Source organism: Asterias rubens, chromosome 6, assembly GCF_902459465.1.
Source record: "Asterias rubens chromosome 6, eAstRub1.3, whole genome shotgun sequence".
NCBI lineage: Eukaryota > Metazoa > Echinodermata > Asteroidea > Forcipulatida > Asteriidae > Asterias > Asterias rubens.
Window position 1 is genome coordinate 20,835,562 of NC_047067.1, and position 144,179 is coordinate 20,979,740.

A 144,179-nucleotide genomic window follows, 5' to 3' on the forward strand; every position below is an offset into this window, starting at 1 on the left:
GTAATTATATGTTTTGTCAAGAAATAATTTGTGAAATTTTGCCCCATCTCTGTAGATACACTAATGCAAGAAGTTGTGTGTTTTTATAGTTATTTTCTGATCACAATGACTTTGTTGGTTTTGATTTCTTAAGTTTTTATTTTGATATGCATGCAATATAAGTAAAATATATTAAACAATGGAATTTTTTCTTTCTAAATTTTTCAGATAGATCCTCATTTTTTCACTTCTGCCTGTTTGAGACAATCATCTTCAAAAGCTGCTGGTACATGTAAGTCTCTTTTATTTCAGGGAAAAAAACTTCCTTTCAAGACTCCAAGTATTCTTTCCTATCCATTCTCCATTGCTTGATTTTGCTTGATGAAAAGCAGCTGAGAAAACCTAAACGAGGCTTACATGTTACTAGCAAAGATTATGGCATGTCGCATTAACACGCGGATGGTATCCTGTTTATTTGTGCTTGGTAAAAACTTAGTAAGCAATATTTAGCCCTCTGGTATTTGGGCCCTGACTATACTGGGGCTGCAAGCTAAAACGCCTCTCATTTATGACTCTTAAACGAAAAGTTACAGAGATTGATGTGTAGAATAATAAGTACACATGTGTACTTTCTTCAGTCAAATTATTAACTGAAAGCAGTTGATTAAGATAAACGACAGCTGCTCACGAGTAGAGCGCCCTCCCTCAGCGTGGTTACCCATGCGTGTTAATGTGAACAGGATGTTACTAAATACTTAGAGTTCAATTACGTGACATTCGACAAGTCAAAATGTCAAACTTGCTTTCAGCTGTGTTCATCAGAATGTTATGTGTACTTTATTTACCAAGAAACACCCGATTCATACTACGATTGTTTGACCTATCATCGACTATCGTGTACTCCGCAAAAGACTGCGCAGTATTTGAACGAAACTTTACCAAAATTGTTGACTGCATTTATTTCCAGGCCTGATATCCGGGCTAAACACATTTTTTTTCAGTAGTTTTCATTTTCCATCCCTTTCCATCCCTGTCCCATCAAATCAGCAGAAACAGTGTTATCATTACAGTGCCATGTGACTCGGTGTCATACATACATGTACACCATTGCATCATTCTATCATCAGTGATGGTAGAATAATGCAAGAGTACATGACCTTTTGATAGGCATGCAAAGTACAATGTGTTTTTCCATCAAAAGGTCATAATCAATCAAATGGCTCCTTGGTCTGTTGGTGGCTAGAATTACTCAGAGAGACATTTCCCAGTTTAATTTATGGATGACAGAAAAACAATCAAACTTTCCCACTCTGTTTTCTTGAATTACAATTGTGTACATAAAAAAGTGTCAAAATTGATAATTTCACAAAATGATTTATGGTACTGAAATTGTAGAATCACTCCTTAAAACTTGGATGAAGGAAGCGCAAGTTTGTACTGACATTTTCTTAAGGAGACCAAGATAATAACATGAGGAAGGAGGCATTTGTGGCCAGGGATAATGTTGGAGGTCATGCCCATGAGCGTCAACAAGTGAAGAATTGAATGCTGAATATAATTATATTAGTTGCCTCCATGAACTATCAGATTCCTTGAATGTATTGAACGGAATTCTATTATTGAGATTGAGAATGAGTTGCTAGACAATGCCCAAGTAGAATCTTGCCAACTGAACCTGTAAACTTCAAATCCATTGGGGATGTTTCAGAGTAGAAATCCCTATCAAGGCTCCGTCGGTGAATGTTAGAGACTTCACGTTTGCAAACTGTAAATGTGAACCGCAATTGACACTGAGGATGTTTCACAAGTGAGACTACAGACTGCAAAACCACAAACTCAAATGAAGACTTTGAGGGAAAGTTATAGGCTGCATTTGGAGAGCAACCACAAGTCTGCTCCAGACTGCTCCAGACTGTGGGGTTTAGGAAACCACAAAGGCTCTGTAACCCCAACAAGCAGACTGCAAAAACAACAAGTCTAAATGGTGGCTTTGTGAGGTAAAATGACAGGATGCATTGGGAGAGCAACCACAAGTCTACTCCAGACTGAGGAGTTTGGGAAACCACTAAGGCTCTGTAACCCTAACGAGCAGACTGGGAAAACAACAAGTCTTAATGGTGGCTTTGTGAGGGAAAGTTACAGGCTGCATTTGGAGAGCAACCACAAGTCTAGATAGGGTATCTGGAGTTTGGGAAACCACAAAGATACTGACACTGTAGAGTCTCTGTCAGAGAATGCTGCAGACTGCAGAGTTAGGGAAACCACAAGCCTCTGTAACCCCAATGATCAGACTGGCAAACCACGCAAACCACACTCACCACACTCTCAATAGTGGCTTGATGAGGGAAAGTCACTGGCTGAGGTAGGAGAGGAGAAACCAATAGAGTCTCTCTGTTCCAGACTGTAGAGTTTGGGAAACCACAAAGAGCTACACTACAGATACAATACCAGAGGCTCCAGCAGGGAAGATTTAACTGCCATGAGTTTGCCAAACCACAGATACCATTGACTGTAGAGTTTTGGAAATCACAAACTTCCACAAACCTCTGTGATGAAGGCTGCTGAGTTCGGGAGACCACAAACCACCACAAGGGAATGTCTTAGACTGTAGTGTGCTGTAGGGTACTGTAGACGACACAACCAAACAGGGTCACTTTTAGTTCTAGTGAATGCTCAATACTGAAAATGTGTGTGGGTTTACAACGATATTTTGCTTTACAAATAATTTAGTAAAAAACAAAAAATCAGCAAAACATTTGCTAGGAAACAAATTAAGAAATCAATCAACAGTTTAGTATTGTGTACATGTACTTGTAGAGGATATTGTTGTTTTGCAGCACAGGACGAGGTTCATGTAGATGAAGTTCAGGCACTTTGGATTCTTTAGGATGTTTTGAAGTAAGTTTGAACGTCCTTGTTGACAATCTAAGATTGTTTTGCATAGAAAAACAAGTTCACTGCGGAATATCCACAAGGCACCTCTCCAGAGAAACTTTGCTTATCCGGACGCTGTTCTATTTTAAGTGTGCATTTCCTACTAACGCACAGTATACTGGTTTGTTTCTTGATAGTTTGCTCTAACAACAGCCTGTAATTCGATAATGCTGCATAGGTTTGTTTGCCTCACGTTGATCACCCACCTACCCCGTTCTTCTTAAAAAGAAATTTACTTTTTCTCTGTAACCTGTGACTATGAATGGTGTCAAGTAACAGAGGACTAAGTTACATTACTTATTATTAGAGTGGGCGGTTTACGCACAATATCAGCCCCTCTGTAGTCTCTCATGTGCAAAAAAAGAAGTTAGTTTCCTACTGGCCTAGGGGGCCTTGGACTTAAACGGCCTTGAAATGCCAACATGGCCCAGCTGTGCGTGTTATGACAAGAGAGTAAAGGTCATGTGTAGTGTGTGTGCGCAGACCATGGGCACACCAACCATCAGCCAGTCAACAATACAACCCCTTCAACTGAACCTTTGGAAAGGTGTATAGCGCCACTCAGTGCACGTTTCTCGCCAGTCCAGACCAGCTCTGGGATGGTTGGTTCAAAGCTTGTCACATGTACATAGACAGTGTGGCAGTGCAGTTTAGTCTAGGGTCGGTCCGAGAGACAGCATTGGGGTTTATTTTTTGTGCTTTTTTCCCCCTGTTGATGGTGTGGTTTGAGTTGTGAACACCCTCTTGTAACCAAGCAGTAACACCAGTAATTTGTTCACGTGGTGGGCACCATTTTGTTGCCACCCCAGCAAGCCGTTCTCTTCCCACCGTTGAAATCAGAGTTAGTTTAACCTCCATGACCTGCCACGAAACAATAGCCCATTGCACTGCTCGATGTTGATAAACTTAATCACAAGCACTAGGCACAGACCGTGCTGCTACATGCTACCCTGAACCTTCGCTGGAGTTGGATATATACGTGTGTACCTTGTCCGCGCGACTCTATCAACGGATTGTTCAGGAACTCTTCGTCTTTAAACTCAGGATTAAGGAAATGTTCTGATTCAAGAGGAGTGTTATACTAGTCAACTTTTGGATTTGTTTTGAGATTTTTCTTGGTTGACTTCCCCGTGTCGGTTCGGTCGGTCTGTGGACACACTGTCTGGTGATCAGCTTGTGAACGCTCACTCCTGTCTTCCCTAATTTGCCTTGTGGTGTTTTGTTGATTGTACTCGTAACAGATGCCTCTTAAGATGCCATCAGCCCGTAAGTTTTATCTCTTTCAAATCACAAATATTATTGTAGTTTTCAAGTTACTTGTGTGATCTACCTCTAGTATTAATTTTAAGGAGCACTGTCCAGGGAAATACATACAATAAAAATCCCTTCATTTTTTAAGTTTTTATTATACTATTCTAATCGATTTATCCAAACAGGTTTGAAACCTCTGAAGTCACTACTCAAGAAATAGTTTTAAAGTCTAACAATTCTTTCTACCTTTAGAGAATCAACATAAAAGTTAAATAATCAAACATGGGATGAGAGAAAAATGGTCCTTATGAACTTTATTTATCAAAACTAGCCTGAAAATTTCTGTTGGTACCAACTGCTTTCTAATTGAGACTCAAATATTGAAAGAGTCATTTTTGAAAATAGCTTCCATGTGGAAGGACTTATGATCGGATTTTCATGTAAAGTAAGTCATACCTAAGACACTAAATCATACCATTGTGGTCACAGACTCACAGCATCAAGTGCTTCCATGTGTTAGTACAAACTAGGCCTCTATATCCCAAGAGACAATGGGTAGTCATATTTGCTACAGTGTCACATGGCAAGGGAAGGCCACTTTCCAATAGGAGACTTTCCAACGCTAGGCGGCAGCAGACATACCGGGTAAATTTCCATTGTTTACGTAGTTCTGAACATGCGCATAATTCTGAGAACAATGGATTTACCCGGTAAGTCTGCTGCCCTCTATCGTCCCAGAAAGTCTCCCATTTATGTTATGTTTTTTTGGAAATCTGTATCTGTAGAGAATTGTATTCCAATGTCTACGAACTTAACAAGATATTGTGTAAAAAAAAGAATGACAACCAAAACATTTATTCTTAGGACCATTTTCATTTGACAAAAAATCTCAAAATATTTAGGTAGGTTTTGGACAACATAACAAATTGATTGGAGGAAATCAGTTGTTGAAGAAAAATCTATTTTGTAGTTTGAGGCTAAGTTATGATCCCTTCAGGGCAACAAACTCAACTTATTATTGTCGTTCAAAATGTGTTTTTTATTGTTTGCTCGTTTCTTTTTCCTGGCTGTTTGAAAATAGCCTTTTTAGGAAAGGTTACTCCTTTTTAGGTAAGGTTACAATGCTATTGTCCCTAATAGATGGGTTGGCAATAATAATCTGTTATGTTGGTCATGGTTAATACCTAATTATAATAAATAGAGAGAAGTTCGTTGGCATGTCATGAAGTATCGTAGGTGCCGATTGTGGATCGTTATTCACCGGGGTATTTTAAAGGCGGATAGTTCCAGTCCCAAATGTATCTCTGTAGAGTACTAACTCAGCTGTATTTCCTAGGCTCATTGTTAATCATTCATCAGAACACTCCTAGATTATGATCATATTGCCCTTTGGAACTTTTGTTCCCCCCCCCCCCTCCCGCTCTCTTCTAGCTCTGTATGTTTCCCGTTGCTGCAAAGCAAACCATGATGAAACTCCTCACTCCTCAGAGTGTTTGTTTTAGTGACAGCTAAACAAAATATATTTAAAAACCTGGCAATCAAAAAAAAGGAAAGGCTGGAGCGGTTTGACGTCATGAGCTCGGCCTTATGTTTAGTTTGCTAATAATAGTCTGACTCAGAGATTGCAATCAGTCACAGAAATATTTAAAGTTTTTCTGTAAACATTTGTCTTTAAGTTGTTTTACTGTCAGTGTCATACTTCATATCTTACATTTAGTTCTCTAATGATTTAAAATCCTAAAGGATAGCTTGCTAAAAAAAAAAAGGAGAAGGATGAGGGGCTTTATTATAAAAATAATTCAAGGTGAAAAGAGCGAGACTAACATTTTTGCCTGAATGAATATGATGTGAAAATACATTGAAGTTATGGCTTTAGTGGACAATCTTTAGTATATTTCCAGAAGGTTACTCACAACCGACTGCTTCAGAAATGGGTTAGGCCTATACTTATACCCAAATAACCATTTAGACGCAGACAAACTATTGATTCGGTACATTTTGGTGTTTATGAACTTGTTTGAACAGCTTGTGATGTGAACTGCTAACCTTTAACCAAAGCAAGCAGCCAAAAACATCTTTACTTTTAAAGTAACTTTCAAATACTCAACGGTAAATAGTTATATATGAAATACAATTGGTGCTGGTGTTACACTCTCCCTTTAAACAACAAAACCTTGCGGTTTAGTCAACTCCAATGAGTGGTAGTTCAATGCATCTACCATCAACCAACACTGTGAGATACATTAGTTCAGCTCTATTGCCTCACTCTAATAATGTCTAGGAAATGCACCATGTTCCACATCCACGTACCATCCCCAAACCCTTCACTCTCTCCCCACCCGCCCACACACAAAAAGAAGAAAAAAAGAGGAAACTCAAAGAGTCCCTCAATTGAAAGAAAAACACCCAATTTTAAACAGCTTCCGAAAGCCACAATTGAGGCGAGAAGCTCTTAGCGTCGTTTGCCATTCACAAACAGCGCACGTGAAAGAAAACTCTTTAAAAAAAAATTACAATTCACTCTGACTCAAAAGCTCATCTCGGTTCATTAACTCTGAAATGTTGGATGAATTTTTCATCCTACATATTCATGTGAGTTAGTCTCAGCATGACCTATTTTGTCGGACATGTCGCTTTTAAAGGGTATTGGTTATACACCTTTTGGTAACAATTTTGATGCATTCCGACGGGATAAAAAGATGCGCAAAGAAACAAGACTTGTTAAAAAATTTCCACTCATTTGATTGTATTGTGATGTGTACAAAAAATCAAGTAATGGAGCTGGCTTGTTTTGGTATTCCAAAATAGCCTCACCTGCTGGCACACATGTAACAGTTACTTTTTCTCAAACAAAAACGACAGGACAAGGTAGACAACAGAGACAAATTTACCCATTTTAGTCATAGAAAAATTTGAGTTTATCCACATACCCGACATATAAAAGGTCCCAATATTTAAGTTAAAACCATTAGTAAACCAGTAAAATATCTGCCATAATACATAAAGAAAAGAAAATGGAATATGACTTTTCTGCCCTTTAAAGTTTATAATTAATTGTATGATTGAGGTTTATTAGGTTTAATGGTTTGGTTTAAATGTATTTGTCTTTAACTTATTTGCTCTTGACTCTAAAAAAAAAAGAAGCGAACTTTGTCTTTGCTCTGCAACGCATTGCAATGTGTTGAATGATCCATGGATGGTGTCAGTCTAGAAGCTTCCATACAGTAGCAGAAATCGGCTCTTGTCAGAGCCACCACCTCACAAAAGAAATTTGACATGGTGTCTCTGGAAACCTTACTTATTACCTGTCATCATATTTTGTTCAAATGTAATAAAATGATGGCATAACACACCTTTAATATTTGGAAATGCTTTGATTAAGAAGAAGAAGAGAGGCCTTGGGTTAATGTATGAATCACTGTGTCTGGGTTAATGATGATGATGTACCATGTGGTTTTAACATCAAACACCCTTGTACGACTGACTCTCACTCTTTCACTCTTGAACTTCCTCACCCTGCGCCACTTCTTCAAATTAAGCTCTATCCTTCAGAATTTCTCTCGCAAAAAAAAAACATACTGAAATACGTCTGGTTTGACTTGTAAAAGAAGTGGAAAAGTCATGTTAATTAGTGAGGACTTATGGTGTACTTGTCCTTAGGAAAATTTATATGCTACGGTAATAATTGGCAAGTTCTGATGTGAACATTTTGTTTGATTTGTGCACGGAGATCGTGTCTTGGAGTAATTGATCAAAGATGGTGTGTTGCTTATTTTATGATTATTTCGTTAACTTTTTGAACTTATTAACTTTTGAACTTATTAACCAAAGGAGTTTGTGTAATTTGAATGTGGTTTTTTCTCCTTGCAAGTCAAAGTGACCGGAGATATTGTTTGTGTTTATGTGCATAGGATATAGGAGTGAAAGATACAAGATCCATTCACAGTTAAAATATGGTAGTTTTGAAAGACGGCTAAAATGTTTGAAGACTCTGTGTGCAAAGCCATCAGCATGAAGATTGATTTTGGTGTTTTTTGTTTGTTTGTTTGTTTGTTTGTTTTTGTTTGTTTGTTTGTTTGTTTGTTTTTTCCCATTGGAACAAAGAACTTCAACATAAGTGATCTGAAAATGTTGACTGAGTGAGGACTTCACAAAACCATTGAGGACATTGCAAATTCAATTGGAGAACAAAGAAAACTATTTGAAGTATTAGTTGGAAAAACATAACAAATCAACATACATGTGTTTTTTGCGATATTTCCCACCCATCATTGATTTTGTTACATTACTTTTGATGGCAGCTTAAAAGCTACCAAGTCTTTATCTCGTAAGTGACGTTTGAGGGTTAAATTAGCCATAGCTTAAGATAGAGTGGCCTTGCTTGTAACAAATGAAAGCTTTTGAAAGTGATCTTGTTCTTGAAAACCAACAGTTCAGGAAGGGGTCAGCTGACGTATTGTTATTAATTTATTTTCCCCAGTGAATCTGAGCCCCCCCCTTTCCTAATTCAGAAAGATTGTGGCACATTTTTCATGTCCTTACCCTAGGGCTCTTTGGCAAGTCTGCATCCTGACCCCAAGGGCCTGGCCTGATGCTATTTCTCCATCAGTATGTACTAGTCCTTCAGCTGGTCTCTCTACAACCCCCCCCCCCCCCAGATCTCTTAGCCTGGTTTCATCCCCTAGCATGCTCCACACCTGCCCCAGGCCTAATCACCATCATCGCCCAGGCTAGCATCTACAAAATGAGGCTAAACTTCCTGCTGACCTTCCTCAGGGTGTATTGAGGTCACATGACCTTCTTGAGCAAGGAATAATTGACGTCAAAAGCTTTTCTCTTCTATAATTAAAACGTGACCTTCTGGTGACATCAGTGTGGGTTGTAAGCGTTGGCATGGTGCTCCGATCGTGAAGCCGGTCGTAGTAATGAATGTGTCGTGCATGTATTATAGATGAGGGGATTAACATGAATTGTGGTGATGGAGTAGAGGAGTGGGTCCCACGATGGGATAATTATTTATCCTAATTCTTAGTTTACATTCAGAATGTCGTGGTGAACTTTGAAGGAACTATGCGCTGGTGTTTGCATAAGCATCTCATTGCCAATGCGGGTAGCTCTATAGAAACTATTTCTTCATAGCAGCCTTTCGGATTTTGTTTTTCTCAAATTGTAATGATGCATTGTTTTGTCAAGATACCAGTGAGAAAGCCTCAGATATTTTCACTTTTGTTTTCTTCAAAAATGCTTAAACATATTAATATTAAATTTTTCTCATTAAAAAAAAAGAGTGAAGTAAACAAATCAACAAATTAAACACAATAAGTTCACCTAATGACTCATTATTAGATTTTTCTTGACATTTCACCTTTTTCTGTTAAAGAACAGAAAGGAATTTTTCTAAATTGAATCGTTTGGTAGTTTGAAGACCGGACTAGTATGGAACCTCTCATGTCTGAATGATCAATATTACCCATTATTCTCATTGATGGTTCGGACTAGTAATTCTAGATTCAATATTTGCGATTCCTAAAGCGTTCAATTGTTACGTCCTTGAGCATCTGGTGTTTACTCGTTGAATTCAAAGCCACGATTTCATGAAACGGAAACTCTTGTTGGTGCTTTCTGTAAACAGGACTCTATGCCAAATCTATTAAATTTGTCAAAAAACAAATGGCAAGCTCGAGGAAAATCAAATATTGGGTTTCTGTAATTAATTGAACATAAAGAGTAAACATGCTGTGTTGTTTTTCTTTTGAGGTTTTTATGCATTTTTCAGTTGGTAAACCATTTTGCTATGACATTATTATGTAAATCATAATCATGTGCATGAGCATTGTGCATGTACAATTCATGTACAGTGCAAGGTGCAATTCACATCACATCGTGTACAGCACTAGTCTTCGCTTCTAGTCTTCACAGGCTGGTGGAATGTTGTAGATTATTATATTTAGTAAATGTAAAAAAAAAAAAATTATGAGACTGCTAAGGGTTTTTTAGTCAAATAAAACATTGATCAAATTGTTTGTTTATTTTTTTTTATTTTACTTTATTTGAGCTTAAAGTACAAGAGCTTACTAATATTACAATAAACAGTCTGAAAGCTTACTGATTCTAAAGTTCATATCGGTACCAATCCTCCAGAGATATCTTAAATAATGCCACAAGTGGCGAAAATAGCATTTGAAGAGAACTAAAATCATTGATATATTATTCTCTGTTCACATTTTGTCAAGTTTCATCCCTGACATCATAATAAAAAACTGATGTATTAACTCATGTCACGTTAAACTTGGAGCAAAAGGTTTAGGCAATTCAGTCATGCATGCAAAAAATGTGCGTTAACAAAGTAACAATTGGATATTGGATTGGTTAAACTGGGCAAGTTTCTTATGGCTCGCCAATCTCTCTTGCCAGACATAAATCCCCTGCTTTAAAGCAAACAACTCCAACTGCCAGAGCCCATTCATCATTTGATCAGGTTCCCTATTTGGGGTTATCAAGTTCGTTGTTATTATTGCACATTTTTTCTCTGGCGCTTTTTGCCAGCGCACATTGAGGCAATTTTGTAATATTTTTTTTCCTAGCATGTAGCACAGGTCATCCACCCAGAGACAATGTGTTTAGTTTGGCGGGGCCTGTCGTTCGATAAAAGAGACCAATCAGACGTGTCTGACTTCATGGGATATTTTCCGAAAGGCTTAGTAGTTTTTCGGTATATGGAATTTCTAGTTGGGTTGGGCTGACTTTGTGGGAGAAACTTGAGTCATGTGAGAAAAAAGCTGAACATGAAATAGTTCCGCTTTCCTTTGAACTGGGTAAAATCATTGAAGATGATTTGATTCTGATGTGAATTAAAGCAAGCTTCATTGAGTAGACTGCTTTGAATCTAAACGCTGTGATTTGAAATCCATTTGTGAAAAATCAGAGTCTGTCTATCCATGGTCTATCGAGGCCTCAGGTGTGAGTTTAACCAGAGCTTGGTATACTCAAATAAGCCAGGAATTTCATTCTTGAAAGGGCAGGATAAAATTTTCCCCTTGTTATTTTTTTGTTTTTATTATTTTTTGTATTATTTTTGTTATGCAAGTCGCCTGACACACAAGGCCTGAAGGCCACTTCAAGGTGTGGGCTACAATTATTTTGTTTCCAGAGGCCGTTGCCACCTACTCCTAGGGCTGAAACAGGGTTACCCCTTTCACAGTCCATACGAATGTAGGCTTGGGTATCGTCAATTCGAAGCCTGGCCGGTAGAGCAGAAAGCACTACCTCCCCAATTTTATGTAGCAAGTGTCACAACCGGGATCCGAACCCACACCCTGCCTTGTATGCCTTTAAGAATCGTTAGTCTAGTTATTTACAGCAACCACCATTAAATTGTCGAATAAGATGTCTGCCATGTAGCCTAATGTATGCACAAATGTTACACGGTACGTTTTACCATCAATAAAATAATTGTTCAGACTTCATTTCAATCGGAGCTTGTCCCACTCATTCACATTTTCAATACATCAAAAAACACCAGCGAATCATTATCGTGAGAACCAAAATAAAACTGCGTCAAAAAAGTGCGTGCTAATAGGGTCAGAGTCCTTACGCTTCACCATTAATTCAGCGAACTCAGTCACGTGAATGATAAATTGACATTTGGTGTTCAGGTGAGGCGTCTGATTGGCTTAATTCTCTAGTGAAATCCCCTAAGATCTGTTGCAGATAATTGTACCCTGTTCACCACATGTCTGTTTCCTCAAATACGGTCTGTTGAACTCAACGCGAGAGAGAAAACAAAATGCCACTCATGGCATGCAAAGCTTCTAGGGATCTTACTGTTTTTCTTGTTAAAGGGAACGGAAAGGAAATTCAATTCAAAATAGAGGATGTAAATTAAAAAGTCTGGTAAATACATTTAAGAAATAATTTTGTTGTAAGAGGAGTTTGACTTTTGGTAAAACAACAAGAGTGAGGAGAGATGTTTGTTTGATTGAATTTTAAATAGAGGACATTATTGGTTTATTTATTAGTGTCAAGTTTTTATAAGTGTTTTTTTTTTTAAGTTTTTTTTTTTTTTAGATTAGAGTTAATTTCAAAGTAAGGTTGGTTCATAATGCAGTGCAATACAAATGGAAACACTGTCAGGTGTCCAACAGTGCAATATTTGGCAATGTTTTAGCACATTCCAGCTTTCTTTGTGGCAAAATGTCTAATATGGCTGCTTCGTTGAAAATCAACATTTTATGCCTTGGCACATTAGGTATGTACAACATGTGCATTTATGCATTTGCACACGTGTATATGGACTGGATGCTACAATGCCAAACCAAACAGGCTAACATCTGGTTATTTATGGTGGTTCACAATGACTGGCCAGTTTTAAAACAAAATGAAAAGTTTGCAGCAGAGCCTTTCCGTTGAACTTTTCATGCAGTTATTTGAAATAGATCGAGGAAAAGGAAGAACGACGGGGGAAAAAGTGGCAAGACAGTTGACCTAGAAACTGATTTGACCCAGCCAATCGGATAAAGTTCATTTATAAATTGTGTACACATACTCGTTGTTCACTAGCCGTGCCAAATTAGCAGGGACATGTATTATACATATTGCCTTGCTTAGCGTTAATTGCATTCAAGATCAGAATGTGCCCCGAAATTCCAGTTAGAGTCCATGCTTAACTTGGAATGCTGCAGATTTACATTTTTAATTGGGACTACGTTTGGGGCGACATGTACTTGTTGTGATTTGCCTGTTTGCCAATACTTTGTGGAATACTGAGATTCGTTTTAAGAACAATTTTTGTTTTCTTCTTGATGATTGAATCTGACTTGTATTTATAGTGCATTGTACGCACACACAAATGAAAACTTTGATTCTCAACAACATTGGAAGATATTTATCGAGGAATATAGTCAACACTTGATCATCAGTAATTCAAAAATGAAGTTTTTACACAATGTACTATGATCAATTTTACATCATTTATAAACCCACCAGACTTGTCCAGTGAATAAGTTTACCTGCCAGATAATAACTGGACTTAGGCCTGTGGTCCAGTGTAAATATTGAGCCCTAATTGCCACTTTTCATAAAGCTATCTGTGTGTACATTGAGATGATCGCTGCTCACTTAGAACCCCAAACTTGGTTCAGTTTTTGTTTACCAATAATGTTTCAACCCTTAAAAGTAGACCAAAACACATTTGAAGATGTTTATAATATGAGCGCCATATAGTATGTCTTGCAGAAGGGTCTTGTAATCTAACACCTCCAAAACATTTTTTGACTCCCAACATCTAGTGTTTACAAATCTTCATTTGCGCAGTAGCTGACCAAGTTGATATTATTTGAAACAAGCTTACATTTTTTACGATGAAGCCAAAGACACATATTCACAGATTTGTCTGCAGGGCTTTAATTTGTGGATGAAATCCAATGGATAACAGATCTTATTTTGACTTGCTCTCGGACAAAACAAGTGGAAACAAACAACATTGTGAGAAGCAAGATTTTGATAGCCTTTATGGAGAAGTTTGCTTTTAGGAAACCTTTTAAAAAGAAATTTTCCTTCATTGGGAGGCAGGTGTAAACAATGCTTAATGTCATATTCAAACCAAATACTTGTTTGAATGTCTGATGATTCATAGAAAACAGTTGCAGTTCAAATGCAGAAGTAACTAGAGTACACAGTAACAAATATATAAGTAGGTATAATAGTGGCTTTTTATACAGCGCTCATCGGTCACTCAGAGGCGTTCAAGATAAATAATATGTTTTAACCTTTTTTTTCTTGAAAAAACGCTAGACAGACTTGTTCAGTTGCGAGTTTCTGGCCGGATACTTAAAATCATTGAAATAGAGCCAGCAGTGATGTGGGTATTTTAATCCTTGTTAAGTCTAGACTCACAGCCTCTATGTATGTCGGCACATTTTGTATAAATGTATCTCTCTCTCTCTCTTTACATCAAACATTTTAGGCGTGTTATAGACATTCATATCAATCAACACAAAACAGAATTTATTTTAAAAACATTTGCAGACCATCATTAAGTTGGATGAGTGCAATGGGACACTCCCACACTCCTTATATTTTTGCAAAAAAGAAATGTTGATTTGGGGGTTCAACAAAGACAAATTTACTTGAGCTATCTAGCCCTATGGTGGTAGTCTTCTTCTCCAGGTTAACGTGGCAGTGCTCTTTCAACTGAGCTATCTAGCCCTATGGTGGTAGTCTTCTGATTCTTGTTTTTGTCAATACCTTGTTTCGGGTGCCAGTCAGAAGCCATTCAGAATCATCATCTTTTCTTTTGTTTGGTATCTCAGCACAATCAAAAAAGAATGTGTAGTTATTATAAGTCCATCGTTCAGTTTTTTGTGACCTTTTTTATGAGCGGTTTTTCTAAACCATTGTCTGAAATCTCTTTAAAATGTTTGTTTTTGTTTTGGAAACTTCACATTAAGCTACTGAACACGTACAGATAGGTGGGAGTGTGTGGTGCACAGCTACAAATCAAAAACTGTGGATAACATTCGAGACAATGTAGGAGTTAAACAATTTTATATATTATCTTTAACCTTTTAACCTGGTACGTGTGTGCCCTCATACTATCATATGTGTCAACATTATAATATGCCAAATATCAGACCCAAGTGGAAGAGACAAAAATACTTCCAAGAAATTTCCCAAGATTTTTTGGTCTCAAAAGTCATAAATAGAACGATTGAATGTTGTAGACAAGAATGTGTTATGGATTGTTGGTTTATGAGTGCTACATCTGTAGGCTTGATGTGTTTTTCTAACAATGTTTTAGTTGTTAGTTTGAGTTAGATCAACTTGATACGAATACAAAAATTCCACTAAGAAAAATTAAGAAATGTTGTTTCTGTTCCCACAGCTTGAATGGTTAATGTTTCTGTACCCTAAGTGTGTCATTTTCATCATTCTGTTTTTGGACCTCTTAAAGGTGAGGATAGAATTAGCTGGAAAAAAACTGCTTACCAAATTAAAGGACCTATGGTATAAATGCCAAGGGTTAGACCCAAGCAGAGTCTTTCTCAAAGGCCTTTTCTTAAAGTTTAAAAAGATTTTCACATTTTTGGGGGCACTTAGGACAGAGTGCTGTCACCATGTAACAAAGGACATGTCTTCAAGATGTCACATTTGTAAGAAAGAAAACACTCAAACATAGTGACCTGCAGAGACTCAACTTGTTATAATCCATAAGAAGAAGCCTCCATATTTAATAAGGCCCCTCCCCCACCCCCTCAGCTACAAACTATGTTGCGGTGAGTGGAAGCCATGACTACATGAAGCTTGTTGGTGTTGGGTTTCCCACTAGGTCAAGGAGGGATGCAGGTTTAGCATTACAGAGTTACATTGACAATGTCACAACCAGCTACACACACCGATTCTCTTGTTTCACTGAGATTGGCTGAGACAAAAAGGAAGGCAGGATTCTTTTGGAAGCCATTTGGGAAGAGATGCTGGGAAGCCAAAGTCTTGGGTACATCTTTAAGGATGTATGAAGATGGAGGGAAAACTCTAAAGGAACTTGTGAGATGTTAGAATTGGAACTTGAAATCTTGTCATGTCTTGTTGTTTATTAATGCAGAAAATTGCAAATATTCTCTGTTTTTCTTTCAATTGCCTAACGAGCCTAAAATTCAGAATCTCTACACACACAAAAATTGTGCACCGTTTCAAAATCCTCACTTTTAAACAATAATAATGCCTAAATTATTTCACTATATTTAACCAGACACATTGTATTCATCTTGTAACTCTATACAATGTTGCAACCGATCTGGGACATCCGCAAGAACCCAATCCAAATATTTTTGATGGAAAGCCAACTGAAATGACAATAACAAGGTTGTGGTGGTCAGAGTCCAGCATTTACAATGTTTGCCCTGCATGTTTGAGTCTCATGAATGGCTAGAAAGAAACAAAGAAATCTTCCTTTGTGAGCCAAGTTTTTAGGGTCGACGAGGGGGTCATATTCAGTTATACCACACCAACCAGTCTCCTGTCTGAATGAGTCAATGTTTATTTTTCTTTCCGGTTTTCTTTTCTAAACCTACCATGAAGCCATCTGTTTACTGGTGAGGATGTATTTGGGCGAGCAAAGACTGGGAACGAAATACATGTAGGGCCTAAATATACAAGTTAGCTTAGTTTATGGCTTTCAAAGCACTCCGCACTAATGACGTCCCTTTTGGCTAAAACATTCCATCACTTACGCAATCATCGCTTCATCGGCGCGCCAAATAGTTTGTACATGCGAGTAAACATCATACCTGGAAATGTTTGCATGCATATGTTAGTGAAACTTGATACATTGTCTGAAATCCGGGTACAGTTGGATCTTTCCAATAAATTGTGCGTATGAAATAGTTGTGTGCATTCAAACATTTATACGTATGCTGTTTGAACAGGTGTGAGAATCGCAATCACAGCCTTTATGGAACACAATGTTAAATGTATCACACAGTCTACACAAGTCACAAGTTTGATTCACATTGATAAAGCTCCTTGTATCAAAGACTACATGTACATGTAGCTGTACAAAGGGCCACTACAAGCTGCTGATAAACAAAAACAAACAAACAAACAAACAAACAAACAAACAAACAAACAAACAAACAAACAAACAAACAAACAAGCAAACAAGCAAATCAGGCACTGAAAAGTTACATAATTGTCTTGCAAGAAGTTGTTCGGATGCTCCATACATTGATGTCATGTAGGCCCCTACACTCTACAGCAACTGTCTGTTCTTGCTCTACCATTTCGGGGTTAATCTAATATTGCATCTGTGAGATAAGGTGATATTCTCTGCACAGTAAAATTCACTGGGAATCTCCCAAAAGGGCGCTACACAGATTTATGGAGCGACTGGTCTGGTGAATTGGGTTAGAAAACCCTTTTACACCTGTTTATTGTAGTCAAACCTCAGAGCCGAGCCTGGATTCTGGAAGGAATTTACGGCACAACGCTGATAAACTCCCCCACCTCCATCTGAATAACCTCACCCCTCACTGGAGCAATGGAATGTGCCATTGTCTAATACCAAATCTTGCAGTTGATAGACAGTGTGACCTTATTATGGGGTCACTCTGGCTAAACCACAGAATGACCCTGTTTGCCCTAGCCAGCAGAGCCAACCTCAAGGACATGGGGGCTACATGTATGTTTAGCCACAATCATTGAATGGCGGAGAAGGTTTGTACATTTGTGCAGTGGAATCTAAGTCAGTGATACTCAACGAGTCTGGTTGTAGTTGTAGATGAGTTACACTAGGTGCTCATTACTTGTGGTTGGGTTTTTGTGTACATCAATCCATGTCCTGGTTTGATTGTAGTGTAAACTAAACCAGGAGTAATGAAACGGTGAGAATGTACTGAGTCATGTGATGAGACTTGGATCCTCTGCCAATTTCCTATGGACATCCTGCATTCATCAAGAAATAAATCACCTTTTAGATAAAGACAAAGGTCAGGCTTTATTATCAAGATTTCTAAGATCAAGATATGATGTTGGCACTGCACTTTTATACTAACGTTTAGAATCTCTTGAATTTTTTTTATCAAATGTTGTCCTGACATTCATGATGTGTAATACCTTAATAAAGGTCCTTTTATTGCAACATTTTAGCCGTTCTGCTGAAAAAAAATCTATAGGCATAGTGCAATAATTAGAGAACAAAGAAATCTAAACAAAAATCCTAGAAAATTGTGTTCACTTGACTATTTCCTCTTCTACTTTGTATCAAATTAGCATAACAAATTATTGTTTCCATCTTATTGTTGAAGGATTAGAAGATAAAAATTCCTGGAAATGGTGATAAATCATGAGAAAATACCTTGGCGTTAATCCTTGTACAAATAAAATACAAGGTCCCAGGTTCTATAAATTCACTGGTACATTAAGGACATTGGAGACCAACTGTCCAGTTTCAATTTAGAGCAAATATTGACTAAGATTAGGTAATGGTCGTCAAACAACAGCAACATCATTTATTGGTGAGGATTAACTAGGAACAATGAATCTATATTATTAAACATTTACATGTTAACAAAACTGGCAAAATACTCTTCTTCAAATTTATACAATTTAAACAAAACTTACAAATAACATCCTTTCTAAATCAATTGTCCAAGCCATGCTGGGTTCATCAATATTTTTATTTTGTTGTTCAAATTTGTGTTATGAATTTGTGTTTAAAAATCAAAATCAAAAAGTGGAATCCAGTAGACGGTATGCATTTAGTAAGACACTGGTTCTTTATAGAAGTGTTCCTTTAAACATGATTCATGTAGCCTTCAAGGATAGATTGGATCCACAGGGTGCCAGACATGGCAATTAGCTGCGGTTAAACAGAAGACAAAATCTTAAAGAATTTATGCCACAGCAAAAATAATTTATTTTATTTTTAACAAGAGAAAACTGTGGTTAGAATTAAAAGCGAGTAAAAGGTTATGACACTACACAAGACACACAGGCCAAACCACAAGACGCTATTAGAATATATCCGCCCAATGAGAGAAGCATTTTGCATTCTTGCGGTTGGGCAAGGGCAGACACAGGGTTTCCACGTCAACCGTGTTTGGCATGAATGGGAAGGGATCCCCCGGTTAGTTTCGCAAACGTGCAGCTGTTATCGTTTGTGAGATCACCGCCAGGCAAATGATTTGCAAAAGGAGTGTACCATACGAAATGAAAAATGTGTGTAGTAGGCCTACATTCATAAGTGTACATTGCATATATTGAAGGATTGCATCACTGAATTGGCCAGCTCTGCTGAGTCTGACGCGGTTCTGTTAAATATGGACCTTCATTATGGTACCGTCGTCTTGGTTTTACTCTCATTCCAATCGATGAGCAAATGGGTGATGTCTGGAAAATGGGATTGTGTGAGGAAATAATGGGTAGATTGGTGGACAAAATTGGTAGATGAGAAGATAAAATGGGTAGATGCGGGGATTAAATGGGTAGATGTGAAGACAAAATGGGTAGATGTAAGGATAAAATGGGTAGATGTGAGGATAAATGAGTAGATGTGAGGATAAAATGTGTTGATGTGATGACAAAAGGGGTAGCCGGGGGCGCAAAATTGGTAGTTAAACAACAATTACACAACCTTTAAAATAATAAAAGGATTCAATGTAGCACAATACACTCTTATTCAGAATTGAACATGAACGGGAATACATATTTTATTTGTTATGGTAAATGCATTGTGGCATTTATTGTGGACAGGTATATATCCGGTGTACATAGCAATGGTTTTATTTGTAGTGTTGCAGTTTGGCCCCATTTTTATGCCCTGTTGGTTTTTTATTGTGCCATATCCTCTTCCCTACTGTGAGGCTGTATGCCGTGTATTGTGTCCTGAGTGGTTGTATGTTGTGCCATGGTTAGTCTGGCCCTTTCATGGACCAACTACATGTATTGTACCTTATTAAAGTTGCAATTTGCCTTTATTGTGGTTATGTCTGAAACCTGGGCGCAAGCTGCTCGATGGACATGAAAAAGACTCTCTGTGATGACTCATTAATGTAATAAAAGAAGACTTTACTAATGTGACTGCCATGTTGGGCTCATTTTAAACCTTTTCTAGCTGATTTCTTTGTTAAGTTGTTTCTAACTAAATGGCCATGTAGGCCCTAACTGAAAGAAAAAGGGAAAACGAAAGTATGATTTGTGTTTTTAATTCATGAAGATTGTAAAAAGGACACAATTTGGTCAAATTACTTACCCTTCAAACTGCTGTGCTGCTGTAATACATAACAGATTGATCAATCAAAGTGTACATAGCTGTTAATGTCGTAAATAATGTAATGGAGTCTCTATAGGGATCGAACAGAAGGCTCTACATTTGGAACATGTTAGACCTCTGACACTCCCTTCCCCTAAAGTAATAATGGTGCCCAACCCTTTCAGAGTTGCCCCATAGCGATATTATAATAAAGAGACATTTTGTTTCTTCATTACATTACCCTAAGGTTCCCCCATATCTCCCAGAGAGCTCTACAATCTTCAAAGAGCGATCAAATTGATGGCATATTCCTCTAGAAATGATGGGCACTCTGAGTGGCCTTCATTTTGACCCTGCCAACCAGGGCCTTTGATTGATGATGGATGAAGGGAAAGCGAGAAGGCAAAATGAAAACAAGCTTCTTTGGTTTTTCTTTTGAGGGTAAAAAACCCTCTCTTTTTTATGAGAACCATATGTGTGGACTCTTTGGAGAGCCCAAGCCCAGGTCATGACACCCGGTTACCGTACCCATGTTGGTACCCATTGTCCCTGGGCCGGGACCAGTGACTGAGGCGGGCTGGGATGGCCAGTCATGGCCGCCGTCGGCCTATCTACACCTTGGCTCTCTGGGTTTCTTTACCACCATCTTGCAGATGTTAATGTACTCTTGGGAAAGCATCATAAATTCATCATCCCACAGTTTCAAGATGAGGATCATCAGAGTATTTTTTTTTAAGGCAAGGCTAAAGAGGAATTTCTAAGTGATCTCTGCCGATGAGAGGACTCCTGTGGACAGATTAAGGGATATGTTGAGTAGTTGCTCTAGAACTGGTGATCAGCTGGGGATAAGGTTTCGTTCAGTGAAAGACCGAGAGAAAACTAAATAAATTACAAACTTTAAAATTTATTTTTTGAAGAATATTCAGGCATAGTTTGTTTCCCTTTTCTGTTCACAAGAAAATATTGAGTATTGCAAGTGAAAATATAATATCAAATGCCCCCTAAAACAATAACGATAAAACTGTCAAGAGAAAGAAAGTTAGAGTTCTAGCCCTTCAACATCAACACAACAAAGAGTTGAAAAACAACAAGAAACACAGCCTACAAGATACATGATATGTGAAACTTCAACATTTGGGCCAATATCTGATTTAAAAGGAAAAGATTTGATATCTTAAAATAGATTACTCAATGCCTAAACCACTCTTTCAGAAAGCATTTGTCACACCCTATACAGTCTATAGTCGTGCTAAATTTCAGTACCAAATTGTCAGTCAGCAACATTTCATTCTGTGCCTGACTTTATGAATGAGATAGTAGCTTCACACACCCCGTAGAATCATGTGTCTCACTCATGTACATTCATCACATATACATATCATCTTGCACGCTCGCATCATTGAAGGCTGATCAGCGAAAAGGTCAATACTATAAGTGTGTATTTTTAGTTTCCTTTTCCTTTGACAAATTTTCATTGTATAACTACGAATGTACAATCAGTTTGCAGGTCCTCCCACAGTAATTTCCTTCCAGAACTTCTCGCATCATTGGAAATGTGGATATTTTTAGCAATCTGAATTCAATGACAGGAAACTAGTTAGTGAAGGGAGGCTATATTGAGGGCTTGTGGATGTGTTCTAAATTTGAACATTGAAAGTGTGGCCACAGATTTTGAGAATCTAATGTGTTGAACGTAACAATAGCACATGTATGGGCTAAGTTTATTTAAAAATTGATGAACACAGATGCACAAAATGCATTTGGATTCAGTAATGCAATTTTGCAGTTAAATGTCCGATTTCCTCAGTTCTGGTTGCTCAGCTGTGCCATTTAAAATTGAAAATATGGTACAAAGACTTACTTTTCCACGCCTGCATATCTCATGAACTTGAAGCAGATGACTTCAAGTAAAGTGTCCCTATAAAAAACCTATAATAAACCAAGCTATGTCATAAAAATTTGTCTTCCGTGTTATTAATTTTCTAACTTTGACAAACAGTTGTAGTTTCCTATGTTCAGTACATGCATGTGGAACCTGTGAGCAGTTTAAACTACAGTTCACAATGTGCAATAGGTTGTGGCAGTACTCCCACATAGGAATCGATACCTTCTCTGGCCTTGACACATTTATTTGAAAGGGTATGCAAATTCAATGGAATAGGAGCTCCATAGATAATAATTGAGAGGTTAGTTTATATTTAGAGTTACTCCAAAACATACTCAACTTGAATGCTTATTACAGACAAGCTGGAGCTTCGTTAAATTATAGATTTTAATAATGGTTTGTTGTTGTTACTGGTTGTGCTGTTTTTATTATTAGTGCTGTTATATCCCATGTGTTTCGTTATTGCAAAGGTTTTAGAGTGTAACCTTTAGTATTTCTGATTGCTGTAAACCAAATGCCACCTTGCTGTTGCTTATATGGCTTAATGTAGATTTATTTGGCCAAAAGTTACCCATTGTATAAATTATGACTAATGTAGCTCTTATCTTTGTTTTTCTTCAGCAAACCTACCACCCTCTCCAACTCCGGGTCATGTTCACAAAAGAGCTGTGAAGCTAGAACCCCACGATTCGGCACCGCCCAGCCCTAGTAGCTGGGTGCAGCTCAAGTTCAAAGTGGAGAAATTTGCCCAACAGAAGCTGGGTGGGTACCCTGCCCAGCAGGAACTGGTAGCCCCGTCCTTGGTCCACCACATACCCCATCATCAGCAGGATCAGATGAGGGGACTCCAGGAGCCAATGAGATCACACCAGCAGCAGCAGACCACCATGCCTACAACGACGGCCACAGCATCCTGCAGTATCGACATGAATATGAACATGAATATGAACCCAAGTTGTAAGTATACTAGTGTAGAGTAGGCTTGTATGCTAAGCTTTTGGGCACCAAGGCATTTCTCCTTGGTAAAGGGCACCCTATGAGGAAATTTTAAATTTCTACTGGAACATTTCAAGGACACCAAGGTAATGTCCAAGGGGCATTAGTCTGTGATATTTCTTCCTCCATGGTCTGTGTTGCCTCCATTGAAGTATCAGGCCTGGTTAGAATACCCTAATGGTCATACCCAGTCACTTCAGAAATCTTTTTTTTGTTACATATCTGACAGTACCTCAAGATTTCTCCTGAGTTGCTAGGGGTAACATGAAACGTGTAATTGAGAAAACGGAAAGGAGAACCTCTCAAGATTGTAACCTGACTTGGCACTTCACTTGTACTTGACTATTCCTTGCTTTACACACTCAAGTTCATCTTCTTAAATAAATTCCAAACTCATGTTAAAGTGGTTACCAACTGGCTCATATCACAGCCGCCAACAAAATTCAAATCCATTATGCACAGCCTTAAAATCTTACCCCCAATTTGAAAACAGTTTCAGTCTTTGCATTCTTTAAGACGGGCTCTGAGGTTAAATTCAGTTTTGTGATGGGCAACAGAAATAGCAGTCCTTAAAAAAGATCAGAGTTAACAACTCACTTAACTCTCAGGAATAAAGTGATAGTTGATTCTGACAAGGTGTTAGTTTTAAACTGATGACTTCCTCAATGCCAGGAAAAAATAACACTTTGTTAATCAAATAAATTCTTGATGATTGAAGTCTAAATGAAAATAAAATGATTTATAAATGCTCGTCAAATTAACAAATTAAGACAATTTGACACTTGTTTTGAGGGCATTAATCTTGGGTCAGATTTATCTGTCTGCTGTCGGCAGAATGGAGATAAAACTCACTAATGACAATCATGCCAACTTCATGTCAAACTTCACCTTCCTACTCTGATGAGACCTTTCCAATGTGACCTTCTCAATGTCTTACATCATGAGGTACATGTATATCTTAACATCAAGTCTGAAATTCTTAATATGTTAAAGAAGCAATAATGGGCTATTTTCTCTGTAAAAGATGAAATATTGTTTAAAATACATGTAAATCTGGTTGCCCAGGTTTCACTGCCAAAGCTGAGGTACCAGTTTGGTAGAGCTGCTTAGTGGAGAATTTTGCATAACAACTTTCTGCTAAGCAGGGAACCAGTCACTGACAGTACATGTAATATGTGATAGTAAGGCCACCAGCTATAAAAAGGGATCTTTAGTTAAGTTAACCACTTCTCTTAGTATTCTGTCAGGTAACCTTATTCTGTTAAGCAAAATTTATTTGTGCTTGGCTACTTTTTGTGCTTAAGTAGCTCCATGAAACGGGCCTTGACTATTTCTTGGAAACGCAATCAGTCAAATTAAAACGCCGGCAAACAAGCTTGCTCAGTCTCAATGAGAGTGGCATTCGCGTTCATCAAATTCTTATTTCAACACCCGAGAGATCCAAACCTTTTACCACTGTGTATACACACAATCACTTTTCTGACATGCATAATTTTGCGGCTTAGTAACGACCCTCACGTAGTATCTTGGGGATAATTGAGAAAGTATAATTGAGAAAGTTTAGGAAGGGGGAGGTCAGCGATTGGTGATTGCGTCAACAACATAATGATATTCACAAGCAGGGTTACCTGGCAACACAAGATGATTCTGTCCCTTTAATCTCACATTTTGCCCAAGTTCATCCCAAGTCTCACTACATTCCTACTGGCCTACGTGTCGTAAGGAGCATGGTTGAAGGTACGCTCAAGTCGCATTCCTAGGTTCTCCAAACTTCAAAGGAAAGAATGATTGAAATAAAAAAAGAGGGGAAAAAATCACCTGAACTGAACGGAATTGCTTTGGACCGTAAATTATATCATTATACTATTCAGTGGGATGCCATGGGAGGTCAGAAAGTGTGGGAATTGAAATCTGAGGCTAGAAATTATATATGTTTCCCCCATGGGAAAAACAACCCCAAGACATATTTTAGATTTGTTGCTTGTGAGTTGTAAAATGAGTTTGAACTCGAAGTGCATCATTTTGGAACCAAGCAGCATCTGCCTCTTATTTATGAGGCTTTTGTGATGTTAATATATGTATTTAAATCTTCCACAAGTTCTGAGGCATTTTGAAAGCATTTCCGACTGTATTTTGCAAATTGATTTGGTGTTCTGAGCTAATATACAGTCATGACAGAAAGACTTTGGTTTTTTTGCTGTTTTGTTTTGGTAATCATCTCTTTTAATTACAAAAGATATTATCATGCATTAACTTCATGGACAATTTTAACTTTCAACTCTATCTTCTCACAAAAATTGTTTTTGTGAACCATTTCTCTGCCTTTTTAATACCATTATTTATGTATCAACCACATTTTTTTTACATTTCTGATTTGGTAGTTGATAGCGTAATGTGAAGTTGGAAATGCTTTAAATCATGGAGAAAATAACTAGATTTTTTCTCCATGTATGAATGATCTTGTTTTAAGGAAAAACATCACTGAATTGACTAAAAGCTGCCATGTGTGGTGACTTTTGATTAAACAAATATGTTGCTGTAAGCTGTTTTTCTTGAAAATGTGAGCACCCCATGAAATGTTCATGTCACTTGATTTTCATGATGTTTTTTGACAACTGGATGATTTGATCGACAGGAAGTCCTAGGAAGCACTTACCAAAGGCAGAATCGTTTCTACTTGAAATAAGAACCCATGACTGAAAAGCAGTCTCGGACTTTGAGGCAATGGCCTTAAATTATATCAATTTCTCCCTGTGCCTGGAGTTGACATGCCTTTGCCATGCTTTCACCGGTGCCCTGGTGCTGTAAATTGGATGCAGAGCAGGGTTACCGGCCCCTCAAGGTGACTGGTATCATTTAGTACGTGTGCAACATGTGCATTGCTCATGGCACATGGTCGGCTTTGGGTTGTGGTCTTGAACTTGCATCAAACGTTGGCCAGGTTTTTTTATCGTGCGGTATTGCTTGGTTATGTAGGTTGGCTTATTTTTAGAATAGTTTATAGCACAGTTTGGTAATGACGAACCTGGGACATTTAGGTCAGTTGTGGTGATTGAGAATCCTAAATAAACAGCCTTGTACGCACAATGTGACAAACTGTGTCTTACCCTAACTGCCCTACATCCAGTCTGAGTTTCCATGACTTACAAGAGGCAAACAGAATTAGTTATGACACAAACACGAGTGGAATACGGAAATATATAGCGCTTCTGCGTCCCATAGCCAATGAGGCCAAAGGCACACATGTAAAAACTAATTTATCTTCAAACAAACTTGACGCACAGAAAGACACAATACTTGGAATACATATAGGAACAGCTGTCTTTTTGTGTTTACTGAGATGTTTTTACTGAGAATTGGGAACATATACATATTATATTTTTTATTACTCATGAAGAATACACCACGGGCAATATAGCTACCAGCTTTATTTCATCCAAATGGCATCTGGATGGTTTAAAGAGATTAATTACAGGTGTGGTAATATCAGGAAAACAAAATGTATTTTAAGACCAGGCCTGGAATTACGCGCAGACCTTGCCCTCGGCCTTGGTGCCCCTTAAAAAATGTCCCATTGTCTTTTCCAATGATATCGCCCTTTTCAAAATGAAAACGACCTTGCCCTTTCAAAGATACAGTCCTGTGATAAGTTAATTAATTCTTGAGTCAGGCGTTGATGTTGGGAAAGAATAGCCCTACTACTAACAAACTCATGTTGAATGAAGGTTGGGTCCATGCTGTTCAAATAATGGAGATGTAAAGCAAAGAGATATCGGAGGTTGATAAAAAAAAAAATTGAAGGGAAAGGTCATCTAGGGAGAGAAAAGAGTAGGGAGGTTCATATTATACATAGAGTGTAGTGTTTGTTACGAGGGAAGCATTTACATGCACAATATGTACACAAGATTTAAAGCCCATATTGCGCATATATATGAGAGTAGAGAGGAAAAATGTATAAACGTGCCTGTTGACACTCAGATGGACCGCCCCCCTCCTCATGCCGCTGTATTTCAAAGCTGTGTTAAATCTACACAGCACAATACACATCATGGTGTTAACACAACAAACTGAATTAATACCTCACCATGCAATGTACTTAAGAAAGCGCTGGCTCATTATTTTACAAATAATATTGGACACAAAGTAACCATTTTTTCTTCTTTCTAAATGATTGTAGCATGATCACCCATTTGTATAACTGTATGATTTATTTTGTTCGGGTCTAAAAACCACATATCAAAAATATTCTTGTCTAAATGTTTTGTATTCACAAGCAGAAAATGTACACAATATTTCTGTAAATAATATTTATTGAACAGTAAAATGTCCCTTTTTCCCTTTTTGATTCGCCTGTAAAATCCCTTTACCCACTCCCTTTTGGATTGCCAGACCATGTCGTAGACAAGACCCATCAAAGCAAGAGCTTTTCTGGTGCCACAATGCCTACCGGCAGTCAATAATCACCTAGGTGATCTCCTGGTAGTGACCTTTTTGTTGAAACCATAATGCTCTAGATACTTAACCTACATCAGGTACTAGTGAAGTAAAACGCACCTTTTCTCACGCTCGGAACCCATGTGTGGCTGACTAGCTCTCAACTCAACGTTTTGAAATTTTAAAATTAATGAAAGATTTATTTTTATTTTTGGTCTTCATTTTTAAAAAATGAAGCTGTTAGAATTGGCAATTATAATACTGACTGAAAATAACCATGTTTGTGCTAAAGGTTGTCAATGACTTAGTCCACATGTATGATGACTTGCTTGTTAACACTTTTCGGGTTGAACAAAAATTATATTATGTTATTTTAACCTATTTTATCAATGATGATACCTGGTACTGAAAAAAGCAAAACCTGTAGACATTAAATTTAAAGCAACATGCTTGTGTAGAACTTATAAAGAACATTTAAGTATTACAAATACATGTACAATCAACAATAAATGGATTATCTAATTAAAAATATAGAAGGAAGCCAACCAACGCACAAATTTGATCAATCCACTTTATGTCAAGGATAGTGAAATAATTACAATTTTCTTTGAAAACATAAAAAAATATTTTCGCAAAATTTTTCTATTTTGTCCTATATCTGTCCCTCATTTGTTACTGAATATCACCACCAGTTCACCTTCAACTACCAACATTGATTTTGCCATCGGTGGAGATGAAAATTATGCTGGAAATGTTTGTTATAAAGCAGAGCAGTTCCAAGGAATAATTCAATCAAAATCCTTCAATCGATTAGAGCGTTATATCCGGCTGTGGTTTGTAATTGAAGGACTGGTTTATATTGATATCCCAACCACCATCCGCTGCATCGTTATTCATGTTATGTTCACAAAATAGGCCTACACACAAACCTACATTTATACTCCAAAGTCAAGTTCAATCGTTAAGTTGTCATGCCAAATATTTCCCCTGCAAATTGTCCGACAAATTTTCTTATGTTGAAAACGATTTGACATACTGAAAAATGATTTCAATTGCAAGTTGTCTCAATTATGAATAAGAGCATAATTCATGTTCAGTATGTAAGCCATGTTCAGAATGAACTGCCAAGCTACTGATCAATTCCAACATCTTGTGCTAAGGATGCAGTCAAATGTAGTTTGGTTACCTCCCTGCATATGATGCAAAGGTTAAACAGGTTTCTTTTTTTACTTCTAAAAATCTGTCTTTTCTAATAACAAATGTCAGAGATTTCATTTACATGTAAATCGAAACGAAATGGATGAGATTATTCATCAGAGATGGGGTTGGACTGACCAAAAGACTTTGCCTAATTTCATAGAGCTGCTTTAAGCACAAAAAGTAGCTGTTAAAGCACACAAAAATTATGCTGAACAGAACAAAGGTTATCAGCCAAAGTACCATGTCTCATGTACATTTCATGATTGGTATCCTGCTTATTGGTGCTTAGCGGAACATTGTTAAGCGACTGTTTGGTACATGTAGTCTAGTTTTCCCTCACCAATCCACTACCCAATATGTTCCATTCTCACACCCCCTCATTCCCCATTGATGCTAAGTTTCCACCAAACCCTCTCCTCAGGCCCACATTTGACTCTCTTCGAACATCTGCGTTTTTTTCTGTTGGAGTCAGGGTGTGTTTCCCACCCATCAGGCCTCCAATAAGCCATTCCTTCCTCACTCTTTAAAAGCCAATTATGGTACTTTAGGGCATGTTTTCTTTATAACTGTCCTGATTTGAGTTATTTTTGAACACAAGGGTTTGACCTCTGACCTTAGCCTGTCAAAGACTAAGCAGAGCGCACCTGTCCGACCCTAAAGATATGATTGGGACCAGCTGTTAAATTAGGTCATTAGGTCCTCCATGGTACGCCCACAGCATGCCCCTCCCTATGTGTAGATTGGGTTCCATTTTGTTTTAATTATGCTGTTAGTTCAGGAGTGCTCTCAGCAAGAACTATATCCAAGAGTCTTTCGTCAGAACCAACACTACTCGTAAGAGACTTACACATGGTGCAACCGCAAACCTCACCTGATTATACTCCCACCATGCAATATATTATATAGAAAGGTTTGCGGTAACACCATGTAATGACTATCTCTAATGAGTTGGGGTGGTTCTGAAAAGAACCCTTAGTTTCAACACGACGCTTCGATCAGTATACTCTGATCGTCGTCTTCTGCTCTCTCCAGAAGACGATCAGAGTATACTGATCGAAACGTTGAGTTGAACACAATGGTTCTTTTCAGAACCACCCCAACTCATTAGAGATAGTCATTACATGGTGTTACCGCAAACCTTTCTATATCGTATTTCCACCACGCAAAGTTTCAAATCCTACTTATGCAATATATTGTTAGATATTTCAATCTTGTACACAACATTGACTGTGATACTGATAACAAAACGTTTACACAACAAAAACCAGTGGTAATATTTATCTGAAAATATTAGTCAATGACTAGGATGTTTTTGTTATGGTTTTATGGTCAACAAAAATGTATCAGACCTCACCCTAACAAAACACTTAACGTTACGTTAAACCAAAGTTGACAGTACTTTTGATATGGATATATTTCTTCAGATTGTTGTGTTTTCTCGATACTCAAAATACTCTATAACATAACAAGAAAGGGTTTTCTTAAATGTAGGGGAAATTGTACAAATGTTATCACTACATCTATAGGACAAGTTCGCTGGTAAGTGCACTTTATTTTAAAAGTACCGTACAAGTTTAGTTTTCGATAAAATAGTTTCATACATACATTTACTAACTGGTTTCATTTAATAGTTGCTATTGTGTTTGGCAGTGATGACCTAAAATAGAAACTGTTTTCCATTGTCCCTGTTGTAATGTAAGGCTGAAGAAATGAAATGAAAATAATTTGTTTGTAAACATTCTGTTATTTTCTCAATAGCAGCTCATTCTGTGCTTTATACCAATTAAACTTTGTCGTTACAAAGGTTACAATTTAACCAAACTCAGTTCCGGACCCAGGAAAGCCTTCCTGTCCTTCAAGAATTCACAATCTTTGAAATCAGTTCCTTCACAACTTCCTTTCAGCTTCACTGAAATTTGTTTTAACTTGTTTTATTATGTTATTACTGTCCTTCCCTTTATTTGCTGACCGTCCCTCATTCTGTTTGATTTTACATTATTTTTTGCTTTAAAAAAAAATAAAACTGTGTTGTATTTAAAAGCACATTTCGAGGTATATGTTATGATGTTGTCCTTTAGCAGTGAGTTTCACTTTTCTCAAGAACTGTGTGGTTCACTTTCAGTCACGCACTGCCACGTAACTTGATGAATGTTTTTAAGACATTGACTCCCTTTGCTATTATTGTAACGCACTGCCACGTAACTTGATGAATGTTTTTAAGACATTGATTCCCTTTGCTATTATTGTAATTTGTGTGACTACGCATTGAGGCTCATCTTTCCCTCAAACAATACACACCTCTCTGTTTATCAGAGTGAGATGTTTGTTTGTTCTTGTATAAATTATTACCCCCCCCCCCTTCAGAATAGCGGTCAATGCAGTAAATTTCATAAACTTCTTTTTATTAATTGGTTTGTTTATTTCTTCAACTCATTGCCCCTCTTTTTAAAGTTTACTTCTTCATCCATATTGACATTTGGTCTCAACTTCCCTCCCAATTTAGACAAGACAGTATTAAAAAATTAGAGCACAGCAATAAGAATAAAAAAATACACTGAAAAGGCCCCTCCCCTCAACAACATTAAGTAAAATAAATAAATCTTAATAAAATTAACAAAATACAAATATTTTTTAACCCGATATTGGAATTAAGTCATTTTTTGTGTGTGTGTAAAAGTTCACGCAAATCAACCCCTCTGCCCCCTTTCCTCTTTCCACTTATAAATGAGCAAATGAGAAAGTTTGTGCTGATATGACTGACTGAGTTTGTTCCTTTTATGTGTTTTTCAGATCCAGGTTACATGCAGTATTCAATGCCAGCCGAGCTACCAGTACCCGTAGCATTACATCATTCACCCATGTCTGGTCTTCCAACGTGTTCATCTAGTGAGTCTCCTTCACCCCCACCGAGGGTTTATAAACCTTGCTTCGTCTGTGAAGACAAGTCATCCGGGTACCATTATGGTGTCAGTGCTTGTGAGGGATGCAAGGTACATACCTAGCCAAAGCGATAGCTTCGGCAGTAGATTTCACAAAGAATTGTGATAATTTGTAGCATTGAAATTACGAAAGATAGTTAATGGCCCTGGCAAAGTATCTCAAAGGCTAAATGACCAAAATTGATTTTTGCGTCCCAGTGTTTGGTAGCAGTGGGTGATTTGCGTGACAGCAGACATAACAGGCAAATCTGCTGTTGTTGGAAATGCGCGCATGCTCAGAACTATGTGCACAATATCTGCTGCCACCTAGCATCACAAAATCTTTTCTCATGACTGATGGTTGTTGCAACTCTGTTATGAATTTAGTTTTCTAACCTCCTCTTCCCCCTTTCCTGCTTTAACTCGGGAGTTGAAAACTAAAGCATGGCCCCTCCAAGGGGTTTGCCTGCTTCCCCTGAGTTTTGACTCCTGCCCTTGCTTGTATTTTCCTTGGTGTTGGTTGAAGCTTAATTTAGACCCATGTAGACAAGACGGTCTGCCTGAGCTTGGATTCCTGCAGTGTGGGACAAAGTTCCACAAAAGACCCTCTCAGCAATCGACAGACAACTCCCGCTACCACTCTGGTAGACCTAGAGATGCATTCCATGCTCGATGCCTTTGTCTCAAAAGAACTCCTAATGACTGCAAACCCTTCTTCATGAAATGCCTGGTTCTAGTACTCCCAAAGTTTTCTTAAAATGTCTTATCTTATTTTAAATTGAACCAGGGCTTCTTCAGACGGAGTGTACAGAAAAGCATGCAGTATACATGCCACCGAGACAAGAAATGTGTTATAAACAAAGTCACCCGAAATCGCTGTCAGTACTGTCGTCTCCAGAAGTGTTTTGAGGTCGGAATGTCAAAAGATTGTGAGTATTTAACAAGGAATAAGTTTTCTTAAAATCTCAACTCAATAAGTAAAGTTCATGCCTAATCCCAGAAAGCTACTAGAAATTTATTTTTCCTGTGCCCTGAAGATTCCATCCCCAGTATAAACTTTAACAACACTACTTAGCATTTATAAAATGATTTCGCCGTACAAGTTTAGAAAAGAAAATCAGTTTGATTTCATGTGGCCTGTAGCAGTGTTATCTGCCACTACTTGGCTGCTTAACAATCTCATACGCGCTAGGCTATAACTCAGGTCCTGACATTTTGTGTAGTGGCATCAACAACATTTCTCGGGTGCTGGGTGCATAAAATAAATGAATGTTATGCGAATCTACGATCCAGTATTGGATGAAAACAATGAAAGCTCTAATGCTTCGTCTAAAGAGGTATCAGACCGTTCAATCTTTTGGCCTCATTTTGGTAACACAGATTTTCTTTAGCAGAATGCCATTCCATAACTGGAGTAAAATGGCTCTGGTTTATGAATAGAAGGTCTAGTGATACTTGGTAGTCAGAGAGGCATGAAGTGCATTGGTCTTGCTCCGCTGGGTAGCAATGCAATTTTACCTACTGTCAAACTAACACAATAGTTGTTTCTTGTGCTAAACACTGGGAGCCATTATGACCCAGTCATAGGTTCTTTTTGTATTGGGTACATCACTGTTGATCTATTAGGCGTGCACTACCATTATTGTCTGCATGGCACTGCTGAATTGCGGTTGGGTCTCAATAGAAAGTCTTTAAAGATATATTGTATGAAATATAACAAAACCTATTTGATCAGATTGTAAATATTAAGTTTTGATAATCCCACTGGGCTGGAGTGGGATCCACAGAATTTTTGTTTACTATTGCGCAAGCAACTTACTCCTTTTAAAAAGTTCAACAAAGAGGAGAGTGTTGCACCCTTAAGTCACCGAAAGAACCAAATCACGATCCCCTGACTCAAATTTCCCAGCAATTTTGCAATTTTCTTACCCTAAATGCATGTTGAAATGACTCACAAGAGGGTTCTCGTCCCCCACCCCCCCCCCCCCCCCCCTCCATGATGTTTAAATCATGTTTTTAGTTGGTTCTTGGCATGAAGTTTCATTAGTCCCGCTTCTGCTCTGTGTCACTTTACCGGACAACTTAAGGGCGGAAGTTTGATTTACGATATCGGTCCATAATTGGGTAATTTGTGATGAGATAAAATCTGGGAAAGTGCAGTTTTATAGAGAGAATTAAAACGACAGTAAAATGTCAAGAGTGCATCGGCCCCAAACACATGCATGAAGAAGTGAAAATAAACCACATCATGTAAATGCCAATTTAGATTCTCTACTCTTAATTAAAAGATAGTTCACTAGCTGTAGACAGGGGATGGTGGGTTCCGATATTTAGCACTTACTTAGAATATTGAGTAACATCCTATCAGAAATACATTAAATCGAACAAGTCCGCCTCCTGAAAGTTCTTACAATGTGAGGCTCAAGTTATTAAGAGGACATTGGTTGTCTCAAACCGTAGAGATGGATTACGAGGCTACCTGAGCTAAGACAATCGAAAGATGAAATGAACACCTGAATGTCATGTACTTCTGTAGTTATCTCAGTAACTTGAACCATGAAACAATTTGACTCATTATGAAAACAGTGGGTGGATTTATGATGGTAATGTTCTAGTCATGAAACGAGACGCCATTTGTACTCTAAACTCGATCTGATTGGGTAAAGACTTTGGGGAATAATTTGCTTTCTCTTTTAAGACGTTCCTAAGGTAAGGTCCCTACAGTTCTTCTATATGAATCATTTACGTCTAAATCAACCCCCTACACGCACAGAGGAAAAAACCTGAGTGGGAACGCCGACAACTTCAGACCATTTTGTCTGGACACCTTTCAGCACATCTTTCAGGACTTCCGTTATTGAAATACATGACTGCAGTCTGCGCATCATCGGGTCTCTAGATAAACCCACTATAAATGCAACCTTCCCCCGCTTCTATAAAGAGAAACAGTCTCTTCGCCCTTTTCCCTGCCAGTCATAAATTGAGGTCAAGGTCTAAAAGCCTGCTTCACTTTCCATTTTTTTCAATTTTGAAGCGGAGTGGTAAAAGCTTTCTCTCTTCAAACCCCATGAGTCCTGGCGAGAGAGAATGAGGGAGAGAAAACAGACACGTTCACTTTTGATTCATTTTCGCAGTCTGTTTCATCCAGGCACATAATTTGATATCTACCACCACTCCCCCCTAAGGTTTGCCTTCACCCTGTTGTATAAAAAAGGGGGGAATTAGGTCACATTGAGCTGCCTTATCCCAGTCCCAACCCCCTTCCACTGGCGTGTTCTCAATGCTCGTAACCTATGACCTTAGCGTAGTACTCCGATGGGGAAGTGTAATACATGTGTTCGCACCTGCCACCATGTGCTGTTAGTCATGAGTGCATCAGCAGGCTCAAAGTCATTAATCCAGATGGTCTAGAATATAAAGGTTGTCAAATGGAAACTGACAGGTCTTACCTATTCGTGTTCCGTTTAATACCCAACCAATCCCTGATGCTCTGCTCCATGGTGACACAGGTGGATTTCACGAAGAGTTAAGACTACTCTTATCTTGAGTTAGGACGAGTTACTCGTCCTAACTTAGGACATGTCCTAAGTTAGGATATCTATGTGAAATTGACCCCAGCAGTTTAAGTTTTGATGGATTCATCACTGCTTGTCTTTGGATCTCTCTTTGCCAATATAAATACTGTTTTCTTTTGTGTTGAAGTAAACACAGCCCATAGTTGGGAGTTAAATGAAAACACTCAGTACATTCATCATTCAAGACTGAGGAACTATCGAGTTCTCTCCTGTCTGATTATTCCTTGCCCTACCCTCTCATATGTCTGTTTTACAGGTGTAATAGTTCACAAAAATGATCATCAAAACAAAATTGTCTCTAGTGGAAATACATGTACTACCACCTGCAATTTATCACGGTTTGAGCAAAAAACAAACAATGGGGTTTACTTAGATTTGACAAAATGAAAGTGAACTGTATCTGTGTCCCGCTAACAACACATGACATTGATCAATCTTTTCCCCTCGCCTTCTTCACAGGTGTTCGAAACGATCGGAACAAGAAGAAGAAAGTCAAACCTGAAGTCAGCGAGAGTCAGACGATTCCACCGGAGATTGAAGACATTGTACAGAAAGTGTTACAAGCTCATGTAGATACCTTCCCTGCAGACCCCATTGGGCCTGCCTTCAGTGTGGTACGTGTAGTCATGTTCATGTGAAAAGGGGGGAATGTGGGGTAAAGGTTTTGGGAACAGGGGAAAGGTTTGAGGAAAGGGGATAACGTTTGGGAAAGAGGGTAAAGGTTGGGGAAATAGAGGGTTAAGATTCCGAAATGAAGGGAACATTTTGAAAATGGGGATAAAGGTTCAGAAAATAAAGCTCTTAAACCAGGTATTGTTGTTAGATATTTTTACCATTTCATTCAGCATTTTATATTCAAGTTTAATTTACTCCTTACCCCAAATTTATTAAACAATTTAAAGAAGTTGAAACTAAAGCTTCAATGAACATAGATCATTGTTATAAATTGTGAATCCATCCCTGACTTATAGAGTCTTTTAATTCAAAGACAATATACACCACAGAAGACAGACAGAGTTTACTGTCTTTAAACCTCAAGAAGAATGCACTATACCCCATTCTGGTTTTCTCATGGAAGCCACCTTGAAGAGGAGATTCCTTAAGTATTCCGTAATGGTTTTTCCTTCCTTTTGAATCTTATCTTAAACACACCCATGTAAGAAAATCATTTGAGTAATTGCCAGCATTGAACTCATCCTTTAACCACTTGGTCTTGTCAAGATAATGTATCCGCACTAGACTCCCTCTATATGACATAACCTCATCACTCAATGAACTACCCTCTGACGCAAATATTTACCAGTATCAAGCTAGCATTCAGTCAGAGGTACTGATAAGGCAGTTGTAGGACATGCAGCTCTCTTTACCTTTCAACAGTGATGTAGGGATGCCTGCAGTTAACCAACCAACACCCAGTGAAGGGAGAGAGAGAAAAAGCATGTAACTGATAAGAGTTGGTGTAATGTATGACAGACTTGTGTATTTGTGTAACACCAGGACCAATGTTGGGGGTCTGTCTGGGGCTAGCGTGTGAGTTAGTGAAAGCTGAGGAGTAAACCAAATTAAGGCCATACTGATGATCAGAGATTCTTTCACTACAGATGCTTCTCATTCTGAACTCAATACACCCTCTAAAATGCCCCCCATTCCCTTTAAAAAAATGTCTGTTTGGAAAAACTACTGATTGCTCCATACTTGGGAGCATTTCAAAGATGGCCGACACATGGTTACAAATTTATCGATTCAAATCATTTAAATACAAAACAATTTTAAGGAAATGAGTGTTTAGTTGAACAATGTCCGACACAACAAGGTTACAAATTGATCGATCAAAACATTTAAATACAAAATAATTTTCAGGAAATCAGTGTTATGTTTCTTTTGCAAACACTAAAGTTCACTGTCTGGAATAGACGTTTTGGTGCGATCAATTTAATATTGACGACCAAAGACCTTCTATAAATCCTTGTTTGTTTAACGAGATATTTTTATGTTCACATTAAAAGTGAACTGTTCTGAACTTTGTTCCCTTTTCATCTCCTCAGTATTTGCCTTTGTTAATATTTGACCAATTTAGTTTGATATTAAATTTTATTGTGCACGTGAGGCTAGTTTCATACATGTATGCTTCGGCTTACATTTCTATATCCTACACCCCCCCCCCAAAAAAAATTGTTTTTAAATAAAAATCCTCACCAGAAGTATCTGCCAGTGATGTCTGCCAGTGCCCTTCAAGGAAACAAAACGACTAAATTCATTACTCTGTTTACTCAAGGTGAAATAATTGACGCTTACAAAAGTATACAATTCGTTTCAAAATTTAAGCATATTTCACAACTTAGCAAGGAATCGTTGTTTGTGTCATTAGCACGTTACTGAGCATTATTGGCTTACCCAGCTAGCGCATTATTTTGGCACTAGCGTTGTAAGCAGAGAATGGTGACTGTAAGCATAGACTTCTGCAGTAAGCAGAACCATGAATTTGGCAGCAGCTATCAGACTTCAATAGGGATGTTCCCATGTTGGGTTTTTGGTTCAACTCTTGCATGACGTTTGAAGATAAGCAGTGAAAGACATTTTTTGTAATCATACCCATTACCCAGTCAGGAAGGAATCACTTTGAGCAGGAAATGGCTCTCATCATAATTGATTTTGATTCAGTTCTCACATTAAGAGAGGAGTTCCAGTCACTGTCAGTCATTCAGTTTGTTTTTGTATAATATTGACAACCTCTAAAGGAAAACGGAAGGTGATGGTGAGAACTGATTGAGTGCGGTTTTCACAGATATCTTATATGATGGTCATAGGGGGTGTTGGCGTTGGTTCTTATTTCACTGGTCCCTGTTTTGAAGAAATTTGTTTGTTTGTTTGTTTGTTTGTTTGTTTGTTTGTTTGTTTGTTTGTTTGTTTGTTTGTTTGTTGGGATTTTTGTTTGTACGTTTGTTTTGCTTGTAAAATTGCATTGAAGGATTTCTGAAAAATAAGTAGTAGTTTTGTGAAATTTTCAAGCTAATGTTACTCTTTGAAGTAAATAAATGTGTACATGTATGTATTTTTTTAATTAGTCCGACATCAATATTAATTATGGGTTTAATGGAAAACTAATCCATTCTAATTATATTTATGATTAGCGTCACAGCTTGCCTGATATGAGGCGGATTCATGTCCCATCAAGGGGGTTCCATTATAATCGACACCCCATCATTACTTTGATTTTTTCCAACAGTGTGAACTATTATCACATCAACACAACAACAATAACAACAATAACAACAACAACAACAACAACAACAACATAAAAATGCACAATTTTTAGTTCTTTTGTTTTTCTTTCCTCCGTTGTTTTCTCTCTTCTCTACTCTCTCTCTCTTATTCTCTCTACATCTCCAGGCTGTTGAAGATGATCGCGATAAGCTACGCATTTCCAAGGATAGTAACAAGGGTGACGCAGCAGATGGCACTAATAACAGGGATAGCACCAGCCTACTCAAGCTAACAGTGGTGGGGAAAAACAAACAATCCAAACAATTCATTCTAATTGCAAACCAAAATTCTTCAAAACCCTCCGTAAAAAAAGTCATTCCTTGTAGCTATGTAGTTTTTTTTCTTTCTTTTCCACAAAGAAGAAATCATTCATATTGTTCAAGAAATTATTTTTGTCAAGAAATCATTCATGTTGTTTATTTATTGATGCATTTATTTATTTTCTGCTATTGCATATGTTTCATTCAGAAATGCCCAAATGGATTATCTGGATTAACTGATCAAGAAACCTGCTTCTATCAGGAATCCCTTTTCCCCTGACCATATCAAACTGATTTATTCCATTCTTTATTTATTGTTTGTTTGCATTATTTATTTTATTGCTTATTTTATTTGATGCACAGGTATTACTGAAACTTTCTAAACCATCCACCACTTCATCTAGCTTATCTCACAGTTACAACATCAGTTCTTCTTTAAGAAGCCCTGAATAGAACAATCAGTCTGGTCCCGCTACTGCTTTACAACCTTTGAATATACATACACTATAAGACCATGATTACCACCTTGTAGTCTGGGTATCAGACCTCAACATCATCCATACGTCTTAATGATTATGGTATCTATGATATGCTGTCATTATCTCATCATCTTAAAAAACTAAGACAGTTTACATTTCACTCCAAATGACCCAGTCACTTTTCAAATGCTCGAAGCATAATGTCGGCTGTACAACGCTCAGCCACAACCCATGCTTTATTACACCCACATATATCCGCCCCGTGGGTTTATCCTCTGATACTCCTAAATCAAAGTTCACATTTTTCTTGTTCTTTCATTTCTTCATTCACCAAAATATTTAGTTTTAAAGAGAGACTTAATTTTGGTTCTTGGTTTTGTTTTGCCTTGTACTTTGAAGAAATTGTTCAAATCCTCATTGATTTATTAAAAAAAAAATTCAGTTAGGATAAAATATATTCTTCATTCACTCCAAAACCTCAGACATCATACATGTAGCTTTAGCAAAGTGCCAACCCTCCCCATGGCAGGCATAAGAAATGATAGCTCCTCCTCCATGCAGCGCGACATTAGGTCAGAGGTCAGAAAGTCATGGGATGGTCCAATAACTCATCCCGTTGTTGCTGTAATGTTGTTAATGTTTCTCCAAAGAGGATCTATCATAAATGTAATTGATTCCAACTGAGTGTGGGGGGAGCGAGGTATATCCAGAATCTATAAACCACTGAGAGTTGGTTCAATTATAATTTGTTGTCGTAAGAGGGAAGGTGTCAACCACTGTTGGTTTGGGTTCAGGGTTCTTTTCTTTTTTTAAAGTGTTACAGATGATTTTTACATGTGTCTGTTAGGTCACACAAAGTGCTGATACTGTGCTTTGACAATTACTAATTTTTCCAAAGATCACAAGTTAAAAAATTGAAACATGAGGTGTAAAAGTGTGGTATTTTAAACTGAAATGTGCTGACGGATCGTCCATGAACCAGATGACAATAATAAAGAGCATGAGATCACACTCCGCCACAGGAATATTCCCTTTGATTGATTGCAAATCTCACACCCAGTTCATGACTTTCAGTTTCCATGTTGAATGTGTAAGGTCTTATGATCCCATGAGGTGCATCATTCAGTTGGTGTCACATTCTGCAACACAAGACCCAATTAGATAAAGCTGCTAAAAAATCGAAAGGCTGGCTTAGCAAATTTCTTAACAAAGCAAACACAAACGAGGTATCAGTCACAATGTCCATAGCATGACATTTTGGTTTGTACCCTGCCCTTTTTAACATTTTGCTAAGCAAGTTATGGCAATTACTAATGCTAGCGTCATTCTTCCAATTTTACACTGTTATCTTGACAAGAACATGACCACCTAGTCTGATGACATTTTAACACATTGCTAAGCAAGTTTTGATGTGCTTAGCAAGTTTTGATGCCAAAATTAAGCTATTGGCTGTTATAGCTGAGGCTTGATTGTTCTGGGGGGAGATAGAAATTGTTCTGGGGGGAGAGAGATAGAAATTGATCATGATGTGGATCGACTGTGACAGGATAAAACATCAAGTGTAGCGGATATTGGTTTTTGATTTAATCCCTGGCCATGCTCAAGGTAACGAGATTCAACAGAAGTAGACTCTTGTTGGATCCTGTTGTAATCTGTTAAACTCTGTATGTAGGGTGTGTGATGTGCAGGGAGAGGATCTGGAATTGTGACAAGTCAGATTCTGGGCAGAGTTAAGAGACCTTTTGGAGAGTTGTGCCTTCACATTGTTCAAGTCATCATTGTGATGTTTTTTGTAGTGCTCAGTAGTCTTGTGTTTACTGTTGGAGTCCATTGTGGTGATAGTGCACACTTCAACAATTATTTTCAGTGATAATTAGCCAGTGTATTGTAAATAGCGTCATAATTTAAAAAGCATTGGAATTGGTCATGGAAATCTCTGTATGTCCTGGGAAGAGTAACATACATATTTTTGTTTTCTGTGTGAACCCGGAATTGATATGTTTTATGGTGTATTTAGGTTTAAGTCAACATTTTGAAATGAGTTTTTACTTCCCCAAACTATTGGCCTGTTTTCCTCTCAGACATTACAATATTATTTGTTGATGAGTTCATTGGCTGTCATGACCTAGTTTAAGAGATGCTGTTTTGAAAACCTAGACTACATGTCCAGTTGTTTGTCTTTTTCATTCAGTTAGTAATAACCATGTGATGTTACGGTTTAGCAAAAGTACACAGCTCACATGATACTACTATAGCACTTTTTTAATAACAAAAGTTCAATTTGACAAGATTTTTCTCATAGAAAACAACTTCGTAATGCAAATTTTTAGAATGACTAGGAGTTTTTGCTTTCGTTGCAAACTTTTTCAGAATGATTCGTAGTTTTTGCTTTAGTTACAAAGTTAACATGAACGGAACATGATACTAAAGAAAAGGTTTGATACCATGGTTCTAGTTTGTCTTCTTCAATAGGATTGAAAAGACAAGGAAACTAAAACCAGAAACTCAAGACATAAACCAAAGACTACAAATAAACAAAAAGAGTTGGTGTGTGGGTTCAGGGCCATTAGCGATGCGGTTACCGGTTTGAGGTTTCATAGCCGGTCAAACAGAGGCCAAGCGCCAGGGAAGGTTCAAAAGGACAAGAGGAAGTGAACGGGTTTTATCTGAGAAACAAAAAACAAGTTCAGCCGATTCTCCTGGAAAAAACCTTTTGTTGGGGAAATTCTAATCTGTACACAAAACAGGAGAGTCGTTTGCGATAAAGAATTTAATGTGACAAGTTAAATCCAGGAAGCTTCTTTGTAACTGCAACCTTGTGTGATTATAGTCCCGATAAATGATTATAAAATACAGGTACATTCAAACCTCCCCTTCTACTTGTGCCAGAATAGTGGAGTATACAAAAAAGAAGAAATGAGAACCAAGATATACATAAAATAATTGGTTGTCAAAAAGTGATGTTTTTTCCCTGTAATAATTAAATGACAAACACCTATAATAAAAACGACTATGACCTGCAGATGTCGTGGTTAAATCCATCCCACCTCAATAAAATACAATAATTTTGTCTGAAAATTGTTTTGTAAACAGATTCTCCCCTCAAGCAATCTACTTATTCCAGAGCCTCCCCCCCCCACATTGTATTCTTTTGAATTTGGATCCATTTTATCTCCTCCACAATTCCCAAAGAAACTTGTCACATTTTGAATGGTAAACATATAAATCATACCCAAATGCAATTTCTACATTCACAAGCTTCAATGTGGAACCCTCCTGTGCTTCAGCGATTTTTATGGAGCAATAAATTGTCAGAAACTACTGCCAGGAAATTTATTCAGGGATGTAAGTTTAGCTGATACTATCATTCTAAAATAAACAAATAAAAATAAAAACTTTAAATCTTTGAGTTGTGAACAATATATTTTTTTTCTGTGTGGGGTGAAACAATATTTTTTTTTACTTTTGCAGAAGTCAAATGTTTTAAAAGATTTATTATCACAAATGGCGGCCCCCTATAAAATTTGTCTAGCGTTTAGAAAAAAGTTCTTGTTCACAAATACTTGTATGGTTTTTCTGTCAATGACGTCATCTGAACTAACTCTTCAATACCCAGAAATTGGAACATCCGTCTCAGTAAATAAAAAAAATCAACAACAAAAAAATAATAATATATTCAGAATGGTTTGGTTTAGTGTTGTAGTCAGGAGCTTTAAGTGTAGTAGTTGGGAGCTTTAAGGACCCCCATGAGAGTTTCTCCTCCCAACTGGAGGAGGAGTATCGGGGACATAGTGGTGCCTTGCTGACACTGAGGCCAATTCATGTCATTGATCAATGTAGAGTTTGGCTCACACCCAGGAATCCTCCTGATTCACACCATGCTTTATTACGACCACACTGTGGTTTGTCAAGAGTTTGTTTCCTGATTTCAAGATTTCCTAAATAGATTTGTTTTAGATCTCTTGCCTTCAAACTCAAATCAATTCAAACTTTTTTGAATGAATGACATGATGATATATACCATTAATATAAGAAAGGCTTGTTGTGTCAAAATCTCCTTGTCTATTTATGATAATGTAAAGCGTATGGAAATCCTTTTAGGACCATGAAGAAGCCATTTCCAGCTTTGTTTTTATTTTATGTTGAACGGATTCCCTGGAGGTGTTCGCTAGAATGGGGGTGAACAAATGAAATATATTTATAGGTATGGGTAGTTTTTTTGTCGTTCGGTGATTTGTTTTTTTAAGGGGAGGGGCTCAAGGAACAATGAATGTTTTCTATGATTTTATAAACATATTTAAATTCTTTGCTTTTAAATGTGAATTTTTGTTTGTAAACTTGAGTTTTGTATAAACTGATCCTTTGAGTCATTTGACTAACGGTTGTTAGAGCTTCATAGTGCTGGGTTTGACCGATAAGGGACCTCAACGTTTTGACGAGACAGACTGCGTCATTCAGATCACTTACCTTCTTAGCTGAAATCTCCTCTCCCCCCCCCCTTGGAAATTAAATGAATTCTTGGAAATTCACTGTACAATACTGAAAGAGAAACAAAAAGCAGGAAGAATATGTCTGTCAGTACGGGTCTATTAAAGCTTGTCATGTTGTCATCATCTTGGTAATCACAGAGTCCGACTGCTGTCAATTAAAGCCTTTCAGTGGTTCACGCTGCTCATGCTGCTTCTTGGAGTAAATCTCCTATGTGTGTTGGGGGGGGGGGGGGTCCAGTGTCTAGTTTGAAGGGGGGGTCCAGTTACATTGAGTTAGCTTGTAGTGCTTGATGCACAGATTGACTCAAGCATAAGCAACCTGGCCAAAATAATCAATTTCTGGGTTCATAAGGGACTTTGGGAAAACAAGAAAGAGAACGGGAAAATGACATTTAGAAATAGTGACAATTTGTTTAGGTTTCAAAGGTATCATTTTCATAGATAAAGAGACTTGATTTATAGGGTGAACCAACATGAGTGTGTTACAGTTTTATGATCGTGGCTACAAGTGATGCAAACTTCATTGTATGAAAAATATCTTTGTCTTACTATATTTTCTTATAACTAACACCAGCAATGCAGAATCTTAAGATTCACAGTAAGAGTCTTAGCCATATCATGTTACATTGACTCAAGGTGGACCAATGGGCAACTCTACAGTTACTCACAACCATCAGTATTCTCTTGGGTTTCTTTCTTTTGAAACTTTCTACTATCAAGTAAAATATCAACAAAATTTCAACGTAACAAGTCAGAAAAAAACACCATTCAGATTTATTTGTGTTTAGTGTAATGTGAGTAACTGTGGAAATGGCCAAAATGTATAAAAGCCAGTGAAGTTGTTGATTATTCATTGCTCGTTATGATTTTTAATGTATTCATATATGGTTTCTCTTTGTTCTTGCAGCCCGAGGAGTCGCCGGTCCGTCTTGACATGTCCGACACCAACCTAACCTTGTTCAACTATGTCACAGACATGTCATCCAAGGCAATCATTATGGTGGTGGACTTTGCTAAGAAGCTACCTGGATTCTTAACCCTGACTACCCAAGACCAGATCACTCTGCTCAAGGCAGCCTGTCTAGAAATCATGGTGAGATATCCAACCTAGGGCCTAGTCTTTAGTATGGATCTATTACTAACGGACTTTGCTCCTAATTAACTAACCCTCTCTCACCCTACCTACTTTTACGTTTATTTTAATGCTGCCATAAATCACAGAATAGTACAAAATATTATATAATCAAACTGACAGTTAGGCATATTTTACAAAAGTTAACATAAAAGTGAACTTAAACAAATATTGTGCTTTGCTTGTATAAACATTATTAGCAATTTAATTATCTTTGAACATTGGTTGTCTTGTAGAATTTGAATACTTGCAGAATACGATATTTTAAAAGTTGCTATTGTGCTGTGTATTTTTATTCACTGTTCATTATAATATTGTTTGGTGTTTTTAGATTATAATTTGTTTGTAAAGCGCTTTGATGCTTTGGAAAGGCGCTATATAAATGCTGAATAATAATAATAAATAATAATGATTGCCGTTCCTCCCTGATCACCAGATTCTCAGGATAAGTTCTCGTTTCAACATCGATGACGGCAGCGTGACATTCACCAGCGGCCTCCAGCTTTCACAGGATCAGTTGAAGAACGGAGGTTTCGGCGGACTCCTAGAGACTATTCTCCAATTTGCGACGGCCATCACTAAGCTGAAGATTGACGAGACGGAGGTGTCATTGCTTTCGGCAATCTGTCTCATTAGTGGAGGTGAGAATCAACATCTGCCCAAACTATCTTAAAGTAATTTCATGTCTCAAAAATACAAGACCATTCTGGCTGCTGTAAATGCCCCCAGATTGGTTTGCTCTGTAGCTATGTTTCATTTAATTTTCATTAATTATTTTCCTGATCTGTTCTTGACTGTCTTTGACTCAAAAACATTGTACTGAATTTATTTATTTTGCCCTTTTTTGACTAATATGGAAATAATCTTTGATTGATTTGAATTGACCTAAATTTGAAAAAAAATTGCCTACTAGGAACCCACTAGTTGCCATGAAATTTGCATTTTCTACATTTACTTTGTTTATGACAAAAACCCTATGTGGCCTCTCGAGCCTTATCCTTATCAGAACTGTATCTGGTATGATCTGAAAGACACTCGAAAGACCCTTGTGTATTTTAAAGAGGTTATTTCATCCTTAAGAAGTAAAATCCATGTATTAGTTTTATCTAAAATAATTTTGCTCCTCTTGACAGATCGCTCTGGCCTTGAGAACCCAGTCCAGATTGAGAAGCTTCAGGAGCCTCTCCTTGAAGGGCTACGACTTTATGTTAAGAAACGGCGCCCTCTCGAGCCGCATATATTTGCGAAAATCCTGATGAAGATTACAGACTTGCGAAGCATCAGCGTGAAGAGTAAGTTTAGATGCAGGAGCTGAGGTTTTTTTTTATTTAGTAGGGAATATGTAAGGGCCATGTCACTCGGTGCAATATTCAGGCAACCAGGTCCAGTAAATCTCCAAGAAGAAAAAGTATTCCACTTTCATCTTCGAATTGTCTTGGAGTCAGTAAGGCCATGTCCGACTGTCCCTTGACTTTGGCTACAGCCACAGCCAGTGTTGAAGTATAGGCAGATCTAGCCGCAGCTGTTAGCCGAAGTCGCTGTCTCAGACACGGCCTAAGATACTGTTATGAAGATGTCTCTTGTGCTGCCGAAGTGTTCCTTTTGCATGTAGTTGCCTGAAAATATTGCCCTGTGCGACAAGGCCTTTAGACTTTCACCCTTGCTTTGTAGATTGGAGTTGCTTATTACTGTTACCTGAAGCCAGTATGTGTCATCACTCGCAGCAGTTAAGCCAATAACTGTAACATAAATTCTGATGAGTCATATCAGCATGAATTGGCATGGACAGCTTGATTTAGAGTCGTTGAACTAAATCTCTTGTCGAAAGATTTCAGTTTCTTGACTCCAATAGTATGACAGTCTGTTAAATATTAATTTTTGACATTTTGATGCAATTTAATAGTTACCACCAGATCAATACTTGTTTATTCTTTACATTAATCGTTGTGTGATTTCTGTTCTGAGGCGATTGCCAAAAAATATGATGTTGCGAGGAAATGGTTGATATGAGAGACAGTTACACAAGAACCCTTTTGCTAGCCTATTGGTGGATACATCAAGTCAGACTTTGTCTCTCAGCATTTAAGTCAGACTTTGTCTCTCAGCATTTAGGTATAAACTTCGCTGCATATCAAACCCCCTATTCCTATTAATGGACTAATCTGTTTACTTCATTAATCAACAGGTGCTGAGAGAGTGCTCCATCTGAAGCTAGAGTTACCCAACCGGTTCCCCGCCCTCATTAATGAAATGATTGACAGAGCCGATAACCAATGAGAAGGTTTGCATGGGTATTGAAGAGGTTCGACCAAGCCTGGAAATCACAGATCAATCAGATTGCTCTTTATGAATTTAAAAAAGGGAGGGTTATTTTCGTGATTATAAACTTAGTTAGTTTAGATAAAACCATCAAGGAAGTTGAAGATAGTGACAGTCTTGGAAACTACAGTGGAGTAGACGGGCATCAATCTGTGAAATATCTTCAGGCCCTCTGTGGTTGACTAGCAGAATGGATCCACTGGCAATACAAGGCATGCCCAGATGCACCAATCAGAGAGCCTGTTACTGAAAACAGCCAACCAATTGGGAGACTCGTCTGTTAACTTGGCATTGGCTGCTCCTTGGAGATTACAAAGAAAACAATATTCAGATCATTATTATTAATTATTATTTTTTTTTTCAAAATGAGAATCGTTTACACAAGGATCTTGGTTTTTGAAAAGAAAAAAAAGTCTTGTGCTGTCATGACAAAGTTGCCAAGAAATTTTTAGGAACTGAAATTTAGTTTTGTCTGTTTCAAAAACAGATGAGCATCAAAGTTTTACGAAGTATTGCTTTATTGACTGAAAGTCTAAATTGCCATCTTAATGCATCAAATTATTCTATTATGTTGTTTGGGGTTTTTAATAATTTTTTTTAACCATATCATCTTGAAATGGTGACTTATTTGGATTTTGGCAAGAAGGAAGCAAGGCTTGGTACCAACATCCAAAAAAGATGTTGGGAACAATTAGAAGATGAAGAGTTTCATGCAATACCCAAAGGAATTCTATCTAATCAAATTCAACTTGATTGTGTATATTTACACAAAAGAGGATTACAAAAGGTTGATATTTTCTGATAATTCATTGACCCACTGACTGTTTATGTTGTCATTTCATGACCTTTTTTATATCTACCATCTGTACAATCCACTGCCCAACATTAAAGGATTTTAAACTGGTTACTTTTTTGAAAATATCAAGTTATAAACATTTAGAAGAGAGGAACATGCTGGCATGACACACATAAAGTGCGGTTCAACCTTAACAAAGTTGAACATGAAGTGAACTTTCTTGCATTGGCTGTGGGAAAGTGGTATTGTGATTATTTGCATTAAGGAAATTTACTTGGCAGTTTCCACATGAAGTATGAAACGATTTAACACTTATGATCTTCATACCATACAGAAAAGCTAAAGAGAGCATTGACTCATTAAATGGGTCCTATTGACCTACACAGAGGTCATATTGACTATCTGAGAGGTCAGATTGACTGTTGGGGTCACACTGACTATTCAGGGGTCGAATTGACTCTTCCAGGGGTCATGTTGACTATCTAAGTGGTCAGATTGACTCGTCATTAATTCTTTGTGGATCAGTATCAGGTGATTTAACGCTGCATCACATGACTCTTCCATCATTCCATATTTCATATGCACATTGATAGTCAACCATAAGTGCCGTCTAAATGACTCAAGTAAACTGTACATTAGTATCAACATTACAAAACCATCTTGCTGTCATATTCAATCAGTAATATTCAGTAGCTGTTCTTATCTGTCACCTGTGCCCAATTTCATAGAGCTTATTAGGAGAGTGTTGCTATCGCAACTACTGATTTAGAATATTGCACTGATAACAAGCTTTTTGGGTAAATTTGTTTCAGATTGGAATGGAAAAAAAAAAGTAGTTTCAGCAGCATTTTTCTTCAAGAAAAATCAAATCCTTGACCTGAGTTTGGTTATTAACAAAGTGTCTACAGTTTTTCTCACACATGGGGTGATATTTTGCAAGATGTCGCAGCAGGTAAAATCAGAAGGCACATTAATGAGTTATAGGAAACATATCGCTTAAAGTTTACTTGGCTAAAATAGACCTGAATGATTGAAATGCGACAATTTAAACCACTCTGTTCTCTACAACTCCTTAATTTTAGAGAGAAAAAAACTATTCTGAATCTGTGGATTGAAAATCGTCTCAAAATTATTTTTAGCTTAAGACCATATTTTGGTTTTTATCAAAAGGAATTATTCCCTCACGAAATTGATCAAACTGAAATGTTCTTTCAAAAAGATTGTGATCACACAACTTGTCATGTTTCTTGCACTTACCTGAAATTAATTTTATTTAAACTTAAATTTTTAACAAATCCAACAAAAGAACCCAAAGGATAATTCAACTAAACTAACCAAGCAAGGATTTTTTGTATAAACATAAGTTAAAGGGAAGTTTTGAATGAACATAATGTGGAAAATGAATCAGTGGATAAATTTGCGAAGAGATACCCATGTGGTAAGATGATAATTTAATTAGTAATCGGTTATTTTATCAACAATAGTTGAGTCAAGAAATATAAAACCAGTTAAGGGAGAGTGGTCTTTTTTTCATTGTTCAGGTTAACGTATCAGATGATCTTGTGTACAGGAATACCAACTATTTTTAAGACTTCTTTAAACAAACCAACCTGTATATTATGTAAATTTGTTTAAGTCATTGGGGCCTCATTGCAAATGGGTTGAAACCCAAACAACCTCTAGCTAGTTCATCTAATGAAACTCGTACAAGAATTGAATCATGTGCCATAATCATATGTAGTTAACCACTAATTTGTTTTTGCCTGATTGTGTATAAGTATTGTTATCATTTTTTATTATTGTTATTTTGTTTTTGTTCTTGCAGGCTTAAAGCTGACTGGTTGTAAAATAGTTGTTTATTTTCATGAAATTATTAGCATGTGATATTTGAGATCGAGTGTAGTGTTTCATTTTAATATTTTGTTTTTAAGTATTTGGTTTATTTAGAAGTGTAGATGTTATTCTCATCAAAAACAATAACGTTACAAAATCTATTGCCCACCTATTTCAAATTCTTATTTCCTTCAAGTTACTTGAAAAGTTTGTTTAAGTCCACCTTTGTGACAAAGTTAGAATGTTTATGTCTATAACGTTTAAACTTGCTCAAACTAAATACAAAGGTAAAGAGAGTTAGTGTAAAATGTCTGTAGAAAACATTGCCGTTGTTGAATATGTTGAGTCCATTCTAAGCTTTTGCTTTTTGTGTTGCTATTCCGCTTTTCAAGACCCAAGCTAAAAATGTCTACATTAAATTTGCCGAGCACATATAAAACAAGCTTAACAAAAACAGGTAACCGGTCAGAATACAATGTAATGTTCATTGAAGTTTGACTGGTGCCCTGCTATTCTTGCTCAGCAAAAATAAAAATTGATTGATAATTTTGTTGTCTGATTTACGCTTATGGCACCTGGCTTGGTTTAGTGTGAAGCCTGTTTAGATATGGGTCTTGTGTCCCGACTGCTTTTTGCCTTGGTTCTAATACGCACTAGATTGTGTTGCAGAAAAACAATCCAAGGTGTTTTCGAAAGCACAGCTTTGTTTTTACCTCGGGTTTAGGCTTAGTCTTGGGTTCGATCCACCTATTTAAAACTCAAATCTGAAACAGCATATTTTTGAAATAATTGATGGATCCCTAGCCTAAAAAACAAAACTGAACCTGTGGTTTGGAAAATTGGCATTGGGCATGTTGGTTTCCAAAGACGTGTCATTTCTGAAGTAAAAATAATTTCAACGAAAGGATAAGGTTATAGAGTAACCTAAAACTTAAAATAACTATAAAATAGATTAAATCATGTTATATTTAAAAGGATTCTCAGCCAAACTTTGGTAGTATATAAAACTTGAAAGATTTGAGATAAGTTGACTGTCACACAGATACAAACAAATTCCAAATCATGAACAATTCCTGTGATTTGTAAATTTCCCATTTTTTTTTCTTTTGCTGAAATATTTGTTTTTCCATTTTGTTTGTGTTTACTGTTTTTATGTTTTCCTTTAGAGTAGCAGATACTAAGTATTGGCTTGAATACTGTTCTTGAAAACGTCTTTTAAAAAAACAACTCTTTACCTTCAGACATGGATGCTTACATTTAGGTTCTTAGCCAGTTTTTTGTTAATCAAATAATCCCTTATCTCATTATATTAACTGTCCCTTTTTACTCCTTTAAAACAAAATGTTTTAATGCTTCCATTGTCCTGAAGTGTAGTAACAAATTCTATCTAAATGTCCTATAGAAGTGTTAAATATATATAATATATATAAATTGCCTCTGGAGTAGGTCCGGTTTGGATCGAAAGCTAAGGCCATCTACCCTATTCATTATTTTAATACATATATTAATATCTCCAAGATAAAATCTTTATCATTGTAAACTCGAATGTGTGACAGATCCCAAAGTAGTTTTTGAAAAGTTATTCTTAGAAAGAAGACTTTTTACATTTTTGAAGGAATTGTTTGTGCTAAATCTGGGACCAATTGGATACAGTAAATTAGTACAGACTCGGAACAAACTTATCATTCTACATCAAAATGAAAAGAACTTGTATTTTTATTTGTTCAATATACAAAAGATGTAAGATTCGACATTGTTAGGCCTTCACACTTTAGTGTATGGCTTTACAAAACCCTCATGTGTACTGAACTGGGATTACTTTGCCACGCTTTGTTACGTTTAGCAATTGGGTTAGCTGTACTCTACTAACTCCATTGGCAATACCAGAAGAGTTTGAAAGGTAGGAACGGTAATGATCTAGGAACATCTAAAAGTTTGTTGATTAAGAATGTTTATACATACAACTATCTGCAGGCTCAGTTTGTGCATCACATAACTGTATTCAATATCTGGCCATTCACGCTCAAATAGTCAGAAATATGAATCATGTTTTCATTGTTTGTAAAGTTCAAAATGTTAAATTACTGGACTATAATTGTTAACTAGATTGAATTGATGATTGATTCTTATGTTGATTATTGTATCATAAAAAGGAGGTTCAGATTTCAATTAAGAAGTTCGTTACCAATCCTTTAATTTTCAAAACAATAAGTGGACAGGTAACCAATATTGTTCCTTACTCATGCAGTAAGTACCATGTCCAATATTGGATACCAGACTTTGTAAAAACTACTTCATTGTACCATACAAAGCCATTGTCTTGATGTAAGATAACAACTAAGTTCATTTTCCCCCGTTTGTCAGATAACAATTTCTCTAGAGAGAAGGTGCCACTTTGTTCAATCTAAAAGTGTAACAAAATCATGCCAGAAATATTTTTAGTCAATTTGTGTGACAAATTTTAAACACTTAATAAATAATGAAGTAAAACTACTATGATAACAATGCCATAGGCTTGTCTGTTAAAGCTTCTATTACCTGCATGTACAAAGGCAATGAAACAAATAAATCACAACTGATAAGTTTCTGAAGAGCTTGTAGAAATGGTCTCTTGTTTCAAGTTTTTTATTTCCCGTTTCTTTTATGGTGTGTATCCCCCTGCTGTGGCATATTTTTGTGGCTGTATTAATAGCATTGTCTACTCTTCAATGGGGTCTCTTCTGTCATTGTTCGTACTACAACTTTTACGCTTGTACACAAAAGTATATACACTGGTACACGCTACACCCAAAAATGTTGGGGTTCATGTAGGTGCCTACAGCAGCTGAGCTCATATTTTGTACAATTCCTTCACTCTACTTAGTTTATCTTTGAACCCATCTCCAGAGTTCTCAGTCTCATCTTTAGAGTTTGTGAGTTGTGATCCGTCTTCAAGATCAGCAAGTTTCTGGAATAGTTCCCCAAGCTTCTCTCTCTCAATCTTACTGAGGAAGTCTAGATTGAGTCCAAATCTCTTGGTTTCTGTTAGACTCCACATAATATCAACCACACAGTGCAAGTCATTTGCCTGAAACTCCTCATTCATTATTGTAAGGATTTCTCCAAGAAGTCCGCAGCTGATCTCGTTAAGGAATATTAAGGCAAGTCCTTCACTGCCAATGCACTTCAGAAGGTTGTATTTCTCGCTGGTTGTTTTGTAGATCTGTTTCCAGTCTCGGGTGAAAGCGGTGGAGGATTTGGGCAACTTGTCTGGTGTCTGTAAACGACCACAAGATTCTTTCAATTGTTTGATTGATTATTGGTTGTAGAGAAGAAGAAAAGCAAGGATTCTTTTTTAGTTAGTCTGCCTGAAACAAACATATAAATATTAAAAGAAAACGAAATTTAAGACCTCACCTTTGAGGAAATATCACAAGACTTGGAAGATTCTGAAGAATCATGAGTCGTTGACTTTGAGGTGTAAGGATTCCAAGGTTGGTTACGCTTTCCCTGACCAATCTTATCCTCCTTCTCAAGGGGTTTAATATGAGCAGCTGCGACCATGTCCCTGGAAATCAATGGGTACAGCAAAAAAGATGTTTAATCTACAAAAAAGGGATTGCAGTTTCAGTGAGAGTGACATTGGTTCCAAACTTTTTAAAAGTATTTTATTTCCACATGAAAGATTACAGATATGTTTTTGCAGGGGAAACTTAATATGTTTTGGGGCTGAACGAAAAAAAGAAACTTGGGAAAACGATTTCATCTTGATCCAATATACACATTTTGGTTATTCTGAATGAGCTCGAACACACTGAATGGGGACAGACAACGTCCAGTCATTTCAATCTCACCTGAATTGCTCATATGACTCAACCTTCTGGCCAACGGCTCGCATTTTGGCGTCGTTCTCACGCCAATACCGTGCATCCTTCTCTACGGCTTGTGAGAGTTCCTGCTCTAGTTTACTGAAATCTATCCAATCCTCTTTCAAGTTTGCCATGATGGACGCAGGCTTTGATTGATGGGCGGGATTCGCTGGATGTTTTTTACTTCTGCATCACTTTAGTTTATTATCTGTTGATAAAAATGATACGTGACTGTATGTTTTTGTAATGTTGTTACTTTCTGCACAATCAACAAATACACTTTTAGTTTTAATATCACTGCTGTATTCGACACTGTTTCTTTTGGGTACTAAAACTGGGTTAAAATTAAATTCAAAGGTACCGTTACAAACAGCGCTGGGTAACGAGCTGGTTTAAACGTAAATAAAGCCATAAATGGTTTACATTTCTGTTTACTTCTTACTTGTAAAATCTAAGTAAAAACAAAAAAGGGAATTAATAAGACGGAGTTTTCCGGCAAGAATCGAAAAAACTGGCCTTCTTAGAGAGTTAATAGAAACCACGTATAAATGATGTTCATCATTATTACAATTTACACTTCAAATGTGGCTATCTAATTAGTCAAAACTTACTATTCTTCAGAAACAAAACGCTAATGACACCCAAGCAACCGACAACAACACAACTCAGCGGCCATTTTGTAGTTTCAATAATTTTGCATACCGCCCTCTCTTGGAGTCAATTATTCCTGATCCTCCAGATAACTTCGGAAGATTTGGCCAAAAAGAAGGCGCTGTTACACATGATTAAGCATCAATTCTACGCAAAATTTGCCGTAGGGATGGGGTAGAGGACACTGCAAAATACTTCCCAGGTAAATTTTACTTCAGTTATATAACTTTTTGCGGGAAAAAACAGCAAATTTTGGGGTAATAATTCAGAAACAATTTTGTTGAACTTTTGACAGCTCATTGACATTGTGGCGACACCAACTCCAAAGACAATTTCAGACAAAAATCATCACAAATTCGAATTTAGTTTACAGTACTCTTGTCTGTGCCCTCGTTGTATTGTGTACTTGGGACAAGTTGCAATCGTAGAGTTAACACAACATCCCTGGAATAAACTGATAGTGATAGCCATAATTCATAAATGAATTGTTTTGGGATAACAACTTTTGGAATAGCGCCCTCTTTTAATACAATCAAATTATAGAAATCATTCTAGAATCTGATTGGGTCACTGAGTTGAAAGCTCTACGTACTTGACCTACTTCTCACCCGCACACAGTGCATAATGCACACGGCATACCGCGCTACACAATGGCTGAGCGATGTCTGTTATTAAGCTAAGCCTCAGAGAGGTCAGTGTGAACTTGCAATCTCGTTTCTTGGGATCAAAGCCGAAGTAGGTCAGTGTGTCACTGTTTTTCTTTTACGTTCCATTTTTGGAAATGAATGAAGAAACGCTGCTCGTCAAAAAACTTCATGCTATAGTTGGTGATTCAGTGGCCAAATAATCACAACTATAGTGTCACGAAGCTTGCTAGATAACAAATGCAACTTTGACTCTGTCTTTGTTTTGGAAAGGCAACGATTTTCAGAGGCCTTTTTTCGTACAGCTGGTCGCCGTGTGTGGAGTATCGGCCGGGTACAGTGTGCAGTCCTAACTCTGTGGCCGTGTGGTGAGTGTAATTGTTTACTGTAGTAATACAATTTTACCGTGTTGGTTTATCTCCATTGTTGTGATAGCAGCCTTGTCACGAGTGGCCACTATCGTTTTAAGACTAATTTGTAAATTGTAGCTCAGTTTATTTTCTCCATTTATTTTATCTGTTTAATGTTTATTCAATAGACAACATTGTGCACAGACAGGTAATTAAAAAGTAAATAATCCTGTGTTTTGTGTTGGTTGTAACTCGCTGTTGGAGTGTTGGAGGCACCTGGGTTGAGAGGAAAATTAAACCGTTCTCGTTTGTTTGAACTTGCCGACTCGTTGAACCTATTTCAGCTTGTCACCGACATCACTCATCCCCCTTGTAGTGATGATACCATTTCTTCTGGGTCCACTATCGACTTGGTCTTCAGTAGTTCTCCACATAACTTTGTATCCGTTGAGACTGTTCCCAACCCTGTTACCAGCGATCACCTTGCCGTTCAGTTCGTCACTCGTCTGAACATCTCCTCCGCATCCCTCTGTTGTTAGACAGTTTTTGTCTTACAATCCTGATTCTATCTCTCATCTCAACGCTCTCCTCCAATATGCACCCTGGGATCTTGTTTTTGACAAAGATGACATCAACTCTTCATGGGAAGGTGTTTTGGATCTGATTAATGCTGCTGTCAAAGACGCCATTCCTGGTTCTAGGAAGCGGACAAGGAAAAGAAACAATTCTCCATGGGTTGATCTGAAACATTTGTGCTCTGTAAAGCGTAAACTGTTTTCCAAGGCTAAGCGCTCTGGATCTCTTGTTGATTGGAACACTTACAAACTTGTACGTAATCAGCTAAAATATTGCTCCCGCAAGGCTTATAAACACTTTGTTGATAACATGTTTTCATCTAAGGATAACAAAAAACGGTTTTGGTCCTTTGTTCGTAGTAGAAAACGATCACCTACCCCATTGTCTTTTAAACATGGAGCCCAAACACTAGTCAACCCCCATGAAATAGCTTGTGCTTTTAATACTTATTTTGCTTCAGTTTTTTCTGCTGATGTCCCCGTTTGTCAAGACCCTCCCACATGTGATTTTCCCATTCCAGCTCTGTCTAGTATTAACTTCTCAGTTGATGATATTCAGCGTACCTTATCTTCCTTACCTCTGGGGAAGGCTCCTGGGCCAGATGGAATCAACGCTAAATTCTTGCGTAACACAGTTTCTACAATCTCTCCGGTTCTCTGTAGAATCTTCAATGATTCCATTGCCTGTGGACGCCTTCCCCGTGGTTGGAAGCTTGCCAACATCACCCCTGTGTTTAAATCTGGTGACCGTTCCCTTCTTAGCAACTATAGGCCTATTGCTCTCACTTCTCTCGTTAGCAAGATCATGGAGAGACTGTTAGCTAATGCTGTTAAAGATCATTTAAATTCTAATTGTTTATTGTCTGATAAGCAGCATGGTTTTGTTCCTTACAAATCTTGTGTCACCCAACTTATGAATGTGTATCATTCATGGGCTACAACTTTCGATAAGCGTAGTCCCCCAAGGATTGATGCAGTTTTCTTAGATATGAGCAAAGCCTTTGATCGTATGCCCCACCATATACTTGTTCGTAAACTTGCCAGTAACTTTAACATCCGTGGATCTCTCTGGAGCTGGATAAAAGATTTTCTGGTTGATCGTCAACAAAGAGTCACATTTGTTGGTATGAACTCCTCATGGTCCGTAGTTAGCTCTGGTGTTCCTCAAGGAAGTGTTCTTGGGCCTCTTATTCAATTTATTCATCAATGATATATCTTACAACCTCAGTTCTAACTGTGTTCTTTTTGCTGATGATGTATTAATTTATCGTCCAATCCGTTCCTGTTTAGATGTAAGTTCCCTCCAGCATGACCTCGATGAGCTAAGCACTTGGAGTGTTTCCAATGGTATGACGTTCAACCCTACAAAGTCCAAAATCATGCATATTTCCCGTAAACACTCTCTCGACCCCCCTGTTTACACTCTTTCAGGTTTTCCTGTGCAACCTACATCCTCTGTCAAATACCTTGGAGTCACTCTGAATGCTCAGCTTTCTTGGAATAACCATGTAAAAAATGTTGTTTCAAGTGCCAATAGAACATTGGGCCTCATTAAGACCATTGCTTTCAATTCTTCTGTTTCAGCTAAGTTCTGTCTTTATAAATCCCTAGTTCTCCCAATTTTAGAACATGGCATGCCAGCTTGGCTCCCTCATACATCTCTCCAGACACAGGCCCTCGAACGGGTACAAAAACGTGCTACTCGGTTTATTCTTGGGCAGAGGATGGGTGAGATGTCCTACTCGATAGACTTAAGTCCCTCAACTGGTCGTCTCTGTCAATTCGTCGTAATTTTTCTGTTTTGTATTTTATCATTAAGTGTAAGTTTAACCTTATTCACTGCAATGTGGCAGACATCATTTCTGTCAACCATAGATATCCTAATGTTCTCACCTTCAAACACCTGTATGCTAGAACCGATGCTCTGCACTGCTCCTCATCTTTTTCCCAGACTTTGGTCTAGTTTGCCAGAAAACATTTGTAATTCACTACTGCTCTTGCCCTTCCACAGCTTTCTCAAATCACTTAGATTTTCTGTCTGTCAACCTCATGAATCTACTGAATAGTAGCTTTAGCCCTATCACTTGTGCAATATTTTAAGTCGTTTTAATTTATCTACAAGTTAAGGTTTTATTTATTTATTTATTTCCCTTTATTGTTTATCCTTACCCCATCTGTTATTTTTACTTATTTATTTATTTTTAATTTAATTTATTTTTTATTCTTAATATATATGTAGCATTTTCTATTGATTTTTAATTTTCTGCTTTTATTATTGCTTTGTGTACTATATTATGTTAAATCTATATTAATTTTATTGTGTACCCCAGGTGTGGGGCAACAGATCTACGGATCATAGTATGTATTTGCTTTTGTTGTCCCTTGCCCATCTTGGGGTATAATGTTGTCAATGTATTTTGTCTTGTACTGTTGTGGCGAATAAAATAATAATAATAATAATAAAAACCAAATTAAAACTAAAGCTAATAATATATGCTGTGGACATTCTCTCACAGGGAGATGGAATTACTTTTAAAAGTTGCTGGACATTTTCTGAAAGATTCAGCAAAGGCTTGAGATTCCATTTTGGAATTGTCATGCCCATTTTTATTTGAAAAAGGTGTTTTCATTTGAAAAGGGAGACAGAGTCCATGGCCTCTGTGGCTGCTGTGGAAAAACAGTAAAACTTTATAATTTCTAAATGAAATGTTATTTTTGTGTATCCATGCAGTTATTTAATACAGTTCTGAACAAGAGACCGGTTCCTTTGAGACAGAGCATCCAAAGCAAACCTGGCAGGTCAGGAGACCAGATGCAAAATGGAATGGGAAGTACGAGATCGTGTTGGATCGGGTGCTTTGGGTGAGTCAGGAATTTGTATTCCTAGAACATTTTGAAAACCACAGATTTGGTTTGTACTCTAGTTTTAGGCTAAGTCAGTGAAACCACAGCTCCGACTTGTTGTAAGCTTTTTTAGTTTCAGACCTTTTTGATAGTATTTATTTTCCTTATTTCTTGCTTTTTTATAATTGTTTTTCCATTAATGTTCTGTCTTGTGCTATTGTAACTTGGTGTGTTTGTATTGGTCGAATAAATAATAAAAATAATAATAATAACAACTCATGCCTGTTTTCCTACCTCCATGGTTTGCATAATGAGGTTGTAACTGAGCATTTTGGCCATTAGGCCTACTTCTGTGCCACTTGAAATTCATGTTCCTAAATTCTAAGGTGGAAATTCTGTTGGACTGTTCACTTCCTCACTTTGCCAAGTTTCCTTTCTGTTTCTCATGTCTAGAGAGCTGATCATATTATTAACCACAAAATACATAGGTTTAGCATTAAAGAAGGTCTAGTTTTATTTATTATTTTATTACTTTGTAAAGGTGCATTCTCAAGCGTCATGGCATTGTCTGATATTTAACAAATAATCATATTCAGTTGTGATTTAAGTCCAGGAAGATTTCATGTGCAAAAAGCTTTGAAGATGTATTTTCACTCTCTTATACTGACGTCATCCATTTCCCCTTTTAAATGTTGTTGTTTTCTTCTCCATGTTTGACCTTTTCAAAACATTAATGGGAATGGATAATGGAACAGCATTTATTAGTCAATCCAGTAGGAATGTAAAGTGAAGCTTTATCTCTCCAACATATTGTTGGTGCTCAAATATAATTTTGCCCGGTCTTTTTAGTTTGTACTCTTTTTAACAATTATAAAGCAGTGCATGTTATTTCTTAGGGGGTATTTGTCATTTTATTATCAGTGAGATTGCAGATTTAAGCTAAAATTATACTTGGATTGATATTACCCATCCTGTTGTTTTGTTTTTAGTCATAATTTTTAAATTTTCTTTGTACGAATTGTTAGAATAAATATTGTACTTTTTTCTACTATTGTGGATGCATAAAACAGACCTCAAAGAGCATCCAGTCAGTCTATTAAATGAATGCCATTCAAAACAACCTATCATGTTTATTTAACCCCTTTTCCTGTTATATGAAGATCTTCGGTTACTGGGTGAATCGAGTTACTTCCAATAATATTTAAACTCGCGGCCGGTGAATAAAACCATGATGGATGCACAGGATGTAGAATAATATATTGCGACCTTTTTCTGAGCTGTGATCTTTTACAGAGCTGTGACCTATTTCTGAGTTGTGACCTTTTACTGAGTGTAAGGTATACATGTACTTTGATGAGTTACACAGAATAAGAAGGTCGTGCAAATCATCCATGTATCTATGGTTTAGCAACAAATTACCACTTTACTCTTTTTGAAGTATCGTTTAATGGTAATGTGTAATGAAGGGGATGTACGACAGGGCTCTCAATGCTCTCTGAACCACTGGCTTAAGTTCATGTGTGTTTTTAACTTTAAAGTGCGCGGTTTCTGTTTCCTCCATGTTAAAGCAAACTATTTACAGGTCTATTGACCCAGTAAACCTCTGGAGAACAAAAAATGACAACAAAAGTTGGAAAAGAACTAGACAGCAGAACTTGTTCAGTAGCCTAATTGGCAATATTGACTGGACTCTGGCCAGACCATTTGTTACTCTAGTAGCCCTGAGTGCCCCTGAATGGTCTACTGATTTCTCTTGTCTTAAATTCAGACAATTAAGATTAAATTCAAGAATTTTGTTGTTGAAGACCATCAAATAACAATTACTTTAAGATTTTTTGATGCCGTTCATGTAACCAAGCTCTTACAAATACTTCATTTATTTACGCTAATGTCTAGTTTTAGATGGACTTTTATCAACCCTCATTGTGTGAACAACTCTTCTTATCTTATTAGTCTCCCCTAATTATAATTTCAAAAGAGAAATTAATCCCCAATGTATTGTTCAAACATTCTGGGTCAAGTCATTATTTTAGTCCATTGATCATCTTCTCTGAGCCTGTTTACAGAAAGGTGGGTCCCAAGATAAATTGGTAAATTCTCTAGTTAAATATTAATCGTTAATGACGTTATTCTATCAATGCTCTTTGTCAAAGGAGTGTCTAACCCTGTGCATCATGTCATACATGACACGGTTTCGGCAACCTCTGCCATCCAGGATGCCCTAGAAAAATGTGACCTGTTAATGTGTACAGCCCATGCTGTAGGCATGCTGTAGGTACTGTCTTGGTCCAGTAGGCCATTTGCAAGTTCAATTTAAATACTATTTGGTGTGATTACATGTAGCCCTACTTCTTGGTCACAGATGAATGTTCATTGATTAATCCAGTCCTGATAAGGTGTGGCAGTTGTTCTTCAAATGGCACAACTAAGAGGGAAATGTACATTTTTACTGCAACATTTAAGAGGGCACTAAGGCAATAGCAGGGGGCATTTGGGCAGTTGCTCCGATAATGCCCCTATGAAGCTCAGGCATCTTACTTTCTCTTAAGTATAATGTAGTAATATAGAGTAGGCCTACTCTGCTTGGTTCACACGTTGATACACTTGAAATTACAACATCATTTTATAAGTGCACTCACAAGATATTTTTTACATTTAACATTTTTGTAGAGCTGTGAGTCAAAGCACTCCAAGTGAGCACTTTCTCTTTTAATAAGGAAGGGTTGTTCCAAGAAATTTTGGGTTAGGCATTGCTTTCAACCGCAATTGATGACCAACTTAATTTTTGACAGGTGAAAGTACTGTACAAGTTTGTTCACTGGGTGGCCACAAAACAATTGAATTAGTTCAAATATCACTTGGATTTATGCTACTGTCCAACCCTATCATCATGGGGCTTGATTCCCGTGGAGGAAATTTGTAATATTAGTGAAGTGTTTATGAAGTGAAGTTAAAACACAGGAAGAATGCAGATGGTCAGAAATAACATCATGAAGTAAAATTAGCTGTACTGTATGACTTTAAAACATGACTATTTGGAATAATTATGGTATGGATAAATTTTTGAATTTATTTATTAAGTACATTTCTGTAGGGGATACAAATTTAACAGACTTTGTTTGTTTGTAGGTCTTTTGTTCAGTAATGTTTTTTTTTGCTCATGTAGGCGCCACACTGCCACAACAGCAGAACCCATACACTAAGGGGGGTCTCATCGCAACGAGTCATATTATTTCTGAGAAATGTAAATTACCTCTTTGACCTCAAATCTAATCCATTGTGGTCTATGTGGACTTGTAACCTGTTTTTTTTTTTATTGAGTTCATATTTAATAGAGTGTATGGGTTGAACCACGGTTGAATACTAGTAAAGGAATTGTTAATACCACAAGTGAATAATGAAAAAAAAAATTAATGCAGGCATGCAAGATGAAAGTTGCAGGTCTGTTTAAAGAAGTTGTTTTAATTAATCGAGAAAAACTAATTTGATGAGCTATCACATTCTTTGGAATCCACAGCTCTTCCTGCATCTCTAAATAACTAAAACAAAACATTTTATTAAGTATTTTGCCATTCAGTAATTTGTTTCCATGTCGAATAACCATAGAATGACTAAATATATATAAAAAAATCGTTGTCAACCCCAAATCATAAAAAAATTACCCAGTCAGTTTCCTTTTGTAGTTTTTAATATTTGAAGAAAAATAAATTTGTGCGACCAGAAAATTTCCGCTTCTTTCATGTTTGTCTGGGAAAATATCTATAATTCAATGGAAAAATCCTGAAGCGATTAAAGCATTATTGTACCACAACCATTTTTTTGTTGTGCCTTATTTCAGTCAGATTTACCAACATAGTTGAAAACATACTTTTTATTACACTATTTTTTTGTCACGCCTTTACCACACAAATAGAACATAAGCCTTATTGTGAGCCGAGGCTACATCAACAGCTGTCTACTTTGCTAACCATTTCTAAATTTATACAAATAAAGTATAACAGATTACATCAAAATAGGCAATTATTAGCAATAACAGAACTTCTCTGCCTTTTTTTAGTTCTGTTCGGTCTGTGAACTTTTAACAATAGTCGCAGGTTTCCCACGCTTCTCTTTAAACCAGTACCGGGTCAGGGCCTGCATGTTCTTTGTGACTCTTCCTGTTTTGTTGTCAAAATAACATATTGAGCTTTTGGAGAGTCCAATACTGAGTTAAATAAGTGGAATCAGAGTTGAGGAAATGGTTGTATGAGGAGGATGTGTGGATCCATTTCATGCACCGTTGACTTTCATTAGGAATTGTGCGGCTGGGTTTTTCAAAAAGACATTTAATTTAAGGTTTGGTCCTGGACTGGGCCAAATTTCAAGGCTCTGCTCACCGCAGAGGTCCGGCTAGTTCTCTTTGATTGCTGTGGAAGACAAGAATGGTTACAAGTTTACATCCTTCATAACAGGCTTCATTCATGTAGTTCCCCTTTAAAACCAACAAATGACCTTTTACTTTCCAGTTCACTCCCCTGACCTACTTTCTGTTATCTGAATAATAATAACCCATAAATGGAAATACACAGTCATATCATTCCATCATACTTTCAAACCAAACCATGTAGTTGAATCTCTTATACCTGGAAGGGGGGGGGGGGGATCCCTGATCATAAAAAAACCTAACAGAAAAGAAAACTATGTGAAATGTAATGTATGCTACATGCCAATATTATAAGACATCATATTCAGCACTGATCATATTACAGGTTACTCAGTACTTTCGTGTTTGGCCAGAAAACCGCAAAGAGCCAATTCCTACTTTTCCAGAATGTTGTTTGTAATTCCTCATAGTAATAGGAGCATTTTCAGTTTCTAGAAAATGTGATTTTATTTGTCTGTCACTAGTAGTGAGTTCACATTGGGGTTTTTTGGCAGTAGAGTTCAGCGTGCCAGGCGACTTCCCGATAGGAAAGTCTGGAACGTTATATCCTTCTTCCCATGTGGTTTAAATATTAACATGAAGTTCAGGTGAACTCATCACAACCAGGGATTTGTGGGTCAAAGTTTTATCTAAATGAAGGACATAATTATTGAAAGTAGGCAAGTATTACATGTATAATGTGTGAATGTTTCAAGTTGTTCCAGATGGTTTGTTGGGTATGACTGCACAGCTGAACTATTTGTTTTGCTGATTTGTTTTACAGGGATGGTCTGTGTTTGAGTTGGTGTGCATGAGGTTAATGAAGAACACAAATATAAATGTGTTTTGTTTTATGGTGTCAAGTGTTCTGTACATAGCAAGCAATATTAGGTTTCCCTTTATACCTAGTGACTGGCAAGGTATAAAATTACAAAGAACGGTTTTACAAAATTTAGTATAAATTGTTATTGTTTTTATGACAATTTAGGTATGAGTCCTTTGGCATACTGTTGTGTATTTTTGTGTTAAACAAATCTAACTTAATTCAATTGAAAAACAGTTAATGGCCTGACGTTTCGACCCTAGCAGAGGCTCTCAAAGGCTAAAACTAATTAAATTTAATAAATAGTGGGTAAGGACTTTTGTTTAAATGTGGTATGAAACATGCTCAGTCGAAATTTATAATTAAAATCCTGTGAACATCATGCATTAAATTGCCATAAATTTGGTTCTAGTATATTAAGGTCACTTGTGGTTAATGCCACACTGAGACCAGCTCTGTTATTTTGGTCAGTCCCTCCACTGAGTGTAGCCTAAGGGTATTGACCATCAATGGCCCGAGACAATGGGTCAAGGCTCTGTAACACCTAGCCTGTGAATCAAATTGATTGTATATATTCAAACAATGGACAATTAGATTTCCTCCAGGATTTATGTCTCAAATATTTCATAATTTAACTGTAATGACAAAATGCTCCATTATCATGGAGGTGTACTGGTTGTATTTGGAGCTGAATATTTCATGACCAAGTTTGCTGAAAATTTCAAATTGTTCTCTACCAGTACTTTCACATAATCAGGCGTGTTATTTGCCAGAACTTTTGAGTATCTTTTAGGAAATGAAGTGAAGCGCTCTGACACGCAAAGTGTCAGAGAGGGTTTTGTAGAAAGTCAGTTGGGTGATGATTCTGTAGAGGAAATCAATCGCAGAATTAAGGGAACACTACAGATTGGTGGCAGCAGACTATACCAATTAATTCCACAAATACATTGTTCTCAGAAGTTCACCAGGAACGCCACCAACTGTTTCAAAGTCTCCCATTGTGCATGCATTATATAATTTTATATTATATTTTCCTTTTGTCTGAGAGAGAGAGAGAGAGAGAGAGGGGGAGAGAGAAGAAAAGGGGAATATCCTCTTGATATCTAGGATTGAACTTTGTACATTACTCCAAGTACATACTTATCAGAGCCATGCAGCTTAAGCTCTTATCCTCCAGAGAGACCAGAAAAACAGGGTCAATATCTCCCTCTCGCCAGAAAAATAAGGTCAAAGGTCACATGTCATTCACAGCTACTATGTTATTGTTCTTGGAGTACAGTAAAACATGTATTGTATTACCTTTAAAAGATTTCCAATCCTGTAATTGATTTTTAAGATGTATTTTTAAACTGGCATTTGAACAACTTGCACTTGTGATGAGTCACTGGATATGGATTTACAGTTTATGCTTTTTTAAAGTGGATCAAAGTTGATTAGTCTGGGTCAGTAATTAAATGGGTCACTGCTGGTGGTGGTCAAAAGCTAGGTATGGAGACCGGATGTACTTGCACAATAGAACAATGGTTTTTGGTAATATCGGTCAAGGATTGGTGTAAGGCGGTCACATGGTCGTAGTGTGGGGAAATAGAAAAGGGGCAGTTATCATTTTGCTAATGGTCAAAAACACAATTTGTTTTGGCCTGGAAGATTTAGCTATTCCATCTGACACAGTGTTAGCTTTTCGAAAACTGACCCTCAGATCTCAGTTTTTATTCAAAACATCAATGATGTATGTAACATTGAAGACTTCCAACAAACAACAATAATTTTAACAATCTTTTAGAGGAATTTAAATTGACATCAGTACATAAATAAAGGAAAGAAATATAGTTTTTGAATTTTTTAAGATTTCCACACACCTTAATTTTTTCAAAGGGATTTCTTTATGTCACTTTTAATGACTTTGTTTTTATGTTTCAGATTTTGATATCGACATGAACATTTTGTGTCAGATTTGCTGTGACAGGGCTTCAGGGTTCCACTATGGGGTACATTCCTGTGAAGGCTGCAAGGTATGACTGGTAGACAAACAAACAGATAAACACTGACATGTTTAGTAGAGCAACATTTTGGGCTTTCTCCAAGGTGCAGTTCCTACGAAAAAGAAACCAACAATGTCTATCCTTGAATTTTGTTTGGCACAGCAATTTTCAGAAGCCATTCAACTTGTAACTGCCGTAAAGCCAGGGATCACACCGAAGTGTACATAATGTAACTTAATTTTGTTGCAATAAAACATAAATTCATACTAGTAGTAGTTCAGGGTTATTATTAAAAACCAAAATATCAAGTTTGTCATTACTTTCAAGCTAACTCCTTCTTAATGTTCATTTCTTTGTTGTTTGTTTATTGTAGGGTTTCTTCCGAAGGACTGTGCAGCAGAATTTGACATACCGACCCTGTCTAAACAATGAACAATGTGAAATCAAACGCAGCAGTCGGAACCAGTGTCAATCCTGCCGCCTGAAAAAGTGCAATGACATCGGAATGTCTAGAAACGGTAAATCAGGCAACCTATGACCCTTGTCATGGCTACAAAGTTTTAGTGTGTTTGTTTTATGAACATCGTGGACTACTTTGTAAATATATGAGGTGCATGCTAGTCTTAATAATGACTGATTTTTGTCATTGAGATCAGCATGCACCTGCATATTTGGTTTATTTCACATCAAATCTGATGTAAAAAATTGTATTTGTGAAGTATACAGCCCAGTTTCATCGAGCTGCTATAAGCACAAAAGTAGATAAGCACAACATATGTTTTCTTACCAGATTAAGGCAACTAGTGCAAATACTATATTGTATTTGACTTGGTTACTGGATTTTGCCTATCAAAAGAATTTTATGCACAATTCTGCTTAAGCAGCTGTAACACCACTAGGGTAAACAGTTAAATCAAAAACATTGATGTATCAATTATCTTGCGCTTACACTCTAAAGATTCACTTGGTGGTTGTCAGGATTGTGATCAAATGTGACCTTAAGTAATCTTTAACCTTTATTCTTACAGCTGTTCGCTTTGGTAGAATGTCCAAGAAAGAGAAAGACAAGCTCTTAGCCGCTAAGCAGCAGGTTGTGAGAAGGACGGACCTTGTTACTCTGGAACCACTGGACCTTAGACAATCAACCAGTCAAGAGACAACGGACAAATCAACTTCCAAGACAGACACCGTCTCGCACAAACTGAAAACACCAAATGGGAAACTGGCAAACTCAAGTGCAATAAGGGGCTCGTCACGAGGTGGAAAGAAACAGAAGAATCTAACTCCAGAGGGCGCTATTGATATCACTCGACAAAAGGGTTCTGAGACCAAAGCAGTGCTTGGTCTTACTGCATCGGCCACAGTGCACAGGAACCATCCTTATATAATGACCAATCCACAGTATTTATCTGCAGCCAACCGCCTTCGATATCTTGCTTCTATACCACGCTGTGAAACATCTGAAATTCCGTCAGGTGTTCTCTTGCTCGGCAATCCTGCTCAAAGTCAATCGAGAGAATGTGAACCTACTCCAACGCAGACTGCAGTTGATCAGAGAACAGAATCTGAATACAGACAGAACAAATCGTCTCTTTCCGCAAGTGAAAAGAGAAAACTTTCTGAAATGCAAATCACTCCTGTCAAAGCGCAGGGGAAAATATCTCAGGGTTCCTGCGGGAAAACCGGCCATAACGCCGTCTTGCAGTATGAAAACGGAACCAAAGTCTTACTGAGTGTCTCACAGAGAACTCCAAGAGACGGACCTCACCAGCGCCAAGTTCTTTCACCCGTCCAACATGAAATTCAAAGCCCGAAGACCAAACACAAGTGCAATTACCCAGTGCCAACCAATGCAAATCCCCACCTTGGGAACAATGATCGGAAAGGAAGCAATGTTACTAGAGAGACAGGACGCCATTTTAGAGTAGGGTCTAATGGCATAGATATAGTAGACACCATATGTGAGGCTTATGCTGAAGTCATGGAGGATCAATGGAACAATCTAGAACATATTCTACTCATTGCAATCAGGAAACATATTCCAGACGAGAATTCCAAATCATCAACTCTTCCCCAGGTTTGTGTTTTTGTAGATATTAAGCAATTAGTCGAGGTTTGCGGTAGAACCATTTGTATTAGTCTCTTTTGAGTAGTGTTGGTTCGGGAGACGATCAGAGCATACTGCTTCCAACCATCGCTTCTTTTCAGAAGCAACACTACTCGAAAGAGATTTGCACTGCAAACCTCACTTTATTTTACTCCTGCCATGCAAAACTTCAAATCTTAGCGACCAGGATAAATTCCTCCAGAAATAGAGTTGTAAAACAAAAATAAAGAAAGCACGACCACTCACTTTTCAGAGTGGGAGAGAGGACTCTTGTGGGTGCTATTGTGACCTGTTTTTTGTTCTGGTGGGGGGGGGGGGGGGTTGTTGGGGGGGGGTTAACGAGTAAACAATTGATGTGTTCAGTCACATGTTCAAATTTTCACTCAAATCAATGGTGCATGAAAGGGTTTAACCCCCCCCCCCCCCCACCCCCATGATAAACCATTTAACATTCCTGTAGCTCCATCAATATTTTCCATATTCATCTTGTCTCTGCAGAAGACCATCGGCAGTACGGAGTCCATCTCCGAAGAACTGTTTTCTCATTTATTTTCTCCGGCCATCGGACGCATCGTTGCCTTCACTAAGTCCATCCCAGGATTTGATACAATTCTTCATTCTGATCAGGTAACAAGGGCTTTGGACTTATGGTCTTCAAATAAATACACTACAGTGTGCTTTTAAATAAACATTAATGATGGGTTTTTTAATTTGTGTTGTCTGTGCTGGTGAATACTTAGTAGGATTTGATACTTCGCACGCTGAAATCTCCGGTGCTAAATTATAGATCAATTGCCAGTTGTTAAGATGATTTGATAGGATGAAGCAACCATGTATAAACAATACCTTGAAAGGAATACTAGACTGTTTTCTTTCTTCAGCTGCCCCAAGCATCTGGAACTCTCTACCACTTCATCTTAGATCTTGTCTTTGTACCACAAAATTCAAATCTCTTCTCAAAACTTATCTTATGTCACAGGTTTTCAAGGATTAATTTTGTTGTGTCTGTTTTTGTTTTGTTTTACTGCGCATTGAACACCCAGCAGGGTGGATACGTGCATATTACAAGTCTTATTATTATTATTATTATTATTATTATTATTATTATTATTATTTATTATTATGGTTTTCATTTCTGAGATAAGTTTGGGAAGCGTTACTTTTTTTTTCTTGATAGACTGACAACATGATGTTATTTTTCTGTTGTAGGTTGTGCTCCTGAAGACAGGTTGTTTTGAGGTACTTCTTCTTCAGTTGTGTGAGATACTAGACGTGAGCCAAGACTCTGTTCTCTTGGTGGGCGAGAACTTCACCAGAGAGATGGTCAAACAGACAGGTGAGAAAAAACAATTTAGTCATTTCTTTGTTCTGCTCAATTTTTAATTTCATCAACATTTATTCTTTATATTCAGTTTGGTTTTAACAGATATACACCAAAGTGTGTTAGCACTGTATACTCAGTACTTACTTGAGTTCTGTGAAAAAAAATACAGGCATATTACTCGGGTGGGATTCGAACCCACAACCTTTGCAATTCTAGAGCAGCGTCATACCAACTAGACCACCGAAATTGCCTGGTGGCTAGAGGCAGTTCGAATCCTGTTTTAGCAGCGGGTACTGCAAATTACATATGCAAAACAAACTATACAAGAGTTCATTTTCTATCTTTATTAAGTAATTTGTAAAAGGTTGTTACCTTATATTTACTTTGTAAAGATTACTAAATTGTCTCTTGCTTTATATGTTTGTATGAGTGAATAATTTGGGTGAATAATTTGTAGCAGCAATATTTTTGCTTAGGCTATGCCCGTTTTTTTGGTGTAACATATTTGTCTGTCTTTCTTTTTTTCTTGCCACAGAACTTGGAGAGTTTATGGAAGCAATGTTCTCCGTTGCCAAGCAACTCCTTATTCTTAAACTGACTCGAGCAGAAATGGTTCTCTTACATGCTATTGTTTTAATAGCATCAGGTTAGTCAGTGTTTTTTATTATTAATTTTGTTTCTTCTTCAAACTAAGTGAAAATGGCAAGTTTTGTTTATATGCATATGCAAATTCAGGTCCCATTTTAATTGTGCTGCTTTCAACAGATTGCTATGCAGCATGCACTCACTATAAGCACAGACTTTTATCAACCTGGTCTCAATTGAAGCAATATTTGATGGAAATGTTTGATTTTCTCACTAGATCGTAAAGGCCTCACTAACCCAGAAGCTACTCGTGGAGTTCAGACCCAACTCTCAGGATTGTTGGAGCAATACTTGTACCTCAGCCACGGTCCAGACAACTCCATTTTCCATCGATGTCTTCAGATTGTCTTAGATCTTCGTATCTTAAACATCCAGCATGCTGAGAAACTTGCTTATCAATCCTAACCAGGCATTGTATGTAGCTTTGATGCTCGTTATTAACTGAAAAAGCATTGTCGGTTGGTGGCAGAGATGCGTAGATAGCTTGATGACATGATATAACCAAAGTCAAGAACCAAGTGAAACTCAGCAAACTGCTGATGTCAAAAGTTGTTTTCCAAGTCTTTAGTCCACTTAGCCATAGAATTATATGATAAAGTTGCAATTGAAGTATAGATTATCAACTGTTTCTAGTTTTTACACATAAATAAAAAGTCACTTAGTGTTACGTGATACAGTTGATATTTATGTCTTTTCTTTTAAATTTTTCATGGCTGCAATTTTATTACTGCAACACTAAATTTGAAATACTCAGCAATATGGAAATAATTTCAGATATGCAGTGACAGGTTGTATAGATCAAGTGTAATATACATGAATCTAAAATTGTATTTTTGCATCGCAAAATAGAAAGTATTGAGATACTGTTTATTTCATAAATAAAAGTTGATCTTATTATTGGTGCCTTCATTAGAAAATGTAGTTTATTGGTGGTTAATTTATTTATATGTGAACATTATTTTATGGATGTTAAGTGTTACTGTTACTGTGCTGGCACATTCTAATGGTAACTTTGCACAACACGATATCATCGGTTTATGTTTATGCCAAGTGAATGGTCCATCATACTTCCCCACGCTGCATCAGGAATTAAGTTTGTACAAGTTTAATATGCAAAAGAACTGTCATTAGCCTGGGATATACTTCACCTGCCATGGTGCTGCATCAATTTTAATAAACAAGATAAAAACAAATTTTATTTACTTCATGGTTTCTTTCAAATAATATCGGGACCCAATTTAATACAGATGCACAAAAAATAGGCTAAGTAAACAAACTTATGCTTAAGCCACTCTGAAATTTGGCCCTGAACTTAAAATGTTGGTAGAATATTTTCACTATAATATATCTGATACTCCTTCAATGTCTATTTACTGTTTAAAATTCAATGTTTTGTATAATCAGAATAGACCGTTACATTATTTCTTGTATATAAGTCATCTTTAATATTCACCAGACATATAAGGGCAATGTCTTTCTACAGACAATACAAATTCTTATAAAATGTTTGTAAAAAACTACACATTTTGATTTTTTTTCGCAATTCTCAATATTTTTGATATCATTCGGTTTTTTAAAGTGGTTGCCACAGAACATAGTGGAATTTATCAAAATATGACAATGAAAACGAACAGAAATAAAAGGAGAAAACTTTAAATGCTAAAAATATAAAGATGTGTTTCTCCTCAAGTTTGTTTAAAATAATGTTTTTGGGTTTTGTTTTCAAAAAGTCTTTAAGGCAATCCTTTTTAAACTAGGCCCTTTAAAATTAATTGTATTCCCATTCAAATAGGGGGCGGTGTATATCTATCTGTATGTATTGGGGTCCCTTTTTAAAACTTGTGCCACCCCTTTAACAAGTGGCACCGCCATGGTATGTGCCAAACTTACCTTGAAGAGGTCGATATCACTCCGCCATAGAATGATTAACACGGGGGAAAGAGCTATTTGCCTCTAAATATGATATTTAACACTGCAATATCAATTAACTCAATAGAATTATTTAATTTGACAAGACAATTTGTTTAAAATATTTTTTTTTTACTTTTAATGTCAACATTTGGGGACTATGATGCAGGGTGTATGCATATTTGAGTGGGACATGCGCACTCGGGTGAAAAGAATGGCGCTTGTCGCTCAGCACACGCGTGGACGTTTACGTCTTTCAGACGACGGGAAAATGTCCCAAAGTTACATGTTTTTGATGCACTTAGACAAGTTTCAAGTTCCGCAAGAATTGTAGAACATTCTGGTAAGTAACTGTTGCTTTTTGAACATGAAAATGCTGAAATAATTGTGTTTTTCGTCGTCGATACTGCTCACTTGAGTTGAAATGTTTCATTAGAGCGCCACCTATCGACAGGAGTAGGACAAGCCTGTACAACTATGTGGGCACAATCATCATCACAACATAGTAGTTAAACTGTGACGAGAGGGGATAGTCTGCACAATTTGTTCACTTAGAATATGATTCTACATTTATTCAAGACTGTACTTCTACCAAAAATTACACATTTTTACGAGAGGCCACCATCTACAAGTACAATTACTTCTACTTCTACTTTGATACTTGGCATAGTCCTTCAGTCAGGATATCATATAAACGCCAATTAACACAACAGCATTGTATTGGGCTCACACTATCAAGTGGTACACGATGATCAACATCGCCAGTGCAGGACTTCGACATTTTTTCGGATATAATTTCTTCCATGGATATATTTGTTAGCTGTGAACTCATTGAGAATATAGTGAGGGACACTGTGAATATATGAACGGAATTTCAGCTTCTCAAATCAGGTAAAAAATAAAGAAAATTGTAGTCAAACTTGTGTTCGCATTGTAAAGAACCTTTATACCCAGGACGTCAGTGCAGTGGCACTGACTGACGTCCTACCAGGGCTAGGGTTCGCCCCGGTGTGGCTGTTTCAGTTATTCGCCGTGTTCAGTTTTCCGGGTGACAGAGTCGGACATATCAACATGTTGTTCGAACCGTTTTAGCTTTCCGGCGTGTTCAGTTTTCCGGGTGACCTGTCAGATACCGCCGCGAGTACTGTAGTTCTCTCAGCAGTGACCCCAAATTGTTTATATTACGATTCTTTTCTGTGTAGTCACATAATCTCTTGCCCCATCTTTACATGTATTCATGGGTACAACTTTAGGCAGGTCACACTCTGCTTGCATAAAAAAAACCTCATACAATCCACGCGTTTGCCGCATAGTTGTACTCGACTCGTGGACGCCGCCATGACAGCTACCGGAGGGTAACGGATGACTCAATACGGCACTAAAAATGGACTACTTTCGCTTGCTGTGCGCAGGCATCGCATGACGTAATGCTACCGTATTTGGTCATTCGGAAAACTGAACACAGCGGCAAGTTGAAACCGCCACACCTGTGTTCCTGGTTGTGGCTGCTTTATGCGCCGTAGCACCTTACCTTGTAAAACCCTATATAAGGTGCTAAATAATTGGGTCTCAGAATTCATCACTGCAATAACCTATCTTTCTGATAGTTTGTATATACTCAGCGCCTTGAGTACCTTGTTTGGTAGATACGTGCGCTATATAAGACTTCGATATCATTATCATTCATTTAATTACAACAACAAACACTGAACACTATGGAAGTGAAAGTCGGTTCCATCTGATTGATTGTGAAGTGTACTGTACTGTGTTGTACTACCAAGACCCCTGCAGGGAAAAGTTTCTGTATGGCGCCACCACTTTTTCATTCAAAATAAAATAATATAGTATCTAATTTACCTGATTGATATATCCCTTTTTGTAAAAATGAGTGAAAAAGTGGTGGCGCCATATGGAAAGTTATCCCCATGCAGTATTATAGGGGCCCTGTACTCATTCTTAAAGTTAACTATTTGCAAAATGTAATCATTTTAAAAAATGAGTGCAGAGCATCAGTTACTCAGCTCAACTACTAGCTCAGCTAGCTGGGTCAACTAGTGGACACCAACTTAATAGTGAGTGAGTGTTGTCGAAATTAAATCAACACTCTAAACCAACACGAAAGAAGGAGCCAGTAGTACTGCTGTACTAGGTAAAATCAGGTAAAATCCAAGTGAATAAACCAGCTACCTCTTCATGCAAATCACTTCAAAGTTCAATTCAATTAACATTTTCCAATTTCCATAATCGATGCTGGAGCAGAGAGCACACGTTTTGCTTTTCGGGATTTCCAAAGAAAGAACTTTCTCTTTAAGGCACCACCTTCACAAACTCTGTAGCACCCAACAACCATGCATATAAGTCCAGGTACCAGACTGGGCGTATATTTATATCTGGCGGGGAAAACCCGTAAAACAAGGGGCTGCACACTCAAAATAATACGGGTAAGTTTGTGAAAATATCAACGAATATTTTGGCTCTGTTTGTGCAATTCAAAAAGATAGTTTGGTGATTTAGAAAGTATTTCAATAATAGTACTACCTTAGTAGTGCCACCCCATTGCGTCACCTTTAAATAAACTTCCATTTTATTTCCAAAGAAAGAACTTTCTCTTTAAGGCACCACCTTCCATTTTATTGTTTTTTCAGAAAGCATTGCGAAAGTTCCGTTGGTTATTGCCGTGATGCGTGTGTGTACGTCGTGTAGCTAGGACGGTGGTTAACAAAAACACAACCACTAGAACTCGCATTTTTCAAGCATTTTTAATATTTAAAGGTAAGTTTTGAGCATGTTTTTTAGGTCATTTGTGGAGGGGGAACATGGAGGTTTTTGATGGATGTTTTAGGTCCGTTTTCCTTCTTTCTGAAGCAATCCGATGGGGATTTTTTTGCTCTCTCCGTCGGTAGTCTACGCAAATTAAAAGAGACCACCATTTTGGTCGCGGTTTCATGTGGTTGTTTGTTATCATCCACGTTTTGGGGATCAAGCCAGACATGCGATTTCCGGTCGAATGCTAAAATGGGAATGAAGACACTGACAGTTTGTTGTTGTTTTTGTTTTTGTTTATGTTCTTGTCTTGTGTGTTAGGTTGGCAACTGTCAGATAAAAAGGATGTTCACATTAGCCATTTTCTTTAATGACGCTTTCCCATAATTTTCTCAAATATATTATCTTGCTTTCTTCAGACCTGAAGTCCCATCCACTATTCCACGCAATCGACTGGAAGCGAATCAGGGAGACAGAAGCCCCTTTCATCCCAGCCCCAGATGACAGAACGGACACCGCTTATTTTGACGGTAAACAATATTCACAGTATTTTGTTTTCACCATACACATACAATTTGATTTGAAGAAATGCAGACTTTAAAGGCAGTGGACACTATTGGTAATTACTCAAAATAATTATTAGCATAAAACCTCACTTGGTAACGAGTAATGGGGAGAGGTTGATATTATAAAACATTATGAGTAACTGCTCCCCCTAAAGTGCAAAGTTTTCGAGAAAGAAGCAATTTTCAATGAACTTGATTTCAAAACCTCAGGTGTAGAATTTGAGGTCTCGCAATCAAGCATCTGAAAGCACACAACTTTGTGTGACAAGGGTGTTTTTTCCAAGTTTCATTATTATCTCGCAACTCCGATGACCAATCAAGCTCAAACTTTTGCAGGTTCGTTACTTTATGCATAGTTGAGATACACCAACTGTGAAGACTTGTCTTTGACAGTTACCCAATGGTGTCCAAACAGAAGAAATGCAGACTTTAAAGGGCAAGTAAACCTTTAGTTTATGGAACAGTTTGACTGTTTAATCCTTTAAAATGTAGGTGTGCACAATAAGACTGACATTTTCAAGGGTGGTCAGGTTTTTGAGATATCGCTGAAAATCCAGAAAAAATATGTCAACGCATGAAGGAAATTCCCTGATGGGAATACACATACTGAGAAGCGTCACTTTAAAAAAACAAAAAAAATACACGTCTTTCGAATCAAAAGTGAAATGTAATAATATATAATTAATGGTTTAGTTATTCAACAATATTTAAAAAAGACACTGGCAGTAAAAGAAACCTGAATTGCGGTCCTAAATTCACAATTGGTCAGTTAATACAATAATAAGATAGTTTCATGTAATACGATTAAAAAACATAAAAAATTAAAATGCACAAATGACAATAGACCACAAAAGTAACAGGGCAAAAGACACAGAATTGCACAAAAAACATAAAAATCACAGAACAATCCCTAACCAGATCTGGAAAGCATCGCATATGAACAACAGTTATAAAAATTAAACAAAAATAAACAAACAGTTGAATGAAGATATGATTAAGCCGACATTCACAGTGGCCGACTTCCTGACAAGAGGAATAAACAAGCTATTGGTTTTTGATGAGGTTAACTAGTTTCCATAGTGCTTTATGTATCCCAATCCGCTGTAGGCTTCTGACCAAAGGTTGTTATTGCCACTAATTTTAAGAGTGATTACCAAACATATCCCTTTCCTTGAACCTGATCATTTAACAGCTCTGTAAAGGCAGTGGACACTATTGGTAACTACTCAAAATAATTATTGGCATAAAACTTTTCTTGATGACGAGTAATGGGGAGAGGTTGATAGTATAAAACATTGTGATAAACGGCTCCCGCTGAAGTGATGTAGTTTTCAAGAAAGAAGTAATTTTCCACGAATTTGATTTCGAGACCTCAGATTTAGAACTTGAGGTCTCGAAATCAACCATCTAAACGCACACAATTTCATGTGACAAGGGTGTTTTTTTCTTTTGTTATTATCTCGCAACTTTGATAACCAATTGAGTTCAAATTTTCACAGGTTAGTTATTTTATGCATATGTTGAGATACACCAACTGTGAAGGCTAGTCTTTGACAATTACCAATAGTGTCCACTGCCTTTAACAGGTTACTTGTCCGTCTCCCTTTTTTTGTTTAGCTCGGAACAACATGCAGCATCTCCAGATGTCTTCTTTTGCACTTTGACCTCTTGAATGATAGTGCAATCCACAACTCATCAACAGAAGTAATGAAACTATTCCAGGATGGTGGTCAACTTGGTCCAGTGGTTAGACTGCAGGACTTGCAATCACAAGGTTGTAGGTTTGAATCCTACTAAGCTAACTGTGGTCCAGTGGTTAGACTGCAGGACTTGCAGTTACAAGGTTGTTGGTTTGAATCCTACTAAGCTAACTGTGGTTCAGTGGTTAGACTGCAGGACTTGCAATCACAAGATTAAAGGTTTGAATCCTACCAAGCTAACTGTGTTTCAGTGGTTAGACTGCAGGACTTACAATCACAGGGTTGTAGGTTCGAATCCTACCAAGCTAACTGTGGTCCAGTGGTTCGACTGCAGGACTTGCAGTTACAAGGTTGTTGGTTTATATCCTACCAAGCTCACTGTGTTTCAGTGGTTAGACTGTAAGACTGCAGGACTTGCAATCACAAGGTTGTAGGTTCGAATCCTACCAAGCTAACTGTGGTCCAGTGGTTCGACTGCAGGACTTGCAGTTACAAGGTTGTTGGTTTGAATCCTACCAAGCTAACTGTGGTTCAGTGGTTAGACTGCAGGACTTGCAATCACAAGGTTGTGGGTTCGAATCCTACCTAGCTAACCACCAATTTTATAATGACTAAAACAAATATTGTCCGTTATTGTTACTGAATCACTATTTGCCCATTGGTTAGACTGCAGGACTTGCACTCAAAAGGTTGTAGGTTCAAATCCTACCAAGCTAATGGTGGTCAGTGGTTAGACTGCAGGACTTACAATCACAAAGTTGTGGGTTTGAATCCTACCAAGCCAACTGTGTTTCAGTGGTTAGACTCTAGACTTGCAATAAAAATGTTGTGGGTTTGAATCATACCAAGCTAACCGTCAGGACTTGCAATCACAAGGTTGTGGGTTCGAATCCTACCAAGCTAACCGTCAGGACTTGCAATCACAAGGTTGTGGGTTTGAATCCTACCAAGCTAACTGTGGTTCAGTGGTTAGACTGCAGGACTTGCAATCACAAATATGTTGGTTCGAATCCTACCAAGCTAACTGCTGGTTTAACAATGACTAATAAGAGTATTGTTCCCTAGTTACTGAATCACAATTTTGTGATGGTTTAGTGGTTCGACTGCAGGACTTGCAGTTACATGGTTGTTGGTTCGAATCCTACCAAGCTTACTGTGGTTCAGTGGTTAGACTGCAGGACTTGCAATCAAAAGGTTGTGGGTTCGAATCCTACCCAGCTAACTGTGGTCCAGTGGTTGGACTGCAGGACTTGCAATCACAAGGTTCTGGGTTTGAATCCTACCAATCAAACTGTGATCAAGTGGTTAGACTGCAGGACTTGCATCCACAAGGTTGTGGGTTCAAATCCTACCAAGCTAACTGTGGTTCAGTGGTTAGGCTGTAGGACTTGCAATCACAAGGTTCTGGGTTCGAATCCTATAAAGCTAACTGTGGTCCAGTGGTAAGACTGCAGGACTTACAATCACAAGGTTGTAGGTTCGAATCCTACCAAGCTAATGGTGGTCCAGTGGTTAGACTGCAGGACTTGCAATCAGAATGTTGTTGGTTCGAAATCTACCAGCTAACTGCTCATTTTACAATGACAATTTTGTGATGGTTCAGTGGTTAGACTACAGGACTTGCAGTGACAAGGTTGTGAGTTCAAATGCTACCAAGCTAACCGTTATTTTAAAAATGACAAGCGTCTAGTTACTGAACCACAAGTTCTTGATTTACAATTCATAATCGTGGGGGTCCGGGCTGGAATTTTAGGAGGGGTCATGGAGATCACTGGGCTGACTACCCATGTCATATTAATTGCTCATCCATTAATTTTTATGAGCCAAGTAATTCAAAGGCCACACTTGGAAATTCTTTTAAAGAGCTTTCCTAATGTTCAATACAAATTATGCAAAACGTAAAAGACTATTTTACTTAAAACTTCAATATGGGCAACGGTGTCAAAGCAAATTTAATGTCAAAATTCCAAGACAAAAACAACACAGAATCCTGGGTCATTATTCCTTGAATATAAAACCTTATACAATTGCAATATAACTGTATATACAATTACGATATTACCTTTATACGATTAAGATATAACCTTTTACATTTGCGATATAACCTTATGTGATTGTGATATAATCTTGAACTATTGCAATATTTCCCTGATACAATTGCGATATAAATTTATACAATTTGCGATGTAACCTTATAGAACCGTGGTTCAGCATTATACAATTCCTTTGAAGGCACTGGACACAATTGGTAATTACTCAAAACAATTGTTATCATTAAAAACTTACTTGGTAACGAGCAATGGAGAGCTGGAGATAGTATAAAACTGGAGAGCTGGAGATAGTATAAAACATTATGAGAAACAGCTCCCTGTGAAGTAACATAGTTTTTAAGACAGAAGCGATTTCTCACTAAAATATTTGAATTTGATTTCGAGACCTCAGAATTAAAATTTGAGGTCTCGAAATCAAGCATCTGAAAGCACACAACTTGTGCAACAAGGGCGTTTTTGCTTTCATTGTTCTCTAATTGCAAATTTGACGACCAACTGAGCTCAAATTTTTACAGGTTTGTTATGTTATGCATATTTTGAGATACATCAAGAGTGAATACTGGTCTTTGACAATTACCAAACATGTCCAATTCCTTTAAATCAACATACAATTGCAGGTTTAATGGCAGAGGACACTATTGGTAATTGTCAAGAGGACTAGCCTTCACAGTTGGTGTATCTCAACATATGCATAAAATAACTAACCTGTGAAAATTTGAGCTCAAACGGTCATCGAAGTTGCGAGATAATAATGAAGAAAAAAACCCCCTTGTCACACGAAGTTGTGTGCGTTCAGATGGTTGATTTCGAGACCTCAAGTTCTAAATCTGAGGTCTCGAAATCAAATTTGTGGAAAATTACTTCTTTCTCGAAAACTATGGCACTTCAGAGGGAGTCGTTTCTCACAATGTTTTATTATTATTATTATTATTATTATTATTATTATTATTATTATTATTATTATTATTATATTTAACATTTATTTCATCGTTGTCCATTCATCTTACAATACATAGATTAACTTTACATTCAGTTACACAATAACATGTTTATGATAAAGTAGGCTATTACAATGTATACGCAATATAAATAATAGATTAATAAAAATTGTATATGTAATAAGCGGTAGGACAACAATTAGGTTCAGGTGAAGCCGTGGCTTTTGTTCCTTAACCTATGGACAGACGAACACAAAAATAACAGCACCAGCACATATTGTACAGACAATAGACTTGACAGACAAACACAACAACGGCTAATGTAAGGTGTACTATCAACCTCTCCCCATTACTCGTCACCAAGAAAGGTTTATGCTAATAATTATTTTGAGTAATTACCAATAGTGTCCACTGCCTTTAACTATTGTGATTTAACCTTATACATTTCTGATCAAGCCAAATGTTTTATATTGTACTATTCCAATAAACAAAATTACAAAACATTGATAAATGCTTGACTTATGCCTTGTGATTTTATTTATTTGTATTATTTGACCACATTTTTGAAGTTCGATTTGTATGCATTAAAATGAAGCTGGTTTCTTCAGTGATGGCATGTACCTTTCATTTTTTTCTAAGATTGAGATTTGATGTTGACCAATCTACATGTATATCTAAAACTATTCCTCAAGTTGAAAATATTATTTATAAAAGTTATTCCTCAAGTTAAAAACACATCAGAGTAAGAGGTACCTTATTTTAGAGAATAAAAACAACTCTTTGTGTTTTCTTAAATTTATGGCCCAAAATTTGATAAACTGTAGGACATCTACCCCTTGTTTGTTTGTATTTTTTTAATTTTTTTTTATTGATGTATTTATTTTGAGGCACAAGGCTCATCTCTTTAAGCTTTTTCAGTAAACAAAAACGGTATACCCTACAAAAAATGGATGTTCAAAGCCTTGCATTTTTTGTTACAAAAATTCAAATGGTAAGCCTTGCGTTTTAGTAAAATCCTTGCAATTTTCTAACACAACAACATGCATAAGATGGCCATATTTTGTTATTAATATTTATTTATTTTTTTTTTTTTGGGGGGGGGGGTGGTTGACGTGTACCGAAGGCTTTAAAAGTTAGATTATTTGGTGGCGCAAATTTGAGTGAGATATTTTCAACAACGAAATAAGGTCACTTTTCAATAATTTACCTACAAGTTAATTATTCCTAAGTTAATAATAAGCTGAGAAACGAACAAAAAATATACCTCATATATTACCTTTAGTTCTTTAAACTTTGCGCTAAATCATTTCAAGTTAAACAAACGTAAGGCTACTTGGTTTAATTACCACAATTAGTTACAGTGTAAGCGTTTATTCATCACTTTTAATATGATTCAAGCCTTCGATTCTCGCATTTCGAATCATTCCGCGAGATCTTGCGGGAGCCAGTTTGCCCCTTTGATCTTGGACAGACACCGGTGATTGGAACCAGCTAAAGCAACCGACAGGTACCCGATTTCCACGCTACGCGAAATAAACATCAACAGAGTAGTAGAGGTCTGGGTACTCGACGGCTTGATGCCGTGACGCGATATTCAAAATGGCCACCAGCCATGCTTGTGAAGTTGTCAACACCATGGATATACTTAGGATGATTTGATGTGATTTAATGTCTCTTTTGGGTAAGCTTTATCATGCAGCTTATTTAAGTTAATAATGTAGAATAGGATGAAGGCCTCGTGGAAGGCGTGTAACCACCTAGTTTGTCATAAAACGGGCAATTCTTGTCGCAATTTTATTCCACCTTCATGCTCAACATAAACAACGGCAATCCGGAAGTAGCTGTAACGTTAGAGCATAGGTCATTGCATTGTCATTGCCAATTTGCCGTCAATCAGATACTGGATGAAGAATTCCTCCATGATCAGATGAAACAATCGACTTTTCTGTGTAGTTCTTATAGATTATCTACTTCAATTCGTGTCGGCCACTCCTACGTGTTTCTATGTCAGTTTTTGTTTACATGTTATGTAACACTGAGCTGTCGTAAACTGTTTACCAACCAAAATGACCGGTGCTCTGACATTCGGAGTCGTAGGCCTACCATCCAAAAGAATTGATACATCATGTTTAAGCCTTTGCAGATTGCCTTTCTCATATCAAGTTGTAAATCTAAAACTGGTTTGCCACCTATACTGCCAATGATAATGTAATTTTTTAAAGTCTGAACATGGTCTGAGTAAAACTGGCGGGTTTTTTATTTTTATTTTTTTAATCGTCTGAAATTTCATCCAGATGTGTAATGAAGGACGAGGTGCACAGAAAAACCTTGGTCTGAGTCGTAGGCAACTTTTTGAGATATTGTCTAGTTTTCGATGCCCCAAATCAAGATTAAAATTAATATTAATTTGGGGCCCTTCCAATTGTTCCAGCAATCTATAATCCGTAGAGCGTCTTTTGCACATAAAGAACTTTCTTTGGTTAAATTTTGTGGCAAATCTGAGAGAAATTTCTTTTGAGGGTGAAAAAAACGTCAAGTTATACCCCATGCCGTTTTCTCAAAAATCTGCCGAAAAAAATTGTGTTTTTCAAAATCGCCTGAAAACTTGGGTTTAGTCGTCGACCTTAGTAACTTTTTGATGTAATTGTTTTTATTGCCTGATTTTCGATATAACAATGTCTCAAATAATTATTGTATCAAACTCAATAAAACCAATTGTACCATCACGGAGAGTACCCACCACGAACACTGGTGGAAATTCAAAGAAGTTATATTCCCGCCGTCATGTTGATCCCAGCTAGCCTACTAAAGACTCGGCCACCCAACCCCAGTGTACCCCGCTACCCTTTCCACAGCGACCGACAATCCCCAATTCCCATCGAAATGCCAGACCAACTTCCCCTGCGAACTAATTTTCTATACCTACATCGTGTGCCTTCGACTCAAATAATTATTTTGTAAGTCCCCTATTATGCCTTTGTTTCCTTGTAAACCAATGCGCCATACTTACAGCGTGTGCCTTCCATCCACTCACCAATTTTTTAAATCACAACCAAAGAGTCCCCTGTCTACCCGTCAGTAAAGCGTATGCCTTCCACTCTCAAATTATTTACCAAGTAAAAAGCAAGGATTTCCCTATGCCATTGTACCATGCGTACCATTTCCCCATTAATTAAACTAATTGTCTATCTTTATGCCTACAGCGTGTGCCTTCAACTCGTCGAATACTTTTTAAGTCCGAACACAAGAGTCCCCTATCTACTACCAATACCCGTCAGTAAAAGCGTATTATATCTTCCACTCGCAAATTATTTACCAAGTCCAAAGCAAGGATGTCCCTATGCCATAGTACCATGCGTACCCCTTTTCCCATTTTTAACTATACAGTGTGTAGATTTTAACTCAAATATGTTTTAAGTCCGAACCAATGGGTTTCCCATGCCTATGTAACCAGCCCACAACTTGTGCATTTCACTCGAAATTACTAAGTATAAAGCACTGATTTTACTATGCCATAGCATCATGTGGAAAGTGTTCCCCTCGCAAATTATATACCAAGTATAAAGTATAATAATATACCAAGTATAAAGCATTGATATTCGCATACCATAGTATCCTATGAAAAGTATTCAACTCGCAAATTATACACTAAGTATAAAGCATTGATATTCCCATACCATAGTATCCTATGATGAGTATTCAATTATATACTAAGTATAAAGCACTGAAATCCCATGCCATAGCTTTCTGTGTAAAGTATGAACCGAAGGTTTATCAGGTCTAAAATGCGAATTATCCTGGGGGGGACCCAAGTGGGTGTCGTGGGTAGGTGTCGGCCTCCCAAGCAAAGGGTCCCCGGTTCGAACCCCGGTGGTGGCAGCGCGGTTGCCGTCCGAGAAGTCTCGACTCACCAGACAGTGGCACACACCGCGCAGTGGCACTCACCGCTAGCACTCGCTTAGAAAAGAAACTTAAAACTTAAAACTTAAAACGAACCTATGCTCTTTTTTATATAAGTTTAAAAAATAAAATAAAAAAAACATTTTTAAAACGTCTCCAACTTTTCTGAAGCTGGATTCGATCCCGGGACCCTCCGGTCCAGAGACCAGAGCCCTTCCACTGGGCCACTGCTCCTTCTTACTAATATGCGTTCGAGTTTTATTTTAAACCTTCGTATGACAAACTTTTAATTAAAACGTAGTAAAAGAACACCCGGGAATCGAACTCCGCACCATTGGGTGTAGAGTCCGGAGCCCTTCCATTGAGCCACGTCTCCTCTTACTTTTATGGCGTTCGAGTTTAATTTTAAACCTTGGTATGAACAACTATAAATCAAAACGTAGTAAAAGAACACCCGGGAATCGAACTCCGCACCATTGGGTGTAGAGTCCGGAGCCCTTCCATTGAGCCACGTCTCCTCTTACTTTTATGGCGTTCGAGTTTAATTTTAAACCTTGGTATGAACAACTTTAAATCAAAACGTAGTAAAAGAACACCCGGGAATCGAACCCCGTACCATTGGGTGTAGAGCCCGGAGCCCTTCCATTGGGCCACTACTACTCTTTCTTCATATGCGTTCGAGTTTAATGTTATACCATAGAATGAACAATTTTTAATCAAAACGTATTATAGCTTATGCCTTCCACTCGCAAATTATTTATTAAGTGTAAAGCAAAGATTTCCCTATGCCATAGGATACCGCGCAAACCAATGTTCTCAACAAGTATACTAAAAGAACACAGATCGGGAGTCGAACCCCGTACCATTGGGTGTAGAGCCCGGAGCCCTTCCATTGGGCCACTGCTACTCTTTCTTCATATGCGTTCGAGTTTAATGTTATACCATAGAATGAACAATTTTAATCAAAACGTATAATAGCTTATGCCTTCCACTCGCAAATTATTTATTAAGTGTAAAGCAAAGATTTCCCTATGCCATAGGATACCGCGCAAACCAATGTTCTCAACAAGTATACTAAAAGAACACAGATCGGGAGTCGAACCCCGTACCATTGGGTGTAGAGCCCGGAGCCCTTCCATTGGGCCACTACTACTCTTTCTTCATATGCGTTCGAGTTTAATGTTATACCATAGAATGAACAATTTTTAATCAAAACGTATTATAGCTTATGCCTTCCACTCGCAAATTATTTATTAAGTGTAAAGCAAGGATTTCCCTATGCCATAGGGTACCGCGCAAACCAATGTTCTCAAGCATACTAAAAGAACACAGAGCGGGAATCGAACCCCGTACCATTGGGTGTATAGTCCGGAGCCCTTCCATTAGGCCACTACTATTCTTACTTCATTTCCGTTCGAGTTTAATGTTATACCCTAGAATGAACAATTTTAAATCAAAACGTATTATTTGCCTCCCACTCGCAAATTATTTACCAAGTGTAAAGCAAGGATTTCCCTATACCATAGGGAACCGCGCAAACCAACGTTCTCAAGCGTAGAAAAAGAACACAGACCGGGGTTCGAACCCTGTACCATTGGGTGTAGAGCCCGGAGCCCTTCCATTGGGCCACTACTACTCTTACTTCATTTGCGTTCGAGTTTAATTTTATACCCTAGAGTGAACAACTTTATATCAAAACATATTGTAACTTATGCCTTCCACTCGCATTAATTATTGATTAGGGGTTAAGCAAGGATTTCCCTATGCCGTAGGGTACCGCGTAAACCAATGTTCTTCAACGCAGAAAAAGAACACACACCGGGGTTCGAACCCAGCACCTTTGGCTTCAGAGTCCAGAGCCCTACCACTGTGCCACTGTCCTTCTTCATAACAAAAGGTTCGAGTTTAAATATAAACCTTAGAATGAATTCAACTTTAAATCAAAACGTAATAGCGGGTGCCTTCCACTCGCGTGTTATTTATTAGGTATAAAGCAAGGATTTCCTATGCTATAGGGTTCCGCTTAAACCAATGTTCTTACGCGTAGAAAAAGACACACGCCGTGGCTCGAACTCAGTACCTTTGCGCTCAGAAACCGGAGCTCTACCACTGGGCCACCGCTCTTCTTATGAACAATGGGTTCGAGTTTAATTATAAACCTTAGAGTGGACAACTTTAAATCAAAACGTATATAGCGAGTGCCTTCCACTCGCGTGTTTTACAAGGATTTCCCGATGCCATAGTACCCCAGGTAATGTAAAGATTGGGACTGGGTACAACAGAGTTGATGCATGCACAAACCCGACGGTGTTTGAGATAAATAAAATGCACGGGACTAAAACGGGTCTATCTAACTGAGAAAATATCAGCGATTGAAAAAGTCTCTAGAAGTCGGGCAAATCGGGCGAATGGGGGGGGGGGGGGCATATCCAAACAGGGGGCGTAACAATGAGACCAACAAAACCATTTATTATTATATGTAATAAATATTTGATAATCTAAGGAAATTGAACTCTAAATAAGACACGGGACGGAGTATTCTTTATGTTTTAGTTCAATATTTGTTTAATGTTTGAGTTTCTACATTTCACATTATGACTGCTCTTTAAATCAATATAAAAAGAATTCAGACAATAATTGACATACACATTCAAATTTATTTTAAGCAGCAATTTTTTATTTATTTTTATTTATTTAAATAATTAAAATCATTAAAATTAAAATTTAAACGTCAAGTGTTTGTGCATCGTAACAGAATTTTGTTTTTCTCCATAAGGCGATCAGATTATACTGACCGAAACGTCAATTGAAACCAACGGTTATTTTCAGAACCACCCCATATTTAGAGATGACAGTCATTGCATGGTGTTACCGCAAACCTGTCCATATCGTATTTCCACCATGCAAAGTTTTAAATCCAGGGTACAACATCAAAGCATTGCCATAGATAGGCTGTAACAATTGTATGCAGTGAATAATTAGATTGGAACAATTTTACGACCTCACCACCAATTTCTGGCCGTTTTGTTTTAATCTCCGAATAATCAACGGGAAACAGCAACCTACAGGCCTACTAACTATAACAGAGAATTATATTGAGCAATAACACACCATACCCATTGTGTTGTGCACAGTAGACCAGCATACCAGCTGGTGTAGACCTATAGCTAATAGAAACAAACAAATCACAAACATTGCTTTTACCATGGGTTTGAACGACTTTATATTGAATCAGAATAAACGAGTACACATTAGTCTTGCCTGAACAGTTCCCTGAAGATTAAAACTACATCAAAAAGGCTCTAAATATCGTCCACGGAGACAGCCAGAGTCAACTGCATGGTTGGAGATCATTTTGAATACATGTGTACGCGGTAAATTACTGGGTACGAAGCATGGGTTATAAGACCAACTATAGGGTACCCGACTATTAGTGTTCTTGTCGCAATGTCGCTTACTTGTTGATATAGCAGTGCCTCCAAAAAGAGAGGTTAAAATGAATTTGAGACCCATCTCAGTTTTCCAGCAATCTTAAACTTGGAGACTGTCTTTTACACATGACGAACTTCCTTTGGTTAAATTTTGAGGCAATTCGGAGAGAAAATGTTTCCGAGGCTGAAAAAACGTCAAGCTTACCCCCTTGTCGTTTTTTCGAAAATCGGCCGAAACTTTTGTCTTCCAAATTGCCTGAAATTTCATACCTAGGTGTATTAGAGGGCAAGAGCAGGAAAATCTTGGTTTTAGTCGTCTACGATGGCTACTTTTTGAGATAATGCCTCATTTCGGATAGTACGACGGTTTAAAAATCAAGGTTAAAATGAATATTTGAGACGCATCCTATTGTTCCAGCAACCTGTTACTTGGAGACTGTCTTTTACACATGACGAACTTCCTTTGGTTAAATTTTGAGGCAATTCGGAGAGATACCCCCTTGTCGTTTTTTCAAAAATCGGCCGAAACTTTTGTCTTCCAAATTGCCTGAAATTTCATACCTAGGTGTATTAGAGGGCGAGGAGCAGGAAAATCTTGGTTTTAGTCGTCTACGATGGCTACTTTTTGAGATAATGCCTCATTTCGGATAGTACGACGGTTTAAAATCAAGGTTAAAATAAATATTTGAGACGCATCCTATTGTTCCAGCAACCTGTTACTTGGAGACTGTCTTTTACACATGACGAACTTCCTTTGGTTAAATTTTGAGGCAATTCGGAGAGAAAATGTTTCCGAGGCTGAAAAAACGTCAAGCTTACCCCCTTGTCGTTTTTTCAAAAATCGGCCGAAACTTTTGTCTTCCAAATTGCCTGAAATTTCATACCTAGGTGTATTAGAGGGCGAGGAGCAGGAAAATCTTGGTTTTAGTCGTCTACGATGACTACTTTTTGAGATAATGCCTCATTTCGGATAGTACGACGGTTTAAAATCAAGGTTAAAATGAATATTTGAGACCCATCCTATTGTTCCAGCAACCTGTTACTTGGAGACTGTCTTTTACACATGACGAACTTCCTTTGGTTAAATTTTGAGGCAATTCCGAGAGAAAATGTTTCCGAGGCTGAAAAAACGTCAAGCTTACCCCCTTGTCGTTTTTTCAAAAATCGGCCGAAACTTTTGTCTTCCAAATTGCCTGAAATTTCATACCTAGGTGTATTAGAGGGCGAGGAGCAGGAAAATCTTGGTTTTAGTCGTCTACGATGGCTACTTTTTGAGATAATGCCTCATTTCGGATAGTACGACGGTTTAAAATCAAGGTTAAAATGAATATTTGAGACGCATCCTATTGTTCCAGCAACCTGTTACTTGGAGACTGTCTTTTACACATGACGAACTTCCTTTGGTTAAATTTTGAGGCAATTCGGAGAGAAAATGTTTCCGAGGCTGAAAAAACGTCAAGCTTACCCCCTTGTCGTTTTTTCAAAAATCGGCCGAAACTTTTGTCTTCCAAATTGCCTGAAATTTCATACTTAGGTGTATTAGAGGGCGAGGAGCAGGAAAATCTTGGTTTTAGTCGTCTACGATGGCTACTTTTTGAGATAATGCCTCATTTCGGATAGTACGACGGTTTAAAATCAAGGTTAAAATGAATATTTGAGACCCATCCTATTGTTCCAGCAACCTGTTACTTGGAGACTGTCTTTTACACATGACGAACTTCCTTTGGTTAAATTTTGAGGCAATTCGGAGAGAAAATGTTTCCGAGGCTGAAAAAACGTCAAGCTTACCCCCTTGTCGTTTTTTCAAAAATCGGCCGAAACTTTTGTCTTCCAAATTGCCTGAAATTTCATACTTAAGTGTATTAGAGGGCGAGGAGCAGGAAAATCTTGGTTTTAGTCGTCTACGATGGCTACTTTTTGAGATAATGCCTCATTTCGGATAGTACGACGGTTTAAAATCAAGGTTAAAATGAATATTTGAGACCCATCCTATTGTTCCAGCAACCTGTTACTTGGAGACTGTCTTTTACACATGACGAACTTCCTTTGGTTAAATTTTGAGGCAATTCGGAGAGAAAATGTTTCCGAGGCTGAAAAAACGTCAAGCTTACCCCCTTGTCGTTTTTTCAAAAATCGGCCGAAACTTTTGTCTTCCAATTTGCCTGAAATTTCATACCTAGGTGTATTTTAGTCGTCTACGATGGCTACTTTTTGAGATAATGCCTCATTTCGGATAGTACGACGGTTTTAAATCAAGGTTAAAATGAATATTTGAGACGCATCCTATTGTTCCAGCAACCTGTTACTTGGAGACTGTCTTTTACACATGACGAACTTCCTTTGGTTAAATTTTGAGGCAATTCGGAGAGAAAATGTTTCCGAGGCTGAAAAAACGTCAAGCTTACCCCCTTGTCGTTTTTTCAAAAATCGGCCGAAACTTTTGTCTTCCAAATTGCCTGAAATTTCATACCTAGGTGTATTAGAGGGTGAGGAGCAGGACAATCTTGGTTTTAGTCGTCTACGATGGCTACTTTTTGAGATAATGCCTCATTTCGGATAGTACGACGGTTTAAAATCAAGATTGAAATGAAGATTTGAGACCCATCCTATTGTTCCAGCAATCTGTTACTTGGAGACTGTCTTTTACACATGACGAACTTCCTTTGGTTAAATTTTGAGGCAATTCGGAGAGAAAATGTTTCCGAGGCTGAAAAAACGTCAAGCTTACCTCCTTGTCGTTTTTTCAAAAATCGGCCGAAACTTTTGTCTTCCAAATTGCCTGAAATTTCATACCTAGGTGTAGTAGAGGGCGAGGAGCAGGAAAATCTTGGTTTTAGTCGTCTACGATGGCTACTTTTTGAGATAATGCCTCATTTCGGATAGTACGACGGTTTAAAATCAAGGTTAAAATGAATATTTGAGACCCATCCTATTGTTCAAGCAATCTGTAACTTGGAGACTGTCTTTTACACATGACGAACTTCCTTTGGTTAAATTTTGAGGCAATTCGGAGAGAAAATGTTTCCGAGGCTGAAAAAACGTCAAGCTTACCCCCTTGTCGTTTTTTCAAAAATCGGCCGAAACTTTTGTCTTCCAAATTGCCTGAAATTTCATACCTAGATGTATTAGAGGGCGAGGAGCAAGAAAATCTTGGTTTTAGTCGTCTACGATGGCTACTTTTTGAGATAATGCCTCATTTCGGATAGTACGACGGTTTAAAATCAAGGTTAAAATGAATATTTGAGACCCATCCTATTGTTCCAGCAACCTGTTACTTGGAGACTGTCTTTTACACATGACGAACTTCCTTTGGTTAAATTTTGAGGCAATTCGGAGAGAAAATGTTTCCGAGGCTGAAAAAACGTCAAGCTTACCCCCTTGTCGTTTTTTCAAAAATCGGCCGACACTTTTGTCTTCCAAATTGCCTGAAATTTCATACCTAGGTGTATTAGAGGGCGAGGAGCAGGAAAATCTTGGTTTTAGTCGTCTACCAAATGAAATTTCAGGCAATTTGGAAGACAAAAGTTTCGGCCGATTTTTGAAAAAACGACAAGGGGGTAAGCTTGACGTTTTTTCAGCCTCGGAAACATTTTCTCTGCGAATTTCCTCAAAATTTAACCAAAGGAAGTTCGTCATGTGTAAAAGACAGTCTCCAAGTTTAAGATTGCTGGAAAACTGGGATGTGTCTCAAATTCATTTTAACCTCTCTTTTTGGAGGCACTGCTATATCAACAAGTAAGCGACATTGCGACAAGAACACTAGTAGTCGGGTACCCTATAGTTGGTCTTATAACCCATGCTTTGTACCCAGTAATTTACCGCGTACACATGTATTCAAAATGATCTCCAACCATGCAGTTGACTCTGGCTGTCTCCGTGGACGATATTTAGAGCCTTTTTGATGTAGTTTTAATCTTCAGGGAACTGTTCAGGCAAGACTAATGTGTACTCGTTTATTCTGATTCAATATAAAGTCGTTCAAACCCATGGTAAAAGCAATGTTTGTGATTTGTTTGTTTCTATTAGCTATAGGTCTACACTACGTTAGCTGGTATGCTGGTCTACTGTGCACAACACAATGGGTATGGTGTGTTATTGCTCAATATAATTCTCTGTTATAGTTAGTAGGCCTGTAGGTTGCTGTTTCCCGTTGATTATTCGGAGATTAAAACAAAACGGCCAGAAATTGGTGGTGAGGTCGTAAAATTGTTCCAATCTAAATATTCACTGCATACAATTGTTACAGCTATGGCAATGCTTTGATGTTGTACCCTGGATTTAAAACTTTGCATGGTGGAAATACGATATGGACAGGTTTGCGGTAACACCATGCAATGACTATCATCTCTAAATATGGGGTGGTTCTGAAAATAACCGTTGGTTTCAATTGACGTTTCGGTCAGTATAATCTGATCGCCTTATGGAGAAAAACAAAATTCTTTTACGATGCACAAACACTTGACGTTTAAATTTTAATTTTAATGATTTTAATTATTTAAAGAAATAAATAAAAAATTGCTGCTTAAAATAAATTTGAATGTGTATGTCAATTATTGTCTGAATTCTTTTTATATTGATTTAAAGAGCAGTCATAATGTGAAATGTAGAAACTCAAACATTAAACAAATATTGAATTAAAACATAAAGAATACTCCGTCCCGTGTCTTATTTAGAGTTCAATTTCCTTAGATTATCAAATATTTATTAAATATAATAATAAATGGTTTTGTTGGTCTCATTGTTACGCCCCCTGTTTGAATATGCCCCCCCCCCATTCGCCCGATTTGCCCGGCTTCTAGAGACTTTTTCAATCGCTGATATTTTCTCAGTTAGATAGACCCGTTTTAGTCCCGTGCATTTTATTTATCTCAAACACCGTCGGATTTGTGCATGCATCAACTCTGTTGTACCCAGTCCCAATCTTTACATTACCTGGGGTACTATGGCATCGGGAAGTCCTTGTAAAACACGCGAGTGGAAGGCACTCGCTATATACGTTTTGATTTAAAGTTGTCCATTCTAAGGTTTATAATTAAACTCGAACCCATTGTTCATAAGAAGAGCGGTGGCCCAGTGGTAGAGCTCCGGATTCTGAGCGCAAAGGTACTGAGTTCGAGCCACGGCGTGTGTCTTTTTTTACGCGTAAGAACATTGGTTTAAGCGGAACCCTATGGCATAGGGAAATCCTTGCTTTATACCTAATAAATAACATGCGAGTGAAAGGCACCCGCTATTACGTTTTGATTTAAAGTTGAATTCATTCTAAGGTTTATATTTAAACTCGAACCTTTTGTTATGAAGAAGGACAGTGGCACAGTGGTAGGGCTCTGGACTCTGAAGCCAAAGGTGCTGGGTTCAAACCCCGGTGTGTGTTCTTTTTCTACGTTGAAGAACATTGGTTTACGCGGTACCCTACGGCATTGGGAAATCCTTGCTTAACCCCTAATTAATAATTAATGCAAGTTGAAGGCATATGTTACAATATGTTTTGATATAAAGTTGTTCACTCTAGGGTATAAAATTAAACTCGAACGCAAATGAAGTAAGAGTAGTAGTGGCCCAATGGAAGGTCTCCGGCCTCTACACCCAATGGTACAGGGTTCGAACCCCGGTCTGTGTTCTTTTTCTACGCTTGAGAACATTGGTTTGCGTGGTACCCTATGGCATAGGGAAATCCTTGCTTTACACTTAATAAATAATTTGCGAGTGGAAGGCATAAGCTATAATACGTTTTGATTAAAAATTGTTCATTCTATGGTATAACATTAAACTCGAACGCATATGAAGAAAGAGTAGTAGTGGCCCAATGGAAGGGCTCCGGGCTCTACACCCAATGGTACAGGGTTCGATTCCCGATCTGTGTTCTTTTAGTATACTTGAGAACATTGGTTTGCGTGGTACCCTATGGCATAGGGAAATCCTTGCTTTACACTTAATAAATAATTAATTTGCGAGTGGAAGGCATAAGCTATAATACGTTTTGATTTAAAATTGTTCATTCTAGGGTATAACATTAAACTCGAACGCAAATGAAGAAAGAGTAGTAGTGGCCTAATGGAAGGGCTCCGGGCTCTACACCCAATGGTACGGGGTTCGATTCCCGATCTGTGTTCTTTTAGTATGCTTGAGAACATTGGTTTGCGTGGTACCCTATGGCATAGGGAAATCCTTGCTTTACACTTAATAAATAATTAATTTGCGAGTGGAAGGCATAAGCTATAATACGTTTTGATTTAAAATTGTTCATTCTAGGGTATAACATTAAACTCGAACGCAAATGAAGAAAGAGTAGTAGTGGCCTAATGGAAGGGCTCCGGGCTCTACACCCAATGGTACGGGGTTCGATTCCCGATCTGTGTTCTTTTAGTATGCTTGAGAACATTGGTTTGCGTGGTACCCTATGGCATAGGGAAATCCTTGCTTTACACTTAATAAATAATTTGCGCGTGGGAGGCAAATAATACGTTTTGATTTAAAATTGTTCATTCTAGGGTATAACATTAAACTCGAACGGAAATGAAGTAAGAGTAGTAGTGGCCTAATGGAAGGGCTCCGGGCTCTACACCCAATGGTACGGGGTTCGATTCCCGATCTGTGTTCTTTTAGTATGCTTGAGAACATTGGTTTGCGTGGTACCCTATGGCATAGGGAAATCCTTGCTTTACACTTATTAAATAATTTGCGAGTGGAAGGCATAAGCTATAATACGTTTTGATTTAAAATTGTTCATTCTAGGGTATAACATTAAACTCGAACGGAAATGAAGTAAGAGTAGTAGTGGCCTAATGGAAGGGCTCCGGGCTCTACACCCAATGGTACGGGGTTCGATTCCCGATCTGTGTTCTTTTAGTATGCTTGAGAACATTGGTTTGCGTGGTACCCTATGGCATAGGGAAATCCTTGCTTTACACTTATTAAATAATTTGCGAGTGGAAGGCATAAGCTATAATACGTTTTGATTTAAAATTGTTCATTCTAGGGTATAACATTAAACTCGAACGCAAATGAAGAAAGAGTAGTAGTGGCCTAATGGAAGGGCTCCGGACTATACACCCGAGGGTACGGGGTTCGATTCCCGATCTGTGTTCTTTTAGTATGCTTGAGAACATTGGTTTGCGCGGTACCCTATGGCATAGGGAAATCCTTGCTTTACACTTAATAAATAATTTGCGAGTGGAAGGCATAAGCTATAATACGTTTTGATTAAAAATTGTTTATTCTATGGTATAACATTAAACTCGAACGCATATGAAGAAAGAGTAGTAGTGGCCCAATGGAAGGGCTCCGGGCTCTACACCCAATGGTACGGGGTTCGATTCCCGATCTGTGTTCTTTTAGTATACTTGTTGAGAACATTGGTTTGCGCGGTATCCTACGGCATATGGAAATCCTTGCTTTACACTTGTAAATAATTTGCGAGTGGAAGGCATAAGCTATAATACGTTTTGATTTAAAGTTGTTCATTCTAAGGTATAACATTAAACTCGAACGCAAATGAAGTAAGAGTAGTAGTGGCCCAATGGAAGGGCTTCCGACTCTGCACCCAATGGTACGGGGTTCGATTCCCGGGTGTTCTTTTACTACGTTTTGATTTAAAGTTGTTCATACCAAGGTTTAAAATTAAACTCGAACGCCATAAAAGTAAGAGGAGACGTGGCTCAATGGAAGGGCTCCGGACTCTACACCCAATGGTGCGGAGTTCGATTCCCGGGTGTTCTTTTACTACGTTTTGATTTATAGTTGTTCATACCAAGGTTTAAAATTAAACTCGAACGCCATAAAAGTAAGAGGAGACGTGGCTCAATGGAAGGGCTCCGGACTCTACACCCAATGGTGCGGAGTTCGATTCCCGGGTGTTCTTTTACTACGTTTTAATTAAAAGTTTGTCATACGAAGGTTTAAAATAAAACTCGAACGCATATTAGTAAGAAGGAGCAGTGGCCCAGTGGAAGGGCTCTGGTCTCTGGACCGGAGGGTCCCGGGATCGAATCCAGCTTCAGAAAAGTTGGAGACGTTTTAAAAATGTTTTTTTTATTTTATTTTTTAAACTTATATAAAAAAGAGCATAGGTTCGTTTTAAGTTTTAAGTTTTAAGTTTCTTTTCTAAGCGAGTGCTAGCGGTGAGTGCCACTGCGCGGTGTGTGCCACTGTCTGGTGAGTCGAGACTTCTCGGACGGCAACCGCGCTGCCACCACCGGGGTTCGAACCGGGGACCCTTTGCTTGGGAGGCCGACACCTACCCACGACACCCACTTGGGTCCCCCCCAGGATAATTCGCATTTTAGACCTGATAAACCTTCGGTTCATACTTTACACAGAAAGCTATGGCATGGGATTTCAGTGCTTTATACTTAGTATATAATTGAATACTCATCATAAGATACTATGGTATGGGAATATCAATGCTTTATACTTAGTGTATAATTTGCGAGTTGAATACTTTTCATAGGATACTATGGTATGCGAATATCAATGCTTTATACTTGGTATATTATTATACTTTATACTTGGTATATAATTTGCGAGGGGAACACTTTCCACATGATGCTATGGCATAGTAAAATCAGTGCTTTATACTTAGTAATTTCGAGTGAAATGCACAAGTTGTGGGCTGGTTACATAGGCATGGGAAACCCATTGGTTCGGACTTAAAACATATTTGAGTTAAAATCTACACACTGTATAGTTAAAAATGGGAAAAGGGGTACGCATGGTACTATGGCATAGGGACATCCTTGCTTTGGACTTGGTAAATAATTTGCGAGTGGAAGATATAATACGCTTTTACTGACGGGTATTGGTAGTAGATAGGGGACTCTTGTGTTCGGACTTAAAAAGTATTCGACGAGTTGAAGGCACACGCTGTAGGCATAAAGATAGACAATTAGTTTAATTAATGGGGAAATGGTACGCATGGTACAATGGCATAGGGAAATCCTTGCTTTTTACTTGGTAAATAATTTGAGAGTGGAAGGCATACGCTTTACTGACGGGTAGACAGGGGACTCTTTGGTTGTGATTTAAAAAATTGGTGAGTGGATGGAAGGCACACGCTGTAAGTATGGCGCATTGGTTTACAAGGAAACAAAGGCATAATAGGGGACTTACAAAATAATTATTTGAGTCGAAGGCACACGATGTAGGTATAGAAAATTAGTTCGCAGGGGAAGTTGGTCTGGCATTTCGATGGGAATTGGGGATTGTCGGTCGCTGTGGAAAGGGTAGCGGGGTACACTGGGGTTGGGTGGCCGAGTCTTTAGTAGGCTAGCTGGGATCAACATGACGGCGGGAATATAACTTCTTTGAATTTCCACCAGTGTTCGTGGTGGGTACTCTCCGTGATGGTACAATTGGTTTTATTGAGTTTGATACAATAATTATTTGAGACATTGTTATATCGAAAATCAGGCAATAAAAACAATTACATCAAAAAGTTACTAAGGTCGACGACTAAACCCAAGTTTTCAGGCGATTTTGAAAAACACAATTTTTTTCGGCAGATTTTTGAGAAAACGGCATGGGGTATAACTTGACGTTTTTTTCACCCTCAAAAGAAATTTCTCTCAGATTTGCCACAAAATTTAACCAAAGAAAGTTCTTTATGTGCAAAAGACGCTCTACGGATTATAGATTGCTGGAACAATTGGAAGGGCCCCAAATTAATATTAATTTTAATCTTGATTTGGGGCATCGAAAACTAGACAATATCTCAAAAAGTTGCCTACGACTCAGACCAAGGTTTTTCTGTGCACCTCGTCCTTCATTACACATCTGGATGAAATTTCAGACGATTAAAAAAATAAAAATAAAAAACCCGCCAGTTTTATTCAGACCATGTTCAGACTTTAAAACATTACATTATCATTTGGCAGTATAGGTGGCAAACCAGTTTTAGATTTACAACTTGATATGAGAAAGGCAATCTGCAAAGGCTTAAACATGATGTATCAATTCTTTTGGATGGTAGGCCTACGACTCCGAATGTCAGAGCACCGGTCATTTTGGTTGGTAAACAGTTTACGACAGCTCAGTGTTACATAACATGTAAACAAAAACTGACATAGAAACACGTAGGAGTGGCCGACACGAATTGAAGTAGATAATCTATAAGAACTACACAGAAAAGTCGATTGTTTCATCTGATCATGGAGGAATTCTTCATCCAGTATCTGATTGACGGCAAATTGGCAATGACAATGCAATGACCTATGCTCTAACGTTACAGCTACTTCCGGATTGCCGTTGTTTATGTTGAGCATGAAGGTGGAATAAAATTGCGACAAGAATTGCCCGTTTTATGACAAACTAGGTGGTTACACGCCTTCCACGAGGCCTTCATCCTATTCTACATTATTAACTTAAATAAGCTGCATGAGATAAAGCTTACCCAAAAGAGACATTAAATCACATCAAATCATCCTAAGTATATCCATGGTGTTGACAACTTCACAAGCATGGCTGGTGGCCATTTTGAATATCGCGTCACGGCATCAAGCCGTCGAGTACCCAGACCTCTACTACTCTGTTGATGTTTATTTCGCGTAGCGTGGAAATCGGGTACCTGTCGGTTGCTTTAGCTGGTTCCAATCACCGGTGCCTGTCCAAGATCAAAGGGGCAAACTGGCTCCCGCAAGATCTCGCGGAATGATTCGAAATGCGAGAATCGAAGGCTTGAATCATATTAAAAGTGATGAATAAACGCTTACACTGTAACTAATTGTGGTAATTAAACCAAGTAGCCTTACGTTTGTTTAACTTGAAATGATTTAGCGCAAAGTTTAAAGAACTAAAGGTAATATATGAGGTATATTTTTTGTTCGTTTCTCAGCTTATTATTAACGTAGGAATAATTAACTTGTAGGTAAATTATTAAAAAGTGACCTTATTTCGTTGTTGAAAATATCTCACTCAAATTTGCGCCACCAAATAATCTTACTTTTAAAGCCTTCGGTACACGTCAACCACCCCCCCCCCAAAAAAAAAATAAATAAATAAATATTAATAACAAAATATGGCCATCTTATGCATGTTGTTGTGTTAGAAAATTGCAAGGATTTTACTAAAACGCAAGGCTTACTATTTGAATTTTTGTAACAAAAAATGCAAGGCTTTGAACATCCATTTTTTGTAGGGTATACCGTTTTTGTTTACTGAAAAAGTTTAAAGAGATGAGCCTTGTGCCTCAAAATAAATACATCAATAAAATAAAATTAAAAAAATACACACAAACAAGGGGTAGATGTCCTACAGTTTATCAAATTTTGGGCCATAAATTTAAGAAAACACAAAGAGTTGTTTTTATTCTCTAAAATAATGCGATAGGTACCTCTGACTCTGATGTGTTTTTAACTTGAGGAATAACTTTTATAAATAATATTTTCAACTTGAGGAATGATTTTAGATATACATGTAGATTGGTCAACATCAAATCTCAATCTTAGAAAAAAATGAAAGGTACATGCCATCACTGAAGAAACCAGCTTCATTTTAATGCATACAAATCGAACTTCAAAAATGTGGTCAAATAATACAAATAAATAAAATCACAAGGCATAAGTCAAGCATTTTTTATCAATGTTTTGTAATTTTGTTTATTGGAATAGTACAATATAACACATTTGGCTTGATCAGAAATGTATAAGGTTAAATCACAATAGTTAAAGGCAGTGGACACTATTGGTAATTACTCAAAATAATTATTAGCATAAAACCTTTCTTGGTGACGAGTAATGGGGAGAGGTTGATAGTATAAAACATTGTGAGAAACGACTCCCTCTGAAGCGCCATAGTTTTCGAGAAAGAAGTAATTTTCCACAAATTTGATTTCGAGACCTCAGATTTAGAACTTGAGGTCTCGAAATCAACCATCTGAACGCACACAACTTCGTGTGACAAGGGTGTTTTTTTTTCTTCATTATTATCTCGCAACTTCGATGACCGTTTGAGCTCAAATTTTCACAGGTTAGTTATGTTATGCATATGTTGAGATACACCAACTGTGAAGGCTAGTCCTTGACAATTACCAATAGTGTCCTCTGCCATTAAACCTGCAATTGTATGTTGATTTAAAGACACTGGACATGTTTGGTAATTGTCAAAGACCAGTATTCACTCTTGATGTATCTCAAAATATGCATAACATAACAAACCTGTAAAAATTTGAGCTCAGTTGGTCGTCAAATTTGCAATTAGAGAACAATGAAAGCAAAAACGCCCTTGTTGCACAAGTTGTGTGCTTTCAGATGCTTGATTTCGAGACCTCAAATTTTAATTCTGAGGTCTCGAAATCAAATTCAAATATTTTAGTGAGAAATCGCTTCTGTCTTAAAAACTATGTTACTTCACAGGGAGCCGTTTCTCATAATGTTTTATACTATCTCCAGTTCTCCAGTTTTATACTATCTCCAGCTCTCCAATGCTCGTTACCAAGTAAGTTTTTAATGATAACAATTGTTTTGAGTAATTACCAATTGTGTCCAGTGCCTTCAAAGGAATTGTATAATGCTGAACCACGGTTCTATAAGGTTATATCGCAAATTGTATAAATTTATATCACATTTGTATCAGGGAAATATCGCAATAGTTCAAGATTATATCACAATCATATAAGGTTATATCGCAAATGTAAAAGGTTATATCGCAATCGTATAAAGGTAATATCGTAATTGTATATACAGTTATATTGCAATTGTATAAGGTTTTATATTCAAGGAATAATGACCCAGGATTCTGTGTTGTTTTTGTCTTTGAATTTTGACATTAAATTTGCTTTGAAACTGTTGCCCATATTGAAGTTTTAAGTAAAATAGTCTTTTACGTTTTGCATAATTTGTATTGCACATTAGGAAAGCTCTTCAAAAGAATTTCCAAGTGTGGCCTTTGAATTACTTGGCTCATAAAAATTAATGGACGAGCAGTTAATATGACATGGGTAGTAAGCCCAGTGATCTCCATGACCCCAGCCCGGATGCCCACGAATATGAATTGTAAATCAAGAACTTAGCTTGGTAGCATTTGAACTCACAACCTTGTCACTGCAAGTCCTGTAGTCTAACCACTGAACCATCACAAAATTGTCATTGTAAAAAGAGCAGTTAGCTGGTAGATTTCGAACCAACAACATTCTGATTGCAAGTCCTGCAGTCTAACCACTGGACCACCATTAGCTTGGTAGGATTCGAACCCACAACCTTGTGATTGCAAGTCCTGCAGCCTAACCACTGGACCACAGTTAGCTTGGTAGGATTCGAACCCACAACCTCAAGTCGTGCAATTGTATAAGGTTTTATATTCAAGGAATAATGACCCAGGATTCTGTGTTGTTTTTGTCTTGGAATTTTGACATTAAATTTGCTTTGACACCGTTGCCCATATTGAAGTTTTAAGTAAAATAGTCTTTTACGTTTTGCATAATTTGTATTGAACATTAGGAAAGCTCTTTAAAAGAATTGTGATTGCAAGTCCTGCAGTCTAACCACTGAAACACAGTGAGCTTGGTAGGATTCAAACCAACAACCTTGTAACTGCAAGTCCTGCAGTCGAACCACTGGACCACAGTTAGCTTGGTAGGATTCGAACCTACAACCCTGTGATTGTAAGTCCTGCAGTCTAACCACTGAAACACAGTTAGCTTGGTAGGATTCAAACCTTTAATCTTGTGATTGCAAGTCCTGCAGTCTAACCACTGAACCACAGTTAGCTTAGTAGGATTCAAACCAACAACCTTGTAACTGCAAGTCCTGCAGTCTAACCACTGGACCACAGTTAGCTTAGTAGGATTCAAACCTACAACCTTGTGATTGAAAGTCCTGCAGTCTAACCACTGGACCAAGTTGACCACCATCCTGGAATAGTTTCATTACTTCTGTTGATGAGTTGTGGATTGCACTATCATTCAAGAGGTCAAAGTGCAAAAGAAGACATCTGGAGATGCTGTATGTTGTTCCGAGCTAAACAAAAAAAGGGAGACGGACAAGTAACCTGTTAAAGGCAGTGGACACTATTGGTAATTGTCAAAGACTAGCCTTCACAGTTGGTGTACCTCAACATATGCATAAAATAACTAACCTGTGAAAATTTGAACTCAATTGGTCATCGAAGTTGCAAGATAATAACAAAAGAAAACAACACCCTTGTCACATGAAGTTGTGTGCGTTTAGATGGTTGATTTCGAGACCTCAAGTTCTAAATCTGAGGTCTCGAAATCAAATTCGTGGAAAATTACTTCTTTCTTGAAAACTACATCACTTCAGCGGGAGCCGTTTCTCACAATGTTTTATACTATCAACCTCTCCCCATTACTCGTCATCAAGAAAAGTTTTATGCCAATAATTATTTTGAGTAGTTACCAATAGTGTCCACTGCCTTTACAGAGCTGTTAAATAATCAGGTTCAAGGAAAGGGATATGTTTGGTAATCACTCTTAAAATTAGTGGCAATAACAACCTTTGGTCAGAAGCCTACAGCGGATTGGGATACATAAAGCACTATGGAAACTAGTTAACCTCATCAACAACCAATAGCTTGTTTATTCCTCTTGTCAGGAAGTCGGCCACTGTGAATGTCGGCTTAATCATATCTTCATTCAACTGTTTGTTTATTTTTGTTTAATTTTTATAACTGTTGTTCATATGCGATGCTTTCCAGATCTGGTTAGGGATTGTTCTGTGATTTTTATGCTTTTTGTGCAATTCTGTGTCTTTTGTCCTGTTACTTTTGTGGTCTATTGTCATTTGTGCATTTTAATTTTTTATGTTTTTTAATCGTATTACATGAAACTATCTTATTATTGTATTAACTGACCAATTGTGAATTTAAGACCGCAATTCAGGTTTCTTTTACTGCCAGTGTCTTTTTTAAATATTGTTGAATAACTAAACCATTAATTATATATTATTACATTTCACTTTTGATTCAAAAGACGTGTTTTTTTTTTTTAAGCCACGCAGTGACGCTTCTCAGTATGTGTATTCCCATCAGGGAATTTCCTTCATGCGTTGACATATTTTTTCTGGATTTTCAGCGATATCTCAAAAACCTGACCACCCTTGAAAATGTCAGTCTTATTGTGCACACCTACATTTTAAAGGATTAAACAGTCAAACTGTTCCATAAACTAAAGGTTTACTTGCCCTTTAAAGTCTGCATTTCTTCTGTTTGGACACCTTTGGGTAACTGTCAAAGACAAGTCTTCACAGTTGGTGTATCTCAACTATGCATAAAGTAACGAACCTGCAAAAGTTTGAGCTTGATTGGTCATCGGAGTTGCGAGATAATAATGAAACTTGGAAAAAACACCCTTGTCACACAAAGTTGTGTGCTTTCAGATGCTTGATTGCGAGACCTCAAATTCTACACCTGAGGTTTTGAAATCAAGTTCATTGAAAATTGCTTCTTTCTCGAAAACTTTGCACTTCAGGGGGAGCAGTTACTCATAATGTTTTATACTATCAACCTCTCCCCATTACTCGTTACCAAGTGAGGTTTTATGCTAATAATTATTTTGAGTAATTACCAATAGTGTCCACTACCTTTAAAGTTTGCATTTCTTCAAATCAAATTTTATGTGTATGGTGAAAACAAAATACTGTGAATATTGTTTACCGTCAAAATAAGTGGTGTCTGTTCTGTCATCTGGGGCTGGGATGAAAGGGGCTTCTGTCTCCCTGATTCGCTTCCAGTAGATTGCGTGGAATAGTGGATGGGACTTCAGGTCTGAAGAAAGCAAGATAATATATTTGAGAAAATTATGGGAAAGTGTCATTAAAGAAAATGGCTAATGTGAACATCCTTTTTATCTGACAGTTACCAACCTAACACACAAGACAAGAACAAAACAAAAACAAAAACAACAACAACAAACTGTCAGTGTCTTCATTCCCATTTTAGCATTCGACCGGAAGCCGCATGTCTGGCTTGATCCCCAAAACGTGGATGATAACAAACAACAACCACATGAAACCGCGACCAAAATGGTGGTCTCTTTTAATTTGCGTAGACTACCGACGGAGAGAGCAAAAAATCCCCATCGGATTGCTTCAGAAAGAAGGAAAACGGACCTAAAACATCCATCAAAAACCTCCATGTTCCCCCTCCACAAATGACCTAAAAAACATGCTCAAAACTTACCTTTAAATATTGAAAATGCTTGAAAAATGCGAGTTCTAGTGGTTGTGTTTTTGTTAACCACCGTCCTAGCTACACGATGTACACACACGCATCACGGCAATAACCAACGGAACTTTCGCAATGCTTTCTGAAAAAACAATAAAATGGAAGGTGGTGCCTTAAAGAGAAAGTTCTTTCTTTGGAAATAAAATGGAAGTTTATTTAAAGGTGACGCAATGGGGTGGCACTACTAAGGTAGTACTATTATTGAAATACTTTCTAAATCACCAAACTATCTTTTTGAATTGCACAAACAGAGCCAAAATATTCGTTGATATTTTCACAAACTTACCCGTATTATTTTGAGTGTGCAGCCCCTTGTTTTACGGGTTTTCCCCGCCAGATATAAATATACGCCCAGTCTGGTACCTGGACTTATATGCATGGTTGTTGCGTGCTACAGAGTTTGTGAAGGTGGTGCCTTAAAGAGAAAGTTCTTTCTTTGGAAATCCCGAAAAGCAAAACGTGTGCTCTCTGCTCCAGCATCGATTATGGAAATTGGAAAATGTTAATTGAATTGAACTTTGAAGTGATTTGCATGAAGAGGTAGCTGGTTTATTCGCTTGGATTTTACCTGATTTTACCTAGTACAGCAATAGTACTGGCTCCTTCTTTCGTGTTGGTTTAGAGTGTTGATTATAAACTTAAAGTTAAAGTATACATGGAGAAAGCAAAATGCTACAAAGTACATTCATAATTTCGACAACACTCACTCACTATTAAGTTGGTGTCCACTAGTTGACCCAGCTAGCTGAGCTAGTAGTTGAGCTGAGTAACTGATGCTCTGCACTCATTTTTTAAAATGATTACATTTTGCAAATAGTTAACTTTAAGAATGAGTGCAGGGCCCCTAATAGTAATACTGCATGGGGATAACTTTCCATATGGCGCCACCACTTTTTCACTCATTTTTACAAAAAGGGATATATCAATCAGGTAAATTAGATACTATATTATTTTATTTTGAATGAAAAAGTGGTGGCGCCATACGGAAACTTTTCCCTGCAGGGGTCTTGGTAGTACAACACAGTACAGTACACTTCACAATCAATCAGATGGAACCGACTTTCACTTCCTTAGTGTTCAGTGTTTGTTGTTGTAATTAAATGAATGATAATGATATCGAAGTCTTATATAGCGCACGTATCTACCAAACAAGGTACTCAAGGCGCTGAGTATATACAAACTATCAGAAAGATAGGTTATTGCAGTGATGAATTCTGAGACCCAATTATTTAGCACCTTATAAGGGTTTTACAAGGTAAGGTGCTACGGCGCATAAAGCAGCCACAACCAGGATACTGGGCCCTATTTCATAGAGCTGCTTGAAGACACTGGACACTATTGGTAATTGTCAAAGACCAATCTTCTCACTTGCTGTATCTCAACATTTGCATAAAATAACAACCCTGTGAAAATTTGAGCTCATTCGGTCATCTAAGTTGCGAGATAATTATGAAAGAAAAAAACACCCTTGTCACACGAAGTTGTGTGCTTTCAGATGCTTTATTTCGATACCTCAAAATTCTTAATCGTGGCAAATTACTTCTTTCCTGAATAGTTTGTTACCATCAACCGCTCTCCATTACTTGTTACCAAGTAAGGTTTTATGCTAATAACTATTTTGAGTAATTACCAAAAGTGTCCACTGCCTTTAAGCGCAAAATAAGCTAAGCAAATCAAAATTATGCTAACCGAGATAAAGTTACCAGCCAGTGAGAATTTTTTTAACAGTATTTTCTACTTGAGCAGCTCTATGCAATTTGGACCTTGTTAACCAGAATAAAGTTACCACATGTACAAGGGTGTTTTTTTCTTTCATAATTATCTCGCAACTTAGATGACCGAATGAGCTCAAATTTTCACAGGGTTGTTATTTTAGGCAAATGTTGAGATACAGCAAGTGAGAAGACTGGTCTTTAACAATTACCAATACCCAGCCAACTGTGCACAACAACAAAATAAAAACATACCTGGGTAGTTTCTGCTGGTATCTGATGCTGGATAACGTGAAGGGGTTCCACAGAGATTCGAATTTGTGACATCGTCTTCATCGGCTGCTGTACAGGCATAGACTGCATGAATGAGTTGTTTGTAGAACTTCCTTTGAAAGACACATTCAAACAAAATCATAAAAAGACAATCAATCAATCAACCCGCAGAGGCAGCAAGGGTCCATCGCGCTGATTTCATGTGTCCACGTCCTACAGCCTCACGCCACATGTGGGCGATTTCGCTCGGCCGGCCAAGTTGTTGGGCCTAGGATGACCGAGGGCGGCCTCTGTCTAGGTCTCTTCCAGCCAGGAGCTGGTGCTAGGCCTCCCCTGGAGTTGATGGCGATGCTTTAGAGCTTTTTTAGCTGGGATGTTGTCAGCTAGGCGAGCGACATGACCGAAGAAGGCAGAGTGGCGGTGTTGAATTAGTTGGTTGATGGGGGGGCGGACACGTTCTTTGGGTGACCTCATTGTTGTTGACGAAGTGGAACCACTGGATGCCAAAAATTGATCATTGACACTGGACACCTTTAGTAATATTTTCAGAGACCAGTCTTCTCACTTGGTGTATCTCAAAATATGCACAAAGAACAAACCTATGAAAATTTGAACTCAATTGGTCTTCGAAGTTGTGAGAGAATAATGGAAGAGAAAAAACCCTGTTCGTACGAAGTTGTGTGCTTTCAGTTCAGATGCTTGATTTCCAGACCTCAGCTGAGGTCTTCAAATCAAATATTTTAGTGAGAGATTACTACTTTCTCAAAAACTACGTTACTTCAGATTCAGAGGGAGTCGTTTCTCACAATGTTTTTTACTATCAACAGCTCTCCATTGCTCATTACCAAGTCAGTTTTTATGTTAACAATTATTTTGAGTAATCACCAATAGTGTCCAATGCTTCTAACCAAGATGATTTCTTGCTTTGCTTTAGGGAATATCTCAATAGTCTTGCTCTGGGCAAGAAGGATTGTTCCTGTAGGTATTTGGGCAATTCCAAGCAAACATGGACATAACACACAAAAATCAAGTTTATGTCACAACTTTCTTTCCACTTAGAAGTTATAGCTAACATATGAAACCAATTTATTTTTAGTTGTTGACAAGGAATGAACCCAATTATTGCCAAATCAGAACTCGGCTTGGGCACCATGTAGGCGTGGCTACATTGCCTTGAAAACTGTAATGCGACTGACCGTAATGCGACTGACCATGGTTTTGCCATGTATACCTAAAAGTTCAAGTTGCTGACCATTTATAAGTATCCTGTTGGATACTCATGTATAAGAGTTGTGTGTTACATATAGTAACACTTTCACAATCTTTTTGATAGAGGAGATTTTTGAATTGTGACAAGTGTTTTTTTTACCATGTCCTTTTTGTGTAATGCGACTGACCGGTCTTTACAACGTTATAACATCCAGAGCACAAAGCCCACAACATTTCTAATAATTATCAATTCAAAGCCTTGGGTGTCAAGTACAAATCAGTCTATAAACTTAGAGGAAAGAATATCTCACACAGAACTTCTAGCACCACGATCGAGAAATGACACTGAAAAGTGTTATGCGACTGACCGTGGAATTGCCCATTTGCACGTACATGGACATGTAATCATAATATTTTGCGGGTGGAGATGTGACAGTTATGCCAATAAAACGGGATATAAACACCGGCCTGATGAAACATATTGACTACATTTTTTTGTCAACCATACCTTTCTTCAAGCCGACTACTTTAAAAATGGCACTTGGCTTTTCGTTGGTGATGAAACCGAGAAACATCCAGACCATTTCGCCCTCCGGTGACGGCCAACTGAAGTAGATGGCCCCGCCCATTCCCTCTGGAAACGCTCCGGTCCCGGTCAGGAAGACAACGATGTGGTTGATGGTAGCCGCATTGAAAATGTTGAAGAGGACATGAGTGTCGTCTATCTGTTGCATGTCCGTCTGGACCTAGAGAGTAAAATGGGTGAAACTAGTTAAGAGATGGTTGCGAGAACTAGATGTTAAATTTGCATTTGGGATAAAGCATTTCATATACTTTTGATTTTACCATTACACTGACGAGTAACTTTCACGAGTTCTCAGGCATACTCGATTACTTGGGTGGGATTAGAACCCAGGACCTTTGCAAATCTGTAGCAGTGTCTTACAAACTAGACCACCTAGAGTGCCTGGTAGCTAGAGGCAGTTTGAACCCTTTATTTAGGATGGTAAGAAGACACTGCTCGTTAACTGCAAGGGTCGATGGTTTGAATCCCACCCAAGTAATATGCCTGTGATTTTTTTTTCACAGAACTCGGAAAAGTACCGAGTACTAACATATCGGTGTAAAGGGTAAAACCACAACTGATCTGATTGCGAGTTTAGTGTTGGAGATGGGGAACAGAGGGATCTCCCTCACCCCGAGGTCTCTGTAGAAAGACAACGATGTGGTTGATGCTAGCCGCATTGTCATTGTTAGAGGATGACGTGCTAGTCGTAAACCTTTGAATGTCCGTCTGGACCTGAGAATAGAATGGGTGAGAATAGTTAAGAGATGATTGCGAGTGTAAAGCCCGGTTCTTACTTCTTCCTGCGAAAGCGAATGTGAATGCGTTGTAATTTTGCACACCAAATTCGCAAGGAATAGTTCACATCAGTTTGCTAAGTGCTAAACAGCCATGTGAAATCGTCACCATTTGTTCTATCGCATAATTGCATTCGCATTTGCAGGAAGTATGAACCTGACTTTACACTCGCAATCCTACTGCTACTTGCCGTCAACTCGTTTGGTGTCGTCCACTCCGTCAACACAACCAAATATCATTTTGATAAGTTATTCCAATGGCCAACAACTCAGACAAGAGAGCATTGTACTTTATATAGCCCAGGTTGGACTCCTCCGTTGCATGCAATGCGACGGAGTCCAAAGGTCCCGTACCATTGCGAAAGATTTTCAAAAATCTGTTAAAAATATTTCTACCTAAGTTGGGAGTCTGAACTTTTACTCACATGTTCCTTGTAATTGGAACTCCAAGCCCGCGTTATTTAAAATTGTTGACTTGTCTCCTTTGGTGTTAATATTTTGAAAAGAAAATTGAAATTTACGTTTTCCATTCCCACGTCGTCCACTAACTTCCGTGTAAACACTTTCTTGCACTGATCACTGGCGGCGCCATCAACTTGCTTCAACCACTCACTAAGCAGATGGATAATAGTCAGCGAGCAATTTACACAAAGCGCAGAACATAGTATACCGAGCATAGACATCTTGTGCCAAGACTCCATGTGCTGGAAGCGTATCTTTTTCCCAGGACAGATGAGGCCGTTAAGTTGGCGCATGCTAAGTGGCCTCATCGGTCCTAGGAAAAAAATATACGCGCGCAGGAAAGCGCCCTCTGTTGTCCGCCTATATGACAAGAGGAAGCCATGTAAAAAAGAAAGATGGCGGCAGACGGCTTTGCTGCTTATAAATATTTTTAAGAAAAAAACTCACTTTGTAACCGAAATTCAACCTGAAACTTTAAACAATTCTATTTGAGGTGTAGTGCTTTCCAGTTTTATGCCTCCTGGATTTTAAATGTGTATTAGAGGAGTTAAAGGCGATTTGATGGCACCTACCCAGTTGACGGCGAATAGCGGCAAGACCTCAGATTTAGAACTTGAGGTCTCAAAATCAACCATCTAAACGCACACACCTTTGTGTGACAAGGTTTTTTTTTCCTTTCATTCATATCTCGCAAGTTCGATGACCGATTGAGTTCAAATTTTCACGTATATGTTGAGATACACCAACTGTGAAGGCTAGTCTTTGACAATAACCAATAGTGTCCACTGCCTTAAGGGAGAATGCTGACTGGCTCATTAATGTCTCAATAACAAACATTACACAACGTACCCATGGCTCGGTACACCGTACCGATGTTCCCGTAGGCTATGCCCAGTCCGCGATGGTTTCCCGTTTGACTGTGGACTTCCAAGCATTCCACAAAGAGCAAGATGGCCGCCTCATTGTCCTTCAGAGCTGATGATGAAGAAAAGAACAGACACAAATCAAAAATGATTTTGATTTTCAAATAATTATTGACTTCTTTAAAGTAATTATCCCTGGGGGTGCTATCTGATAGTGGCTTCCTTTATATAGCACAATAGGAAAAATATAGCACAACTACGTCCCATATCCAAAGAGGTCCAAGGCCGAGGTCTTGTTGGATGTGAGATGCAGACGCACTATATTTTTCCGTTAGCCCTATATAGGACTCTTCCTCTGTACACAGAAACAGAGTCCTAACTATTGAGGCCTGTTACTGGGGCGGAACATTTTCAAAGCTTCATAACTCAAATCTTACCTGCAACAAGCCACTAATTTAAACAGATTCACATTCCATGGCGGCATACATTTTTCTGCGGTGGGTTTTGGTCCTCATATATTCCTCACAAATCCGTCATTTTCGTGAAATAATGCAGCTCCCAACGTTAAAAAAATCCTGTTTTTATCGTTTTCTCACAGTGTTGTCTGTTGCCGTGCGTCTGCGTATACATTCGCATGCAAGACGCATGATGCAAGACGCATGAATTATTGGTCACCATACTCTTGACTGCACAGCATTAACACACAAACGCAACACAAGATTTGCGCATCTTGCGTAAACACGGCAGACTGTGAGAGTACGAACAAAAATGGGAATTCCTTAACGTTGGGAGCTGCATTATTTCATGAAAATGACGGATTTTTGAAGAATATATGACGATCAAAACCCACCGCAGAAAAATATATGCTGCCATGGAGTGTGAATCTGGTGAAATTAGTGCTTTCTTGCAGGTAAGATTTGAGTTATGAAGCTTTGAAAATTTTCCGCCCGAGAAATGTACCCTGATATCCAGGATGTCACTGTAGTATTACGAAAGTGTAAGGCCGCCAGGGCTAATTTTTCCGTATTCCATGAGCGTGTGTGTGATAACTTATAATACTTAAAATTCAAACCTGTGTATATCTTGCCGAGGCAGTTTAAGGCATGCGACTTCATCGCCAAGTACCCGATCCTGTCGGACAGCTCCAGGTGTATGGCGTGGTAGACCAAGGCCATATCGTAGTCCGGTGGGCTCATGGAGTAATGAGTGAAGCCAATTTTGAAGCAGGATACAACTAGAGCTGCCTGGTCACCTAGGGAAGAAGAACAAGTATGATGTAAGAGGGTCGTTCACAGTTATCAACATTTCCAATCCTGTCAGTGTCAGAAAGCTCTAGCTGTACTGCATGGTAGACCAAGGCTGAGTTGTAGTCCGGTGGGCTCATAGAGAAATGAGTGAAGCCGATATTGAAGCAGGAAACCACTAAAGCTGCCTGGTCACCTAGGGAACGAGAGCAGGTATAATGTAAGAGGGTCGTTCACAGTTATCAACATTTCCAATCCTGTCCAAGAGCTCCAAGAGTACTGTGTGGTAGACCAAGGCCATGTTGTAGTCCGGTGAGCTCATGGAGTATTGAGTGAAGCCAATGTTGAAGCAGGAAACCACTAGAGCTGCCTGGTCACCTAGGGAACGAGAGCAGGTATAATGTAAGAGGGTCGTACACAGTTGTCAACATTTCTGATCCTGTCAGTGTCAGAAAGCTCTAGCTGTACTGCGTGGTAGACCAAGGCTGAGTTGTAGTCCGGTAGCTCATAGAGAAATGAGTGAAGCCAATGTTGAAGCAGGAAACCACTAGAGCTGCCTGGTCACCTAGGGAAGGAGAGTAGGTATAATGTAAGAGGGTCATTCACAGTTATCAACATTTCCAATCCTGTCAGTGTCAGAAAGCTCTAGCTGCACTGCGTGCTAGACCAAGGCTGAGTTGTAGTCCGGTGGGCTCATGGAGTAACGAGTGAAGCCAATGTTGAAGCAGGAAACCACTAGAGCTGCCTGGTCACCTAGGGAAGGAGAGTAGGTATAATGTAAGAGGGTCATTCACAGTTATCAACATTTCCAATCCTGTCAGTGTCAGAAAGCTCTAGCTGCACTGCGTGCTAGACCAAGGCTGAGTTGTAGTCCGGTGGGCTCATAGAGTAATGAGTGAAGCCAATGTTGAAGCAGGAAACCACTAGAGCTGCCTGGTCACCTAGGGAACGAGAGCAGGTATAATGTAAGAGGGTCGTACACAGTTGTCAACATTTCTGATCCTGTCAGTGTCAGAAAGCTCTAGCTGTACTGCGTGGTAGACCAAGGCTGAGTTGTAGTCCGGTGGGCTCATGGAGTAAAGAGTGAAGCCGATATTGAAGCAGGAAACCACTAAGCTGCCTGGTCACCTAGGGAAGGAGAGTAGGTATAATGTAAGAGAGTCGTTCACAGTTATCAACATTTCCGATCCTGTCAGTGTCAGAAAGCTCTAGCTGCACTGCGTGGTAGACCAAGGCTGAGTTGTAGTCTGGTGGGCTCATAGAGTAATGAGTGAAGCCAATGTTGAAGCAGGAAACCACTAGAGCTGCCTGGTCACCTAGGGAAGAAGAACAGGTATAATGTAAGAGGGTCGTTCACGTTATCAACATATCCGATCCTGTCCGAGAGCTCCAAGTGTATGGCGTGGCAGATCAAGGCCATGTCGTAGTCCGGTGGGCTCATGGAGTAATGAGTGAAGCCAATGTTGAAGCAGGAAACCACTAAAGCTGCCTGTCACCTAGGGAAGGAGAGCAGGTATGAACGAGAGAGCCCAATTTCATAGCGCTGCTTGACTGTAAGCAAATTTGCGTGCTTACTGTAGCAGAAAAATTTGCTTAAGCCTTAGCGTATTTCACAGGTTAGCAGAAAAATTGGACGGCCATTGCGTGTTTACTATGGATTTGCATTGTGACGTCATTTATTTTCGTGCGGTAAGCACCGGAAGGTTAGCATGCCTTTTCATGTGCTTACGGTTAGCAGCGCTATGAAATAGAAATTGCACAGTAAGCACAAAATCGACTGTTAAGCAGTGCTATGAAACTGGGCCCAGGTATGAACGAGAGAGCATACTGATCGAAACGTTGAAATAACTTGCCTCTTTGTTTTGCAAACACAAACTGTTTTTTCTGATGGGCAAGGGCATCGGTGAACCGCCCCTCCGACCGAAAAGTGGTTCCCAAGTCCCCATGGCGATCTGCCACGGCAACAGGATCTTCAAGTCGCTCTGCGATAGCGATGGCTTCTCTTAAGTACTCTTTAGCTGTTCCGAAGTCTGCTGAAGCCTTGGAATGCAATGCAACAATCATAAATTTAGGCTGGTTTTATCCCATCGGTTGAAAAATGTCATATGACGACGTTTACCAGGGCCAAATTTTAGAGAGCTGCTTAAGCAGAAAATTGTTGCTTTTAGCATGGAGCAATACTCCATGCTTTTAGCAATTCCAAACAAGATACCAGGTACAGATAGCACACATGACAAAATATCTTGGCTGGTAAACTTATTCTGGTAAGCAATATTGTTTGGTGTTAACTACTTTTGTGTTTTGAAAGCAGCTCTATGAAATTGGGCATCTGAATTAAAATTTTGAAGCATAAAAAAAGACAACCAGATAGATCGGTGGCTTCGACAAACTTACCTACAAGCATTTCCAAATGACTGTAACATTAGCCCCCTATTCTTGTCGCTCATATTCCGTTTCAACAGCGGCTGGAAAACCTTGGCAATAGCCTCCTTCAGATGTCCACGCCCAAGAATCCAATCCCCGTGATGGATGGATGCCGTGGTGATCTTGTCCACGTCGCCCATCTCGACGGCCAACATCTCAGCCTCGTCAAGATACGTCTTCTTGTAATTGTAAATAGCCATTGTCTGTTTTTTAATGTTTTTAATGAGTCAACGGTTTTACTGTATGCGAGCATTTGAATTACCTTTTTGGGGGATCTAATAAAGATTATTGTACTATTGTATTGTATTGTATTGTAATTCAGCAGTTTTATGTAAATTTGGTAAATATTCAAGTTCCAATATGCAGTAGGCATTTCTGATGCATTTTTTATACTTGACCCAACATGCTTTATTCGTTAGGGAAATGGGCCTATTAGTATTCTACTTTCAAAACATTTCCAATCATATGCATTTTATAACAAACGGTTACAAACGCTTTTTAGAGACCAACTCATCCGATCCAAGGCAACTTAAATACTTTTTTGAACGTTTCTCTTACGTTTATCAGTTTATCCTTTTTTGCATAATGTCAAAGTTCAGTGACCACGGCCAATCGCCTGCTGGCATCTTAGGAATTTTGTTTAGGGTGTGGCAAACCCATCTTTCTGTACGCAGGTACCTGGGTGCCAGTCATTTCTGTTCCTGGTTTTGTTTGGTTAAGTTCGCCGTATATTCCGTAGTCAACCCCAGCTAGTTTGCATTGCCGTTTTCGTAAGTAGTATTTCTTCATTGTATAATATTTAATGTTACCTTTTTTCAACTGTACGAATGTATTGGTTATATTGTCAAATAACTTCCTTTCTATTTCGATGATTTGTGCCATTTGGAGTTATTTACTGGTTCATCCAAAAGCTGTTCATTCGAGATCCAAAATAGAACTGATATGCAATTTTGGTACGCTAAGGTTTAGTATTGCCACTAGGAAAAGTTGTTTTATTCTTCGAAGTCCTATTTTTGACCCAAACATTATTTGTTTCTTAAATTACTTTTATTATCCTGTGTGTATTTCCCAACAGTTTTTGTTCCACCAGTATGCCGCCGCAAACTCCCGTAAACCTCCCTGTACGTCACCGTTACGTCCCCACTGTGTTGAAGTGATTTTCCCCGGTAACAATAGTTTGTAAGTGTAATTAATAGTATGGTCTAAAATTACTGTTAAAATACTGTACCCTTCGTCTTTTGTCGAATTGGTGGAAGTAGATTTGTTCAAGCTTTTAGTGATTGCTTTCTTTAATATTTCTGGAGACCTTCGATTGCTTATTTTCTTTGATCTTTATGGAAACGGTTGATTGTTAATTTTCGTATAATCTTTCCGGAAACCTTCGATTGCATTTAAATTTAATCTTTCCGGAAACCTCTGATTGCTTGTTTTCTTTAAAATAACATTTCTTGTACTTTTGATTTGATTATTGAATAAATTATGTGTTCATATATTATTTCTATATTTCATTTATTTGTTAATCTAGTTCACCTGCTCCTCGCCGAATTATAAAAACAAACTACCAGGTCAATTTACACAATTTGTTTACGACTGTTCATTGTTTACATCAACACGGCGACAAATACATTATTACATACATTTTTGTGTTTGACAAAAGTACATTTGAAACAAAATACTAACCGTTTGTACACAATAAATTAAGCTGAAAATATAGGTCACTTGTCATGCATCTCTCATAAGTTTTAAATCAAATAAATCCATAGTCATTACAATGTTTACAGACAGTGGACACTATTGGTAATTGTCAAAGACCAGTCTTCTCACTTGGTGTATCTCAACATAATATGCATAAAATAACAAACCTGTGAAAATTTGAGCTTAATTGATTGTCGAAATTGCGAGATAACTATGAAAAAACAAAAACCCTTGTCAGACGAAGTTGTGTGCTTTCAGATGCTTGATTTTGAGACCTCAAATTCTAAATCTAAGGTCTCAAAATCAAATTCGTGGAAAATTACTTCTTTGTCGAAAACTACATTACTTCAGAGGGAGCCATTTCTCACAATGTTTTATACTATCAACCTCTCCCCATTACTCGTTACCAAGAAAGGTTTTATGCTAATAATTACCAATAGTGTCCACTGCCCTTAAATTAAATGGAAGACATGATACAATGTTAAAACCTGAAAGATGAGGTACAACATTTGTTATTAGGGCATCTTTGAAACAGCGTCTTACATCTCCCGCTTAGTGCCTAATGCTGTTCAAAAAAATACTGAGGGAGCCAAATTAGAGCCTAAAACAACACCATGGGTTTCACAAAGCGATATAGGCATTTGTTGCCCCAATCCATGTCATGTTCCTAGTCTGCAACACACAATAAAGAATACAGATTCTCACTATACACAGAGAGATCAGAGTATTCCAATTGCTCATTCATACATGTATAGCTCTTTAAATTTACACCCTCTTAGACACTGAGTATGAGTATAATTGCAGCAAATAAAATTCTATGAACTATTTACAGTTTAAACTTTTGGCTTCTTGAAAATTCACGAATATGCACATGAAAATGAATCAGAGATCATAATTAGTTAGAAAAGTCCCCTCTACAAGATAACAGACAATACACCTCTTAAAATGAAAACAAGAGCTAAAACATTTGACAATCATAGACTTGCATCGTCTACATGATTAAAAAAACTAAAACTTCAATAAGTTGACAATAAGAGAACAAATGGAAAGATTAATAGGCAGTGCTAATTAATTAGTTTATTTGGCATTTTTACCACAACTATAAATTCATAATGCTGTGAAGAGAGTTGGTTAATTTAACTATAAGAAAATAATTACCAGTACATCCAAATAATATATTACTATTTAACCAATCCCAAGCTCTTGTGTTGTCAGTAGCAAAGTGTGGGTTTGAATCCATGTCATGACACTTTGTGCACTTACCTTAATTGCTTCTGAAATAGTTGGGAAGGTATTGCATACTGCTTTACCAGCCAAGCTCCTAGTGGATGGTGGGAAATGTTAACCAGAAAAGACTTTATTGCAAATTGACAAAGCACCATTTTGGTATGTTAATGTGACCAAGCATTTAGGCAATGTCTGTCACCTGAACATCTGACGTCCCACTTCCATGATTGTGAATTACGCCAGTGATCTGTTGTTGAGCCAATGTCCATAATCACCTTTGGCCCTGCATTCATTTCACATGGGTTTCATGATTCTGGAGATTCACAGTTAAATCCGACGTACATGTGTATACATATAAAGCAAACATCTGTCATTGTCCTTGTGGTTAAGGACTGGGGACCAGTCTACAATCCTCATGAGCCATACATGAGAGGGCCCTCACTAGTCCTTGAGTTACACAGTGGATGTTTTACTCATTGTGTGGTAGCCTAGGACCGGAAGCACTGGTCTGACATCATTCTGTGAAGGAGAAAGAATCAGGTTATGAGAAAGGTTTAGCTTAATTTCTACAAATGTAAAATTCCAACTCAAATCCAATTCCACACTGTATAACTTCAACCCATCCAGTTTCTTAATGCAGAATTTCAACTCAAATATAGTTCCTTTACTCACCTGTGTTTTTCTCCTCTCAATAAAGTCCACTAGTCTCGATGTATCCAGTACTAGAGTTGGGGTCTGCATCGGTGAATCTCCATTGCTAACTGTCCATAACCATTGATCTTTTAGAGAGTCCTCGGCCGATGGTCGATCACTAGAAAACCAAAGGAAAGATGTTAAATTTGGCTTGTGTGACAAGGCTTCTTAAGTCATGACAGGTAGTCCAAAACGAAAAACCACAGACCACTTGCTATGTAGGAATAATGTTTGTAGTTCATAGCTTAATCAAACACGTTTTAGAGGAAAACATAACTTAAAGGATAATTCCACTCGATTGTGATTTAGTTTGCATTTGGTAATCCGACAGGTTTTTACTTTGTACAGTCCTGTATAATCAATGTAGAATTTTAGCATAATTGTATTTTTAATGTCTGATTTATAACTGGTTTTCCTTAATCAAACCCAATAACAAATGCATGCCATTTTACTTCACATTTCTGAGAGATGGAATCTCCTTTTGCTAGTGGTACTGGTAGTGTTTCTTTGTCTGAAGACCCATTGCACAAATGGCAGCACACTCACAAGCGCCTATCCTGTCCGGCTATTTGCCAGTCAAAATCATAGACAAACATGCACAATAGATTTGACTCCCAAAATGACACACACTGTTCGGAGGTGCGTTCTGAGTTGTGCTATAGAAGTCAATAGACCCCTTGCATTTTTACACGAAGAGCAGATACCCCCAATGATCTGCCCTCATTTTAGCCTCAGGGATGGCGCATCTTGAGAGTGTGGCGTCATATTGAAGGGGTGTATACTCTTATATAATAAACTTCCCTACACAGTGGTCCTCTTATGATCATGGTCAACCATTGCTCTTACCTTGGCTGCTCTCGTAGTAAGCTACCGATGAAAGCTTTGGCTTGCCGTCCAACCGTCTTAAAGAAGTCTTCAGGAAAGGAGTAGTCAACTCTGGTGATGTTTAAACATGTCTCTTCTACACTCTCATCCAAGAACGGAGACACGCCGCTCAGACTGAGTATGATAACAATATATGAAGACACTTTTTGCCAAAAAGTTTTAGAGGAAAACATAACTTAAAGGATAATTCCACTTGATTGTGATTTAGTTTGCATTTGGTAATCCGACAGGCTTTTACTTTGTACAGTCCTGTATAATCAATGTATCATTTAGCATAATTGTATTTTTAATGTCTGATTTATAACTGCTTTTCCCTTACCATGTGAAGTAATAAAATAAACCCAAACCCCACTTGAGCAAGGGAGGAAAAGATGGAAACATCCTGTCTGAGATTGTTTCTAGCTTTTCAGCATTTTCAATTAGCATTGGATCAAGACAAATCTTAGCTCTGATGCTGCATGTTTTGAGGTATTGAATCGTGTGTTACAGTAAACCTCCTTTCACTTCATTTAAAAAAAAGTAAATTTCTATTTCTACTTTAATAAAATACTTAATGTAGGCTTCTATATTTGTATGCAATATACTTTTAAAATTACAACCAAATAAATACTTACAGCACATAGACCACAACCCCAACACTCCTGTTTAGAGATCACAAAAAAAAATATGAGTTACATTACTTAACTTAAAAATGAGGGGAAAAAAAAGAACAAAATTGAATGACACAATTTCTCACTTTACGAGTCATGGTACTAATAAAATAAAGGAAAACAGGAACTAACTAATGAGTCAAATGGTTGTGTGTCTATAAAATGTTGTTCCTTCTAAGAAAACAGTTAGGATCTGTGCCTAAGTTTTTATCAAGACATTTTTCACCATGATATCCACAAATTTCTTAGATTTCCCCCAACTCACCACATGTCTGATCTGAAGCTAGCAAAAACTCTATTCACCACTTCTGGAGGTGAGAACTCTGGACTTCCAAGCAGTGTATGAATGTAACTACCTTCACTCAGGTACGTAGCATCACCAAAGTCTATCAGTTTCACAATCGGAGATAGTGTGCTCATGTCCACCATTAAGTTCTCAGGCTTTGGATCAAAAGGGATGATTAACAAAATAAAGTAAATACAAGCAAGTCATTGCATCCAATCCAGTGCCCTCAAAAGGTTGTCAGGTTTTCAGTCATCTCGCAGCATCAGTGGTTAGGACTTAATAAGGTTGTGGTATCGAATCCTACCAAGCTAACCACTGTTTTCACAACGACTAGAAAAAGTTTTGCCGTCAAGTTACTGAATCCTTACAGGTTTTTATTTGTGCATCTCATAACCATAGACGTTAAACCAATGTTTGTATGAGAGAGAATGGCTGTTGCCAGCTCAGTTGGTTTGCCGAGTTACCTTGACGGAACGATCATTAAGATAAAGACAAGACCACAGAAACTTCTTTTGCGCTCATTAAGTTGTGAAATAAATAAATATTCAATTGAACAAAACTGCAATAATTTGCCTTACCTTGATGTCAAGGTGAGCAATGCCACATCCATGCAGGTACACCAGGGCTTCCAAGATCTGGCAGACATATGCAGCTATGTGCTGTTCAGTAACGATGGGTAGACTGATTAAGTGATCTAGTAGACGCCCACTGGGAATTCTGTAACAAAATGTCAAGAATGAGAAAATAAAATTGGCAGTTGCAAACTGCTTACCAACCAAAAATACCTGTGGTATAAGTACATGAAATAGAAAGTGGCTCAACGTTTCAACAACCCTAGCAGAGTCTTTCTCGAACTAAAGGGGGAGACTCTGCAAGGGTCAAAACGTCAGGCCATTAACTAGCTGGTGTCACCTATGGTGATTGCTTTGTGTTCAGACACCCCTTGTTCTGACAATCATATGTTCTGATAACACTCCATGAGCTACACGCTATGGTATAGGGTGAGGGTTGGGAATATTTACTTTGGGGGTGTTGAAACATACAATACTTTATTCACTACCTAAAGGAGATCGAGAACTGAACAGAAAAGGGAATACAAAAGGTCTCTATAGGAGAATTCTAAAGACTAGGGTTCCCCTAGCTCCATCAAATCTGATATTTCTCGGCAAGATTTCAGGACACAAAAACCACTACATTGTAATGCTGCAAATTCCTTAAAAGATAAAAATATATAACAACAATATCAGACATTTGTTGTTGATTATTTAAAATAAACTAAAAGCCACCTTAATTTCACTTACAGGTCTAAGACTAGAATGCAGTGTTGGTTCATCTGATAGCATCCATGTATGTTGTAAACAGAGGGGTGATTGAGGGCTTCCAGAATAGCTATTTCATTCTCTACATGCTGTATACTCTGTAGCTTTTTGCTGATACATTTGGCGGCAACCTCCCTCTGACTCTGCTTGTTGTAACACATCTGCACAACTGAAAACCTTCCACTGTACAGATTAAAACATGAAATACAGTTTGAGTTGAAATGAGTGAGATTTCAATAGACCGATCCGTTAAGCTCCGCCCCATTGCGTATTGACCAATCACAACGCAACGAAGGTCCAACACTAAGGTCCGACATGCGTGCGCGTATCTTGGCGCGCGCGGCAGAGTTGTGCAGAAAGGCATTGGAGAGCCCCACGTGTTCTTGCTCACACGTGCGTCGTGGGCGGAGCCTACTGGATGGTCTATTGCTCCAAACTTTTAGATTTGGGAGGAGGCACTCCTGATGACAAATCCTTACCCCCATCAACAAGCCGAAGTTCAAATCCCAGTCATGACACTTGAGCAAGACACTAAACTGTAATTGCTTCTCATCACTAATAAAAAATCACAGACACATTACTCAGGCGGGATTCGAACCCACTATCGGTTTAATTGAGTTACTTACCGTCCTAACTCGCCAATGACTTTGAAAGCATTTGGGAATTTCTGCTGCCACAGCGTCCCTGAAGTATCGGTGGATTCACATTCTGAGAGAAGGAAAAACAATAAACAAGATTCTCAATAAAACAATCTCATATTGAGGACTAATGAGGTTGAAACTTCTACAGGTAAGATGTATTACACACAATTTCATTCACAGTGAGTAAGGATTCATGTCATGGCCAAAAACTTAATCTACAAAAGGTATCAAAACCCTTTAATAGTGTGAAGGGTAAAAAACAAATGATATTCTAATATTCACCTAAGTCTGATGATAAGGTAGACACTTCACATACTTCACTTGGCACGCTGATACCAACGTCGTTATTTGCACTGACCCGGAAGTAATAACATGACCCTGGGTTGAGGTCATCAACTCTGAAGAAGAGGTCAGTCACGTAGGCAGCTGCAATTTCCCATTTCAGTGTTTTCTTTCCTGAAGATTGTTGTTAGAAAGTTAAATTTTTGATCAATAAAGTAATATGCATTTTAAAAGTACAATTTTTCTCCACAAGCTTGGGTTCGAATCCTGTGGGAGTGATTTGCCTATGGATTGTTGGACTGGAAATGGCGTCCAGCAGCCACGTGGCCAAAGGAAACAGGTCCCTCTATGTTGCAACTCTCTAAATACACAGCTCTGGACAGAACTAACCTTGTAATGCATATTCCACTGTATATGCAGTGACTGGACTATAGCGTGTATTCCTAGGTACGTCCCATCGCATGACTAAAGAGGTAGCACGGATGTCATGAGGAGTGAGATGGCAAGGTGGGATGGGGTTACCTGTGCGGGTCAACAATTCTAAAATCAGTTTCTCGCTCAAAGAAAATCTCTTAAAAAAGCACCAGAATAAAATCCAATTATCGGTTAAGTACTGGAAGTTTTTGTAAATTTTGTATGAATTTCAAAACATTTGTTGCCCACATTGTTCTGAAGCACCCGTTTAATTGAGTTTATTTGTGATTTAACTTCCCTCAATTATTTGTTTAAACAACGATGAACATGAATCTTACACATGTCCAGAGGAACATAAACTGCAGTTTTGGTGTTGTCAGCAGTAGAGTGTGGTTTCAAATCCTGGTCATGACACTTATGCCCTTGAGAAAGTCACTTAACCACAATTACTGTGTAAAAAGTGCACTCTGATCTACCTTAATCAAGGGGACAAGTGTCGTGACCAGGATTCGAACCCACACTGTGCTGCTGACTCCACCAGAGCTTGGGTCCAGTAAACTAGATAATTGTGGACCTACCACAAGTTTAACCCCGGTGTTGCTACATGTAGTTCAATGACAGAGCAAGCACCCTTGTTTACAGGTTTCCTCAGGCTTGCAATCTACAGCGGTCAAGTTCACTTATGAGGCATCCTTGGTTTCATTACCAGAAACATCTGAAAATAACACAACTCCTTACCCAAAAATATGGTTTTGACCTACCTTTTACAGTAACCAAAGAACTAGAAGTCTGGGACCCAACATCGTTGGTTGCGATACATGTATACTCTCCTTTCTCATCCCACCGTACTCCTGATATCTCCAGCCGAGCCACACCATTCTCTTTATGCGTCATCCGGATTCGATGGTCGGCTGTAATGGGTGCAGAGTTGGGCGGGCCCTCCCACGATATGAAGGGTGTTGGCTTTCCACATATCTGACAGGTTAAGGTGAGGTCATCACCCTCGTTGACCGTCTGATTGGTCAGAGGAGATGAGAACTCTGGGAAAGCTGTTGGAAAATAAAGAAGCAACGAAGACTGGTCAAAACGGCTTATGCCACTACAGTGGGGATAATCGTCCAACAAAATCTGGTATTTCTTCAACTTGTACATCTTTGAAAATAAGAAACCTCTGAAGAAACAAAGACCCACCAGAAGCCTGTACAGATACATTCCATAAATAAATACTTACATTCAAACACGATACTCGGATGCAGCAACTGAAAAAATAAATAAAATAAATTGACAAACATTTACTATCAGGAATGATTACACTCGATCACACTTTCACTTCACCAAAACAAATTGTATAATTTTTTAAATCTGATAGATTCCAATACTGTGCTTCATTCCTTAAGCAGTGAATTGTAACTCTATCGCAGTCCTTTATATGATGACTGAAATATGATGACTGTTATAAAGTATTCTTCTCAAACTCTTCATGAGCACACAGGCATTATCCATTACACTATAGACTGCCTTACCTTATTAGCAAGTTTCATTGCTTTAGACTCCTTCTCTCTCCCCCTACTGCTGTCTGTACTACAATCCGATCCCGTCCTCGGCCGACTTCTCGGCGTCAGATTCTTCTCCTTTCGGTCGGTCTTGTAACCTGATCGACGGATTTTGAATGCCTCATGCCATGACGACAATGTTTTCCTGTCAACAAAATCAGTTTTTAAAAAATGAGAACAAAACAATTTTTTTTTTTTTTTTGCAGAATGCATTCCTTTTGCAGCAAGCCTACTGTATGTTTGTTTGATAATTGATTAGAGGCAGTTGATTGTTCTAAACATGGTGATGCAATGGTTCATTTAAAAAAAAACTATTTTGTTCAATTGCAAGAATAAGTCCAAAATCCAAACAGATTAACTCAAAAGTGTCAACAATTATTGCAGGCATACATCTTTTATAAATAATAACCAAGGCTTGACCATGTTGAAAAGTGTTTGTATATAATATATGATGTGCAAGTTTTGTTATTGAATGATCTTTTAAGTTTTAGTAATTTGTTTTGCCTAAAATGAGATGACCTAATGAGGTTATTTGCATATGACCTCCATGCAAATCAGCCATGTCAGTTAGTAAGCTGCACTCTGATTGGTCGTTGCCTTCTTACAATAATTTTATGCAAGGCCATTACTGTCACAATAAAATGTGTCATATTCAAAATATAACCAATAGTCAACGGTGGATTGTTTTTTAAATTTCTGTGTTAACAGCATACATTGTAGGACTTTACCCACATTGCATTCCTTGGATTTAGTTTTAGAAAATGTTGAGGCAGACATATTGTTTGTATTCAACAAATGAGTGGGGCACCGGTCACGACAATGTAAACTTAATGTTAACTTGGCTGGTAACCTGTTTCTGTAAAGCAATTCTTTTTTGTGCTAAGCTAGTTTTTGTGCTTACTGGCTTGATGAAAGTGGGCCCTGGTCTCCAAAAGCACAAGTCGGAAAGCACTGAAGATACAGCGCTTATTACACATTCAGGGCAAGCATTAACTCAATAAATATTGGTTATATCTGATGCAGTTATGCTATATATGAATGTGTTTTGTTTGTTATTGTGAAAGTTATCTTAGAAGTGTCAATTGAATATGAATTAATAACGAAGCATGCTACAAATGATCATCGGAAAAAATGTTTTATGTGTTCAGTGAGAAAGATGAATAGTTAAATGAGGAAATCAAAGAGACAAGATTCAACTCAGAAGAGGAAATAATAAAGTAATAAGGTACAGAAGACATTAATATGAAAGAAAAAGAAATTGAAAGAAAACTTCAGTAGACAGGTTGCAATCTCAAAACAAGGTCAAATAAAGTCAAACATAAAAACCTTTAAAAATACAATCAAATAAATTAAATAATACACATTGACTGGAAGTCTCTTGTATTGGTCTTGATGAACGCCATTCCAAAATAACAACTAATATTGTATTTGTGCTGAGAGGAACATATAGATTTCTTGCTATGCATGCTAAAAATAGTTTGATGAAATCACAAGCAGATCAAGAGTTGCATAAAAAGAGAAGGTGCACCTGTCCCCTTCTCCTAGTCAAGTTAAATATCTTGTATTATTTGTACAAAAACCAAGGTGATATTTAGACTGATATTCAACATAATAGGGTCAAAGTTTCTATAACTTAGGGAAACTTTCTCAGGGAAATTTACTCATCAAAACATGGAAAGATTGCTTTGATTGTAAGGGAATTTTCTGTCGAATCGGAGAGAGAGTTGGCAAAAGTCATTGAACTGCACATGAAGATCAAGTAAAATGCACATTTACAGGGAACTTTTAAGGAGAGATTTTTTTACAGAGATTGTGTGTGCAATACAAAGCCCCCATAATACCTTTGGAAACAATAGAAAAAAAAACACCCAAGGTTTTCTTCAGTAAACAAGAAAATCACATTGGCAATACTTAAGTCATGGGTGTGCATCAATCACTAGAGATGGGTAAAGCCAGGTTTATTCTCCCTGTGAATGAGAATGCAAATGCGACAAACAATTTTGACAACACAAATTTGCAACAAATAATTTGCAACAGTTTCCCTGTGCTGAACTCCTGCAAAATCTTAGCAGGGAAATTGGAGCCGTGTTGTCAAAATTCAGCCGTGTTGTCAGAATGCAGCGCATTCACAGGAAGTATGGACGAGGCTTAAGTGCGAGTTAAAGCATGATAGACAGTCACTATACAAAGCCAGTCTATATAAATGTGCAAGCAGTAATAAGATACAGGCATAGTCAGGCAATATACGCACAGAGTGGTCAATATAACTATACATACCATCAATACAATTACGGTTAGAAATAAACACATTCACTAGCAAGACAATAATGCAAAAGTAAAACAAATAAATAAATGAAAACACAGATAGGTACTACAAGCAAAGCTACATGGAACTAGCACTACGGTATGCAAAAGACAGAAATACTAACCAGATCTCTTTCTTGAGGAGGGCATGAAATAAAAACTACATCAAAAATATCTAACACATAGATTTAAAATCCATCCATAGAAACAGTATCGGAAGAACGCAGCGACGCTATCTGCGGGACTCTATTGCGAATTATTGTACACTGTATAGATGAGCGCAAACATGTTATTATGCCATGTATGGCAAAATAATATCATGTGACACACATGCATGGACAAATTGGCCACACAGGTACCCTGTCCTTTAGATCGGCCAATAAGAAACAAGTAAATGATGGATCCTTGTCGCCATACACGCATGATGGGTGATATTAATACGTCATGTCCCGACTAGGACATTCGTAATGATGGGTGAGGTTCCAATCCAGGTTGCTGCCCACAAACTGCAATCAGAAGTGACGATCATACATTTGAGCTGGGAACAAAATCTCTTTTTCACTGGTTCCTGCTTGGTGACCATTCCATAACTTCAAAACAGCGACATGCAGAGCAGAACGTTGGTTGCAAAATGATTTCACACAATAATAATTACTAGGAGTCAACAGAAAAAGTGACAAAGTGAAACTTCTCTTTAAACCCCCAAATCCACATGAGCTTTAGCAGTTACAACTATTGACGTTTTACAAAAACAAATAAAGTATGAAATCATCTGTTTTTCTGACTAGCAACATCTTGACTAAGTGAATAACTGATTAACGTAAGGACTGGTACGGTAGTCCAATGGTAGCGGGTTCAAATCCCACTTTAATCTCCTTTTCTGTTTCCTCTTTTCGAAATCCAGAATGATGAGAGAGCAAACTCAAATGTCAAAGTCCTTATGACTATTTATTTGTTTTCCTTTTTGCCAATTAGCTTCTGGCAAAAATATTACCTTACAATGCTCTAGTTTTACCCTTATGATAGTAGTAATAAGCATGTACACAGACTTCAATAGTTTAATCATAATATTATTAATAATAATAACAATAATAATAGTTACATGGTAGATTACAGTTTTCCATAAGTTAGAGTTGTTTGCCAGTCCTCTGTTTTCACATCTCTTGACATCTTTTGTACACTTCACACATCTGAAGCCTAACAAATACATGATATAAATTACCATAGTAATTCTCTTGTGTTTAACTAATTATTGTACAAATACAAACTCCACAAACGTTTCAATGTTGCATGTGTATGAGCAGCTACACTAAATTCCCCTCTCTTTAATTTTAATATAAAACTTGAGAAGAATATTAGCCCCAAGTGAACAATTCAAAACAGAAATGTCTAAAAAAAAAGTTGACAATCTTTGATGAATGTGTTCACTTTGTGAAAAATGTCTTCATTGCTAATTCGAAAGAAATTCATTCATAAATATTTAACATTAATGGCTCAAACATAAATTTGCATATCTATGCTCTCAGCATGTCACTGATTTGCATAAGTTATGCAAATTTGATGACATCCCATCAGTATGAACCAATAAGCTGAGGGTACTCACCATAATGGCAAGATGAATAACAAACACACAATACACCATTCACTCACAATATGAAGAGATTAAACTCACATCCCCCACTCTAAATATGTACACATAATAAATAGAAAAAGAATTCTCCGCCCAAAGTTCAGGCAAACATTTCACAATTTACAATTTGTTTTTTTAAATAACCAAAGTAAAAACAGCCCATTCTTCAATGCCATTGGCTGGTGGTTTACTCCATGGAGGCGTGGCCTACAAGACAAAGAAAGACTCTAGTTTTTATACTTTTTTCTTTTGTACATAGTTGAGTTTTCTCAGTTTCTAATTACCTATAGCTCTAGACAATAAATATCCACCTTTCATTACTTAAAAGGGGTTAATAAAGACATACCAAAGACACCAATCTCACATGCTGGAGTTCATCTTCAAAATGGCCCTCTACAGTCCCATTTATGACAGGTTTATTTGCAGCAAAACTTTTTTTCTAGGAACACATCATCCGTGCTCACCAGGGCCCAATTTCATAGAGCTGCTTAAAGCAGAAATTATTGCTTAACAATTTTCTGCTTAGCAGAAACGTGCTAGATACCAGTCACAAACTGTACATCTGACATGGTATTTTGGCTGGTGACCATATCCCTTGCTTAGATGCTTTTGTTAAGTTTAAGCAGCACTATGAAATTGGTCCAGCCTCAATGATTCACTCTAGCTGCATTTTAGCAGATTTCAGTTGCTGCCGCCAAAGCATACTCTATGTTTGGTGTTTTAAACTTCAGACACAGAGGACCTTTACACAACTTCTGCAGCTCACACACCAAAAACCAAAAACCAAGCAGGGTAGCTCTACCATAAAGCCAACCCAGACAAACCAATACAAGTTGAGCTTTTATGTGTAGTTACAGCATGATCAGTGGAGGTGTACTGAGACTCCAATACACTGTCCATGCAGCCACACTGCTGGATATACATTAGCTTCATGTGACCATCCTCCATATTAAACATTAAGTCTATTATACAAACAATGATTACCTCACAACTTCTCTCACATTACCTCACGCAATCTACCACACCCCATCCGTCACTCAATCTCTCATCACACTATTTGGCATACAACAAAGTCCTTTAAAAAGTACTAACGATCTTAAACATCGCCCCTGGGAGGAAACAAAGTACTACAAGATGAGATTATAATGCATGTTGCATCATCTGAATACCTACTGATACAATTTCATCAATTCAGGTTCAATTGTCTTTTTATAAAGACAAACATTCAGACTCGGAGTGACCTTTTTACTCCTACTTTTTTCGTTTATGGCTGAACCGTTCCATGTAAAAAGAAGAAAGGTTTTCATACTACATTAATGGGCCTACACATAACTCACAGTAAAGATTACAGTTTTTATTCATTTTTATACAGCAATCCAGTACACACTTTGTAAAAATACACAATCCAGGAATAACACTTTTCATTAAGGTGTACTGTTGCTAAAACATTGACAGTGTTTTTGTTTTTGGTGTTTAAAAAAACTGAAGACGATAAAATCAAACGTCTTAGACAATTAAGTTCACTGTCCTATACACCATCAAACACTAGTATTTATTTATGAGTTGTACATTTATATAAGTTAACATATTATTATTATACAATCTTCCTGAAGATTTTGTTTTGTTTTCAAGTTTTGGCCAAAATTGCACATCAGCCGTGGTGTACCTTCAATGAAAGACTAATTTGTTTAGATTTTATTTTATTTTTTATTAAATTCAAATAGTTACAATGAGTAAAACTGTTGTATATATAATAATGATACCACTTTGACTCTGTTCATCGGTAGTTATTAATCTAAAAGTCATCAAGCAAATAAATATTTCATTTTCAAATCAATGCTAATTTCTGATAAAAACCAAAACCAAAAATCAAGTTTAATGGCCTGTAAATCGATTATTCTGGCAATTCATCATTTACATCTGTTTTCTTATAAAAATTGCAGAAAACAAACATGGTAACAAACCCCTGTGCTGAAAAAGGGTTATCATCTACATTCAAATTGAAAAAAAAACCTAACAAGACTCTCTGAATCTTATAGGAACATTTGAATGATATTGCATAAATTCATTTTTCATATCAAAACAAAAGAAGGGGATTATCTTTGGGAGTTCTAGTTCCTTCGACCTCCGTTCTGAAACAAACAAAAGACATCTGCAGGACAAGTAGACTGGAATTTAACCCAGCCAATTGGGAAGAACCGCGAAGAGACCCAGCATTGGGGGGGGGGGGGTAAGCTGCCCTCGTGTACCCTCTTTTGGCAATTGATTATTACAATCAGATATTTTTTTTCAATTCTAGTTTTAAGTTTGACTTTTAGACAGTGTGCTGTTGTCATCCAGGGTATGCGCAACATTGATGAAAGGAAATAACGGACTAATTGCCTAAAGACCCCTACAACTATTACGTAGCATAATTGAAACAGTTCCTGGCATTCTTTACAAAGATTTCAGACAAGATAGGGGACTGAGCACCAATCTAAAAACCAATTCTTATAGATGGGTTGCACAAAGACCCATCTTTGACTTGATATCCAAACTGTAGTTAAGTTCTCAGGCCACCGAACTTGCTTAATTGACCCTCCCCCCAAAAAAGGGATTCCTAAATAGATTCTCTCATCATACTGTTGGTTCTGCTTTGGTTTAAAATCTATTTTTTAATCTCTAAACAATGTTTGACCTTTATGTTTTAAATCAAAAGAAAAGATATACCTTTATAGGTGTAGTAAAAACAAATCAAATATTGCAGTATCTCTAATGGTAACGGCTGTAGATGACCATTACACATTCAGAGATATAGCAGGACCTTGAATATTTTAAAGTTGTTGGTTCTTGTTTCTGATTGGATGGAATTCTGTAGCGAATGGAAGAACACGATTGGTTTGAAATGTTTTAATGAGTCAGAAGCTGAAAATCACACAAGTCCATGGAACACCAGAATAGTCAAAGACAAATCCAAAGGCCTCGACTTTGAACAGACACAGCAATTTTCCTCTGATAAGGGGGCACCTCTTACAAGTAAATTTATACAGGAACCTTGCACCGGGCAACACAGCAAGAGCACCGGGCACCACAGCAAGAGCAATTTCTGTAGGTGCCAGGGGTTATTTTGAGGCCTGCCCTCAGTGTAATGTCTTCCCACAGGGTTACACATTTAGTGTTAGAACTTTAAGTGTGTTACACTTTCAGGTATTACTAGTACTGACTCCTGCAGTTATTATTCTTTCAGTGTTACATCTTTAGTGGTACACTTTTAGTGCAGAACTTTAAGTGTGTTACACATACAGGTATTACTAGTGCTGTCTCCTGCAGTTATTATTCTTTCAGTGTTACTCTATCTGCGTTACACTTTCAGTGTTACATCTTTAGTGGTACACTTTTAGTGCAGGACTTTCAGTGTTACTCTTTCAGTGTTCCAACATCAGTGTTATCAACGCTGTCAGTGTTAGCCTTTAAGCGTTTCACTATCCACATGACAACCTCCGTGCAACAAATGCATTCTCACACAATCGGTGCAGAACATCCAGTGTTACACATCCAGTGTTACACTGCCTGTGTTATGTTTTCAATCACGTTAAAACCCTCAGTGTTTACCGTCAATCAACAAAGTTTACCAAGACAGATCTGGTTTCATTTATCGGTTAATGATTAGTTCTCATAATTGTTTTTGTTTAGTACAAGGAAGCAGCGGACACCATGTATAGTTTACAAGCCAGCTAGGGGGGGGGGGGGTTTCCCAAGAAAAGTGTCAGTAACTAACGATAAATTAACAGCTCGCTACTCTAAAAGTCTCACCAAGATCTTGTCTGTTCCTCCTCAAAAAATCCTACAACTACATTGTAACAAAAGCTTCTACAATAACACTATTGTAATATTGCAACTTTTTTTTTCCTGCCTGTGTTTTTCCAGACTCAATTGCAACCAATGAATAGTTGGCACTAAAAATTCAGAATCGTTGCCTTGTCTTATCTATCCCATTCCTTAATATCGTTGTTGACCAGCAAAAACAATTGTTTTTTCAAAAAACAAAGAGAGAAACAAAAATCATCAAAGAAAAAGTTATCAGAATATTGCAAAATTAAACCTAATTGCCACAGCTGTTGTGATTCACCCAAGTTCTTGGATAACTCAAGCTGTTATACTCAGGCAGTCTCTCAATTGGCAAAAACCAAATGAAGAATGGTTTAAATATTCATTTCCCATATTTTCTTCACTCAATCGGGGGGAAAAGCAGAGAACGTCAGTTTCCCCCCCCCCCCCCTCCTCCTCCAGTCAACCATCTCTCAAAAAGGGTGTCGACTGAACCCAATGAATAGCTCAAAAAACATCAACCACTCCAAACCAATTGATGTTAGTATTGGATTTGGATTGTTAACACAGTATCGGAGGTCTAACCATACTTCCAATTCAACACAAAGCTATTCTAATGCTTTGCTTCGTTGTTGCTTCTTACTCTCAAAAATGTTCCATACTACGCAGTCATTTCCAACTAAAAAACACAGTTTAGTGAGTTCAAAGAGATGGTGTGAGTTTCACAAAGATGGTGGTGGTAGATGAAAATTTCAAGAAGATGTCAAAAAAGGGAGAAGGTAGGTTTATTTTGTTTTTGTTTTCTCAAACACAAAAGAGATGCCTTACTTCGGGGTGATCTCACTGTTGGTGGCATGAGTGGGATTGGTGGTAGCCTGGGGAACACCTCCATGGTCCCCTATGAGCTCCTTGGTGTTGCCCAGCACATAGCCTGGCAGCCAACCCTCAGCTGCTGGTGAGTCCTGAGAGGGAGCCCGATGCACCAAGTACATGTTGTGTTGGTTGGCAGCGAGAATCTGCACCGTTTCACCCTAGAGACTGTAATTTCATCTTCTTTTAATGCAGTGTAGTTGGTGACAACTGGGGACATGCAACTGGACTCAACCTGTTGGCAATGATATGAGAAATTGCATGTTTGGTTTATTATGTAATGAACTCTAATCATAAAAGTCTCTGTACTTTTCAGTGGTTCAGTAGTCAAGATATCTGAAATACTGGATACATTTTGGCTAGTGAGAAATTGACAGTCAACCAGGATTAAGAGCAAAAATAGACCATGCAAGTCTTACGCGTATTCAAACAACTTTGCTTCAACACGTTAAGTAAACAAACTCGCACACTATAACCTGTCACAATGCTTAACTATGTGCGAGACTAGCACAGTCTATAAAAAAAATGATATTATCACTGTAGAGTGTCACGGCCGAGTGGTTAAGAGCATCAAATTCAAGTTCTGGTGCTAATTCACTGGAGTGTGGGTTCGAATCTCGGTCGTGACACTTGTGTCCTTGAGCAAGATACTTTACTATAATTGCTCCTCTTCACCCAGGGGTATAAATGGGTACCTGCGAGGGTAGAGGTTGATATTGTGAATGACAAGCTTTCGGAGCGCCACGGCAGCTCGGGGCTGTATACTCCCTAATGGGAGCTGAGAAAGATTAAAGGGATGTTTATCGGCCCAATGACCAGGGGACTAATGTAAAGCGCATTGATACGGTTTATTGTGAAATGCGCTATATAAGAATTTGTTATTATTATTATTAAGAGCAATATGGAAAACCAGTCAACCAAAATAACTATGAAAATGCAGCTTTTGTTTAAGAATTAAACTTTTTTTTCTGTAAGGACAGGATATGGACCCTTTGCCCAGTCTGCCATACTGGGAGTCAAAATCAAAATGGCTGCATTTCATCTTATTTGAAGACTTCAAGAGGTTGAAGGAATCCATGCCTTACAATTATTTGGGGAAAGTGGGTCTTGTAATAATCATTTGTAATAAACCTATCTACAGTCTTGAATAAAACATAAGAGAACTGAGTTGGGAGTAAAGCTGAATCCACCAAAGGTTATAAAATACTCACAAATGTGTCATCAGGTTCTGTACTTGATACAGATGTATAGCTGAGACGATTCTGCGTCACGCCAGATGCTTCCATTGCTCTATTCTCAACAGCATTCCTACTCCGGTAAGGAGATGAATCCAGAGATACTTTCCTATTGCCACTAGCAGCTGTCTCCTGCTCTTTTTGGATGGACCCGGTAGAAGCCCGTTTGGACCTTGGTGATGAGGCTTCCCTACCTAGTGGGCTAGCTGTCAAACCAACGGGGCTTGGCGTGGTATCCAAGGGTGGTGGCGGCGTGCCACTCTTAGGTAAGGTTAAGGATCCTGTGGACCCACCCTGGCTGGACTTTGAGGGGACAGAATCCCTTGCACTTTGAGTCCGTTTAAGAGGACTCTTAGGGTTCCTCTGTGCTTCCGTTTCCTGCTCAAGAGGTGTTGTTGGACTCGCTATATCAGCATTGCTTGACAATGGCGAGGATTTGTTACTGTTCTTGTCTATGCTTTCTTTTGACGATCCTGTGTCTTTGCCCCCTTTCAAACTCTCCTTAGACCCCATAGGGGACGTATCCCTGGACTTGCTTGGCCGAAACGAGTGGAACAGTCCATCAAAGAACTTCTTCCGAAGTGACGGCGACCCACTTTGCTGATTCTCCTTCTCACATGAGTTCTTATGGTTCTGAGTTTTGTTTCCGTCTTTTTCAGTTTTGTCCTCTGGGTTCTGCTGGGGAGGAGGGGATGTCGGTTCCTCCGGTTGGTTGCTCAGTGGCTTCTTCTTGGAGTTCTTGTCCTTGTCTTTGAGCTCTGTGAGGGAGATTGCAGCCGGCGACGTCTGGTTCTTACGATGATGACTCTTGAGGCTGCTGAAGAGGGCATGCTGCTTCTGGAGGGAGGAGGCTGGTTGGTCACTCGTCTGGGAGTTGGACTTGCGTAGTTTAGAGAACATACTGCTGGCTGTGGACTGCTTGGGTGGGGGTGCTGGCTCTGGGCTGGAATGAGAAGGAAATGAAAAGGGAAAAAACATTCAAATAAAATTATCAGAAAATCAACAGATGATTGTACTCAGCTCTTTTCAAAACTGTAAATTTTGGAAGTTTGGTCGCAGCACGCTGAACTAAAAAATATCCTTGCAATGTTTTCTACTTGGTGTTTATGTGAAAACCAGTCAGGCTTTGCCAATACTTGCAAGAGTAATTCATTTGTCAAGTAATAAAATCCAACACCATACTTACACTTTCTTGTCTGTAGAGTCAAGATCCCTTTGGTACTGGATCGGTGATTGTAATGCTGAAATCAAAACAAACATTTATGTCATCCTCAAAACTCGAGTCACTAAGAGGCCTTTTTAAAATGTTGGTAGATGGGTCAAAGATAATAACTGAGTATCCAAAATTTTCTTACCTCTAAGGAAGTCCTGTTGCTGGTTGAGAAGGTCCCGAATCTCTTGAAACCAAGTTTTCTTCTCATCGGGTGTCTGCGTCTGAATCAGGAACTTCTCACCACCTCTCTCAATCAGCTTAAACTGCAGCGGTTCGTCCTCAATGTCTTGGATTGACAAAGTGTTGACCTGAATAAAAAAGGTAAATCATTAAAACCTACTGCAGAAATCGATAATCTGCAAGTAAATTACAAACAGTGTGTCTTGAGATTTTCTTTCATTTTAGAATCCGACCAGTGCAAGAAAGAATGCATCTCACATACTTATGGATACTAAGTTTCTTAAATGCTAAGCACAGAAAAATATTGCTTAACAGACAGAGGTCACCACCACAAATTACATTACTTTTACGCTGTTGTGACTAATGCCCCACTCTAGTTTTGCTTAGCATAGAAATTTGCTAAGCAGTACTTCTGCTTAACAGCTTTATGAACTTGGACACAGTTGGCTACGTACCTTCATACTCTTCTTAAAGATGTAACCAGGGTTATTGAAGCTGCCTTTCTTCTTCTCAAGAGGTTCACTGAAGATGATGATCTGCTCAAACATGAAGACACGACGTTCCTTGAACTTCATGTTACTGACGTTCTCAGTGATGCTAAGCGTACCCTGCCTGAGGAGCTTGCCCTGGGCTGTTATCTTACCCTGAGAAGGAGGGAAAGGTTCAAAGAGAAATAATCATGCATGAAGGTAGCTTAAAGATACATACAGCATCATAATTATTCTCTTGTAAAAAAATCTCTGTTCACCAAAGCATCAATGGGTCTTAATCTATAACTAGTCAAAGCTCTGTTGTTTCTAATTAGCAGAGTGTGTGATTGTGACCCATGCGTGGCACTTGTGTATTTGAGCAAGATTTGTTTACCACAGTTGCTTTTCCATAGGATGGGACATTAAGCCATAGACCCCAGATACTAGGATTGGTAGTGACTGTATAGCAAAAAAAACAAAAAAAAAAAACACTCATCGTAGAAGAGGTGGGGTAAAAACCCAGTGCTTCTGGTTCGCATAGTAAGCGCCCATTATTAAAGGTTTCCTCAGGCTTGCAAGCTACAGTGAGTAAGTTCACTTATGAGGCATCCTTGGTTTCAAGAAATATGTAACAAGTAAGCGTTCAACTTAAAATGTCTACTTCATAAAGAAGAATCTATACAGAGTAGCTTGTAAATTGATCTCCTTACAAAATACTTTCAACCCAAACTGGTTTGGCCTACTTTCAGCTGACCGTGTCGGGTTAATATAAAAAACTTATTTTGAAGCAAAACCCTTGGAGGAGTGTTCTATTTAGAGCATTCCACTACCGCCTGAAACCAACATCATACTTTCCCAGCTGCAAATCACCGCTGGGAATGTTGAACATTTCTTTTAGGAATGCGCTGAGTTCCCTAAAGGAAAACCATCAAAGGGGGGCAGGGGCATTTTGATGAATGGATGTTCCATTAATACGCATGAACAACAAAAACTTGTTATATATTGAACTTACATCAAAGCCTTGTAGTCTACTGATTGCCATCATGTCGTTTGCTCTCTTTGGTACGACACACATAATCTGCACTGCTACCTGAACATTTAAAAAATTAAAAATAATAATCAATTTTGAAATGACATCAAATTTGTTTGTACACACTTCTCCCCAGCTTTTAAAAACAAAAACCCTTTTGAAAAAAGATGAAATAGAAGGGGAAAAAATGTGTTAAAAGTTTTTACTTCTCTCACCTCAAGCATTTCTGCATCAAGACCGGCTTTCTTTGTTTGCTTCAAGAAATCCTGAATAATAAAAGAACAAGTTCACACGGGATTAGTCTTTTCTTTAAAAAAGTAAAACTCAGACCGAAATGCGACTCACAACAGCTGGAAGCTGTGGGCCATTTTTACTGAAACTATTCTCATGATGTCAACAAAAAATGCTGAACAATGGTCTTGTAAACTAAAAAGGGTTACCAGCTAAACTACCATACAAAGTTGGATATTTCTGAGTGGTTCTCTCATTTTAAACTATTTCTATGATGCCACACTAGTGGGGAAAGTGTCAATTATTTTGACAAATCTAAATAACAGTAGGTACTTGGACCATTTGCTAGTTGATACTGTGAGTTGTATGACCATAAATTGAAGGCATGCATTGGACAATAAAAAGTACTGAGGAATATTTTAGAACTGTTTTCATTTACCTTTAAGAGCAGCTGGTATTTCATAATTCGCTGGACTGGTTTGATGAGTAGATCTGCGAGTGACAACTTGTGACCTAGTTTTTGTCGTACCTCCTGCAGATTAGAAAATAAAGCATGAGAAATATTAACAATTATATAATGTAGTTCTGACCCATAACCTTGTACGAATGTTGAGCTCTGTATAATTAGTGCTGTTCGTGTTCACAGAAAGAAAAAAAAGAAAAGAAAAAGTTACGGGGGTTTTGGTAGGAATCAACCTGGCCCTTCTGCATTGCAGAGCAGGGCTCAATTTCTGCGCTTACATCCCATAGAGTTATGCGCTTACAAGGCTTTGGTAAGCACAAAATCCCGCGGTTAGCAGAGCTATGAAATTGGACCTAGTTATTTAGGTGTACAACATTGCAAGTACGATCCTTACATTGGTACCTCAATATTTTCCCTGCAAGACTACAAGGAAAAAGAAGACAACATCATAAAATTGGAAACGACATGATCAAGAATTTACCTCAAAGAAGCTTTCATACTCTGAGACAATGAACTCCGACTTTGGTTTGTTTTGGCAGTACACAACGTACATTTGTAACCTCCGCTCCTGTAAAAGTGAAATCAAGAGAAAAATCATTAGAGCTGTTCTAGGGCCATGGTGCGGTTTGCCATTTGGACTTTGGAGTTCGGAGGCAAAAAGTCCTCAAGAGATACAGTAGGCTTTTGGTGGCGCCCGCTAAACTCCGAGAACGGGTCGAGTTCAGAGCAAGCCGGCTCGTGGGTCTCCAGCACGAAAAGGGGGGGGGGGGGGGGCGTTTTTTTTTTTTTTAGTCCTTGTCTGGTCTCTTAATTCTCATTTTCTGCCCCTTGTCTGTCACAACCTCACCTCTCTATAGCATTGCATCAAACCTATACTTTCATTTTACATCATATACTTCATACTGCAGGAGTCATTTCACACTCTACTGTGCTGTGTACCTTTTTTTCAAATATTTTTTTATTTATAATTTTTATGCAAGTTCACCCCAAACAAAGCTAAAAGCAACTGTTGCCAATAGTGCGAAGTGCTATTTTAAAGGATTGCTTGGTCAACAATAACTTAAGACCACTTACATATTTCTTAAACAGTCCTCCGAGGAGTTCATTGTTGTCCTTGCATTTCAGGATTTCAATCGAGAATGTTCTGTTGAGAGGAAATTCCCATTAATGTTACTCAACAACTGAAATAATAATCATAGAAGATTATCTCAAAACATAATCCTTTTGGATTATCAAAAAAAGGTGCGCATTTATTTTCGCCATTTTAGGAGTCAGGTCTTTTTTGTAAATTTTCACTCCTAAAATGCTGGGCAGGATAGGCATCTGTAAGTGCGCTTCGCATCATGGAATGGGACAATAGAAGAAAAATACATTAATGGGTAACAGTAAGGAAAGCTGAAAATAAAGGGATTGGTTAACAAAGGGCTCAGTGTCAAAAGATGATAGTTTTTGTTTGGGCTTTTTAAGAAATATGTTACTGCATGACATTAATATCCATTCCTCTTGGCACTTCAATACAAAGTTTAAAAGTAAAAAAAATCTAACAATGAACAGTATCTCGCTTACTCTCTGTGCCATTCGTATATCTGGTGGATGTTGCCAAACGCAATCTTGATTTTTCCTTCCTCCAAACCTTCCGGTTTCTGGACGTTCTCGTCTTTTAGATATTCCTTATATTCCTGCAAAAGAGACAATGAAAATTAAATGTCAAGAATTTTTCCAATTGTCAAAATCATTGCATTCCACAACAATGACTCAGTCGATCTCACAGGCGGCCATCTTAAATTGTTTCACCATCTTACCTCTACGACTTTGCCAAGATCTTTCACATAATCCTTCTCCGTCTCAACTATTTCAGCCATGATATATCTACAATTGAAAATATGAGAAGCAATAGTCATAGGTTGATGAGAGTTTGAATCTAGAAGGATTCAGTTTGTGTTGTATGGGAGGGGAGGGGGGAAGACGGAGACACAAGACATGGGTTTGTATACGAGGGTTTATTTAAAGCTGTCGATAGAGAAACTGCTCCCTCTGAAATAATAGGTTATTTCTCACTCAAATATTTAAAGACTTCAGGCCTAAAGCCCTTTTTAGGCATTTGAAAGCACACCAATTTGTGCAACAACTGTGTTTTTTTCCCCTTCATGTCTCAAATATTCACAGGTTTGTTATTTTATGCATATGTTGGGATACACCCAGTGAGATAACTGGTCTTTGACAATCATCAAAGGTGTCCAAGGCCTTTAATAATCACAAAGAAACCTCAATGTCAAAAATGATTTCATAGAACATCATCTGAAACTTACGTTAGTTTTTGGATGGCGGCTTCTTTCTTTGCCTCAGCTTGCTGAGCCTCTGTATCCCCTTCATCATCAGAGGGAGGGGAGGTTGTCTGCTCTAGATCTCCAAGACTCAAGTCTCCTTTTGGTACCTCCTCTTCACCCTCCTCCTGAGTAGGATCCTCCTTATCGGTCTCTGAGGCGTTACCGTTGGTGTTGGCTACCTCTTTGGTGTCTACTTCCTTCTCATCATCCTACCGACCAGAAAAGGATTCCAAGATTTTAATTAACTTGCAAGATTATTATTCAGTGTTCTTGCTTCGTTGTACAGATGACAAACAGTTTATTCAAAAAGCAGGTGAAGGTCCCATTGGCGAGTGCACTTCTTCCAATAACTTAAAAACAAACATCTTGAAGTTTCCCAGGAACATTTGATTGTAGCACACTGTTCGTAAATTCAGAAATGCATTGCAAACAAAAAATACACAAAAACATGTAATCACGATTTTGCTAGGTTTAACAAGGGGGGATTTACAGCAGCCAAATCATACAATGGTGAGTCTTAGCAGACAGACTCAAGCGCTCACATTAAGCGTTACTCATCAAACTTGTCCGCAATGCAATAATTTGAAAAGCAAAATAAAACATATGAGTTGTCACGCATTATCCCCATTTTTCACAATGCACTAATTTTAGAAGCAAAATAAAACATATGAGTTGTTACGCATTATTCCTTCCTTTAACCAGTACCCCGTCCCTCCACAAAAACAAAAGGAAAACATTTGTTAGCTTAACTGAAATATTAACTGGCCAAAAAGCAACCCAATTACACCATTTAAACCAAGTAGCTTGTTAATTTTTTAACCCAACCCAAAGAATAGAAGATTTATACTTTCTCCCTCTGGTTGGCCATTAACTCTACTGAGACTACTGCACAATATTTCCCATTCACAAACATCGAACATCAATGCATTAAATACAACAAAGGCAAACATAACAGAATAAGCACATTTAAAATTCCTTTGTCAACGACCAGGATAAGCAAAAAGAGTTTGCGACACCAACTGTTAAAACACAATGCTTAAAAACACACAGCATCAGACGGCACATTTTTGGGGAGCAACCCAAACACTTCTTCCGTTAATGGAAGTAACATACCCTTTTATGGGTTATGATTTGCTCTAGTTCGGAGACAGTGCCTGGCCCAGAGCAGGCCACTTCTGGTGTGGGGCTCAACGACAGAAGAGACTGACGAGTTCGGAATGGATTAAAAGGAAAGAACAGCAAAAATGTGTCTGATAAATAATACATCATAATTAATAATAATGAAAGTATGAATAGTGTTTTTTTCTGAGCAACCTCCCAATCAACCAATGCTGAAAATGTTGAATAAGACATGAAACATCCAGGGTGCAAGTTAAGTCCAGCCATGGAGGTTTGGCTGACATGGGCTGACTGCTTGCCATTCAACAAGAGAGCATCAACCTCAAAGACTACAATGATGGACAGGTACTTGTTGATCTTAGACACATTGTACTCCAGGCTAAATCTACATTGCATTGTGTAGACTATCCTCCTCAACACCTGTACAATAGTGTTTGAGGACAGAGTCAAAAGCACAGACACTACACCATGTCAACAGTTATGTCTGCTGACAGTATGGGGTACAAACTCCTCATACACAAAGAGACAATAACTAGACAAACTATTGATACAGTTAATCTCAGCACATCTGTATAGTATAGCCTGAAACTACATGTTGTGCTCCATAAGTAACATGGTACCCCCTTTCCAAGGCTAAAGGGACTCAAGAAAATCTCCAAAGCTGAAGAAATCCTAAGAAATCATAAGCCTGTTTGATACAATACCCAAATGGCAGATTAAATAATCAAGGAGATTCAACATTGAACATATTGAATAGAGACACTACCGAGCATGGAAGTGTTCCAACAATTCTGACCATGACGTCCAGCTGTGGTCCTCAACGGCATCTTTTGTGCACACAAACTTTGACCACCCATGGACCATCACTTATGCATTGTTGTTCCCAAAATACAGAATAAGTCAAATATTTTGTCTTTCAGAGATGTAAGCCCACTTTAAAATCAATGAAGAATTGAAGAGATAATTTGATTTAGTAAGGACACTTGTGTTTATCTCTTTCCCAAAACTGTGAGCTGTGTGTGTGGGGCACCAGTTACAACAATGATAACTTTATGGACTTTTTGCCGGTTACCAGTTCTTGCAAAGCAACATTTCTCTGTGCTTAGCAAGTTTTTATTCTTACAGGCTTTAAAAAATTGGGCCCCAATCACTGCAAAGGCTAATCTTAATCATTGGAAGCTGCAGCCAAAAACCGTAAGCTAAAGTAGCTTGAGTCGGCTACTGCCTTTCAAAGCTTACAAAGGCTTTAGGAAATTGGGCCCTGATCACTGAAGGGGTAATCTTAAACATTGAAGCTGCAGCCAACAGCTGCAGCCGGCTTGAGTCGGCTAGAGTCGGATAGAGTCGGCTAACGTCTTACCTCACGCCCGTCCTCCTTCTCCGAGGGGGAAGAATGGCTGATCAGATTGGAGTGGTTCTGCAGCTCCATGGGTGGAGGTAACGGTACCGCCTCGATCGGCTCCAGGTTGTCCTCGTCATCGACTGGCGATTCAGGAGGGACAGTAGGGGGTGATGAGCGGGGGGCAAGGAGGTCCTCTTGGCTCACCGCAGAAACACGCTCCTAGGAGGAGAAAGACACAAAGTATAGAAGGTTTAATGTTCTGTTTCACTGGGATGTTTTTTGGCATGCATGCTAAGGTTGGGAGTTCACTTGAAGGCTCATGAACACTCCTTCATTCATACAAAGTTTGAAAGATAAAGTTTTAAAGCAATTTTATGCAGCACATCTAATACACAACAACTCGCCTTTCTTACCCAATTGGTTTCCCTTAGATACTGCAATATTGATTGCAATCTATAACCATATATTACATGCATGCAAAAATAAAACCATGATAACATAACAGGCGGATTAATCTCGTGTAAGTATTAAAGGGTGTAGTGGGTGGGTGTGTTAGGGTATAGGGTGCAGTGGGTAAGGATCTAGCGGATTGGGTGCAATAGGTGTAGGAACAAATGGATCAAGAGGGAAATAAGATCATGCAGATTTTTAAAAATGGGTGCGGGTGAACTGGGTGTGGTGAGAAGAGGATATGAGGTGAAATGGGTTCAGGATAAAATAGGCAAAGACTTGAATATGTGCTGGAGGAGGAATGGGTGATGGTGAAAACTGATACGACATTTAATGGGTGCAAGATAATACAGTTTTTTTTTATAAATAGGCTCATGACTGGGTCCAAGGAAAGGTGGGATCAAATGATGGGTGAGGTCAAATGATGAGTGAGGTCAAATGGATTGGGTCAAATGAGGGATGGGCCAACAACCACTATACACTAGCAAAAAGATGGCAGAAAAATTGCATATATGTACATGTATGTGGCGGCTTGGCCCACTCACGTCTTCCAATAGATCTTCTCCAGCAGCAAGGGGCGGGTCCTCTTTTAGAGGGTCCTCATCATTGGCTTCATCACCAATTTGTTGCTATAGGGCGGGGCAGGATATGCAAATGAGTTTACATATGATTAGTATGGAACAAAGTTAGTACTGTTAAATAGAACGGGTTGAGCTCAGCTGACAAAAGTCTAATTTAGAAGTGTTAGATAGAACAGGTTCAGCTGAAAAAGCCTTTTTAAGAATGCAGAGATTATAAACCTCTTAATGAGCAATTCTGATACGAATGAATAAGTTCCACATAGAAGACGGCACATGACTGGTCAAAAATTGAATTCCAATATTCAAATAGTCGGAGGCCAATCATAGTGTATCTGCTTTGCATAGTGTTTTACCCTGGAGTCTAGCTTCTAGCTGATAGGGAATATCTGACAAGGGGCAACTGAACTATCTTCTGACACTTTTAGACAGGAACATTTTAGTTAGTCCCACATGACGTGGTTTTTTTTAAGACAAAGAAGAAAAATGACGCCTGCTTATCAATCAATGACAATGTACTTTTATCGACGTACATTAGTATGTGTCACACAGGGCTACTTTTGCACCAAAAAGTGCTTTTCATTGTCACACACTAATGCAATGGCTACACAATTAAAATGGACAACGGTCACCATATCAAATCTGCTCGCTGTAAAAATAATTAAAACAAAAACACTCCCTGTCTTTTTTCCTGATCTCTCCAAGCATTCATCCAAGAGAAAACTAATTATTACTTTGAAAACATTCCAGAATTGCAACAAATACAATTTCAAGGAATTATAAGCCTGGGACCAATCTCACACAATGTATTTTGCTGTCGAACTGCTTTGTCAAGCATGGTTGTTATTACTTATGGCATTATGTGCTCTTTTGTAATTGGACTCTTATATATTACAGCAATCACAATGAAATAGAACACCAGAACTTAAACCCATTTGAATGGCAATCTTTCCACACGCTATGAGAAAAAAACGCACTTTAATTAAGAGCCTTGGTGATGACTGACAGAGGCTTTTTGTTTCAGGTTTTTTCAGCTCGACTGGAGTTACCATGAGCCCCCTTAATGTCACATGGGGAATGCATCTAGTCTGACGCTAGATGTAGTTCAAGTCCAAGCAGAGTGCGATTGGATGCCTGTGGTATGTTAGCAACGCCACACGCCGTTTGGCATATTTAAGACATCTTAGCAACTCAAAACAGATGGTTCTCACCCAGCTGCATTATGGGACCCAGCTGCATTATGGGACCCAGCACTAAGGGAGACTGTCGCTATGATATTTAAAAGTATACCCAGACCCCAAATTTGCCTTGGGGGTTACTATTTATGGTTGCCACTGAGGGAACCATGGATAATGTTCTTCAACAAACAGAGGTTAGGTTTGTATATTTTTACAACATTTTTCAGTTATGTCATGTCACAGGGTGCTTGTTATGCATGTTTAAGAAAGCTTGTACTTTTAATCAGGTCTTGTAACCTAATATAACACCACTAGTATCTGCACTATTTAGAGAAGGGACCTGACTATGTGTCCCTCAAGCCTCGGTTCGGTTACATTGATCTCACGGGGAGAAGAAGAAAATGGTTGCAACATGTAAAGAGTTTGTGTTTAAATGACGAGACAATGTAAATAAAATAAAAAGAGAAATACATTTCGTAGCAAAACTTTTTCCTGAAACGTATTTCTAATCCAAAAGAAACTGACTTGATACAAGAGCAAATTTGGTGTAAAAATTAAAACCCCATAATTCTCTTGGCACATCAAGCCTTTCACCAAACACTTTCCATAACTGAATTTACGATCTTTGATATCAAGAGTTGATGACAAGCCATCATTTTACGATGGACTTTGCCGTCATCCTCACTCAACCGCTATGATTCGATCAGCACTTAGGCTCCTTCAGACAATTCTGTACTTTCCCAACGAATATAACCCTCCTCCTTTCCCTCTCCTCCCTTAAGCAGAATCGACACCATCTACACTATGAATTAAAAACATCCGTCATCAACCACTGGTTTCATCCGCGGGTCACTGACAGGTCTTTGTGCAAGGTGACAAACCATCCAACAACAAAAACAATCCTACTTAACAATTTAATCTCTAATACGTTCAGTTATCTCTGTCATATTCAAGGAGCAAAAGAAAGCAATTTATAATAAACAGAAATCAACAACGTTTGTTAATTGCCACAAGTGGACTGAAAAAAATATAAGGAAAAAAATAACCGTCTCCAAACGACAGATATCTCATTTCCTATCAACAGGAAAAGACGAAGGAAGAAAGCGGGAAGAAAAAAAACTCTTGTTAGGACGTCTAGCAGTGGGCCTAGCCCCTCTCTACGAACCTTAAGATAACTCATCAAGTTAATGCACACAAAAACACTGAGGTGAACAACATGCCAATACGTATGAGCCGCTGCACAGTGTTTATTACTCCCGGGCCCCAATTAGAAATGGGGATGGTTGCTCGAGTAACGGATGATGTCATGCCGTATTCTTGGGCCAGTGATTTTGATCAGTGCCTGATCGTGGTACCTGGCTAAAACGAGGAAATGCTGTTCTGGGTTGGAAGTTTCAGGCAAGACAGTTTAGTGATGAGTTAAAAAAAAAAGTCTATAAAAAC

General features: G+C 38.1%; 5 protein-coding genes and 1 long non-coding RNA gene across 12 annotated transcripts in view; 3 read left to right on the top strand and 3 right to left on the bottom strand.

Annotated features, from left to right (window-relative positions):
• The first annotated feature begins 210 nt into the window (after positions 1-210).
• On the top strand, positions 211-48,471 carry LOC117291450 (retinoic acid receptor alpha-like). 3 transcript variants are annotated; one of them, XM_033773139.1, is made up of 10 exons: positions 211-271; positions 22,416-22,751; positions 31,215-31,414; positions 32,130-32,271; positions 35,377-35,531; positions 38,308-38,418; positions 44,318-44,503; positions 44,979-45,183; positions 45,676-45,834; positions 46,728-48,471. In XM_033773139.1, the coding sequence occupies exons 2-10, from the start codon at positions 22,631-22,633 to the stop codon at positions 46,817-46,819; spliced, it is 1,371 nt and encodes a 456-aa protein (XP_033629030.1). In that variant the 5' UTR covers positions 211-271; positions 22,416-22,630; the 3' UTR covers positions 46,820-48,471. The 3 variants fall into 3 exon arrangements, with proteins under 3 accessions (XP_033629030.1, XP_033629028.1, XP_033629029.1); XM_033773137.1 differs by lacking the exon at positions 211-271 and adding an exon at positions 3,422-4,179; XM_033773138.1 differs by lacking the exons at positions 211-271; positions 38,308-38,418 and adding an exon at positions 3,424-4,179.
• A 2,291-nt stretch (positions 48,472-50,762) lies between these two features.
• LOC117291451 (coiled-coil domain-containing protein 103-like) lies at positions 50,763-54,261 on the bottom strand. 2 transcript variants are annotated; one of them, XM_033773141.1, is made up of 4 exons: positions 53,950-54,261; positions 53,324-53,546; positions 52,887-53,037; positions 50,763-52,746 (listed from the first exon to the last, which is right to left on the bottom strand). In XM_033773141.1, the coding sequence occupies exons 2-4, from the start codon at positions 53,470-53,472 to the stop codon at positions 52,321-52,323; spliced, it is 726 nt and encodes a 241-aa protein (XP_033629032.1). In that variant the 5' UTR covers positions 53,473-53,546; positions 53,950-54,261; the 3' UTR covers positions 50,763-52,320. The 2 variants fall into 2 exon arrangements, with proteins under 2 accessions (XP_033629032.1, XP_033629033.1); XM_033773142.1 differs by having other exon boundaries at positions 53,324-53,569.
• Positions 54,262-58,292: 4,031 nt separating this feature from the next.
• On the top strand, positions 58,293-71,336 carry LOC117291449. The gene is made up of 8 exons (XM_033773136.1): positions 58,293-58,420; positions 65,548-65,639; positions 65,983-66,127; positions 66,638-67,686; positions 68,215-68,343; positions 68,926-69,052; positions 69,576-69,686; positions 69,903-71,336. Exons 1-8 carry the CDS (start codon positions 58,378-58,380, stop codon positions 70,088-70,090), a joined length of 1,884 nt encoding a protein of 627 aa, XP_033629027.1. The 5' UTR covers positions 58,293-58,377; the 3' UTR covers positions 70,091-71,336.
• Positions 71,337-71,817: 481 nt separating this feature from the next.
• On the top strand, positions 71,818-76,731 carry LOC117291768. Of its 3 annotated transcripts, none has more exons than XR_004519196.1 (4): positions 71,818-71,936; positions 74,239-74,365; positions 74,776-74,886; positions 76,540-76,731. It is a non-coding gene; the product is annotated as an uncharacterized LOC117291768 (long non-coding RNA). The 3 variants fall into 3 exon arrangements; XR_004519195.1 differs by lacking the exon at positions 71,818-71,936 and adding an exon at positions 73,586-73,669; XR_004519194.1 differs by lacking the exon at positions 71,818-71,936 and adding an exon at positions 73,586-73,665.
• Positions 76,732-100,706: 23,975 nt separating this feature from the next.
• Positions 100,707-112,292, bottom strand: LOC117291817 (protein OPI10 homolog). Of its 2 annotated transcripts, XR_004519201.1 has the most exons (6): positions 112,094-112,292; positions 106,818-107,055; positions 105,083-105,184; positions 103,071-103,197; positions 102,546-102,656; positions 100,707-100,891 (listed from the first exon to the last, which is right to left on the bottom strand). XR_004519201.1 is itself a non-coding variant. In XM_033773737.1 (4 exons), the coding sequence occupies exons 1-4, from the start codon at positions 112,184-112,186 to the stop codon at positions 103,162-103,164; spliced, it is 498 nt and encodes a 165-aa protein (XP_033629628.1). In that variant the 5' UTR covers positions 112,187-112,275; the 3' UTR covers positions 103,077-103,161. The 2 variants fall into 2 exon arrangements, 1 of the variants encoding a protein (XP_033629628.1); XM_033773737.1 differs by lacking the exons at positions 100,707-100,891; positions 102,546-102,656 and having other exon boundaries at positions 103,077-103,197; positions 105,083-105,213; positions 112,094-112,275.
• Positions 112,293-114,764: 2,472 nt separating this feature from the next.
• The window catches only part of LOC117291414 (triple functional domain protein-like), a 57,007-nt gene continuing 27,592 nt past the window's right edge, over positions 114,765-144,179 (bottom strand). Inside the window, 31 exon segments of the mRNA XM_033773068.1 lie at positions 114,765-116,105; positions 116,259-116,397; positions 117,126-117,278; positions 117,779-117,805; positions 118,080-118,255; positions 118,679-118,817; positions 119,402-119,602; positions 120,046-120,127; positions 120,343-120,516; positions 120,733-120,864; positions 121,518-121,805; positions 121,988-122,015; positions 122,280-122,454; positions 125,055-125,119; positions 130,878-131,083; positions 131,086-131,155; positions 132,132-133,098; positions 133,342-133,396; positions 133,511-133,676; positions 134,004-134,192; positions 135,031-135,108; positions 135,264-135,314; positions 135,719-135,811; positions 136,224-136,310; positions 136,817-136,886; positions 137,309-137,421; positions 137,545-137,611; positions 138,052-138,278; positions 139,183-139,272; positions 140,549-140,749; positions 141,499-141,609. Of these exon segments, the coding sequence (XP_033628959.1) occupies positions 116,040-116,105; positions 116,259-116,397; positions 117,126-117,278; positions 117,779-117,805; positions 118,080-118,255; positions 118,679-118,817; positions 119,402-119,602; positions 120,046-120,127; positions 120,343-120,516; positions 120,733-120,864; positions 121,518-121,805; positions 121,988-122,015; positions 122,280-122,454; positions 125,055-125,119; positions 130,878-131,083; positions 131,086-131,155; positions 132,132-133,098; positions 133,342-133,396; positions 133,511-133,676; positions 134,004-134,192; positions 135,031-135,108; positions 135,264-135,314; positions 135,719-135,811; positions 136,224-136,310; positions 136,817-136,886; positions 137,309-137,421; positions 137,545-137,611; positions 138,052-138,278; positions 139,183-139,272; positions 140,549-140,749; positions 141,499-141,609 (4,686 nt within the window). The 3' untranslated portion in view covers positions 114,765-116,039.

What these genes read in the sequence shown, in the direction of transcription:
- LOC117291451 (XM_033773141.1), bottom strand. Translation starts at nt 53,472, where the DNA reads ATGGCAAACTTGAAAGAGGATTGGATAGATTTCAGTAAACTAGAGCAG. An exon ending in GAGTCATATGAGCAATTCAG is followed by an intron (nt 53,038 to 53,323) that starts GTGAGATTGAAA and finishes ATTGATTTCCAG; the next exon opens with GGACATGGTCGCAGCTGCTC. An exon ending in CTTGTGATATTTCCTCAAAG is followed by an intron (nt 52,747 to 52,886) that starts GTGAGGTCTTAA and finishes GGTCGTTTACAG; the next exon opens with ACACCAGACAAGTTGCCCAA.
- LOC117291817 (XM_033773737.1), bottom strand. Translation starts at nt 112,186, where the DNA reads ATGGGGACTTGGGAACCACTTTTCGGTCGGAGGGGCGGTTCACCGATG. An exon ending in TGTGTTTGCAAAACAAAGAG is followed by an intron (nt 107,056 to 112,093) that starts GCAAGTTATTTC and finishes TTTACTCTCTAG; the next exon opens with GTCCAGACGGACATGCAACA. An exon ending in AGTAGTCGGCTTGAAGAAAG is followed by an intron (nt 105,214 to 106,817) that starts GTATGGTTGACA and finishes TGTCTTTCAAAG; the next exon opens with GAAGTTCTACAAACAACTCA.
- LOC117291450 (XM_033773137.1), top strand. Translation starts at nt 4,155, where the DNA reads ATGCCTCTTAAGATGCCATCAGCCC. An exon ending in GTGCTTGTGAGGGATGCAAG is followed by an intron (nt 31,415 to 32,129) that starts GTACATACCTAG and finishes AAATTGAACCAG; the next exon opens with GGCTTCTTCAGACGGAGTGT. An exon ending in GCCTACTCAAGCTAACAGTG is followed by an intron (nt 38,419 to 44,317) that starts GTGGGGAAAAAC and finishes TTGTTCTTGCAG; the next exon opens with CCCGAGGAGTCGCCGGTCCG.
- LOC117291449 (XM_033773136.1), top strand. Translation starts at nt 58,378, where the DNA reads ATGGAATGGGAAGTACGAGATCGTGTTGGATCGGGTGCTTTGG. An exon ending in AATCATCAACTCTTCCCCAG is followed by an intron (nt 67,687 to 68,214) that starts GTTTGTGTTTTT and finishes TTGTCTCTGCAG; the next exon opens with AAGACCATCGGCAGTACGGA. An exon ending in AGAGATGGTCAAACAGACAG is followed by an intron (nt 69,053 to 69,575) that starts GTGAGAAAAAAC and finishes TTCTTGCCACAG; the next exon opens with AACTTGGAGAGTTTATGGAA.